General features: G+C 40.3%; 7 protein-coding genes and 1 long non-coding RNA gene across 8 annotated transcripts; 2 read left to right on the top strand and 6 right to left on the bottom strand.

Moving 5' to 3' along the window:
- Positions 1–4,928: 4,928 nt before the first annotated feature.
- LOC139450473 (cysteine and tyrosine-rich protein 1-like) lies at positions 4,929–14,726 on the bottom strand. Its single transcript, XM_071232182.1, has 4 exons — positions 14,626–14,726; positions 9,733–9,832; positions 7,786–7,964; positions 4,929–7,503 (listed from the first exon to the last, which is right to left on the bottom strand). Exons 1-4 carry the CDS (start codon positions 14,672–14,674, stop codon positions 7,070–7,072), a joined length of 762 nt encoding a protein of 253 aa, XP_071088283.1. The 5' UTR covers positions 14,675–14,726; the 3' UTR covers positions 4,929–7,069.
- A 2,348-nt stretch (positions 14,727–17,074) lies between these two features.
- Positions 17,075–21,015, bottom strand: LOC139449990 (cysteine and tyrosine-rich protein 1-like). The gene is made up of 4 exons (XM_071231601.1): positions 20,879–21,015; positions 19,039–19,159; positions 18,442–18,608; positions 17,075–17,682 (listed from the first exon to the last, which is right to left on the bottom strand). The coding sequence occupies exons 1-4, from the start codon at positions 20,925–20,927 to the stop codon at positions 17,429–17,431; spliced, it is 591 nt and encodes a 196-aa protein (XP_071087702.1). The 5' UTR covers positions 20,928–21,015; the 3' UTR covers positions 17,075–17,428.
- A 4,751-nt stretch (positions 21,016–25,766) lies between these two features.
- On the bottom strand, positions 25,767–33,270 carry LOC139449804 (uncharacterized). Its single transcript, XR_011652190.1, has 4 exons — positions 33,133–33,270; positions 32,719–32,836; positions 31,064–31,224; positions 25,767–27,737 (listed from the first exon to the last, which is right to left on the bottom strand). It is a non-coding gene; the product is annotated as an uncharacterized lncRNA (long non-coding RNA).
- Positions 33,271–41,146: 7,876 nt separating this feature from the next.
- Positions 41,147–46,796, top strand: LOC139450044 (uncharacterized). Its single transcript, XM_071231677.1, has 4 exons — positions 41,147–41,399; positions 43,979–44,078; positions 44,309–44,469; positions 45,607–46,796. Exons 1-4 carry the CDS (start codon positions 41,351–41,353, stop codon positions 45,831–45,833), a joined length of 537 nt encoding a protein of 178 aa, XP_071087778.1. The 5' UTR covers positions 41,147–41,350; the 3' UTR covers positions 45,834–46,796.
- A 2,674-nt stretch (positions 46,797–49,470) lies between these two features.
- Positions 49,471–58,387, bottom strand: LOC139449751 (cysteine and tyrosine-rich protein 1-like). The gene is made up of 4 exons (XM_071231274.1): positions 58,146–58,387; positions 55,577–55,688; positions 54,261–54,406; positions 49,471–52,803 (listed from the first exon to the last, which is right to left on the bottom strand). The coding sequence occupies exons 1-4, from the start codon at positions 58,219–58,221 to the stop codon at positions 52,523–52,525; spliced, it is 615 nt and encodes a 204-aa protein (XP_071087375.1). The 5' UTR covers positions 58,222–58,387; the 3' UTR covers positions 49,471–52,522.
- Positions 58,388–64,835: 6,448 nt separating this feature from the next.
- LOC139449943 (protein shisa-4-like) lies at positions 64,836–71,718 on the bottom strand. The gene is made up of 4 exons (XM_071231555.1): positions 71,670–71,718; positions 70,191–70,335; positions 68,556–68,746; positions 64,836–66,995 (listed from the first exon to the last, which is right to left on the bottom strand). Exons 1-4 carry the CDS (start codon positions 71,716–71,718, stop codon positions 66,673–66,675), a joined length of 708 nt encoding a protein of 235 aa, XP_071087656.1. The 3' UTR covers positions 64,836–66,672.
- A 19,827-nt stretch (positions 71,719–91,545) lies between these two features.
- On the top strand, positions 91,546–96,384 carry LOC139450972 (filaggrin-like). Its single transcript, XM_071232794.1, has 3 exons — positions 91,546–92,182; positions 92,849–93,115; positions 93,383–96,384. Exons 1-3 carry the CDS (start codon positions 91,546–91,548, stop codon positions 96,382–96,384), a joined length of 3,906 nt encoding a protein of 1,301 aa, XP_071088895.1.
- A 28,150-nt stretch (positions 96,385–124,534) lies between these two features.
- Positions 124,535–137,640, bottom strand: LOC139449401 (post-GPI attachment to proteins factor 2-like). The gene is made up of 5 exons (XM_071230766.1): positions 137,364–137,640; positions 130,334–130,592; positions 128,085–128,200; positions 126,830–126,938; positions 124,535–124,770 (listed from the first exon to the last, which is right to left on the bottom strand). Exons 1-5 carry the CDS (start codon positions 137,535–137,537, stop codon positions 124,625–124,627), a joined length of 804 nt encoding a protein of 267 aa, XP_071086867.1. The 5' UTR covers positions 137,538–137,640; the 3' UTR covers positions 124,535–124,624.
- Positions 137,641–137,650: the final 10 nt, after the last annotated feature.

Raw genomic sequence — 137,650 nt, forward strand, 5'->3', positions numbered from 1 at the left:
AGCGGTTAGTACCGGATGTACATTACATTGAACGTACGAATGGATTCAATGAATGTTCTGACACTACTTTCCTCGATAACATAGGAGCGGAGGGGTAGCCTAGTAGTTATAGTGTCCGCTCGTCACGCCCGTGTTCTTCATGTTCAATGTTTGAAGCCCATTTATGGTTACCCGCCTTGAAATTGCTGGACAAATTCAAAAAGCGGCGTGAGTGAGTGAGTGAGTATGGTTTTACGCCGCTTTTAGAAATATTCCAGCAATGTCACGGGGGGGGGGGGGGCTTCACACATTGTACCCATGTCGGGAATCGAACCCGGGTCTTCGTCGTGATGTGGATCATATGTAGGATCGTTTGATTGTCTCAGGATACACCCCGCATCCCACACCACACACTACGAAGAGCGCACCAAGTCCCCAACCTTTCCCAGTTGAAAACAAGAGACAACACACTCACTTAGTAAACCGTAGTGATTCGTTCAAAGTTGTCCAGTTAATGCAAGACTGTTGCAAAGTGTATGTACCACATTATGAATGAAAGAATGCATCATGATCAAGATATGAAAATATTTGTAATTATGTACACATACACTAAGGCAACTTTAAACGGAGTTTTGGGGTCGGGATTGGTATGGGAGCAAGTCTCCTGTCTTGTTTCATCTGAATTGTTGAGCCACGCATTGTGGGTTTGGATGGACACTGTATTACCGTCTCTGTCTGGCATGAAGCCAATACATAAACTTTGACTTAACTTGACTTACTATCATTAGCCAACCGTACACGTATATTGTGTACTGCAGTTACACCTCATTAGATTATTATATATATTTAATCACTCGACCAAATTCAATTGTAGACGTGTCACATGGAAATGAAGAAAAACACTACTTTGGTCTATTTAGATTGGATTGGATAAGAAGATCAAATGGTATCATGGTATCATCGATAGACATTTGACTGATGTTCAGGCAACAACCTTTATAAAATTCCTTCATAAAATACTATATAAATTACGTGAACACATGGCCTTAACATGCATTTAAGTTTATGGGGACCGATTTTCATAAAGATCAGCTTGTTGACGTTCTTCTGCAGTTCTACATTTGGGGAATGTATGGTTACACTGACTTGACTCGTTGCTGTGCATCAATGACAATTTAACAGAAGTAGCATGTACAAGAATGTTCTACGTTGCATTCGAACTTACGTTGTGACTCGAATTAAAGTCAAATAGCTTTAAGTTAGCATTTAGTTTGAATTGGGTTGCGCTCACGTTAACCATAAGTAAACAAGTGATACCATTTCCAGTTCTACGTCCCTGTCTTCTTTTTATTGTAAGGAAAAGAGGAGACGCAGGCATGTTCGATTTGAGTTGAAATAAACTGTACATTGTGATCTGAAATTGATAACACTTGCAGTCTTAACATGCAACCAACGTATACCGTATCGTATCATAGCTACTGTATATTCCAGGAACATATGTGTTGTTTGTTTTGTCAAATGAACTTTCAAAAGTTCATTAACATATACACGTATTCTCAAAGTACCAATCACACAGTGCACATGTGATGGGCTCCATTGGTGGTGGGAATGCTCTCTACTTATCGCGAACACCTGTATCAGTACAGTTGGACCCTAAACTCCGGCTTCTGAGGTGGTCGGAAGCATGCAATACACTCATCGTTTAGCAGACCTTTCGTATGGTAATGGAAATGGTTTTGTGGTTTTTATGATAAATACCTTACATTAAAAGAGTCTTAGATAAGGAACACGGACTCACTGTTACAGCAATACACGTCGTAACAATACAGATAAATGAAACGATGGGCTGTTTTACTTTAAACTCATGTGCCATTGAAATGTATAAAATATATTCTTTGTAATCACCGTGGAGCTTTCACATGTACAAATCGGCTCATACTACACTGACCGCATGTCCTTTTTCGAGAGGGTAAACACCCCTCACTTTTCAACCCACGCCCTATACCCCCATCCCATATACCACAACCACCACGCAACAGACCAGACACTCATCTACATCATTCACATGCGTGGGGAGATCGATATGTTCTGAGCCTCACATTGAAAGACAAGACCTAAATGCCTTTTAATAATTTATTTTCCAATTGCAATGTGATCCCCAATCACATTGATATACCTTTGGCAACTATGTTATGGGGATTTTATCCCAGTTGTGGAAATCCTCGTCTCGGCTGTCGAAAGCGATCTCCACAGCTGCTATGGCATCATCGTTCAAGTGGAAATGGGTTCCATCTTGGGCTTCATTCATGTCTGGGAACAGGTGGATTTTTTTCAGTTCAGATCAGGAGGAAAAGATGGGAGCTGAAATAGTGTTTGCCATTTTAGGTGTTTGGGATACCAAATGGTTCCATTTTTTCGCTTGTTGTCCTGACTCAGGATTGAAGTAGCGAACCCAGGTTTCATCCATAGTCACAAGTCGTTGCAAGAAGATTTCTGGATCAGCTTCAAGCAGAACTAGATCATCACGAGAAATGTTGTGCCTGGTGTGTGCCTGGTGTGTATTTGATCAGTCATCAGAAGATTTAGAATCCAACGAGCTGATGCTTTCTTCAGAGCAAAGCTTCCGCGATCCATTATTGCATGTTGCGTTTTATCAAATGCCAACATAATCAGCAGATATGCAGTTGGCACCCAAAGAATCAAGGATATAAACAGGAAAAGAGAAGATCAATTTATTCAACTAATCATTGTGCATAAATCAAGAAAGTAAGAGAATTGAAAATCTGTGCGAAGCTTCAAAACGTCTACATGTACAATGAAAGACATTGCGGTTGGCACAATATAACTATTGGTAATCTTTTTTAATATATCTATAAATGTTTAGATGTTGTCAGTGAGTGTAACATAAATTGCGGCCAATACAAGATGTATATATGACAGACATTGTTAGAGGGTCGAATACAGGATTTTCTTCATTTGATAAACCTGTAGGAAGGTTTTGTCAAGGCAAATGGTCCACATAAATTTCAAGATGTAACATTTCGAGTGCTTGTGCTCAGCCTGTTGGATGGAGTTACTCTTTTCACCACTATAACTGAATAATGAATCCAAATTTGAAAAAAGAGACAGACCATACATTATAGTGTATTCCTCCATGTACCCGATGTTGTCCTTTACATTCAACTTTGTGCATCCATAGGTCTTAGAACAGACATAACCACCGTCAAATAGCTGGAATATTGCTGAGAGTGTCGTTAAACAAAACACAAATGAACAAAATTGAACAGACATAATCATTTAGCCAATATAACTGTTTTAAATGTCTATTCCTTTACACTCGTTGTGCATTGAGTACAATCACAAACGACGCCTTGGCTGTCATGATTGTGCATTTCTATATACATTGTTTGTAGCATGTCATTATGTATATAGAGTTCGCGCAACTCTTACAACATGTGTAAATATATATACACATAGGCTGATAATGCACGTCTGTTTAAAACGTTCAACTGACGATAACGGTCGAGGATAATGATAGTTTTCCCTATTTCAATACGAGAAAATCGTTTAATGGCAGATGTACTCTGTACTAAAGGGCGACTTATATTGTAAACATTCTGACAACGCCCAGCAACAGACAACACACCCAGCAACACACAACCCCACAGTATACATACTTCACTCCACACAAATCCTATACTCCACAGAATACATACATCACACTACACATACACCCCACATCCCACCCTCCACACAAACCACACACCACACAGACCCTATACTCCACAGAATACATACATCACCCACCCTACAAACACCGCACACCATACAGGGCGATATTCCATAGTATACACACATCACACTACACACACACACACACACACACCACACAAACCCTATACCCTACAGTATACAAACATCACACTGCACACCCACGCCACATTTACCACACACCACACAAACTCTATTCCTAAAGGTAATACATACACACTACACACCCACACACACCGACACTCCATACACACCACACACCACACACCACACAGACCCTATACCCCACAGTGTACATACATCATACTAGTACACACCTACCCCCACACACCACCCTCTACACACGCAATACACCACACACACCCTATGCCTAAAAGTAATAAACATCACACTACACACCCACACACCACCACACCCCATACACCCCAAACACCCCACACACCGCACAAACGCTATACCCCACAGTGTAAATACATCACACAACACACACACCCCACACCCCACCCTCCACACACGCAACACACAAACCCTATAACCCACAGTATACATACAGCACACTATACACACATACCCCCACACGCCACCCTGTACACACGCAATACACCACACAAACCCTATACCCCACAGTATACATACAGCACACTATACACACATATCCCCACACATCACCCTCTACACACGCAATACACCACACAAACCCTATACCCCACAGTATACATACATCACTTAATACACCCACCCCACACACACCACAAAAAAACCAATACCCCACAGTATACAAACATCACTATACACACCCACACACAGGCCTAATCCTCCAAACACACCACACACCACACAAACCCTACACTCCATAGCATACATACATCATACTACACAACCACCCACACCCCACCCTCCACACAGACAACACAGGCGCTATGCCCCACAGTATACACACACCACACACACACAATCGTCCACACACACCACACACCACACAGACCCTACACCCCACAGTATGTATACGTCACCTCCCCACACTCCACCATCCTCACACACCACGCAAACCCTTTACCCCACAGTATACACCCACCCACACCTACCCCCCCACACACCACACAGACCCTATACCCCACAGTAAACATACATTAAACAACGCAAACACCCCACACCCCACACCCCACACACACCACACAAATGATTTATTGATGTCAACGCCTTTATAATGAGGAACATAACGTTTCAGAACATATGCCTACTCCTTCATCAGAAGGATGACCTGATGAAGGAGTAAGTGTATACTCCGAAAACTTGTGTTCCTCTTAATGAATAAGTTGACATCCATAATTTCTCTTCCTCGTTGTGTCACTGTTTTCGGATGTAACGTTTCATACGCTGTTCATATGCGTTTGTGTAGAAACAGTTGCTACAACAATGCCAATAAGCACTGTGAAAGATCCTTAATATTTGTAATACCTCATATCCTGTTAGTTCTACCCATGTCACATAAGAATGAGATACACATTCTCAGACCATTTTCTTCCTAAGAATTATGATTATAAAAGTGTTGTATACATGTTAATTTGAGCTTTACAGTTGCCTGTGTGAATATACATCCTTGTAGATTAATCTCAAGAATTGCTTCCCTTGTCATTTAAACTTTATCTGAGTTAGAGAGTAATAATACAGAACAACCATGTACATAATAATACACTTTAAATTTTATTCAAACCGTAGATAAGAACAAATATAATATATACACTAATGTGATGATTTACCATGGCTATATATTATGTCTGTCCTATTGAGTCAATGAGAAACAACAGACCACTATTACTCGTAGATTATGTCCAGCTAAAGATTCGACACAGTGGCCATAATTTAGAATAAAATGGTTTGAAATAATGGTATGTGTTGTATCTTTAAACGTACACACACACTCGTTTAGTATGCAATTAAAATACATTCCCTAATAACTAAAAGTGCCGGTGAAAGAAATTAAGCTTTAATTTTATGTGTTCTTAACATAGGACAGTTCTTCGAGCCCATTTAATCCTATGTAGATTGTGTGCGTAGTCAGCTCTAAATATGTAATGAATAGTTTAGCACATTTATATTTGCGACATCATTAGTAATCCATTAGTGAGTGTATACTGTGTACATGTAAGTGCAACTGTTCCATCTACAAATAATTCTTAACAAATACATTTGTTGTCTATATTTAGTATTTTGGTATCGTTGCAATTTAGTTAAAAAGAAAAGATTTGTCGCCACGTGCACTTTTTTTCATAACTGGTGGGATGAGTGATTGTTTGAGTGTAATATTCATTAATAGGCTGAACTGTAGAATTAAAGGATCAGAGACTGATGTGTTTGCAATTGCTTTTATTATACTAAAATCATAATTTTCCCCATAAAACTCTATCAAATGTGAGACAATAATGTTTGAGGAACATATACCATTTTAAGAATTATAATTCCACGAATTCTCGTGCACGTGCAATATGCATAGTACTTATTTCGTCATTGATATGAGAGTGACAGAGGCAATTTGGTATAAAGATTGTTCAAAATGCATTATATGGTTTTGAAGTTTGGTGTTATTATTATCGTATGTCCGCCTGTGTTGTGCCATGTTTCCTCAAACATCATTTTAAAAAGATACCTTTTGGTTGCTGAAGTTGTGACATTCTGCGAAACGCCCTTATGAAATGATTAAGAAAATCTAAAAATATACGTGAAATAAGGTGTTGCCGGAAAGTCAGCTGTATTAGGTTAAATCCAATATGCAAGCGATAACATGTTTTCATAAATGTATGTATTATTATGAAAAACATAAACTCTAAAGAAAATTAGTGTGTGTATATTTTGATATAAAATTCGTTAGCTACACTTAACAAATGTTTCTCGACCTCACTCTGCCCTAGGAGTAGATAAATGTGTTCGTTTATCTATCCAGTATAAAGATAATTCTCACAGGAGTTCTTTTCTTTCTATTTAACGTCGACACCAGAGGGTAATCAGTCTCGATTATCTGCCGAAACAGATTCCATTTTGCGTCAAAAGGAAAATAGTTGTGAACATTATATGAATGGATCACTGAAAATCAGTGAACCTTTCAACTATCCTCAGCCTCAGAATTTCAATGATACTGAGCATTTTACAAACTAAGATAATATTCACCATCGACGTGAGCATTGTCAGCGTTCACCACTTGCTACCACTTGTACCACAATAATGGCATGAGGCTTGTTGACGAGAGACCTTGTTTCCCGTATTACATTTCCACTATTCTGCGTATTATGTTTACCAAAGTGGTTTTGGACCGAATAGTTCTCTACCACTGTAGGCTTGAATACACGTGCTCGTCAGTGTCGTTTGTTCGCATGGCTTGGGTATGTTCAGAATTGTTACCCATTGTAGGAGCAACAGATGTAGCCGGAGGGGCTGCTCTACTCGGTGGGGGATAGGCGGCTTGTCCTGCCATTGGTGGATTTGCTTGTCTCGCCATTGGTTGATTTCCTTGTCTTGCAATTGGTGGATTTGCGGCTTGCCCTACCATTGGTGGATGGACGGCTTGTCCTGCCATTGGTGGATGGAAAGGTTGTCCTGCCATTGGAGAATAGGCTTGTACTGGTCCTGGTCCTATCTGAGGAGAGTAGGGTGGTGGAGGTTCCGCCATCCCAATAGGTGGAGGGTGAGGTGTTCCAGGAGGAGGCTGAACCGTGTGCACATATCCTGCATTATATGCAGCAGTGGGTGGGTTCCCGGCTGGATAGAACAAGCATTATGTTCGTATAGTATAAAGATGGGGGTTCTGAGGCTGTGTATTTAAGAGGACCAACGACTGTTAAGTTGTTTGTCATACATCTGACTTTAGGACTTTTCATATATAATGAGAACAAAATACAATGGACATTGATCTACAGTAATTACACTTTACAGAGTTAGTTGTCAAAGCATCATATGTGCCACAACTTTGAATCCCTTATTTGTGTTTGTTGTTTAATGCTGCTCGCCGCAATATTCCAATTATATGAGTATGTTTAGTACCTGCAGATATGACGGTAAGTTGTTGGCTGGTGGTCACTACCTGACCCCGGTGACCTCGGGATGACCTACAGCAGCAGACACAGCACACGACTATTCCTGCAATCGCGGCGATCAAGACGCCGACACCAACCACGACCCCGATTATCAGTCCCGTCGTTGAAGGATTCCCGCCGTCAGAGCTGTTATTGAGGTTAGAGAGAACACAATGTTATGTAAAGAAGCGATCTGGTATACCTACATAGTGACTACTGATTTTACACATATTGACTTATGACTGATTTTCACACGTATCTTCGACAAAGGTCATTCCAATCTATTTTCTGTTAATTCTATTCATTACTGTTAATCAACGCTAACATACACCCTATTTACATTTCGCACAATGCATCAAACTGTATTTTACATCACTATGTGTGATAGAAATATATAAATTCTTCTCAATTTCTTCGGAAATTAACATTTATATTATGTAGAAACATTTATATATAATGCACCTCTGTGGGGCCAAATGGAATTGCAATAATATAACGTTACGTAAAAGTTAAACTAATATTATTACTGCCCTCGAATTGTTCATATTAACGACAATCAGCTTTATCATATTTTTATTATTTTTTATTTTTTATTATATCATACTTTATTACTATCACTTAAATTAGCGGATAAAACCATGTTGCGAATTCCAAAAGAAAGCTGAAGGATAATGAAAACAAATATTTTTTTAACCATATGCATATATTTCAATAATTATAAAATTAGTTATAAAATATTTATCAATATTGTTAAAAATTCCAGAAAGATCACAGTCTAATGAATAATGATCACGATGTGTAAATATTGATAAGGCAGACTCTTACAGACGTGTATTTTTTTTAATACAACAATTAAAAAAATATTGTATATTCCTCAAACAAATGTTAACGTAATTATAAACTTTGTTACATCTCATACGTATACAGAATGTTATTTTCGAATGTTAATCAGAAGAAACGTACAATATCTTTGGCCCAGTTCAGATGTAACGATTGAAGCTGACAGACACATAAGTACACCTAGACGTTTGAGATTATGTTCCCATTGTTCCTTAAGTGAGTGACGAGTGAGTATGGTTCTACCCCGCTTTTAACAATATGCCAGCAATATCACAGGGTAGGACACCGGAAATGGGTTTCACACATTGTTCCCATGTGGGGAATCGGCGTGACGAGCGAACGCTTTAACCACTAGGCTACCCCACCGCCCCCATTGTTCTTTGAACGAGGTTGAAGATGAATAACCATTTTATAAGTATGTTGCAAATAAAATCAATTTTCGAAAATATTATATTGAACGACAATATCATGTACATCCCAATGGAAATAAACACACTTTATGTCATGTTCCTAAGGCAAGATAATTCGTACCCTTTAAATGTTTAGAATATCATGCTGTGTCAGTTCGAAATCATCCCTGTAAACTCGACAAACGCTTCTGTATTCTTTAAATTATGCACCTTTGCATCTACAGTATTACAGAAAAAAAACCTTATATCTACCATACCTTATGCTATCTTCATTTACATCACAAAGTATTAGGTCATACTACTAGCTGGTCGAAAATGACAAACTTATCAACCAAATATTGGAATGGTGCACCAGGTTTTTATAAATTAGTCTTTTTTTAAAATGTGTAATGCCAAAAGTCATCTGGAAGCTGACTGTGATATTGTTATGATATTAAACAAACAAATGGTTGCATTTTGCTGTTCAGAAAATAATAAATTATTTGTTACTGTTTCCTCTTTTGAGTCTGTAACGATTGGTCGCAATACACACACCGTGGATACTTGTGAAATCCTTATTAATATGATCAAGTCAGAAACTTTTGTTATTCTATTAGTCTACTTGTAACAGTTGACTATATACAGTGAAAGCAAGAAAATAGAGTGATGCATATGTACATACTCACCAGCAATATCGGGAAGAGCTTATTCCACAGCATGAGTCAGTACATGTTAATGTCCTGGTTTTAAAACTGCTGTACTCGTAACATATTTCATAGGCAGACACTGGAAAAAAACAGACCCAGGAAGTAGTTAGATAAACTGTAAAGATATGCATGTGTAAGGGTGAATGTTATCCTGCCCTATTTTTTATCCCGGGAATGCAATTCTCTAGTGTCAGGATGATTCTCCCCAGTGAATATGAAGCTATACCAGTGTGTTTAATCCTATCAACATATATACTCTAGAGTAAAACTTTCCCCGTGATAATATTTAGGTAGGATATAATCCTTGCTTACACATACACACATTTTTGTCCATTGTGGTGAATGAATCAGTGTATGTATTATTTCAATACTGAACACCTCGGGCAAATACAGTAAACTACGGTTATAACGAACTCAAAGGGACCGCTAAATTTAGTTCGTTATAGCCGTAGTTCGTTAAAAGCACATTTACAGCATATATACAGCAAATGGACGGGACCAATAAACAGTTCGTTATATCCGTCAGTTCGTTATAAGCGTGTTCGTTGTAAACGTAGTTTACTGTAGTACAAAATATTGTAGAAATAGATTTGGAGACGACCTAAATAATATTGTATGATATTCACAAATGTAGTATATGCATGAGGATTTTCGGGATGTAGCATTCGTGGTAAGTAACCTTCATGATCACTCACTCATAATTTATTTTTACATAAATACTGTACTTGAAAAAATTTTCAGGAAGTAGAACAGACATGTAAATATTTTATAGTTTCTTGGTGTATTGAACAGCTATCATCGTGGTTTGCGACGCTGGTTCAATTATGAAAAAGCAGAACAGAAATTGACGCAGAAAACACCTTGTTGTTGGCACTCAAGCATGTCAAGTTAAATCTCATAGAAAATACCGTTTCCCCTTACACTCTATGAATATGACTTTGCATCATCGCCTATAGTTGAGTCACTTTACCTTTTTGAAATGCACGTTCCGAATATGAATTCCTAGGTCAGAATCAACTGCAACAATGGCGTGATGTCACCATACTTGTTTAATGAGGATAAACACATTATTAATGGTTAAGTACCCGTGTCAAAATCCAGTACGCTCTTTGACAATGGTACGCTCTATGACTATCGCAAACGTATGTTAAAGTATGGGCGTTACGAACACTAAGATCAGGGTCCTGAACGCCTTACGTCTGATTTGAACTAAATGATTGCTAAATATGCTTATCAATGTAAGTAAATCCCCTGTAATTATAAACGTGTTTGATACATCCCTCTCTGTGTACACGAACAATAATACATAACAATGCAAACATCTTTTACTTTAAATTATTTTGCATATGCCTTTTAAACTTCTGCGTAATTACGCGGTATTCCGCATCATTTTTTAAACAGATCTACGTAGCTTCGCAGACACTCTGCTGAGCTACGCGGATATTTGCGAAATTAATTTTCCCTTGACAAAGTAGACACAATTAATGGCTAACAACTTCTTTATTTACTGTAAATGCGATGTTTCGTTATTGATTCTTTTGCCGTTGTCAAGCAAGGCTGAATAATGAACATGGTACAGAATATATATACATGTAGTAGGTGGAGGACTAACAGTAACAACATAAGTGACGTTAACATGAGTAGGTTAAATAATGACAACGGAAGGATAATACTGTAACAACATGATGGACAGAGAACACATGATGGGGAAGCCAACAAGACAGGAAGCTAATTCAACAGGATTTAGTGCACATAGGAGGGGTGATTATTGCTGAATAAGTTCATAGTAGGTGGATGGGATGAAATAGCCTTGATATATTTTGACTGGTGGCTTGCGACGGCGAATGTGGACTGCTTCTGTCAGCTTTCTTTCAGTGAAGTCCTGGGGGTCTCATGGGGGTTGTTGGAGATGATGTTGACGTTTTCCCAGTTGATGTTGTGACTGGGGCAGTTATCTGTCAATAATCAAGTCTGGACCAGACAATCCAGTGAGCACTGATCTACACAATTGGATACGATGACATGCATGAACGACAAGCATAGTCGCCTTTTATGGCAAGCATGGGCTGTTGGAGACCTGGTCTAAATAGGATCTTCACAGGTACATCACGTTTGATTATATTTTCAATTGAAAAGTTAGCGATATTATATCCAAATACCAAAGTGTACCAGCGCTAAGTCAGCACTCGAAGACTACTTTTCATGCTTATATTTTTTAAACTTTAATTTGATTTAAAACCTTTATTTCAAAAGTGTCGAATTATTTGAACGCACATTACGATACCGTACATGGCAAGGTGAAGCAAGGTATAGTTAATGCCATCACGTGACCCTGGTACCATGATGACAAACACAGTTAACTTTTTCCTGTTTGACCCTGGATTCGAATTCTTTAAGACTACGTTATACCCTGTCCAGAATTGTGCAAATAGAAACAATTATGTGAGTCATTTGAACGCACATCAAGATGAGATAACACATCATGATACAGGTAGCTTACTCATCAGTTATGAAATTGTGTGTCGGCACACGTGACCAAACTTACAGAAAAAAGGGTATGTCAAGGTGTAGGTAACTACTTCCACTGACGACAGTTGATGTACATAACACATTAGTTACAAACCATTACAAAATATGGTGCTGTCTTATTGGCCGTGTGTCTGATAGTAATGTTCTGACACTATTTTACACGAAGACGGAACCATATTTAGTAATTGGTTTTAATTTACATAGAATAGAAATTGAACTATATACGTCTAATGCCAATGCTTATTTAGTCATCAAATTTGTGGGAGTAATGCACTTCTGGCATTATTATGGCAGGGATATTTCGCAAAATGGTTTTTATTTATCAAACATTACCTGCATTCCATTCACAATGTAGCATCACATATAGAGAGTATCAAATATAGAGAAGACAAATCTGTACTTCTTTGTAGGACATTGAATAAATGGAAATTAAGTATAGTGTAATGGTTAACGTCATCTGAAATGTTCCACAGATGTTTTGTTTAGTTTGTTTAAAGATCAATTAGTCGGTGTGGAATAAGCTAGGTTTTACCTTACTCCTTACTCCTTAAAGCTTCATGTAACATACTTTTAATATACCAGGTGTGTTTTGAATAATTTGTTTCAATGGCTCGAACGTAGTTCTCTCTTTGAGTTCCTCTTACGGATCTGCTTCCCATGTCTGTTCACACATTCTGAACGCGGTAAATGGGGCATATGACAGTGTCACCATTTCGTTAAACAGTACATTGACAATGTGCATTTCCGTTGAAATCGAATCCCTGTACCTGTACCTGTACACACACACTCACACACACACACACACACGCGCGCGCGCACGCACGCACGCACGCACGCACGCACGCACAAAAGCGTGGCTATGTTAGTGCAGTAATCTAACCCGTGACTGGGAATACATACTTAACTCCATACTGCCGCTTATTTCATGTATCTGAACTTGTCGTTAACATAACCCACTCTCTTACCCAGAGTTCCTTGCGGCCAGCATAGTACCACTGCAACAGGGCGGCGACATGTGACGATTCGTCAAATCTTACTCAGTCCATTCAAGATGGTGCACATGTTTTTCATCTGTTTCATTTTTGACGAGTCTACATATTTACATAAACGTATGTCACAGAATGGATGACTTTCATTGAGAAAACTTCCTAAAACGTGAAAAACTAATCCATTTGCGTGTTTATATTTTTGCGCTGTCATCGAAGCCCTACGACGAGCTAGAGATACGGCCACTGTAAGGATTCATCCACGTCCTGCTACACAAGTCACTGTCGTAGTTGTAGCAGCGTATCCATATAATAATGCAAAGGAATGTGAAGCGCACCGAAAGGCTTGCATTGGGCCCCTCTTTTCCGATTTCAGAATAAGCGCGTAAGCTTACAAACAAGAAAAAAGTCCGGTCACGTGATATGTAAATTAGCTTGTGGCAGTGGTGTTAATGCCAAGTCATTGCTGCCCCGGTTGTGTAACATTACTATTTCAAAGGCTGATACACTTCGCATGTTCAAATTGCCAGGCGACTGGGGCGTGACGACGTGTACTTTACATCCTGTCTCACCTCGCCGACTCATACGCCATGAATACTGTACATTCCTGATAACATCTGACTGAACGCGTCGAGCCATAACTGCGACACAGAGAGATATGCGATGAATGAGTGAGTGAGTTTGATTTAACGCCGCTTTGGACAGTATTTCAGTTAAATTACAGCATGTCAACTTAACGTGGAGGAAGATGCCGAGTGATGTAGGGTTAATAGGTCTTGTGAAAGCACAAATATGGTACTGTTAAACCATTCCTGGGTTCTGGGATTCGAACAATGGCATGACAAAGGGACACAACTCTGACATCCGTGTCACCAGGTGAAGGAAGTGTCTCAACTCTTGAATTGCGAAGTCAATATTCATCTTTAATTAATGCCAAATACATTTATGGACTAGACACAGAAGCATTTAGAAGCCGTGGGGAACATGTAATTTATTTTCACATTAACGACGTTTATCGTGTATCATATTAAGCTAATTTTCTTGCGTATCTTTTGAGATCGACCAGGCTGAAGTTATTGTCACAAATGAACCTGTGACGAGCTAAGATTCTTTATCGGGTCATTTGCGGGTAACTAAATCTGACATAGATATTTGATGTTGATTCAGGTTTTTTGTCACCGTTCCCAAACTGATCACGAGGACACTATAACACGGAGCTGTTTAGATCATGTACGTTCACTGATAGTATCTAGGTCAGAGGTGATCTGTTCTAACGGCACAGTGTCATGTCACTCTGTGTAGATGTAGACGTTACACTTATAATGACCAGTGGTCTACAAATGATGTGAATACTTACCAATAGAAGCTACACAGAGAAGAGTCCACCCAGTTTTCAGAGAAATCATCTTGCTACAACACGACACTCCCTACACGCAGCAGTGCGTCTGACTTGAGAGATGATGTTACTGTTTTGTGTGGAAGCAGCGAAGCACATCTTACATCGCCATTCTAAATATACCACACTGAACATACAGTCACAAACAAAGTAATTAAGCTATAACATATTCTCGTCCTCAGCTAACACGTTCAATGTTTAGCTCTGGATCCGAATCACACCAATTACAGGCTGATTGTCAGTTTTCTGCTTATATTACTATGTTCGATGTACACCGTGATCATCGCGATCTTGCATTCTAGTGGGGAACTGGGATGCACCGGTGGCTCTGATTTTAAAGACGCCGCAATTTGATGCGCAGTTGCCTTCCTTGGGTATGCCGGAAACCTACCATCATGGATTCGAATCCCTGCTTAACCTGATTTTGTTTCTAGGTTTTTCTCCTACTTCAAGCTGACACGTCATGATGAAATACCGTGAAATGCAACGTGAATATCACTCACTATCCCAATCATCCACCCACCTACACACTCACCTTCCCATACACCAACCTACTCACTCATACACCCACTCACTCATGCACTCACTCACTCACTCACTCACTCACTCACTCACTCACTCACCCGCCCACCAAAACACTCACCTTCCCACAAACCAGCCTACTCACTCACACAACCAGTCACTCATGTACTCACTCACCCACCCAAACTCACTCAGTTTGGAAGTTAGAGTGAATCTCTAACACGGGGGTGCTAATGACCCATGCTTGTCATTTCCATGACCGTATAGATTATACCCGAAGACCATGAATGTCATTGCGTTGTGTTTACAGCAGTTCAAATGGAAGGTATGTAAAGTGAAACCCGTTACTCAGGGCGGTAGCGGTCCCGTTGAAATCTTTCAATTTTACAAATGTCCAGACAATGCTCAATAAGCCCCTTCACTGTCAGTCACCCGATGCTCATGAAGTTCCTTCACTGTCAGTAAACACACTGTACTCTTCCTTCACCGATGCTCAATAAACCCCTTCACTGTCAGTCACCCAGCCATGCACACTGTACTCTCCCTTCACCGATGCTCAATAAGCCCCTTCACTGTCAGTCACGCAGCTCAATACACTGTACTCTTCCTTCACCGATGTTCAATAAGCCCCTTCACTGTCAGTCACCCAGCCCCACAAACTGTACTCTCCCTTCACCGATGCTCAATAAGCCCCTTCACTGTCAGTCACGCAGCTCAATACACTGTACTCTTCCTTCACCGATGCTCAATAAGCCCCTTCACTGTCAGTCACCCAGCCCCACAAACTGTACTCTCCCTTCACCGATGCTCAATAAACCCCTTCACTGTCAGTCACCCAGCCATACACTCTGTACTCTCCCTTCACCGATGCTCAATAAACCCCTTCACTGTCAGTCACCCAGCCATACACACTGTACTCTCCCTTCACCGATGCTCAATAAGCCCCTTCACTGTCAGTCACCCAGCCATACACACTGTACTCTCCCTTCACCGATGCTCAATAAACCCCTTCACTGTCAGTCACCAAGCCATGCACACTGTACTCTCCCTTCACCGATGCTCAATAAACCCCTTCACTCTCAGTCACCCAGCACAATACACTGTACTCTCCCTTCACCGATGCTCAAGAAGCTCCTTCAGTGTCAGTCACCCAGCCATACACACTGTACTCTCCCTTCACCGATGCTCAATAAACCCCTTCACTGTCAGTCACCCAGCACAAAACACTGTACTCTCCCTTCACCGATGCTCAATAAACCCCTTCACTGTCAGTCACCCAGCACAAAACACTGTACTCTCCCTTTACCGATGCTCAAGAAGCTCCTTCAGTGTCAGTCACCCAGCCATACACACTGTACTCTCCCTTCACCGATGCTCAATAAACCCCTTCACTGTCAGTCACCCAGCACAAAACACTGTACTCTCCCTTCACCGATGCTCAAGATGCTCCTTCAGTGTCAGTCACCCAGCCATACACACTGTACTCTCCCTTCACCGATGCTCAAGATGCTCCTTCAGTGTCAGTCACCCAGCCATACACACTGTACTCTCCCTTCACCGATGCTCAATAAACCCCTTCAGTGTCAGTCACCCAGCCATACACACTGTACTCTCCCTTCACCGATGCTCAATAAACCCCTTCACTGTCAGTCACCCAGCCATACACACTGTACTCTCCCTTCACCGATGCTCAATAAACCCCTTCACTGTCAGTCACCCAGCCATGCACACTGTACTCTCCCTTCACCGATATATTTATCAACACGTAACCACGTTTTTATGATACGTATCATTACAACATGGGTCCGGCGTAATGCATCAGCTAGGCACACAAATAGCGTGTGTTTTCTATTTATGATTCGAGTACCCGCAAAATGATAACAAACAATTTGTCAATACAAAAATATTTTTTATCTGCCGGAATGTTATCTACAAGCAAATTTATGAACACTGAACATTCCCCTTTGAATGCATATATACATGTCGATTTTATGCAAAGCCTGTGAAATAGGAGAACTAATGGTTATTTCGTCAATGCATCTGTCAGTGATTATCTGATAGAATCTCACTTTTTGATGGTGTAACATACTCACATGCTGATGATATAGTTGGAGACGTACAATCGACTCTGCTTTTAGCACAGATTTCTTAAAAATGTGGAAACGGTTTTGCGCTTTTATTTAGGTAATTCCAGAAGAGATTGTATTCTTTGCACTTCTTTGACTATTTAAACAGAGTTTCTTCAGCGCTCTAAAGCTGTATACATGTGCTCCTCTTCGGTGTGTTTTGGAGATGTTGCTGCGTTGGGTGGAGTCATGGCTGCTGCTGCTCCTGGAGGATTTCCCTGAGGGGGAACATACGCTGGTGCTGTTGTTGCAGCTGGTGTGTAGGCTGGAGGAAGGCCTGCCATCTCCGGTGGAGGGGGGTAGAATACTCCAGCAGGAGGTTGAGCTGGGTAACCGTAGTTTGGCGTGAAGGCAGCATTGGTAGTGTTAGCTGGAGGTGGTCAGAATATTTACATTTGACAAACATCTTGCACCTTTGCAACCTCCTTAATTTACACATGTCTTATTGTGTAATGAAAATAGGTTGGTATACAGTGTAGCTAAACTCATTTAGGTCACAGTACACTCTCATCATATGTGGAGAGAAAACGCCATTTTGTACACACAACTTTGGCAATATAAAAATGAATACTTAAAAATACATCGATATTGTTATTCATTAATTAAAGTAAAATTATTGCTTTAAACTTTATACTCCATTTTATAACGAAAGATCATAAAATATGTCAATATTAGCATATACCTGACATTGTATATATAAATGATGTTTACACCAATAGCCCGAGTCGTTATTTACTACAATCTACTGATTTAATTTTTGAGTATTCAACATGAATTACAAAACTGAGAAATTGAGTTTTAAAAATAAAGACAATAGTTTCAAGAATTTGACAGTTCTCTGTTCAATTAGTTGAGGAATTTCTGAGCATAATGCATGACAGGACATGGGGTGAACCAAGGCAGTTGTATGAGAAAGTGATATGATGGCATTCACGGGATGTCTAGGGTTATGTAACTCACTGTTTAAGAAAGCAGACTACCAATAAATGTGCTCAATTGTGAAATAGTAAATCATTCTGAAATAGGTAGCTTTGGAAACCCTGTTTGAGAGTATTTTCTTCAGAAAAAGTAATACAACATACTATGTATTCTGCCCTGATATAATTTAAATATAGATTTGCAGAAATACCTGTAGTTATGACAGCAAGTTGGTGGTTGGTGGTCACTACCTGACGCCGGTGACCTTGAGATGACCTACAGCAGCAGACACAGCACAAGACGATTCCAACAATCAGGGCGATCAAGGACCCGACACCACACACGATCCCGATAATCAGACCTGTTGTTGTCCCGGAACTGTAAGATAAACTTAATATATAGAAGGGGGTCCGTTTGAAGGTAACGTTTCGATTCAACATATATTGCTCATTATTTGAGTTTAATATTTATTGAAATGTAGATCCATTGATGCAGGTAGACGACTCGTCCATAAGCTGATAAATAACACATTTCAATAAAAACTATTATTCCGTTCTGCCAAAATAGGTCAACTGATTCATAAACACATGTTTATGGTATAGTCAGAATCGTACAATCGACTCGGCTTTATGCAGAGATTTCTATTGGATATGGAAACTTAAGTGTTTTGTCGCTGTATTTTCGCAAAAGGTATTAATGGTAATTTGTACATCATCAAGAAATTCTCTTTGATTAAAGCTGACATCAAATGAACCAATCCCTAACATGTTCAGGACCTGACCAAAAGTTAGGTCGTACATCTACTTACCTTCCATAATAACTGCCACAGCAATATCTGTACGAGCTATCGCCACAGCAGAGTGTGGAACAGTACTTGGTCCTGTACGTTCCAAAGGACGTTTTCTCATAGCACGTTTGGTAAGCAGATGCTAAAGGAACAGATATTCCAGTATAAAGTATAAATATATCTTTGGCTAGTACTAATTTTGATAATAACGTGTAATACATTAACATGTAATCATATATTGTAATAAAATTGAACACAAAATGAATTGAACAAATATATATTTTAGGGATTACAATTAGGGATCGCATGAGGTGATGCGAGACGAGGTGGAGTTTATTGTTGCGTTCAAGTTTATTTCACTTGCATGTGTGTGTGTATGTGTGCGTGCGTGCGTGCGTGCGTGCGTGCGTGCGTGCGTGTGTGTGACTGCTTGTACTAGTACGGACTATGTCGGTATGACACTGCTATTCCACTGAGATATCAGGACGCAGTTTAACCTGAACACCCCACTCAGACACAGTTTACTGACTCCGGGATGTTGCTTCCCTAAATCCCGAGTGCCAGACAGGGTAGTAACGTATCTTTTAACGTCTTTGGGAATTACTATTGATTTTTCCTTAACAATATTTAATGTCTTCTTTCAGGACAACCGTTTATAGTTGGCTGACTGAATATTAGGCCTGTAGCATTCTATTTTTATCAGGTTGTTAGTTTGAACCAATATCTACCAGCTTGCATGGAATCAGTAAAGTCTCGAGTAACATTTGTCTTATATCTTCTCTCCATGTTCTCCTTTAGAACAAACCCTCCTTGAATCCCTTCACTCCAACACCCTTCTCCGCCCTCTTCTCTCCCTATTCCGCCCACTTCTCTCCCTACTCCGCCCACTTCTCTCCCCACTCCGCCCACTTCTCTCCCTACTCCGCCCACTTCTCTCCCTACTCCGGCCACTTCTCTCCCTACTCCGCCCACTTCTCTCTCTACTCCGCCCACTTCTCCCCCCTACTCCGCCCACTTCTCTCCCCACTCCGCCCACTTCTCTCCCCACTCCGCCCACTTCTCTTCCTACTCCGCCTACTTCTCTCCCTACTCCACCCACTTCTCTCCCTACTCCGCCCACTCCTCTCCCCACTCCGGCCACTTCTCTCCCCACTCCGCTCACACACCATCCCCCTTCAACCGCCTGTGGAAATGATAGTTTAACCTATATAGCAACGCTTTACTATCGCCTTGTTTATGTGTGTATCAATTTACACCCCCAACCCCCACCCCCACCCTACCCACACCCACACAACCTCTCTCTCTCTCTCTCTCTCTCTCTCTCTCTCTCTCTCTCTCTCTCTCTCGCTCTCTCTCTCTCACACACACACACACAACACACACACACTCTCTCACTCTCTCTCTAATATAGTACGTCACAAAGTCAGTAACTGGTCAGTCGAAAAGTAACAATATATTTTACTGAAACTTGCTTCTAACACTGAGAATCTATCTATAATCCCAGCAATTAACGCAAATCCCCATTGAAAAATTCTGACACGATCGCCGTTAGACCAGAATGGCGCCATGTTTGTTTGTAAACATAGAAATTAGTACCAAACGGACCTTTTGTAATTGTATATTTATTCCTTAATTGACCCAAACGGCTACGCTTAAATCAGTTAGCTTTGTATTGCCGAGAAACCAACCCATGATATGAGAAAAAGTAGTTTCACGGAGGGGTACTATGTTACGTCGAGATCTAGGTCACCCATCTATGCAATCGATGTTTACCTATACTTACCATGATATATCCATCACAATCACCATACGATATTCGAGTGTTATTGATCTACTGATCTAGATAGTACTATATACTTACAGATAGCGAGTAAAGGTAGAATAATCCACACAATCTTCAGGGAAGTCATAGCGCTGAAGTAGTAGGCCGTCAGCTACTCACACCCGACTCTACCTGTCACAGCTGCATGGGAATAGCTTCCTGCATAGCAGGTATTTGTAAAGACAGGTAAGAGGTCATGTTTATAGCGACAACTATTCGCTACTGTCGTGTTGGGTGTGAACGCCTTCTCTTGTGGATTTCAATGACGCGTGTATTCGACTGAATACATGCTATGCATAGTGACAAGGCGGGAAATCCTGCTTCGTGATAACAAGCAGCCTACGGAGGTCGAGGCGACCAAATGGATCGGGTGGTCACGCTCGGTGCAGACGGGTCATCCTACCCCGACGTATTTCGTTATTCACTGGATTGTCTGGTCCAGATTCGATTATTTACATGCTGCCGTCATGCAGTTAGAATATTGCTGATTGCGGCGTTTTCATATTTAGATCTATGCATGAAGATTCAGAGTGACAAAACACTCTCCACAAGACTGTATGACAAGAGGGATGACTTCAACTTTCCAATTGTCAACTTTCCCTTCATGTCAAGCAATATTCCAGCAGCTCAAGCCTTTGGTGTTTACATTTCGCAACCTTTGAGATACAATCGAGCATGCTCTTTCTACCAAGATTTCAAAGAGCGTCATTCGACTCTTGCTCAGAAGTAATTGATCAAAAGTTTTATGGAAGACATGTGGAAGACATTTCCAAATTTGACGCATCAGTGACAAACATTATGACCGATGCAATTCCCTATTGTGACTTGTACCATATGTTCCTATGTTTTTTCAGGTGAACAATTGACTTGCCTTTGCATGTGTTTTTGGTGGGTGCCACCGGTGGGACAGGATACGCTCACCTTATCGCGAACACCTGGTATCATTACTTTTTGAAAGGGAATTATTAACACATGCCCATGTTATAGTCGAAATTGTACAATCGACTCTGCATTATGCAAAGATTACTATTGGATGTGGAAAGGGTTTTGTCGCTTTAATAAATCAGCTTTACTATGAATTTGGAAATTACTCGATTCTGATTGGTTAATCAGAGGTTATCAAATCACAGTAAACCCTCTCTGACTGAAAGTTTACGGTCACATCACCGTTCCAACTAATATTTGTATAATACTAGTTCTTTTAGCGATGAGATAGCATAAAAGTGACGTGCGGTGAAGAACGAAACCTTGCAAGACTTGCTTATTTTTCTTTGGGCTGCCCACTTCATGTCAGCTTACGACATTGCTGGGCTACATGCTTTCAGTGTTCGCCAGATGTTCGCGTGATGTATCTAGGTGTAACAAAAAACTGCTTGAAGATGCTGCGCTCTATTTTGTTCACAACACTGTTTTATTTCGTCATGGTTGTATAGAAATATAGATACTGCGTCATCAATGTAGGACGAGGTTATCTGTAAATTCAACCGCGATAAATTTGACATTTGTAAAACTCACGCTGTGCTTTCCAAATTCAAATTGAAGGCAGTTTTAAATTGAGCTCTGCATTGAGAACACGTTTTTCCTTCTAAACAATGAATGTAGAATATAGTCGTCAGTTAACTGGTTTTGTTAAAACCAACAACGAGTTCTTAATAAGTTATATTTTCACTACCAGTACTTGCTGTTCAAACCAATACATTAGCCAGAACAAATATCCTGAATGACTTCATGTCTTGTCTGCCAGACAATGGCAGGAGTGTCTTCCCATAAGCAGCTCGCGGCTATCTACGTCTTCCCGCTGGCAATATCATTCAGCTCACGGGTATCTGATCTGTATCTTCCCGCTGGCAATATATCCCGTATTCCGCTCGCGGGTATCTTATCTACGACTTCCCACTGGCGATATATCCCGTGTTCAGCTCGCGGGTATCATATCCGAGATTATTTTGTTTAAGGATATGAACATTATCAACATTATGGAAGGACATTTCATTGTATGTGTTTTATTTTTAGATGTGTTTTATGTATTTTGTTTACCTTTTAACATTATTGACATATCAATGACTCTGTAAATTGTATATTATAGTATTTAAGTGTCAAGGTAATTGTATGGTATAGTAGACTAAGTTCAGTGTGTCACTTATGAAAATTTGAGACGGCCCCATGTCTGCTATTGTTCTCCGCGTCATCCTGCATGACTGGGGGCACGGGTGGCTCAGTCGTCTTAGGTGCCGCGATTCGCTGTGCAGAATTGCATCCCTTGGGCACGCCAGAAACCTATGATTGTGGGTTCGAATCCCGATTACGTTTCTAGGTTTGTCAGCACCATACCCGTGATCGTGGGTTTCACCGAAGTTGTAAAAACGTCTGAGACCTGCATCATTTCGTGCTTTCCTCCCTAATCAAGCTGACACGCCGCGATATAACTGTAATACTGTTAAAAGCGGCGTTAAACCCAACTCACTCACTCACTCAATCATGCATGACTGATTCGCCTGTTGTAAATAACAGGTGGTGGCAAAATGAGGAGACACCTTTGTAACACACACCGTATCACTAAACGGCAATTATTTGTGATGTAACTGTATTCTATATTTGCGCCACCTCCACACATGCGACATTGTTTACCAAGAAACAACTCTTTTTCAAACTGAGTGAAACCTTCATAAAATGGCGAGGGATGCGGTGGTCTGTGGTTATGCGCTCTCGGCATTTAGTAAATTAGAGTGACCTACCTTGGTGGTATTACGATGAACCACACACTATATCATTCGAGAAGTTTCACGAGGTTACAGTTTCTAGAAGACTGGCTGTACCTGTATAAGAGCAGGATGAAGGCGATTCTAGGCCTTGGAAGACCCGAGTTCACGTTTTCTCTCCTTGCCTGGTACCGACGGGATACCTGTCCGAAAACACCAACTTCATTCAAGCTTTCAACTCTGTATACGGGACTCAATTGCAAATTAAACACGTGCTACATTCAAGAAATTCCACTGAGAGAAATTCTGGACATTCGTGAGTGCACTGATACTTATAGGGTCTATAATATTGATGCTGCCAATTTGTCCCTTTGTATTGCCTCGTGTGATTGTATACCTAATCCTGTGGCTTTCAATATAATTTGTTAATTATTCATTTATATTATGTGGTTATTTACTGATTTAACAAATTAGTTCTGTATGTTCTGGCCCGATTAGTAGGTTAACCTTCGTGTATGAACTTGGGAATAACTGCGTAACGCTGTATCCTGTTTCTCACTGATTGTCGATATCTTTGACTTGAGTACTGGGTGTCGATGGGGGTGTTGTCTTTCCACTTTAAAGGAGATACATCAAAGGATACTGCATGGTGAGTGAGTAAGTGAGTTGGGTTTAACGCCGCTTTTAACATTATTCCAGTTATATGTCAGCTTAATGTCGGAGGAAAGCCCGAAGTGATGCAGGTCTCAGACGTTTACCACTTCGGTGAAACCCACGATCACGGGTATGGTGCTGACAAACCTAGAAACATAATCGAGGCGAACCGGGATTCGATCCCACAATCATAGGTTTCTGGCGAATCGCGGCGCCTTAGACGACTTGGTCACCCGTGCCCACGGATATTGCATGGAGATAGTATTCGTAACCAGAGCGCCACATCATGTCAACTGTTTTGAAAGAATAGCATCTGGCTGACGGTGCTTTATAGGCAATGCTTACCCGTTTTGTGTGGCTGGATTTCTGATCCAGCATGTGATTGTCCCTTTCCTTTACATGACGCCTTCGCATGACAGGACTACTGCTGTGCTTTTTCAGACAATAAACTTCTATTGTTTGCGCAAATTGTGTGAGTGGCGAACGCTACCGGTACGGCAGGATATGCTTACCCTTTTTCTCGAACTTCTGGTGTCATCACTGCTATTTTGCCTTTTACATCAAATGGAATCTGGTGCTGGCGTTTTATATGGACTAGATATTTCGATACACGATGGACTTTTCATGACTAGATACTTTTCAAACTGACATCAACAATTGTTGTCGATATGATGATAAGGAGTGGTATGTTATATCAAGCGGTCAGAATTCCCACTATTAACTACGTATGTCAGTCGTATTTCACTATAACATACACTTCTCCGCTTACATTTGTGTACGTTCTGATAGTGGCTGATGTCAATTATGTTAATAACACCAACAAATAAAAACCAAATAATAACATTTCGTTCTGGTGTTTGTACATCTATAGTATTGTTATGATATATAAAACTCAAACTATATGAAACAATAAAAGTTTCTTAAAATCAAATTCTGAAAATGACTCTTTCACGTACAGGCAAATATAAAACGTCAATGTCAAGAGAATAACCAGTTTTGATTATCCAGCTTTGTCATATGTCTGAAAACAGTAGTTAACGATTGTTGGTGTGGTTACACATTCCAAAACAACTGACTAATTATTTCATTTAACCTTAGAAATTTAGATAATTAGAAATTGACATCTGAGCAAATTGTCCATGTCTGTGTTCAAGTCGTGTTTGGTCTGACAATCATGGTCTGGAATAAGTTGTATTGTTAATATATTGAATAAGACAATAGTATGACAATTTATTATATATACCGATAACTTAACATCAATAATAAAACATCGAAAATGTGCCTGTTTCTAGATCTGAGTCTGTGATCTACAATCGTCTCGGGCGCCACCATTCTCTCGATGGAGTCGCGTCCCCTATGTACGACAGAAATTTTACTACTGGTTTTGAATTCGAAAAACGCATTCGATAGTGTTAACTTACTAAATCTCCGTTGCTTATGCATATGTTGCATCAGACTGAAATGTGAAACTGGACCACCAAGTGTGATTTTGGAACTGTGGTCAGTTTGCAAGACCAATCCCGTGTACAATAGAATACATTTCTGCCATGAAAATTGAATAAACGAATTTGGGATTTGGATAGATATTTTACTTTGAAACATTTTATACACTCGCAACTGTTGCCTGCAATTGGTTGCGTGAAAATTATCAATAATATGAAACACATCATCAATAATAACATATAACATATTTCATATGTCTTTACAAATAGAAATGGACAAATATACAGTAACGGAACAATCATTCATAATGTGTCAATTATCATTACGGGGTCGTGTAATAGAATATCATATATCATTGCAAGCTAAGATCGAAGCACATTCAGAGGATTATGGTCATAGCGGCACCATGGGAAAACGGCAGTGCTTATTCGATGTTCAGTTCAGGATTGTTCAGAGGCCACCCAGAATGTTTTCAACTGTAACATTTATTAGCATTATGCTACAAATGAAGACTGGTGTCTATGTTCAACAATATCATATGGTTTGAATGTTGCTAACATCGTTATATTCAGAGAATGTGGTCTGCTTTGAAAATATATTTCATAGTAGAATTGGATTGAATGTTGTCAGGCTGTCAAATAATGTATATGATAAATAGATATATGATGCATGGTAAAAAGTGGATGCTTTCCCTATATATGCCGAATGATATATGGCCACGTTGTCGCCAACAATATCTCGAGCCGTTTAACCAATTTTTCACGCATAGTCGTTTACCAATCAGAGGGTAAAAAGAACTGTCAAAACGCTAAAGTTTGTTATTCGTACATTGACAACACCCTTTAGAAGGTATGACTTCGTCAATGTAGGAACCAAACGTAGGACGTAACAAACAAAATGGTAAGTCGTAACAAGTTTATAGACTAAGTAATTAGACGGATATGTTTTGTTCATAAGAATGAATATACCTCGGTACAAAACTACATATGTGATATCTCACTTCTAATCTACTTTAAGTTGCATTGTCATCCTTATAGCTTGTAACGCTGGTAGAAAGTCTAGTGGAAATTGTGTAATATTAACTAATTTTGTATTTTATGAAAATGCAAAAGATGCAGTACATAGATGAAAATGATGTACAACATGGATGATAACAAACAATGGAAAGTCTGGTGTTGATGTGCATGAACCTCCTTCGGAGATATCTGGATATCATTGGATTTTACTTACGAAAAAATGATGTAATTGTATACAATTATACATTCAGACGAACAGTATGAAGCTTGTCAAACCTTTCTACAAGAACTATCGATGGATTCATGTGATTCCTGCACATATTCCTTTGTTATTGATTTTGTTGAAAATTAACATATTTGGTTTTTACTTTTTTTTATTAAATAAATGATATTATCCTACATGAAAACACAATGCCATTGATCGTGTGTTGGCGATTAGGTGCCTCAGTCTGGCAGTGTGGGTTCGAATCTCGGATGGGACTCAACCAAAAAAGGTACTCGAATCTGTACTTTACTAAGATAGTGTTATCCCAAATATAACATTTGTTACTTTCATACATGTTTTACAAGTCTGTTTGTTCTACTTTACATCATTTTACTGCATTTTACATATCCCGCGAAAACATGTTTTGTTAAAAACTTTATATACTTACTTGCATCATATATTTACTTGCTAACGGTTGTTATGTTCCAACACACTTTAATAAGAAAATATTTATACCTTCTCTACATTATCTGATGCAAAGCATGTACTGAGAGTGTTAACGTTTTGTGTCATGTCGACCATTTATCAGTCAGGAAAAGCTAAAGTCTGTAACTCGCCCATGCACACATGTATATAGTATAAGCGATTGACATTCACTTGTTTGCTGACATATGCATAACAACAAAACAAAGGTTATCATATATCCGTAACTGTGGCAGATGATGTTGGTGCAGTAGGCGAGGAAGGGACTGAATGTGTAGATGAACGAGACTGGCGAGGAAGAGAAGGAAGACGTTGCATCTCTACGGGTGGGAGGTAGTACGGATCTGGTGGCGGCTCAGCTGGGTAGTCTTTGTCTGAATAGGGTGCATCGGCTGAAACTGAAGATATGTCAGTATTAACACTAAAATAAGAGTCCTAATATGTCAATAAAGACAATGTAATAGAAACACGGTTTCTACAGCTACTAGTATATGGTGTTTTATTTATTGTACAGAAAATGGTACTTTTGAGATAAATACCTAAATCGTAGTCCATTCAAACAAATAATGTGAGGGAGTTGGGTTTTTTTAACAGTATTCCAGTTTTATCACAGCGTGTCAGCTTAATGTGTGAGGAAAGCCCAAAGTGATGCAGATCTCAGACGTTTACCACTTCGGTGAAACTCACGAGCACGGGTATGGTGCTGACAAACCTAGATACATAATCGGGTCGAATCGGGATTCGAACCCACAATCATAGGTTTCTGGCCAAACAAATAAAGCTCGAGTTTGTTTTAAACATTTTATATTGACATTAAAAGGGCAAATGGTAGCGGCATAAGTTGCCCAACATACAACACCATTTCTATGAACAGACTTACAGACAGTGGACAATAATGTAAATATTTTAGCATATAGATAAAGTGCATTTATCATCCAAAACTGGCTTCCACAGGTAAGATCAAGCGATATCTACATTAAAGATAACGCTGCAATGAAATTGCATCACAATGCTTTGTAGACCATTGTGACGTCACTGGTTAACATGACGTCACAATCAAATGACACCATTTATGGCTACTGCTACTGAAGCTGTTAGCAGTACTTTTTACACTTAAGAGGGATGTTGGTTGAAAAATGTATTCCTCATCCTCGTCTCTTATCAAAAGACACAAGGGTGAGATTCTCTAAATAAATGCGATACTTCCATGGAAACAATCACATTAATAATATATAAAATCACATATACTATTGCTGTGATGAAGGAACCGTGTACTCCACTATGACGTAATGTATATAAAGGTACATTTGCCAAATTATATCGAATACTTTACTCATGTCTCAAAATACAACTCTTTTGTCTCATCTTGGAAATTATATAATTGGGCGACTTGATACACAGTAAGATCACCAGCTGCAAATCCTGATTGCAAAGATGTAAGAAAAAACTGACACGCATTTCTTATACACTTTCAACAAACTGGCAAGAGGGACAGCTCTATAATTAGAACTATCATTAATTTTATACTTATGTACATTTCCATATATCAGGAAAATGTGAAGTTAATAATGAGGAATTTAAGAAATTACATAGAGGACAAAATAATAGTTCTGCTAAATACTTTAGGACAAGATTACTAATAGTATCAGTCCACGATGTTGCTTTGGAAATAAAATGTCTCTAACTTCAGATTTTTTAGACTCAAATCAAATCTTTTGGTTGACAAATTGTATTAATGTTTGCACACAATTTTAAATATCAAGACGGTATGTGTTAATGAGCAAGACATATTACCAAAAGGATTTGTATTGAAAATGGCCTCCAACTGATAAAATATTGTTTTATAATGAAGTTCTTATGACATTATAATAGGGACATTCGAGCAAAAAAAGTGATAGACGTTTTCACATAGATTTCCACACAGGCATATTAGGTTTTCTGACAAATTGATTTTAAATAAATCTGCATTGTGGGAACTAAAGGCATGTAACATTCGGGTATAAATGATATTTGCTGCCCCGGCCCCAGATACGAGTGAGTGTGGTTTTACGCCACTTTTAGCTATATTCCAGCAATATCACGGCGGGGGACACCACAAATGGGCTTCACACATTGTACCCATGTCGGGAATCGAGCCCGAGTCTTCGGTGTGACGAGCGAACGCTTTTACCACTAGGCCCCGTCTAGTGATCCTCTGACCAATTATGAGAGTTTGTCATTATAGTGTATACTAGTAAGCTTCTATGCCAATCCCTATCAAAAGCTTTTGAGACATCACAGAATATCATACAATTCCTGCTTGTTAACAGATAAATCTATGTCAGTATTAATTCCAAGTACGTGTGTGATAGCAGGGTGTCCTGTAAACAAATCCGGATTGGATTGAATTGCAACAGCTGATTTCTATAAAATGGTTGTGAAAATGTTTCAAAACAAGTCTGTCCAATAACTTCCCTGGCATAAGCTTACGAGTCTATAATTCAAGAAAGGAATTTGTGTTCTTATTCAATGGACCCGTGAAGATTCCGGGGTAGAATAGGTCTTCAGCAACCCATGCTTGCTGTAAAAGGTGACTATGCTTGTCGTAAAAGGCGACTAACGGGATCGGGTGGTCAGGCTCGCTGACTTGGTTGATGCATGTCATCGACCCTAATTGCGTCGATCGATGCTCATGATATTGATCACTGGATTGTCTGGTTCAGACTCGATTATTTACAGACCGCCGTCATATAGCTGGAATATTGCTGAGTGTGGCGTTAAACAACAAACCAAACCAAACCAAACCAAATCTTATTCAGTGTCATAACGTGGGGTTATTTGCTCTCAAATGAAAACGTGTGAAGATTTATTGAAGATAATGCAAAATGGTATTGCAACTGTATCTGCTAATGGATCTTATATGATTAAAGTAATCCAGACCCCTGGATTAATTACAAGATAAAGACTTGACAAGGTCACGACTTTCTAGCTCTTGTATGGTGATATCAGTGAGGAAGCACGAACAAGGTTGTTCACGGGGAGGTATAGGGTGAGTATTAGCTTCAACAGTACCCGGAGACACACAATAACCATAGAGAACTTCAGTATTGTCCGTATCTTTAAACACTGAAGATTTATCTGAGCTAGCTTTAGTGGAGCGCGTGGGGATACATGTCGTTCTTCAATCTTTCATAATGTATCAAATAGTCTCAAATAAGTAGTATTTTGTTACTTGCGTGACTAGGAACCTCTTCATGTTTGAATAAAACTTTCTTTGGCAACCTTTTTCATATCATAAACTTATTTCTTTGGGTTTCCTTTATAATTCGACGTTGACGTTGGCGGTTTATGTGGTATGTGATCAAGTAACAAGGCGCGTCAAATACTACAGATATATAATCAGTGATATCTTTTAATTACTGTAACAATGCATGTCGGTTTAAATTAGTGCTGTCATAATGATTGCAGGTTTGGATAAATACTTTCCCCATTGGTGATTCCGGGTCAGAATAGATACTAAGTGTACCACGCTTGTCGAAAGAGCTGACTAAAGACCATCGGCTGGTAAGGCTCGGCGACCTGGTTAACTAGCGTGTCATCATAACCCAACCGCTTTGGACGACAATCATATGGGCAGCCATCCGGATGTCTGGTCAAAACTCCATTATATAAAGGCCGCTGTCATGTAGCTGGAATAGTGCTGCTAGGGGCTTTGAAAACGAACCTCGCTAAATATAATATATACCTGTTGATTTAACATCTTCTTGGCTGTTTGTGGATACTGGTTGACCCTGTCTTCGTGATTTACGACGACGGTAGAGGCAATATAATATGACACCCACCACCACAGCAATCAGAACTAAAATCCCCACCACGAGTCCAACAATAAGTCCAGTATTTGCTGTGCTGAAATGTAAACCAAGACGTTGTCAATGACATGTTTGCAGCTATTATTTCACAGGTACACTTCATTGTACTTCCTATTCCGTTTCAATGTCAGTCTTTAAGCTCCAACATATGAATTGTTATATAATTACCAGACAATTTCTGAAAGGATGCTCGAGTTATGTTGTACTGTCATCAAGGATACAATGCTCGATAGGGTAAACAATCCAAAGTGAGTGAGTATGGTTTTACGCCGCTTACCAAAAATGGGTTCACACTTTATATGTGGGGAATCGAACGCGAGCCTGCGGCGTGGCGATCACACGCTTTAACCACTCGGTCTTCCCGCCTACCCACAAGCCGGAGAACCGAGTTCGATTCCTATCTTGGATACAATATGTGAAGCCGGTTGCTTGTGTCATCCCGCCGTAATATGGATGAACTATTGTAAAAGGCGGTGTAACCTCTACTGCCAAACACACTCATCAAGATGTTTCAGATCTCGAGACTTCGAGACTTACATATTTACTTGTGTTTGACTTCAGAAACACACAATGTCTCAACCCACATTTAACTGTTATTTGTGATATCCTGATTTATCTATTTCTGTCACAGAGTCCAATAGTATCAATTGTATTGAATCTCCAATTTGTGATGATAAATACTAGTACCCTGTACACATTCGCTACCACAGCCTCGATATAAGCTCATTTCGAGTGTGACGAGTCTAAAACGTCCAGTTAAATTACTCTCACGAGCGAGGGGGATTCTGTACCACTAATGAGATAGGAGAGTTTGAGATCGTCACGTCACTTCCGAAACATACTAATGGTGATAGATTTATTATAAAAAAATGTCATAATAAAATGGAGATATAAAAGAAAGCTGTTACATAGGTCTCTGACTTTCTGGTATGAATATACCTGTAAGCGTTGTCATTGACGGTCTGTGTATAACGATGACGATACAGTGATAATTTCATAATATTTGTTAATTATTGCAATATGGATGTGTAACAACGAGTCCGCACTCAAAGAAATGTCTTTCTGACACACTCTTCAATAACGAATGTCCGATCCATTTGTCTTTTGGCAGTCACCTACGTGTACATGTATAATATCCTACACAGTGTGATCAAACATAACAGGTCCTGTGACATAATGATATGACATGACATAATGAATGAGTTGTAGTTTATGACGCTTTGAGTGGTATTTCCGTGGTATCACGGCGCGCCAGCTTGGTGTTAATGGAAGGTCCTAGACGATTACCATTTCGTAGAATCTCATGAGCATAAGTATGGTGCTGACAATCCAGAATTGGTCTTAACTAGGCGAGCCTTATTCAAACCAACGAACATGAACCACATGATCATGACACGTCTAAGGGACGCAACTCTGCACAGACTAGGTCACCGGTTAGTGTCGCCTGACACACCGAGCTGAGCATGATACGCATAATTTTAGAACGGTGCTTCACCAATGAAATACCACAAAAACACAAATGTGTACCCACCCTGGCTCGCTGCAGCAGTATGTAGATGACAAACCACAACAGTTGAATTCACAGTATTTCTTTCTGTAAGTCCCATCAGAATTTTTCACGTAACACACTTCTTGCGCTTTGGCTTTGGCTTTGGAGGAAACGAATCTGATGATTAATAGCATGCTTTAATTTTTAATATTGAAAAATCAACAGAAAATGTGACAGAGAACAGTAGCATACCCTCACTGCTTGTGAGGTTAAGTAAATGATTATCATAAAGTAATATAGACTTACTATTTCAAGCAACGAAAACAGGTTACACAATCACTCCCGTAAACACTGAAGCAATGAACGTTTACGCATGAATGATTCGTGTTATCAAGATCAAAATCAACAGTCGTGTCCTGATCGGACACATTAACGTGAACATATAGATGTACTCACAGATAGCGAATATAGGAACAATAATACATCCACCCTTCAATGAAGTCATTGCGACACCATACAACATGGCCGTGAGTGACCTAGTTGTGAGTCGCTTGTGTGTGGATGTTCGAGGGCACCCGGCTTGCCGGTGTACTGTATGGGAAGCACCAGAGCATGACGCCCTAGTTAAGGCGTCTACACATGTAACGCAGGCCTCCGGCGGGCGACCAGTGTAGGGGGTATTAACGGTGACTCTGCATATTGTACATTCAACAAGGTGCGAAGGGCACGGTGTGTGTAAGAAGCAAAGGAAACACGAGTTGTCGTTTTAAAGGGGCACTGATCTAACGCAATTGCCCGGACTGGTTGTTGCCTTTGTTATTGTTTTTTCCCCAGGAGTACCCGGATGATACGCAACGCAACTGAGCGTGACCAGAGACTGAGCTACCGTCTGCAAGGACAGCTAAATAAACTTGGAGGCTGGAGGCAATATTTGTTTTACGCATTTTTGAACACTGATTAGTTTAACCGTGATCTATAAAGATTTCGACAAAAGGCGCATGTTAATTAATTTTTTCAGCCTAAACAAACAGACAAAAAGAACGGCGGAGCTCATCGTATGTCGTCATTTGGAAATACCCCAGATGGTTATAGTTTAATGATAAAAAAAAGCACTCGGTATATGTGTTTACATGTCTAGGGAGTGTTTACATGTCTAGGTTTACTAAAACAAAGGGAATACACTCATATCATGGCGTGAAGTGCCGATGTAAAAACAACATACTTTGTTCAAAGGGTTAACTGATAATACGTTGATTGATTGATCATTGTTATCTATCACTCAATGGATTTTTTAGGAACCGTGGACGTTATGAAAATAGTTGTCACGTGGGCTTTCTCAGCCGACCCTTGAGACTTGACACATATGTGAAACACCTGAAACAATCTAAGTGATCAGTTGAGAAAGGAACACGGGTAATAATATCCCGAAACGATATATATCTTTAAAAGTATTTGATTGTTACAGAGACACGTGACATCGAATAAGTTTCTTTTTACAGCTGCAGACGAGTGGGATATTTTTCCTTTGTGTGGATATTCACAGATACATTCCTCGAACAAGGAAGCTGCCCAAAATTTATACTCATAAATTTGGTAGGTTGTAATTATGGTATTTGCATTTTGTTTTCCTTCATTCGCTGTAGCATTGAACCGATTCGTTCTTGTTTCTCTACGTCTTTGTTGGGAAATTCTTCAGATTGACTAAAATTGATTAAGACGATCAAAAGGGCCTAACAACATCACAACAGATTATTATGTTGGATTAGAAGCCAAACAACATAGAAATGTACTTTTCAACGTAACGTTTTCAGTCTCTTGGTGATAACATTAAACATCAAAATGTTTGGAATTCGTTATCATAATGATACAGATGGAAATGTTTTTCAGTCACTTTGTAAAATAACTGAATATTTAGGCGTTTAATAAATTTGATAATGTTACACATTTTGACAGTAAAAAAATATACACACTATAAAAAAAAGCAATGCTCAGGTGAAATATTTACTTTGTGTTGCAAGTCAAAATAGTGTAAACGAAAATCGCAAAATTACCAAGCAAGTGACTTATCAAAATTTCGTCACCATTACCGATGCTACCCGCAAAGGTACCTACATTTCCTTATTATCTCGAAAACTGTATTTCATTTTGTTGATCAATGTGACCATACGCCCTTATTACTACCCATAAAAGTGACTAATGCGCTTACGAACGGCGCAGCAGAGGTCGCGAACTAGTCTAGATTTCTGCTATACATCCGGGTACTCACTGGGAAAAAACAATAACAAAGGCAACAACCAGTCCCTGGGAATTGCGTTAGATCAGTGACCCATTAAGCCTTTTAAAAATTACTTGTATATGTCAGTCAAAGTCATCCGAGAGCCTCCATGGAGTCCAACGGTCAAGATATGACCCGACATCAGGTCCTGACAGTCGAATCCTTGGCTATGTCAAAGGTTGCAGTCAAATTGTTTACTTTCTGTGTTGTAAAGTGTGTGAAATTTGGCCTTTGTCACCGGCGATTAGGGTACTTGGTTTTGGTTGTTTGTTTGTTGTTTAACGCAATATTCCAGCTATATGACAGCGGTCTGTAAATAATCGTGTCTGGACCAGACAATCCAGTGATTGACATCATGAGTATCGATCCACGCAATTGGGATACGATGACATGCATCAACCAAGACAGCGAGCCTGACCACCCGATCCCGTTAGTCGCCCCTTACGACAAGCATAGTCGCTTTTTATGGCAAACATGGGTTGCTGAAGACCTATGCTACCCCGGATATTCACGGATCTCAGGGTACTTGCTACTGATCAAGTTTATAAAGTAGACAGACAAAGATGTGTTTGACTGACTTCAGTCCAATTTGCTAGTCCAGCCTAATTGCCGAGTCTAGTCCTTTGAGCGGATTGCAGACTATCAGTTAGTATCTGAAACGAACATACTTCACAGTTGTTTATATTATCATGATTAAATATAATAAAAGGGAGCCCAGAGTCTATGTTCGTGTTCAGAAACTGTAAGAACCTAGCTATAGACTTGCCAAATATTATAGATTTTCATGGGCTGTATTGGATATAGTGTGTTGTTCGAGGGTCTGAATGACAGACCAAGCGTGTACCAAAAGATGAAGATTAAGAAGATCAGCAATTAAGCTCACGAAAATGTGCACACTTAATTTGAGTAATTATAAATTCTACCAAACTATACATACATGTACACTGATATGTTGACCGGTCGATCAGCATGATCGTTAAAAACCATTAACTCGTTTCTTATGACAAGCATGGTATTCTAATAATAATGCAGCGCTTGTAGCATACATAGCACATGGATGGAGTCATTATATGGAAACCTGTTGTGGACAACACGGTGCAGTAAATGAAAACCTGTCGTGGACAACACGGTGCAGTATATGGACACCTGCCATATACAATATGGTGCAGTATATGGACACCTGCCATGTACAACATGGTGCAGTATATGGACACCTGTCATGTACAACATGGTGCAGTATATGGACACCTGTCATGTACAACATGGTTCAGTATATGGACACCTGTGATATACAACATGGTGCAGTTTATGGACACCTGTCATGTACAACATGGTGCAGTATATGGACACTGGTCATGTACAACATGGTGCAGTATATGGAAACCTGTCATTTACAACATGGTGCAGTATATGGACACTTGTCGTGGACAACACGGTGCAGTATATGGACACCTGCCATGTACGACATGGTGCAGTATATGGACACCTGTCATGTACAACATGGTGCAGTGTATGGACACTTGTCGTGGACAACACGGTGCAGTATATGGACACCTGCCATGTACAACACGGTTCAGTATATGGACACCTGTCATGTACAACACGGTTCAGTATATGGACACCTGCCATGTACAACACGGTTCAGTATATGGACACCTGTCATGTACAACACGGTTCAGTATATGGACACATGCCATGTACAACATGGTGCAGTATATGGACACCTGTCATGTACAACATGGTGCAGTATATGGACACCTGTCATGTACATCATGGTGCAGTATATGGACACCTGTCATGTACAACATGGTGCAGTATATGGACACCTGTCATGTACATCATGGTGCAGTATATGGACACCTGTGATATACAACATGGTACAGTATATGGACACCTGTCATGTACAACATGGTGCAGTATATGGACACCTGTCATGTACAACATGGTGCAGTATATGGACACCTGTCATGTACAACATGGTGCAGTATATGGACACTTGTCGTGGACAACACGGTGCAGTATATGGACACCTGCCATGTACAACATGGTGCAGTGTATGGGCACCTGTCATGTACAACATGGTGCAGTATATGGACACCTGCCATGTACAACATGGTGCAGTATATGGACACTTGTCGTGGACAACATGGTGCAGTATATGGACACCTGTCATGTACAACATGGTGCAGTATATGGACACCTGCCATGTACAACATGGTGCAGTATATGGACACCTGTCATGTACAACATGGTGCAGTATATGGACACCTGTGATATACAACATGGTACAGTATATGGGCACCTGTCATGTACATCATGGTGCAGTATATGGACACCTGCCATGTACATCATGGTGCAGTATATGGACACCTGCCATGTACAACATGGTGCAGTATCTGGACACCTGTCATGTACAACATGGCGCAGTATCTGGACACCTGCCATGTACAATATGGTGCAGTATATGGACACCTGCCATGCACAACATGGCGCAGTATATGGACACCTGTGATATACAACATGGTGCAGTATATGGACACCTGTGATATACAACATGGTACAGTATATGGACACCTGTCATGTACAACATGGTGCAGTATATGGACACCTGTCATGTACATCATGGTGCAGTGTATGGAAACCTGTCATGTTCAACATGGTGCAGTATATGGACACCTGTCATGTACAACATGGTGCAGTGTATGGAAACCTATCATGTAAAACATGGTGCAGTATATGGACACATGTCGTGTATAGTGTATAAATTGGGGTGCATTTCCCTAACACAATTTTGATTTGAGGATATCTGCTGGTATGTATTTGTGTTCACTGAGTAAATCGAACTATCGTTTATCGAGTCCTTTAGGAACACATTTGACGTCAATCTGTCACCAATATGAACGGTTCAGGCAAGGATCGTAGACTCAAAGTTAAAACAGAAGTGAACGAGTGGACATCCACATCATTCTTTAACAATGACGCCACGGTATCAAAACCACGTTCCGTGACATTCAAAGCACTGTATGACATCAACAGTGGTATGTCGCTGCACGTTATCAATTGAGGAAATTCGTAAAATCGAACGTTCTTTATCCATTTGCTAAACAACGTAACATACAAGGTCTAATATTAAAGATTTCTCATTGAAGAACGTTTCATCAATTTTATCATCTATTTTTGGAATTAATTCAAAACGTTGAATGATATTAACTCCTCTATTATGCAAAATTGTTAACACGGGGGGATGTTGGTTGTTTAACGCCGCACCCAGCAATATTACAGCTATCAAAACCGGTGACTGAAGCATCAGCAACCATCCATGTCAGGGAAGCACAGATGCACACTATCAGTCCAGTCGCATATTGAGACACACCGATCCCCATTTGAGTCAGCTCATGATCATACGACAATCAAGGTTTGCCGAGGGCATCTTATGATCCGGAATACATGGCATGACATTCATTCATCTACCTACCTGCATACTTCTAATGAGTTGTGTCCTTGGGTTGTAAGGATTCCCTGGTCGTGTAAGGATTCCTTGGTCGTGTAAGGATTCCCTGGTCATGTAAGGATTCCCTGGTCATGTAAGAATACTCTGGTAGTGTAAGAAAACTGTTCGTGTCTGGATTCCGTGGTCGTGTACGGATTCCATGGTGGTGTTAGGATTCCCTGGTCGTGTAAGAATACTCTGCTCATGTAAGGATTCCCTGGTTGTGTTAGGATTCCCTGGTCCTGTAAGAATACTCTGCTCATGTAAGGATTCCCTGGTCATGTAAGGATTCCTTGATCGTGTAAGAATACGCTGGTCGTGTAAGAATACTTTGCTCATGTAAGAATTCCCTGGTCATGTAAGGATTCCTTGGTCGTGTAAGAATACGCTGGTGGTGTAAGAATACTTTGCTCATGTAAGAATTCCCTGGTCATGTAAGAATTCCCTGGTCATGTAAGGATTCCCTGGTCGTGTGTTTCAATCAAAATGCAACATAAGTCATAATGATCTGCATAAAGTCTTATGTGTATTTATTTTTCTATTTTAGCGTTAATTTTCACATTTTTCACAAGCAAAATAATGATGCACTGTCTACATGACAACAACTTCTGCACAATGTGTGAAAAACCAGAAACGTATAATTGGGGCATAAACATCTTCCTTAAAACCTTGGCCTGCCATCCACTTGGTCGATAAAGCTTCTGGCGTTAAAGCAACGTTAACCTTACACGAACAGTCCTTTCCTACCCAGGTACAAACATCCCCACAGCTGATGGTCGAATATTCAGTAAAATATAGTTTTTAATAGCGTTAGAAATATACACGTTTCTCACACATGCTAATACGGATCGTTTCAGAACAATCTAATAAATATAAAACCACAACGTCTTAAAGAAATGTTCAGTGTTTACATGCATGCCATGTGATGGTAATGCGAGGTATTTCATTTTGTTCTCAAGAATGGATGCGCTCACCATTGTGGTTGAAAGGAAGTCACAGTTCACAAAGCGAACATTAAACAATCGTTGGCAATGAAATCCTCTCTTAATGTTAAATGTTGCACTTCTCAGGAATATCAGTAATGATTGGGGTTTCACATACTTATTTAAACACCTTCATGGAAAAGAATGTCTGTTCTAAAACCTTCGGGTGCACATGGACAAAATCGGATCCATTAAAAATGCAGCATTTTGGGAATGCTCTTTTTCAAAGTTTAGATTCAGTAACTAACAGATACGGGGTAAAAGGAAACAGACGTAAACTGAAGTTAGGTTTGATCTGGTTTAACTACACCCCAGACAGGTTGGACACAGGAACAAGACTTTTTACACATTGAAACTGTGGCGAACCAGATGCCTTGGGTATACTTGACATGACCTTACAGAAGTATCAAATGAAACATACATTGTACATTTATTAGACGAACACTAAACCAATGAACACATTTCTGTAAAATAATAATAACTGTTTTTCTTCAAAAGAACCTTTCATCTTCCGTTGTTTTCATGTGGAATAAAACAAACTTGTCTTGGTTAGTTATAGATTTGCCTCGGCTTTTAGTAGGAAAAAAACATACGTAAAAATATAAATTCCACAATCATGGCGCAGGACAATAAATATATGTGCTTCCTATGTAGAATCTAGCGATGGATGTGTCATATTTAATGTACTTGCCTATGTAGTTTTTACGATGCCACACAATCCCCCATTTATTCTTGATACCTGAGATTAATACAATGTGCCTGCCACTGATCAATACGACAAAGTTTTGTCAACACCCAGCCAGGGTGTTACCACTACAGCTGCTACTGCTGCTTCAAGACAGGGTCGTTCTCATCTATATATGACCGCGACATATCCAATGTGACTTTAACTAAATCAATTACTTCTGAAAACACCATATTTTCACTCCTAAAAAACAGTTTCTGTTACCTCCTTGTTATAAGCTTGTTCGTGAGTCCTGTGGTTAAAGAATTGGCTCGTCACGCTCGTCACGGTTCAATTTGTGAATCTTATTCTCCGGCTGTTATATGGATGTTATATTACTTTTACTCCTAATGCCATTGAATCACTCGGTTTCATTTATGTTTTCCATATTTTGTTTTCCATATTTGTCTTTATCTCTTCCCTTATTGTAAAGAGAATTTCAGTTACAAAACATGTATAGTCCTCCGTCGATTTCAGTAACCAATGGCAATTTTGGCCACAATATGTTGATTATTATTTATTAATAAATATATGTTTTAAAGTTGTGTACATTTGTGTACACTATGTGTCGACGGGTGTAATTGCATGCATGCATGTTTGACAGGAGTTCATGGTGGACTTCATCAAGTAAAGATGGCAACACATGAAGCGTGTTTTATTGGCTGTAGGTACTGGGTTACAGCAACATCTTATCATTTATTGATTTTGAGCATACGCGTGACCTACTATAGGATTCATGTGAAGCTGAAAGAGTTATCAGCCTTACGCTAAAGAATGTCCTGACACTTGTACTTGTAACATATTTATGTTGTCCTGCAGAAATGACGTCGTATATTTACCATTGATGCACAATACAAACCGGAAGGCAGACAATTTATACTCTTAATTCAAGTCGCCATTTCCCATAGATATCCGACTACATCCCCCTGTACATCCGTCAGCTAGCTCGTGGTGACAATGATGTATAAAGACTGTTAAACACACACTTGGTCTCTGGACATCTGGGACAAGAAGTCATATCGCTCACATAGTTAGTAATTCACATACTGAGTAACCAGCAGAGTTAATATTACAGTGTTACTGAACGTACAGAACACGTAGATACCAACGAGGACTTCGTCCAGCCAGGAATCGTTTGGCTACAAGGAATAAGGTTGACGTCACTATCTGTTTGGTGAAGTGTAGTGAGGTGTGTGTTCACGATGTACTTTCTGAAACGTGGATGGATACTTCTCACTCTGACTGCTTTTTGTGAGTATATACATGCTATATGAGTTTTTGGCCATCGGGGAGAACTTACTGCGTTGGAAAACCACTAATATCACTGACACCACCCAACCATCCCACCATCCAACCACCCCACCACCTCAAAACCCAACCACACCACACATGCCCTATATATTGATGCATTTTGAAATACATTACTGAAACCTTAATGTTGAAACAACGTGTCCTGGGATTTTTTCGGGTAATATTGTAGTTTTACAAGCTTCTATGGTTGTAGTAAGTGTACGTGTACCCCAAACGCGGCTCATACACGATAAGGTAGTGTGAGTGATCAGTTGGGTTTAACGCCGCTTGTGGCGTTGTTTCTGTTATAGCACGACGTTTCAGCGTGATGTGGGAGGAACGCCCGAAGTGATGCGGGTTTTAGACGTTTCACAATTTGGTACAACCCACGAATACGACTATGTTGCGAACAAACCTGGAAACATGATTGGGAATTCGAACTCACAATCTGTGTTTCCCCCAACAACTAAGGGACACAACTCTGTACAGTTAATTCCGGCGCCATATGCGACTGGGTCACCCGTGCCCCCATTTAGAGTCTTGATGTGTGTTTACGAGCGTAATGACACCGATGGTCTTGTTTTAAAACTGTTTTAGTGTCACGATGAATTATATTTCAAGCGATGATAGAAATCCTTGGTTAATGTACACTACATGATATCTGCACGTAGGGCATTTAGACACTGTTAAGTATGTCTGCTGACATGTATTTACGTTCACTGCGCATCTCGAATGTCGTGTGTTAGGCTATCGACAAAATGTACGTCGCAGGGGAGAATAATGGAATATAAGTCAAATCGTCCAACAAATAAATTGAACTGATTTATTTTACAACAGGTCACGTATTCTGTACGGCAAACGTGAATGGGAGTAGCGCCGATACGTGCTTACACTATGACGTCACTGCGACATATATAAATCTCGTTTCGTAACGTCATGGCACTGTATGACACCACCAATGCAACGTCGCTGCACGTAAGAAATTGTAGGAAATACGTAACTATGCACGTTTGTATCCATTTGCTACAAAATAAGCACACTAACATAAAGAAAAATGTTTTTTATAGCTGAACATTTGATCCATAACATATTTGAAAAAATAGTGGAGTTAATTTAAACATATGCTATTAATTATACTTTGATGTTAAACTGAAAAGCCGGTGAGTGGTTTCCCTACGAGTCTCTATAGGAAAGTTTGAGTGTGGCAGCAGTAGTTACACTTTGCGCCGAGCACAACAAATGAGTCGCCTTCATATTTCAATTGGAAACTTAGATTAAATCGCCGTGATTTGAAAACTTCTCCTCTCAGAAACAATTAACTACTCTGAATTCAGACAAGCGGACATTCGTGATAATGATAACGTGAACCCATAACAGGAACATATTCACACATGCACGCATTTTTCGAAATAATTGTCATTTAAATTGAGTCACATTCCCTGACGTGGGATGTATACACGGAGATGAATTGCGCAATTGATTTTCGCTCACTTTAACAGCGGAAACTCCGATATGAAACGTCAATGAAATATCTAAATTCATATTTAAACGAGTGCATTGTACATGTATTGTACATTATTTATGGTACCAAATATAAGCATTTGCTTTAACCGGATGCTGTTATAGCTTATGATCCAACGTATGACAATAGCATACTCTGTCAATGACCTGTGTCACTTGGTGCTATCACACCCTGATATAACTGAAATACTGTTTGAAGCGGCATGGCACAATATAGAGTGTCTACCCTGTTTGACCAACACTGTTCAACATTCGACCACCTTCTTGCCTTAGTGGATAGAGTGTCTACCCGGTGAGAAGAAGGTCGGAGGTTCGATCCCCAGCCGCGTCAGACGCAAAGACGTTAAAAGATGGTACTTGTTGTTACCCTTCCTGGCGCTCTACATTAAGGGACTAAAACATGGACTGATTGGCTTGGATTCAGTATACTGTGTCCGGGCGGGGTATTCGTGTTAAACTCCGACATTGTATCTCAGTGTGCTAGCACTATGAAATCGGCATTAGTCCGGACTAGTACAAGCAGCCACACACACATACACATGCTTGCACGTCGCTTATATAAGTGCAATAATCTTGAATGCGACGTTAAACCCCATGTCACCTCTTCTGTTCTACATTGCTTTAACAAAATGTGCGAGGTTTCTTAATTCAGAAGGATTATCAGTACTTGATCATTCATCAAGTTCGATTACTTTTGATTTATTTTGTCTACGAAGATTATCAAAATATGGACACGGTACTATAAAAACGGTATTTATCGGTAACGGTAAATCATTCTTATTAAAATGATTACAAGTTCTGTCTTCGGGTCAATTTTTTCCCATCACCCCTTCTCTATTGCTTATGTGTGGTTAGTGGAGTTTTTCTCAATGATACGAATACTAAGAGATGGCAAATAACATTTTAATTTTCTTTTATGTCAAATAATCTATCAAATAAAACCTGTCGAAAAGTATTTACTGAACCTGTCCATCTGACATACGTCGACAGAATATAAGTTTTGACATTCAATTTTTCAGCCTATGCCTTTGACGTGTGTACCGAGTATGGGGATTTTCATACCAAGACACTGACGTGTCGCGATTTATGCTGTGGGTCACGTTCTTTCAAATATTGTTGGTAAGTATAAAAAAAAATACTGGCGAAAGGCTTTGACAATGTCCGTGTGCGGGGAGGCAATATATCGCAATAAAAGGCGACTTAATTGGATCGGATGGTCAGACTCAGTGATGATAATGACTCTGATAATCGAGACTGAATATCCTCTGGCGTTATATTCATCATACTATCAATCACTGGTTTGTCTGGCCCAGCTTTGGTATAGCTGTACTAATTCGTGTTTCTTCTAGCTCAACTAGACGTCTGTCAGCAAAGAGTATTGGGGTGGTCGTGACTTGTGTTGTATTCGTGATCGCCTTAATTGTCGGAGCACTCTACTGCTGTAGGCTATATCAAGGCCCCCGGGGGCGCGTCGTGACCACCAACCAACAACTAGCCGTCGTACAGACAGGTACTACACATACTCCATCAATAAGTCGTACTTGTGTTGATGAAATGACACATAACAGCTACAGTCGTTATCTTTATTTGACGAAACAAATGGATACTTCCTATCTGGTTTCATCACTGATTTCCAGTGGTCCATTCATATACTATTCACAGCCATTTTGCCCTTTACACCAAATGGAACCTGTTTCGGCGGATAATCAAGACTGGTTATTCTCTTACATTGACCATGTATATTTGCATGGTGTGAAGGTGTTGATTCACAACGTATGTTGTGCTTTTTTCGTTGTGGTTTTCTTTCTGAAAGTCTCTGAGAAAGTCTTTTACTTCTGACATGATCAAACACATAAGTGAGTGAGCGAGTGAGTGAGTATGGTTTTACGCTGCAATATTCCAGCAATATCACGGCGGGGGACACTAAAAATGGGCTTCACACATTGTACCCATCTGGGGAATCGAACCCGGGTGTTCGGCGCGACGAGCGACGGCTTTAACCACTAGGCTACCCCACCGCCCTCAAACACATAAATAATATTGGCAAGAGGGCGATTTTTCTTTAACTTCGAGAGAAATTCTAAGTACTTGTTCTTGTACTTGTACAGGGGGTAGTATTAAAACATGACATGCTTCTTATCATTACGAATTTGGCTGCGCTGTTGTCTTACTATATACCACCTCCGTGGTCTATTGGTGGAGGGTCCGCCCGGAGAGCGGAAGGTCCGGGGTTCGATCCCCGACCGCGTCAGACCAAAAGACGTTAAAAGATGGTACTTGTTGTTACCCTGTCTAGCGGTCGGCATTAAGGGGCTAAAACAAGGACTGGTCGGCTCGGAGTCAGTATACTGTGTCTGAGTGGGATATTCATGTTAAACTGCGGCATGGTATCTCAGTGAGCTAGCACTATAAATCGACATCAGTCCGGACTAGTACAAACAGCCACACATACATACATGTGCATGCACGGTCGCTATATAAGTGCAATAATCTTGGACGCGATGTTAAACCCCATTTCACCTCACCTGTTTTAGTATATGCCTTTAAGGCTGATGCAGAATAACTGACTGCCGTTGCCAATGTGAAGTAATACCCTTACTAGCCTCGCTATAATCAGACTCAAATGTATCCTTTATCCTTTATCCAGGTACAAACCCCACCGGTGCTGCATATAATGCAGGATACATCTACCCACCTCAGCCTGCTCCAGGTACGTACTGCCCCCAACCTGCAGGGACGGAACAACCCCCACCACCCTACTTCCACAGACCAGGGCCAGTCTATGCTCCAACAACAGGAGAAGCATTTTCTCCTTTTACACTCTCTGAAACCAACTCTGAAACCAAAGCCTTGACAACCAGTGGGCAGGTTTAAGACAGCCTGCGGTGGTAGAGAATCACGTAGCTAATAGGCAATAGAGTTTACTACAACATCTGTTGCGTGAAAAGGGGTAAGGTAGCCCGGAGGGCAATCTTCTATGCATGTACAGTCAAACACCGTTGTGTCGAACTTTGATTTGTTAGCATCCTTGTTATTTCGAAGTAAAAGCTTGGTCCCTGCGTATTCATTCTTTATTCACCATTTTCGGTTGTGTCGAACCTCAGATAACTCGAATTATTTACATAGGTCCCTTCAACTTCGACACAGCTGTGCTTGACTGTAATTACATTGGACCTAGTTTCTTCTATAATTACATTGGTCTATTATGTCCCGGAGTTTTATCATCAGCTCAGTAGCATTTGTCAGTCATGTTGAGTCAAATACAAAAACATGTTCGCCCGAGTCACCAAAACCCAATCCACCCACACACCCACACCCACACCCACAACCACATCCAATCCACCCCAACACCCACGCTCACACCCACACCCACACCCATCCACCCCCACGCCCACGCCCACGCCCACGCCCACACCCTACACAATCCACCCCTACCCCCACCGCCACTTGTTCACAGAAGATTAAAACCAAAATTAACATACCATTTTCAGTTTCAACAAATTCAGTAAATGCGATATCGTGTGACTTGATTTCTGGTCCTTCACTTGATTGTCTTCTTCTGAGTTAGTTGTGTATGTTACATACATGTAGGACCAGTCATTGTATCATACCTACGTTTGATTCACACCACGTTTTACGTGATGCGTCAAAACAACCGCACGCAAACATAACGTACGTGTGTGCGTGCGTGCGTGCGTGCGTGCGTGCGTGTGTGTGTGTGTGAGAGAGAGAGAGATAAGTACTTTCGCCGTGCGTCACTTCTTATTGTAACGCAGTTGTGTATCATTATTTCCATTGAATAAGTATTTGATGTTTAAAGATAAATATTTTGCATTTGTTTCGGTCTGTTTTGTCTGTCACTTTGTCCGTAAATGTATGCGACGTGGCATAGGGTATGTTCTAGCAACCACAGACCATTACTCATTGCATAACTAAAGGATCGATGTATGACACAAAGTCAACACCCTGAGAAACACTCGTCCTTATCGTATTGCGGAGATTGGATTGAAAGTCAGACAAATTCTGGATGGTTCAGTATTTGCAGGGACATATTTTTCTAAGTGAGGTCGAGATCTGTTGGTAAGTGCGAGGTAGGATAAAGAACCTTTTTCTGACAACTTGGCCTTTTCATGTCGTAAGTCTTTTACTTCCGACATGATCAAACACATAAGTGAGTGAGTGAGTGAGTATGGATTTATGCTGCAATATTCCAGCAATATCACGGCAGGGGACACCAGAAATGGGCTTCACACATTGTACCCATCTGGGGAATCGAACCCGGGTGTTCGGTGTGACGAGCGATGGCTTTAACCACTAGGCTACCCGACCGCCCTCAAACACATAAGTAATATGGGCAAGAGGACGATTTTCTTTAACTTCGAGAGAAATTCTAAGGGTGAGCAAGTTCGTGACCCAAGAGTCACGATAGGGAAGCATACGCTACGACGATATGTCGACTAACAATATGCCCAAGGACATTCGTCGCTGATGACGTCACTGTCGAGAATCGATCCGGGAGATGCAAAGTACTGGCCCCTTTGGGCGTAGTTACCCTGGGTCTGCCTGTTCTTGGTCTGATCTCTGCCCGGTCTGTCTGTAACGTTGCATCAGGTTACTTACAGTAACACTGGAGCAACCAAGAGGTCTAGAAATGTGGGCACGGGTGGCTCCCATCTGTATCATACATACCCAGGGTCCGCTCGCGTTGTTCGGGTGTCACACGTGGCATTCTGTGGTGGTTATTTATCAGTGTGATCGTCTGATATGCAGTCCGTATCATTTATATACCCTTAGAGGTTAAAGTGTTCGCTCGCCACGCCAAAGACCCGTGTTCGATTCCCGACATGGGTACAATGTGTGAAGCCCATTTGTGGTATCCCCACGCCGTGATATTGCTGGAATATTGCTAAAAGCGGCGTAAAACCTCACTCACTCACTCACTACAATTGGAACGTTAGATTATATCATCTGGATTTTAAATCTTTAAATCTCAGAAAAAAATAAATACTCTGCATACAGATCAACGGACATCCCCAATAAGGTTTTACAAGACAACATGCATTTAGGATAGCAGGTACTGATGTTGCTTCAATGAATGAGGGTGTGGCCCATTCGCTGTGCAGAGTTGCGTCCCTTGGGCACGCCAGAAACCTATGATTGTGGGTTCGAATCCCGGTTCGACCAAATTATGTTTCTAGTTTGTCAGCACCATACCCGTGCTTGTGGTGAACGTCGAAGACCTGCATCCCTTCGTCCTTCCTCCCACATTAAGCTGACACGCCGTGATATAACTGTAATAATCATAAAAGCGGTGTTAAACCCAACTCACTCACTGTTTTGTGGGAGCAGTTCTGTGTGTGCTGTGCTCATTGAAGAGCAGGAGAGCGTGACGACAATGTACACCAACCACTTCCTGGTCTATGTTATAAGGGCCTGTTATTTAAGTTCTATTTTAGTCTGAATACAAATCATGAACGATATCCTTGTCGCATTGTGGTCATGCATACATGCCCTCAATATGATGGCATTACGAAATAGTGTAAGCTAGAAACATCTACAAGCATTTTTTTCTGCAGATATATCAAATGATGGGATTTCGTGATCGGTGCACATAACGCTCCCGAATATAGCCTCAGCTGTACAAACAAAGCACACACATATATACCACGACAAGGTTATCAGGTCACCAGCTATGTCACATCGTCATGGAAACAATCGAGTCTGGGTCAGACAAACCGGTGACTGAAAGCATCAGCAGCCATTCGTGTCAGCGGAGCACAGATGCAGACTATCAGTCCAGTCGCACATTTAGAATATCATCTGGCAGCGCATACGAGTGAGTGAGTGAGTGTGTGAATGAGTATGGTTTTATTCCAGCAATATCACGGCGGGGGACACCGGAAATGAGCTTCACACATTGTACCCATGTCGGGAATCGAACCCGGGTCTTTGGCGTGACGAGCGAATGCTTTAACCACTAGGCTACCCGACCGCCCCCCAGCGCATACGATATAAATCTACGTTGATATTGCAATGATATACTGCTCTACTGTATGGTGTGCGGAGTTGTGTCCTTAGGTTGTAGTGTGGTACCTTTATTAATGAACGGAGTTCTCTCCCTCAGTGTCAAACACAAAGAGGACCTGAACCCGTCGTTCTGAACCCATATGCACCATGTTCGACGCTACGACTAACTTCTTCCCCAGTCTGTCGCTAAGGCGCTATGATCCGTCTTGCATAGTTGCGCCCTTGGCCGATTCAGGATCTGCTGATCGCCGGTTCGAATCCATGAGTCGAGTAGAATATGACCTTCGCTTTGCTTCAGCCATGCATGGCTCGTTGGTGAGACCAAATTGGTAAGCTTCGTGACCTGCACCATTTCAGCTGACTGGACGTGAAATTACAAATATTTACTGTTCAAAGCCGTATTTGTCCCATCTGAATCCCACCCAATGTCTAGATAAAACACAAATTCAACTTACGAATACTTTTTTATTGTCGATGTATAGCCTGGGAGGATTGTATCCAATTTAAATTCACAGACAGATGTGAATCTTATACATGTATTGATAACCTAAACTTTAATTATTGTGATGATGATATGGACAATATGGCCTAAAAATAAGACGGATCGTATAATTGTGTAATGAAAAGGCCATTTGTTTACCAGGCCCATTTTGTGCGTATCGGGGCGAAAAGGACAGATGCATCTTCTCCTTTCTTTCCTTTTCAAACTGCTGCACAATACCATGCATGTATAACAAAATAGAATCTCACCACAACTGTTGTAAAGAAAATAAATTAAAGGGCAGAATTACAATTTGTTAAAATTACATTTCATTAAAAAATATATATCTTAAGAGAGCATATTCCTACATCTGCCAAAATATAACAGAGTACATGTTAGCTTTAATGGCAAAGAGAGGAGATTTAAGTTAAAGAAACTATCACGATATTGTAAATAAAAACATCACAGATGGACATACTATTTATTATAATGTACATCATATTCTCACATGCACTTCATGTGGTTGTCATCTTCATATGAACATAGAAAGTATGGATATAAACAATATACATATTTACAAATATGAATGATATGTTCAATTGATACTGAATTACTAGCATTGTTTCCGCAGGGCATACATCCGTGAATCTCCAGACATGCTACACTATGTTTCTCACATTGCACGTTATCATTCAAACATACCATTGCATAAACACGTGTTAATAACAGCCCAGTGCCACTAGGTCAAACAAACTGAATGTTTAATGAAAAGCGATATAATTACTTCAACATTGGAGATTCGGGTTCTTAGGGCAGTGTTCATCCATGGTGAGTCACAAGGTAAGACCTCATGCAACTTTGTTCAAGTTTAATGAAGGTCAGGGTGTGTTAAACGTAAACGTTGCTTATCCCACCGTGGGGGTTATATTATGGTTATATTGTTTACCGTCACTCTTTTGTTCTAAAAATAATTCATGGCTGGTAGTCATAACGCATTGTTTGTATCGTGCACAGAAAGGGAGTTTCCAATTCAGTACTTAATTCACGTATGGTCCTCCAGTCTTTAAATATCGCTCGGTGCTTACCTTTACGAAGAAAATATGGGGACTACTAATGTGACATAAGGTATTCAACGATGGCAAAGTTACCTGGATAGCATTTACATGAAATACTAATTCATAATGCAACTAATTTAGATGATGTGTTCATTTTAACTATTTATATAAACTAAGTAAATGTAAAATATCTTAAATGTGTTCATTGAAATTCCGGTAAATAGAGGTTCATTAACGTCTTTAATTGCTTCTGACAATCTTCCATGCCGCCTTAAACATTGCATCTTCAAGCCTCTTGTTTCAGTATGGCATCACATCCCACTGACAGACCATGTTTCAGACGCTCTAGAGATGGTGAATATGACACGGTTCACACAGTGGGCTCGGGTGTACCTTAGTTGTTTGCGTAGTGAGGTCTGGTCGTTGATTGGGATTACCAGAGAGAACAAGTGATCTGGATGGGGATTTCATATCAGGACTAGCACCATTTACAAACCTGTCCTTGCGGAGACCACGTGTCTGTGATCAAATACCATACATACTGTGTGCAACATGTCATTCCCTAATTTGTTTTACAACTCTGTCATTGGAACCAGGAGTGTCCACATACATGAAGAATTAAAAAAAAAACGCCAGAGAGTTATCAGTCTCGACAATATGCCGAAACATATTGCATGGCGCGTTAAAGGCAACATGGTAATGAACTTAATTTAACTGGATCACTGAAGATCCGTGATGACACCAGGTGTTCGCGAAAAGGGTAAGCATTTCCTGCTCTACCGGAAGTAGACTAATCATTGTTCTTTTCTTGTCGATTATACGATATTATGTGTTTAAGTACATGGATGTGCAAGAACTGAATATGTCTGTTTGAATTCCTTATGTGGAAATATTGTGCCTCCAGGATATATGTTAAATATAAGTCATTCCGATTAAACACCAGTATTCGAGAACCACAAATTCATGTCCGTAAATATGGACCAGTATATGTACATATAAAATGTTGAAATACTAATCGCAATAGTTGACAACAAATGCAATATTTATTAATTTCTTTAAAAAACGTCAAAACATGTAACTTTCCAACAGGAAATTTTAACTAGTATTTGATCAATGCACATAGCCGGTGTGAAATACTATAAATGATCAAATTGGTCAGATCATACTTAATAAATCTCTCAATATTCATTGCTGTTGATCACCCAGCCAACATATATAAAATGAGACCAGAGAGTTATCAGTCTCGACAATATGCCGAAACATATTGCATGGCGCGTTAAAGGCAACATGGTAATGAACTTAATTTAACTGGATCACTGAAGATCCGTGATGACACCAGGTGTTCGCGAAAAGGGTAAGCATTTCCTGCTCTACCGGAAGTAGACTAATCATTGTTCTTTTCTTGTCGATTATACGATATTATGTGTTTAAGTACATGGATGTGCAAGAACTGAATATGTCTGTTTGAATTCCTTATGTGGAAATATTGTGCCTCCAGGATATATGTTAAATATAAGTCATTCCGATTAAACACCAGTATTCGAGAACCACAAATTCATGTCCGTAAATATGGACCAGTATATGTACATATAAAATGTTGAAATACTAATCGCAATAGTTGACAACAAATGCAATATTTATTAATTTCTTTAAAAAACGTCAAAACATGTAACTTTCCAACAGGAAATTTTAACTAGTATTTGATCAATGCACATAGCCGGTGTGAAATACTATAAATGATCAAATTGGTCAGATCATACTTAATAAATCTCTCAGTATTCATTGCTGTTGATCACCCAGCCAACATATATAAAATGAGACATCTGGAATAATTCTCAGTAGTCATGCATAGTGTCTCCTGAGCATAAAGATAAAATTGCAGATTTAATACGTATACGTAATTAATACATATATCAAACTGTAAGAGAGTATACGTATGTCTCATAGTACTCACTTCATTTAGTTTTAAATCATTATTATCTTCGTTTCCATACCCCCAATTATGCTGAAGGTGTGTATGTGTGCTCGTCTGGAGGGGGAGCCGAAGATTTGGAATCAGGTGGTCCATTTTGTAAGGGAGAGGCCGTTGCTGCCGTTGGGGAATATGGTGGCAGAGGCATTGGTGGATATTGTGGCCCCGCCATCGGGGGACTGGGTTGTCCCGCCATGACGGTGGAATACGATGGGGGTGGCTGTGCCATTGCTGTTGATTGGGGGTAGTAGATTGGAGGTTGAGCTGGGTAGTTGTAGCCTTGGTTGACAGTTGTTGTGTTTACTGTGCCTGAGTGGGAGAAACATTAGGTAAATAGAAGCAACAGAACCCTTTCCATATTCCAAAAACATCTCTGCCGAAGCCAGAGTCCATTTTAAGCAAACATCGCCAGGACCCACTTGCACAAAGCGATCTTAGCGCTAAGATGATCGTAACTCCCATACATGAACATAGGCTTACGATAGTGTTAGCGCTAAGATCGTTTTGTGCAAGTGGGCCCTGATCTTAAATCAGACAGTTGCAGAGATTATCATACAGATCAATGTATGATCTTTCTCTCATGAGGATATGATGACAAACATGTGTTCTAGATTATGAGTGAGTGAATTTGATTTTACGCCGCTTTAAGCAATATTCCAGCAATATCACGGCGGGGGACACCAGAAATGTGCTTCACACATTGTACCCATGTCGGGAATCGAACCCGGGTCTTCGGTGTGACGAGCGTCTAGATTATGAAGACCCGTGGTATGGACATGTACGTTCTGGGGCGGTCGGGTAGCCTAGTGGTTAAAGCGATCGTTCGTCACGCCAAAGACCCGGGTTCGATTCCCGACATGGGTACAATGTGAGAAGCACGATTTTGGTGTTCCCCGTCGTGATATTACTGGAATATTGCTAAAAGCGGCGTAAAACCATATTCACTCACTCACTCATATGTACAGTCTGACCCGTGAACATCCGGGTATTCAGCAACCCATGCTTGCCGTAATATGCTTGTCGTAAGAGGTGACTAACGGGATCGGGTGGTCAGGCTCGCTGACTTGTTTGATGTATGTCATTGTATCCAAGTTGCTTCAATCGGTGCTCACTGGATCGTCTGGTCCAGAATCAAATATTTACCGACCGCCGTCATATAGCTGGAATGTTGCTGGGTGCAGCGTTAAACAACAAACAAACAAACGAACAAAACATGTACATTCTATGTAGCGGGACATTCTTAGGTCAGATGCTACACGTGTAACGGGACATTCGTACGTCAGATACCACACGTGTAACGGGACATTCTTACGTCAGGTGCCACACGTGTAGCGGGACATTCTCAGGTCAGGTGCCACACGTGTAACGGGACATTCTTACGTCAGGTGCCACACGTGTAACGGGACATTCTTACGTCAGATGCCACACGTGTAACGGGACATTCTTACGTCAGATGCCACACGTGTAACGGGACATTCTTACGTCAGGTGCCACATATGTAGCGGGACATTCTTACGTCAGGTGCCACACGTGTAGCGGGACACTCTTTCAACAGATGCCATCTGTAAATCAAGGCATCCTTACGGCGAATATCAAGTTTTTCGATTCAACGGGTATATCAGTGCACCTCTACGGCGGATGTCGCCATATGATATATCAATATAATGATCGTGGTTTAAAACCACACATAACACTTACTGTTAGAACTCCAGCGCATTATTCATGTAAAGTAAATTGTAGTAATGTCTATAAATAAGCAGTCTCACCTGTTGATATGACAGCAAGTTGGTTGGTGGTCATCAAGCGACCCTGTGTCCGTGATCGCCTACAGCAGCAGATACATGTTACAATCACGGCGATGAGAGCCAGGCTCCCGAACCCGCTCCCCGTGTATACACCTGTACTCGAGTAGCTGCAACGACGATTGAACTTTGTTTGTTATATTTCACGAGTATATAGTAATAATAATATACACACGCGCTAAAAATCAACCAGATACACACAACACAGACAAACAGAGAGAGACACACACATACACAACTCAAACACGAACACACACCAACACACACACTGACACACACACAGATACACACACTGACACACACACATTTTCATATTCACAAATACACGCACACATCCACAAACAGAATCAGAATCAGTTTGTTCTCAAAAACCAAAAAAGGTGGTTCAATAGTATATTACAATAAATAATTATGTATATGTACAAAACGCAGACAAGATGGCAGTTAATAACAACATGTCACTACCTAGCAGTTTTAATACTAATGGACATTTTTACATAAATCTCGATAAATTCTTTAGAGTTTTACAAATTTTATAATATTTGTCCATTCAGTATAATATGATATATACACACACACACACACACACACACACACACACACACACACACACACACACACACACACACACGCACACACACGCGCACACACACACACACACACACAGACATTCGCAAACACACTAACATACACAGACAGATACACACCACACAGACAGATACACACCACACAGACACACACACGCGATCACACATTCACAAACACTCACACACAAACACATACTCCCGTTCACAGACACACACACACGTTCCACATACACACACAGCGCACACACACTCACACACATACACACACGCACACGCACACGTACGCTCTCACTTACAAACACACACACACTCACCATACACGCATACACATACATACATACACACACACACTCACCATACATACATACACATACTCACACGCACTCACGCACACACACTCACACATTCGCAAACACACAAACATACACAGACAGATACACACCACACAGACACACACACGCGATCACACATTCACAAACACTCACACACAAACACATACTCACGTTCACAGACACACAAACACTTCCCACATACACAGGGCACACGCACTCACACACATACACACACGCACACGTACGCACTTACACACACTCACCATACACACATACACACACATACAAACACACACACACACTCACACTCACTCACGCACGCGCGTGCGCACGCACACACACACACACAAGGGCTACCCACCTTCTACAGCAGTATCTGTTGTAGGTTGATCCACAACACGTGTCTGAGCAGTAGATGCTCTTTATGTTCGAACCATAGCTACTCCTCTCATAACACACTTCGGAAGCATACGCTGAAGGAAGAAACAACGGGTTGTTAATAATGGACTGATTTTAGAGTGATGCCCTTCAATAACAGGATTTATTGCATGTCTCAGAAGAGGCACGTGTCACAATATAAACACAAGCTATGTAAATGCTGCAACCCATGTTTGATATATATATATATACATAAGTCCGTTTTTAATGTCAGTATTTCATAATGGTATGAATTATTGTTTATCATTTATTTAAATTATTCGTTTATGTATATGTGCACTAAAGTAAATAACATTGATAAGTGTCAGGCATTAGAAGCTCCATACACTACGACACAAAAGGGATTTGTTCTGGAAACTGCTGTACACATAAGAATATGATTGTAGTCTTGGTAACAGTGGTCCTGTTTCTATATTATTTGTATCGTTTCTGGACCTTAAAATTTCCATGTCAACACCAATGGTATTATGAAACAGGAAGCGATATTTACATCAGCCAGTTGGGCCTATTTACCAATCCCTTTCATGTTGAATGAAATATGTTAACACTCCGTGTCGGGCCTTGTGTGGATCAGCCTTTGTTTCTCCACGCTTCATCAACGCCTGGTCACGCCATGGCCAAGACAGAGAACACTGGTCTCCACTCCTGGCTGGTGATTACGCATTGTTATGTTGTACACGGTTAACTGAACAACCCAGCTGATGTGTATACGGTGACGCGGGTATCCTAGATCTGTGTGTGACTAGTGAATATACGACGATAACACTGACGATAACACTGACGATAACACTGATCTCTGCTTATACAGTCCTCTGCTCTGCTTATACAGTCCTTCCAACCTTTCCCTCACAAATATGACTAATGATAATTTATGGCAACGATAGAAAAACATAGTCATGATTTGTCACAGTCAGTATTACTAATAATAGAGGTTGAACATATTTTATTCAACTCTACTTAAAAGGGATTCGTAAATATGCCTCACGGTATATAAATACCGCTCCCTGTTAATTCCAGTGTTGACATCAAAACTATAAGGCCAAGAAACAAGACAAATTATATAGTATAATGACCAATCCTCTTATCCAAAATACGGACTGTGATATATTTAGACTCATTGTACAAGCCTACCACTATTTTCTGTAAAAACATGGACAGACATAAATAGGTGGTGGCTGACAACTCCTCTGACCATACAATACTGTTTTCATCTCAAAATTGTGCAGCAGTACATATCGCTTCTTTTGTTGGGATAAGGAGGACAAGTAGGGATGTGAAGTGGAGACGCTAAAGAAAAAACGCACAGTCATGCTGTAATATTTGAAATATGTAATATGTTTGACAACGCTATTATTTTATATTTACATTAATATTTCCACGTCCTCAGTAACGAACACATTGTTAATACTTAATACTGATAATGAATAATTATTTTGGCCATATAAATAACATCATCTACGGTCCTACAAATACTGTACCACTCCCCCGCCACCCACACAGAAACACCAACCCACTTCATCCCACCCCTTTGTGGTCTAGTGGATAGAGCGTGGAAGCCGGTAGTTCGATCCCCAAGTCGCGGCATACTACAAAACGTAGAAAGATGGTACTAGCAAAAGCACACGCGCTCACACACACACACACACACACACACACACACACACACACACACACACACACACACACACGCACGCACGCACGCACGCACGCACGCACGCACACGCGCACGGACACACACGTCGCTATATGAATGGCATAAGCTTGACACTAACACCATTCCCCCTGACAAGAATTTCGTGATAATTTGATGCAACTTGGTCTATTGTGTTACATTTAAGCTACATGATGTAGCTGATCGGATGGTCTCTGTGTCATCGTAATCCAAGTAGCAGTTGCTCATAACATTAATCACTGGGTTGTCTGCCCCAGATTCGATTATTTACAGACCACCGTTATATAAATGGTATTTTGCTGAATGCGGTGTTAAACAACAAACAAATCTAGGGGAGGTATAAGTGCGAACTCGTGAACTTGGTAATGGTTCAGAACTCATTTGTAGTGACAATATTATTTGAGTGCGGTGTTACTTACAGTATTATTTAGACATGTAGGTGTCTGCTTTGCTTTTTTAAAACAACCTCTGGCCAGAAGTACAAAAACTTATTAATATATTATTATATAATACTTATATATGACGCGGGACAAGCAAAAGTTATATGTAAAGGTTAGGGGTAAATAAAACTCGTAGCTGGAAAATGGGTTACAGGCGGAAATATTTCCCACATAGATACAACACCTATGAATTGGTGTCAGCTCAGGGTTAGTTTGGTTAAGCTGATTTCATACAGTGAGTGGCTGCTTGTCGTGGATTTGTTATACAACATTTTCCATAAATGTGTACGTATAGTGACTCAAGAGACCACGACGTGTTTCTTGTATCTAGATTGCCTACAGGATTCTAGTTATGATGACTATATACATTGAATACTCACAGGCGGTGATTAAAGGTAGAATAATCCACACAAACTTCAGGGAAATCATGGTTATCAGCGTCAAGATGTCCACCATTCACCACTTGGGTTGCGTAGATCCCGGATGTTGAGGTACAACCGACCTTCCCGCCTGTGACCTGTGACCCCGTGAGGACACAGTGGAGCATGACGCAGCACAATACGTATACCTACCCCAGGCTTTCAATACACAACCCGGTTCGTCACTGCTTATTTCGAAATCCCTTCCATCCTCAACGCATGACAGGATCTAGGTAACCAGCAGGCCTCGTGTGCGTCACACCTACATTTACATGATATTGCACAACATATGACAGAAGGAATAATGCCTGAGGGAGGATTTTTTAAGAAAGACATCCACACCGTCTATGCGATCATATATCATGGCTGTGTAAATACATGTGCCAGGCTGGCATCTACCCAGGTTATACCCGCTCCGCGTTGTAAACACATGAATGGTCCCGTTAAACCTGTATGTCTCGCATACCGCCTGTATGGGGTTCGGGAGAAGTGAATTGGACATTCAGAGAGTGCGGTTAGTGAAGTAGTGCGTCGCGTCTTGCGGTATTGCACCAATACTGGCGGAAGGACACGCATCTCAGCCGTGATGAGGAAATTGATTCCATTACTGCCATTCATGAATCATAAACCTGTTGCTGATACGTATAAAGAGGAAATAATTTGACGTGTATTTCTCATTTACTTGTTTCATTTTAAGTTTCCGTGTTGTAAATACGCTATCGTGTTACTGGATTTAATGGTCTAACAATCACTTGATTGTCTGGTTTGTTTACAAACCGTCGTCGCATGGTAGCAGTACTTCTTTTCGGCATCGGGCTCAATTGTTTCCAGTTGTAGTTGCTACCGGTAGAACAGGACATATGCTTACTCTTTTCGCGAACACCTTGTGTCATCAATGATCTAGCCATATAATTTTGCACACACACCTACCCCCCACCCCAACTCCCACCCACACACCTTCACACACCCAATATGCCCGTTGCCTGTCCATACAGTAACAGGCCTATTCTACCCCGGAATGCTCACGGTGCTATTTCAAATCTTGATTCAGCAACGTTTTCTTGGATTGTTTCGTCATGATATCTACACACTCCATTTTTTCTGATCATGTATGATATTATAAAGTAGTTTATAATCGTGTTATCGGAAAAGTGGGGTGCATACTATATAAACCTGCACAGTGTCACACTATGGCAAACAATGCATCACGGATGTGATACAAACTATGCCCCGTACAACTTCCTACATAAACACCAAGTGTTCCTCACAATATCCTGTGTAGTTTGGTTGCAACCAATAGGCTTGAATAATACAGTCATATGGGGATGCTTTTGGTCATGATATTCAAGAAACTTCTTGATGCCTGTATCAAATGGGAGGTTTGCATTTATTTCTGGATTGAGGAGATTAATTGTTACTGTTACGTGTCGACTTCCAAATTGAAACAATAAGATAATCCAGAGATCTATACGCAGATGAATACAAAAAATACTGCAAAGTAAGTACAATGACAGTACACATGAGAGTGTCAGTACCAAATTCAATGGCATTACTATTACAAAGGTAGTATCAAATATGAAAATAGAGGAAATAGCAATACGTCAGTGATAAAAATATTCATCTCTCAGCAACAGTGGTCAAGCTTCCAAAATAGGCTAGGTTGGATATCCAGGGTGAAAAGTGATCTTCACTCAAAAGCTGGTCTTGGTGTAATGTGGGACGAAATGTGAGATGATATAGCCACGTTTTCCCCCTTATATAGTCTAACCAGCTTCCAGAACTTTCCATAACGGGCAGGATTGGTCTATGCTGTTGTGCAACTTTCCAGAAAACATCACCTTATAAATATAGTAACTTCTACGCCACAGCTTATATTAAACAGTAATACATTCTTGAAAAAGAATTATTTGTAAAATACTGAATCTACGCAAAAACAATCTAACACAATTACAACATTTTTTTACAATACACAACCATAAAACATTATGAAGGAGTATGATTGTAGGACTTACTCTAGAAAATCGCAATAATGTTTGATTGACCTCCAGAATTCATTTCATATCTGACTTCTTGCAGCATTTTCATCTACTACCCAATTTCAATTTATAACTCGTATATTATCATATTTTATTCGCATTTAGCTGGTAGGTACTGTTTGCAATAGGTTGGATCGTTCATTGTTCTGAATCTGTGAATGCCACTCGCCCCCGAGTGCGTCTTCCAGCTTGAGACAGTTATGTGGTGCATGAGGACATCCCTTGATGGTCCAGCCAAGAAGTCCATGACGACCCTTGCTGTGTGCGGCCTAGCATTGTCGTGCTGTAAGAGTATTCCCTGTTACTGTTGGTGAAGGGTATATTAATGTGTTGGCTTTTACGCCGCGTGTAACAGTATTCCGGTTATATTAAGGCGTGTCAGGTTAATGTGAGAGGAAAGCCCGAAGTGATGCAGGTCACAGACGTTTACCACTTTGGTAAAACCCACACGCAAGAGTAAATGTATAGTGCTGACAAACCTAGAAACATTTCGGGCCGAACCGGGATTCGAACCCACAATCATTGGTTTCCGGCGTGCTCAAGGGACGAAACTCTGCATATCGACTAGACGACTGGGCCACCCGTGTTCCTGGCCGTTAGGGTTGCCACGGATAACATGTCCCGTCCGTCAGTTGCCACAAATTCCTCCCCAAACCCTCACCCATGGGTTATACTACTAAACACCATATTTGAAGTTGCAAGTTCGATTCAGGTCATGGAATTTCATTGTGAAAAAATAATATGACATTTAACCAGTCATAAATCAGCATGTAACAAGATTGGTTATACAATTCAAGTGTAAACCCCCCAAGCACATCTTACAATTCAGGGGGCATGGGTGGCCCAGTCGTCTAAGGCGCCGCGATTCGCTGTGGAGAATTGTGTACCTGGGGAACGCCAGAAACCTATGATTGTGGGTTCGAATAATAATCGCCCCGATTATGTTTCTAGGTTTGTCAGCACCATACCCGTGCTCCTGGGTTTCACTGAAGTGGTAAAACGTCTGAGACGTCACTTCGGGCTTTCATCCCACATTAAGCTGACACGCTGTGATATAACTGGAATACTGTTAAACCAAACTCACTCACTCATATACAATTCAAATGGGAAAAAAACCAACCAGGTGTTACAATTCAAATGTAAATCCTCTCCGCAGGTCTCAATTGAAAGTAGTAACTCTCACAAGGTTACTATGTGACAGCAAGATACCTACAATACTGAGGTAAATCTAGCAGAAGGTTTATAAGTAAAGGAGATACCACTCCTTAGGATTACTTGAGATTGTAAACCCTGACAGGAGGGGTGTTCCCGAATGTCAGGGTATACAATCTCAAGCAATCCCGAGGAGAAGTGGTTTGTCCAACTTATAAAGCGACTCATCACATAGATAATTCAAATGCTCTAAATGCAAGAACTACCAGAAAAAATAAGAAAGTAAGGAGATAGCAATAGGAATTCCATCAAAGCGTGCGAGAGAAAAAACACCTTCAGCATGGACCAACTGGATTCATGACATGAAAAATTGAGCACACCTTCCCGGTGGCTCAGTGGGAACACGGCGGGTTACACAACTAAACAACTAAATGTGCATCAACCGCTTATGTTGTCAAAAGAAATTCAGGGATTTCTCTGGTAAATATATTCAGGGATTTCCTGTAATCCCAGAATATTTTAGGGAGTACATGGAAGCCTTGACCAAGACAGAGTTTGCATCAGGTTGCTGAAAGGTTGAGGGATTTCACAAAGTCCCTAGTTGCACGATCTGTCTACAATATATGCACATCATTGTTCTTCGTGTCATGTCAAGGGCATTTAACATGTTTTGAATCTTAAATCTCATTGTTAATATCCTCACTGGAACAGTATACATGTATGTGGCAGTCATATCACAATTAGTGTACTTCCATACGTGTAAAGTAATGGAGGGTGGCAAGCTCCTTCCCAGCGCGTGACACCTTCATTACACTCCACTCCATGGGTGCGACCATTACAAGAATCTTGAAATTTTCCCTTTAACCCCATATGTAGTAACGTTTATACTTTTGCTTATGTCTTTGGGAATGCCATCATATTTCTTTTTGAACAGGTTTACGACTGACCATGTTTTCCAGATGAATTTACTTTGTTGTTTGTATAATCAGATTGGTTCAAGATTGCAGACTAGCGGAAAATCAACCAACCTCTCCCTTACATTCTTACTATATCAATTACATATGATAGTCTTAATGAAATAGAAATTCAAATTGACAAACAAAGAAAGTCATTTATCAGCGGTAAGTGTATTCGGCGTCAAGACAGTCGTCACTTGTTTGTAAACGTAACGGTCATTCGGTTGCGAGTTCAACTCCAAGCACGGATGGGGCCACCTATCACAGTGGGGAGTTTTGACTGGTGGCAGCGATAGTATGGAGAGCTCCGCGAACGGACTATCGCTGTGAGGAGCTTGGTAGGTTGGTAGGGAAACTCTCCGAATTTCTGCCGAGATGAAGTAAACTAAGACGAGTTGATAAGTTACAACTATCAGAGGCTTGCTGGGGATTTTGTCAACGAGTCATGTTAAGAATTGACCTTCACTTTGTGTGAGTTCATTGGAGTATGAACCTTCGTAGAGTGAGGGCCAAACTGTATGAACGTCGGAGCTTGTGGCGGTTACATGTGTTAGTCATCATTGACCAATTATTGAAAGGTGATTAAAGATGCGTCAAACAGACACCAAGGTAAATTCGTAGATTGCTGGAGACAATCACGGTCAGCCTAGACACAGATCGAGTCGATACTACGATAGTTTGGATGTGCATTTTTTCGTTTGTTCATTAGGATGGGCTCTAGCGAGGAAATTCGTGAACAATCATCCAGTCAAGCTCTCTTACGTTTCTCAATGTATACTAAAATTCTGAGACCAAGATTAAAGGTTCTAAATGATCAGAAATAATGTTTATGTATGTTTTCGTGCTAAGGAATTCCCAGGGGTTTCCCCAGGAATGTGGAAGTAGTCCGTCGGTGTTTACGTCACGGTCTCGTGAAAAACGTATGAACGTCAAATTGTGTCGTTCATACACTTATGAACGTCAATTTCGCGGTCATGTGACCGACCTCTCGTCCAATGGAAAAGTTGCATATCGTGTATACGTCAAATAAAAAAATATATATATATTTGAACTTAGAAGGCACAAGGGTGAGATTCTATTCACATCCAAAATCATTCTTAAAACTTTTTCTGTTTGTAAACAGTAATAACCAGTGTCTTGAGTGAACATGCGTGGCAGGGATTAATGATGTCATTTGATTGCGACGTCATGGGGACGTCACAATGGTCTGCAAAGGGTTGTGCACTCTCCTACCAAGAGTTCCATGCGACCAGCATAGTAGCATATGACGATACGTCACATCTTACACAGTCCATTCAAGTTATTGCATATGTTTTTCATCTGTTTTATTTTTGACAAGTCTACATATCTATTTAAACATATGTCATAGAATGGTTAACTTTCATCGAGAAATATCCTTAATCGTGAAAAACTATTTCCATTTGCTTAGTTATCCTATGTCTACATTGGTTGTACGGTTCCACGTGCTGTCATCGAAGCTAGCGATATGGTTACTTTGATGATTGTGTAAATATGTATCGTGATGTCGCAGCCACTGTGATGTCACTGTCGCAGTTTTAGTAGCATAGTTTTATAATTATGCAAAACAATATGTAAAGAGACCCAAAGTACTTGCATTAGTCCGTTCTATTCTGATTTCTGAAAAAGCGCGTTTGTTTACAAACAAGAGAAAAGTCCGGTCACGTGATATGCAAATGAGCGTTTGGCAGTGGTGTTATGCCGGAGTGTGAGGGTTGGGATACAATGTCGTTGTAGCAATATCTCCTAGGAGATATTGGTTGATTTCACCCAAGCGATATATCCCGTTGAAGCCGGTATTGGATGATAAATAATGTTTACTTCGATGGTGGAGTAGGTTGGCAGCTTTGCAGATTCGCGTCGCAGAGATGCCAGATTCACTTGTGGTTGCCCGATTAGTAATTCTGGTCTGTCAACACCATCCATTGGTAGTCCAGCCGCCTGAGGCGCCGCGATTCTCTGTGAAGGTTTGCGTCCCTTAGACGTATCAGAATCCTATGAAACGACGCGATTTCATTCAATACCAATTCAAAGCGAAATCCAAAACCATTTATTCACAATTCTATCTCTAGACTCTCATCGACTGCCCAAACAAGAATGAAAAAATGTGTCAAAGACTTAGCGTAATTTATGACATATATAACTGCACACCGTGCAGCATAATGATTGTTAACCATGGGCCTACCTTCAACAATACTGATAAGATATTATCTGAATTTCAGCGACATCATTTCTATTATGACAAACCAATGACTTTCGACCCATATTTTGAGCCACATTGAGAGTTGGATACATTCATTTCTTGAACACCCAGTGTCATCGTCTTTACAATACATAGCATTTTTATTGTTTTAGTATGCATTGCGTATATTTTTCTGCATTGTCAGGATTTACCAGCAGCCGTGTGTAATTATGAGTGATAGAGGAACGCAGAGTACACAAACACGGAAGTGTTAATGGTTTCCCTGCTGAACGTCAATAATCGGCTTCCAAGAAATGTTAAACATTACAAGAAATACTAACTCAACGGAAGGTTTGCTCTCGAGACTTTAATCAAACAGACAATATAATGAATACATTATTCGAGTTTTAAAAATTCCACTGAACCACAGTTTTAGAGGGATCAGATACATATTTGTTTTTCAGTATGTAAATATATGGATAATCATGTTGAGAAATATATCCCCCCTATAGCACTTCCTTGATACACCTTATCTGCTACTGTGATAAATTAATGTATAAGTTGATCTTAGTCAAGCGTGTATGGTCTACAATACCTATGAGGCCTTGTGCGAATAATATAAAATACTAAACTCCAAAATGTCACGGAGAAACAAGGAACAAATGTCCAGGTGGGGTGGGGTGAAATGGCGTTTAACGTCACGTTAAAATTTATTGTACTTTAAAGCGACGTCAAAATGTTTAATAGTGACAGCGCACTGAGATACATGTTCCATGCCTCAGTTTGACATAAATTTAGACTCCTCTCTCAGATATCCGTTTAATGCCTAGCAAGGTGACAACAAGCACCATCTTTTACCGACGTTTGGTATGATGCGGCCGGGGATCGAACCATAGACCTCCCGCTCTACGGCAGGCGTTCTATCCACTAGACCAAGGAGGCCTATACGTCTAACAACGACCAAATGTGCTACACCCACTGTGTTGCAAAAGGAACGTATTTCTTAAACATATTTTTAATAATCGTATGCAGCTGAATCTCTATACTTTTATCACGGCAGTAATTCAAAATATACGTATCCTTTATATTTTTTAACAAAATTAGTACATGCGTATTCGTGTGACTGGATTTCAGGCCCTTCATTTCATTGTCTAGTTTGTTTACATGCCGCCGTCGCATGGCAGGAGTACTCCTGGGCAGTGTGTGGCAACATTCCCATACTGTTTTACAGTAAAGTACGGTTATAACGCACTCAAAGGGACTACTAATTTTAGTTCGTTATAACCGTAGTTCGTTATAAGCATATATACAGCATAACTACAGCAAATAGTCCTAACACCAAAAAAGTAAGTACGTTATATCCGTCAGTTCGTTATAAGCGAGTTCGTTATAACCGTAGTTTACGTGAGTGGGGGGTGCTACCGGAAGGGAAGGACATACTTACCCTTTTCCCGAACACCTGGTGTGACATCAATATAATTTCCACCGCTAGTTTGCTCTTTACACTCAATGGAATCTGTTTTTGCGGATAATCGAGACGGGTTGTTCTCTGGTGTTGCCATTTTATATTGATATCACAACAAACTGCTATGAAACATCTGTTTTGTATTAAATGGGAACTTGTTCTAACACGATTGATTCAGGCTATATAAAGCCCTCTTCGTCTATCGACAAATTCTTAGTTTATATCACATATTACGTTATAAGTTGGTACTAGTTGTTACCCTGCCTGAAGCTCGGCATTCAGGGGCTAAAACTAGGACTGGTTGGTTCGGAGTCTAAGTGGGGTATTCATGTTAGACTGGTGCATGGTATCTCAGCGCGCTAGCACTATAAATCGACAAATCAGTCCAGACTAGTAAAAGCAGACACACACACGCACGCACACGCACACGCACACGCACACGCACGCGCACACGCGCACACACACGTGCACGTTGCTTTATGAGTGCAATAATCTTGGACGCGACGTTAAATCCCATTTCAGCTCACCACACGGTAACTATAACTAAATAACGCAAATATAATAGTAAACGGTAACTCTAATTACACTGAGAATATGACACATTTTGACACATGTCCCAAAATACAACGCCAAAAGTTTGGATGGAAATATTTTCGGTTCCGATGCTCATCATCCCTGTTTAAGGAATGGTTTCGTAGACATGGCTGTCACTGACGGATGCTGGATACTCTGATGCAGGGTGACGGGTCTCCTTCACCGACTGCGGGTCGACATGAGCAGGTGAGGCTCTTCTGGATTTAGGGACATAAGCTGGCCCTGTGGGTGAGGTAGAGACTAGTTGTGATGGTGGCGTGTACGGCGGCGCAGTCGGTGAAGTTGATACAACTTTTGTTGGCGGCGAGTAGGGTGGGGGAAGGTAAGCTGTTCCTGCTGGCGGGGGGAATCGTGGGTGCGGCTGAGATGCGTGATCGTACCCTGGATTAAAGGCACGGTATGGTGTACCTGGGTCAAAAGGAATTATATATGTGTAGATCAAAACACAGCCTATGTTTGCATATATAAGTATCTCTATACTGTGAAGCAGGAATCAGATAGAAATTAAATTCAGTTAATGATTATAGTAATTGAAAATACACACACACACACACACACACACACACACACACACACACACACACACACACACACACACACACACACACACACACACACGCACGGCCAGGTCAATATTACATCAGAGTATTTAATCAGTCACGCGTGCACGTGCATTGGTTCTGTAATACCCCCAGACAGTCCAGTTCTGTTCAGGAACACACTTACAGTGGAAAGAGTATAATTTTACCCTGGGTCAAGTTCCAGACAACAAAAACTAATCGCCATGAACTTAGTTTAATATAGACTTCCAACAGTCGTAGCTCTTTGGTAAAAAAATGTAAATACACACAAGATGTATTTACATCTAACCATGGTTAGGAATCTGTTTAAATCCTAGACGGAATAAACATTTGGTGTGTTCTTTCTTAACACGTTTAGGGTCTAAACACATGAAAAGAAATATCGTTATAGCAGCCTAAACACCACCTAAACACAACATCCCCATAATCTAAACACGTTATAAATTACCTACGATGAATTTCAGGGGGGTCTTCTAGTCTTTCCAATGATTACACCCTAAACACGTTTAGCTGCTTAGATCGCTTTGTGGAACGAGGCCCTATGATCTAAACACATTGTTTAAGTGTATAGATCGCCATGGCCCCAGGGCCTCGTTCCACAAAGCGATCTCAGCGCAACGACGATGGTAAGCCTATGTTAAAGTATGCGATCACCTTAGTGCTGAGACCCCCCTAAATATCAGTTACAAAGTGTATGTGTACGATATAATTTATGAAAAACCATGCAGTCTAGACAGAAAAAGTTGTGTTAGCTTTCCATTCAAATACGGATCCATATTACTCACTAATCAAGTTTAGTCTTTCAGAGCACCATTCGTCCGGTACAGATACACTGGACAAGAACACCTTAATGGGAGACATCAACATGGCACGGAAATCAGTGTTGTATGTATGTTGCAAAACGATCTTTCTGTTACAAATGAAAAATAAATGGTTTTGAAAACGACGAAGGGAGAACTGTTGTGATCGAGTGTTGCGTCACATGACTACGGCAGCTGGGTACGCCAAGGATACTGCTGGTCTACGAGACAAATGAAGCCATACGAAATGTCTCCCTCTCATTATTGTACCGAAAGGCCTAATATACATGCAGGAATTAAAGGCGTCTTAAATTACACATGATGCTTTCTAAGAAATAACCTCATGTGAACGAAACGTTTCAGGTTAAACCAAAGGATAAAACGCACTTTGAATACATGGACAATAGTTGTATTTCATATTTACCTACCCAAACGCCTACATGAATTTTCACGAAGTCACCAATTGACACTTGTATTGTTCATTTGTGCGGACACTTGATGTCGTCGCCTAACGTCAAGTGCGGTAGTTTCATTTATTCAAACGCCCATCCATAGTGAACTAAGCCATCATTAAGTGCAGTGTTTACCTGTAGGTTTGATGTGTCGTTGGTGTGCTTGTCCCGCCCGACCTGGTTCTCTTCTAGAAGACTTCCCGCAGCACCCGCAGCACCCGCAGCACCCGCAGCACCCGCAGCACAGAGCGATGCCGACAATGATGGAGATGAAGGCGACAACCCCTACTGCGATCCCAGCAACCGCACCCGTGGACAGACCAGAGCTACACGTACAGGAAACAAGCTCTTGTCAGACACAGTGACGACATCAAGAGATGTACTCTGTACGTAACGTTTAAGGACTTGACATTCAAATGTCTAGCCTTAAACACCACCTTCATAATGTAACGCAATATTCAAACACGAATACAAAGGGGAGTATTATAATTCTTGAATACACTGGTACACTGTTTAAGACCTGTTGCTGCAAGGGGCGCAATATCCTACTCTTTACCCTGACGCTCTCTCGTGGATAATTTTGGAACAGCTGAGTGAGTGAGAGAGTTTGTTTGTACGCCGCTTTTAGCAATATTCCAGCAATATCACGCCGCGGGACAGCAGAAATGGGATTCACACATTGTACCCATGTCAGGAATCGAACCCGGGTCCTCGGCGTGAAGCGCGAACGCTTTAACCACTGGGCTACCCGACCGCCCTTGGATAAGCTGTGCGTGCTTAGGAAGCTTTTTCTTGATTGCCCTTTATCTTCAAACCCCTCCGATTCGGACAATCTATCAGTTATATATCATCCCTTGACCTCAGCCTGACATGCCAATTGGCTAAATTACTCATAATACCCTCATATCACCCATTAAATCCATTAAACCCATTTGTCTAAGGCACCGCAAGTCGTTGTCCAGACTTGCGTCACCATAAGCGTGTCAGAATCCTATGGTCGTGGGTTCCAATCCGTCATTTCCTTGGATATAAGTATTGCTTTTACAGCATTGTGGGTTTCAGCAATGAGGTTGCAGCAATCACAAGGAGGTTTCTCCCGCAATGACACATAGAAATACTGTTCAAAGCGGCGTTAGACCACTCACTCACTTTTGGAATGAACTAGTGACTTCATCCTGTCCTTTCTTACATTATTATAAAAATAATTGCATATTGCTAATGCCTTCATTATACGCCAGTCTCAAAGTAGAATATCATGGTCAATGCTGCTCTGAGTCATTGATACTACAGTGGAAACAGATTCGTTGTTTTCATTCTAGGTTTTCTTATTGACCTGGAAACTGGATAATTGTTCATGCGTCATGGTCGGCTATGACATTATCCCCGTAGACGTCAGTCAGTGCAGTCACGATTCATGGTTGCCTAATATTCTATCATGTTTCTCAGTCAACACCCTGCCAAACGTCAATGTGTCATCTCATAATGACGTATATTAATACCAGTCACGTTTGTAATTGTCAGTTAGTTTCTACGGTGATTCTCGACCAAGAGTGTCAGGGAAAAGAGTGAATGTTGTTTTACGCCGACGTCACATTACAATTATTTCATGGCAGATGTTAATGCAATGTCGCCTAGAGAAACCGTCCGTTGATAAGGACCGTTGTATGAACATCTTTATCAAGGGTGTGATGACACACCGCCATCTTTGGAACCATCTGTTCTCGACAAGCATGGAGTTCTTGAGAATTGTTTGTTTGTTGTTTAACTTACCTCGTGGAGCAACAATGCTTCGAGTCTGGGCTTCCACAGCAACGGTCAGGGCATGTCAGTTTCTTCTCTGACCCATAATCATCTCTCCTCCGAGGGACAACATCAGTCGTTTTCTCGCGCCTGTAGCACTCCTCATACCCATATACTGAATAGCATAGGCCGCACATGTACTCAATGATATCAATCACACGTCTTCATACACATATACTGAACCAGATACACCACATATATACTCACTGATGTCAATCATACGTATTCAGATTCAAAGTTGAAATTTCTACTTTAATCATTTGTCATTTTTGAAAAAAAAACGACTTTTCATCATTTGAATGTAATGCTTGATCGGAGACTACGGATGATACGGCGCCAATGTCATCTTACTCTTAACGAAGAGTTTCGATAGAATGAATGTTGAAACCTCGGCTATAAATTTTGTTTCTTGACCCTTTATTGGTCGGAGTTTGAAGAACGAACAGCTTTCCAGGGAAAGTCAGATAAAGGATGCAGTATGGCTGGCTAAACATACTTTTGCTGTATGAAAATAGTGATTGTATGTCTGTATAATGTGTTGTGCAGTAAGTGATATAAAACGTTTTGTTTGTGTTTGTTTATCGCTAGGCTAACATACAGTTCCCGAAATAATGTATTGCATAACGTTAACAGTTATAATTCTGGAAATGAGCAATGAATAATACGGACTCCACTGAGAGCCACAAATGGGATGTTGGAGCTAGAACTGAAAAGTGGAGGAGTGAGTGAGTGAGTATGGTTTTACGCCTTTTTTAGCAATAATCCAGCAATATCACGACGGGGGACACCAGGAACGGGCTTCACACATTGTACCCATGTCGGGAATCGAACCCGGGTCTTCGGCGTGACGAGCGAACGCTTTAACCACTAGGCTACCCGACCGCCCCGAAAAGTGGAGGAACCCCCGCCATGCGCTAAATGAGAGATAAATGGTAGTGAATGTTTTAACAAGAATAAGCCCTGGGGTATGTAAGAGAGACGATTTTAAAGCCGCACTTAGCAATATAAGAGTGGCCTGTAAATCATCGAGTACAATAAACCAGTGATTTGTATTGTGGGCAACGATTCAAAACGTCGATACAATCATCCTTGTGTCAAGCTCTGACGACTAGATCCAACAACATCTCTTACGACAAACACAGGTTGTGCAGAGGACGATTCTAAGCAGGAATCCCACAGGCATAAAGATATAATGTAGTCGGGAAATCAGTTACTAACTTACTACTGACCAATATTGTGTGAAGTATGTCACTGAACTGAACAGTGAACACCCTTTTTCTGTGATTTGTTTTTCCTTATTACATAGCGTTGCATACTCATTTACCGCAGATAACAACGTGACTGTGAGTCAGTGAGTGAGTGATTGTAAGAGGCAAGGAAACAATGCATACATCAAACACATGACATTTGATAAATATTGATATGTGATATTTGAGGTATGCTACTCACAAACTGTGGTCAAGAGAGAGATACTGAGAGCAGTCTTCAGGGAGACCATCTTTACCGAGTGTAAATATAAACTGTCCCTGACGTATGGCCTTGCTTTCAATAAGAGAGGTGACGTGGTTTGTCATGTGAACGCATTAATGTACACCCACTAACCTGTAAGGACTATCTTTAGTAGCGTCAGTGATGCATTAACTTTCAAATTAAATGTATGTTTTGTTATTCGGAATTATGTATGTTAATTAAGTGTTTAACGTCGCAATATTCCAGCTATATGACGGCTGTTTGAAAATAATCGAATCCTGACCAGACAATCAAGTGACTAACATCATGAGCGTCGATCTAAGCAATTGGAATACGATGACGCTCATTAACCAAGTCAGCGACCCTGACCACCTGATCCCGTTAGTCGCTTCTTGCGGCAAGCGTATCGCCCCTTACAGCAACCGTGGGTTGCTGAAGGCCTATTCTAACCCGGATCTTTACGGGTGAGAGGTTCTTGAATACTTTGAAATTTTGAATGGTAATGTGCAACACGCCATACAATCTGAACGTACTACACATTCTGTAGAACGTGAACATTGACATATTGAGCATGAATTCAGACATTTGTTAGAAGTGTCATGGCGGCGCCCACGACAGTTGGGACTCCGACCCGAGTTACAACAAATCGATTGTACTCAGATAACGCAACTCAGTACGCAACTAAGATTTGATAAGAGTGAGTGAATTAGGATTAGCGCCGCTTTTAACAATATTCCAGTTATATCACGGCGTGCCAGCTTAATGTGGGAAGAAAGCCCGATGTGATGCAGGTCTCAGACGTTTACCACTTCGATGAAACCCACGAGCACAAGTATGGTGTTGACAAACCTAGAAACATAATCGGGGCGATCCGGGATTCGAACCCACAATCATTGGTTTCTGGCGTGCCCAGGGGACGCAACTCTATAGCGAATGCTTACCGCGTTTAAAGACTGGCTTTTAGAATGGACAGTTTGGAAGGCTCCATTGAACGGAGAATGGCTGGCCTATAGAAGAAAAGAGTGAAATCCAAAATACATGTTGTAAACATAGATTTGAAGTAAGGGTGAGGTCGGATTTCGGAACCGGGACGGATGGTCCCCTCTGAATACTGATAAGTGTTACTGAAAATTGTTAATTATAATATTTTAAGCGTTTGTGAAAGCTTTTAAAATATGATGTACTGAGTGTTGATGGAATCACTTTGAATGGCCATATCAGGCAGCAGCTGCACAGTAGGGCTAATAGGGCTCTGGTCGAGTGGAGGTTTTATTTACTGATAAGTTTCTGTGTTGACCAGCTGCAGATGAATGGGGAGCAGAATAAAGTGAGATGAGTACGGCACATCACAGCGAGGTGGACAGCAGGTATACGCACTGCATGCTAGGTACAGGTATCACCGGAATTGTTCAGCGTCACGTTCGAAATGTGTGATTGCAGCCATGGGTCTGTACAATGGGAGACCTCATCTATGAAAGAAACCGACCATCCGCTGCTGCTACTGCTGCCTTGGTGGAAGTGTTGTTCGAAGCTGAGAACTACACACAGGTGATTTGGCGACAGGGAGAAGCTAAAGGATTAGCCGATGCCTACTACACGGAGAGAGACCCAGACGCGATCCCATGTCCGACGAGTTGCAGCCCTTCCTCTTTTCCCTACCGACCAAGTTCAGGATACTTTGATCAAGATCACGAACACAAGTCCAGATTACCAGCCGATACCCCTCTTCAAAGTTTATGTGACAACCACTTAGGTAGACGTCAACGCCCACTTCCTAGCTTCGATCTGGAACCTCCATGGCAGTGCTAGTTATTGAACCATCAACCATCTTCAAGGCTTGAGGCTGCATTTGGATCATGGTGCCCGAGACCATGAATCTATCGATATCTCTACCAGCGCAACCTGCGACGCAAGGATAACCTCCACTGTGAAAGGAAAACCCAAATGTGTTGCAAACGATCATATTTCTTAAGCGGTATTTTTCTTCACTTATAAGACGCAGAATATCTGCACTTGTACACAGGGAACGAAATTTAGAATTAGCACTCGTTTATAGTTTAATAAAACTAGTAAATGCGGTTTCGCGTGACTGTATTTCTGGTCAATCACTTGATTGTCTGGTTCGTTTACACACCGCCGTTGCATGGACGGAGCACTGCTGTGCGGCGTCAGGCACAAACGCACACTTTATTACTAAGTATACACATTAAGTGAATGGTGGGTGCTGCTAGCAGGATAGGACATGCTTACCCTTGGCGCGAGCAGCTCGTGTCGTCACTGAATTTCAGTGGTCTATTCCAGTAAGCTCTCCACACTTGCCTAAATGCAATATTTGTGATCAGATTCGGAAAATGTCGTCAACAACGGGATGAACGTCTAAGGGATATTGTTTCAAACTGGTCGAACTCAGAGAGAGACCATATCCTCAATGTATCTCAGTTTCTGATTTGCATACTTTCCGACAGGTTTCTGCAGAAACAAATGATGGGCCCCGCACACGACACCCAGGTAAAGTAGGGAATATCGAACACAACAGATGATTATGGAAATACAACGAGGTATAGAGTGATAGTTATGGAAGGATAAGAAAGGGGAAGCCTTGTGTAATGTCCAAATGTTTCAACTCATTGTTCAGAACTTTTCCTCCCCAACTCACCCAGCAAAGGCCACTTTGATATTAAACGTTGGACTTCAATGAAGAATCTGCTGGCTCTATTATAAGCTGAGTTGATACAACGGCATATGGGATTAAAGTTGCAGGCTGGTTGATCAAGTGTAGCGTACAATTTTGTAAAATTGTCATAGGTCATTCCAGCTGCTTCAATGCGTTTTGCTTATAAACAGGAAATGCTCGGCTTGTTTATTTGGCTGCCTATTTCCTTTGCTGAAAAATGCATATCCAAATTGCCATTAAGCCCGATTCGTCAATATATTAAGTACTGCTGACGACGATATCGTGTGGTCAAACGATGGTGGCTTTCTTACATATGTGCTCCCTCACTTTGCTATAAGATTAATGATCCCATGTTTCCAACGTGAGTGTGTTACTCATGTCCAGAGCATTTATTGAATAGCCGCAGTAGAATACACTTTTCATTCTTGTTTGATTCAGCTGATATTTTATCTAGTCTAACCTCCTTGTTATCTTTAGCTCTGGCTTCACGTTTTTAAAGTTCAAACTTGGCGTGCTGCTTGTGAGATGCTAAATGGGTCTTCTGCTGATTCGTTGGGTAAATTGTTATTATCAATAAGCCATAATCTCATGGAGATCACGTGTAATATTTTCAACAATGATCAGCATATCTGTGGGAAAGAAAGATTTTCTATCATTACCTATACCTACCTGTCTCTGATTATCCCTTTCATTGTGGTTCTTATTATTGATTCTCCTAATGGTGAAGTTGAGCGGGTGTGGATTAGGCTTGTCTCCCTGAACAAGATGAATTTCCCTGAAGCGTGTGTGTTCAGTCAATGATTATAGGTTTCTTGAAAACCTTAGGTTAGGTCTACTAATGCCGTGATGTCAACAGATGGATTCGACTCTCTGCAGCACTTCCACTCCTCCTAGTCACCATGGTGCACGATGCATGGAAGATGCTCTTGCCGTTAGACAGACACAAGAGCTCCATGACAACATGACCAATACCTGCTCAATTCCACCATGGTATCCAGAAACACGATGTCAAACTTTGGTCATCGACAGACAAACATATCGAGGGATGGGATTCTTATCTCAACAAGGTGGGGCACATCCTTATGTATATGCTCTTGTCAAGGTGCTGCAGAGATTGAAGACGATCGCGAGAAACAAATTGGCTCAGATGGTCCATGGTGTCCGTCTCCCACGGAGGACTTACAGTGAGTCTGACCACAGACTGTCAAGACGAAGACCATTTCTGAGGAGGATTGGACACTCCTCTTGAGTTCCTAACAGCTGCATGACACAAGTCCTCCTATAGAACGAGACTCCTCTATATGTCTGAAACATTCACATGAACAAAACAATGAGTAATAATTGTGACGAGCAGGACTATATCACTTTAGTTCAAAGGTTAAAGGTAGTAATTGAGAAAACCACTGGTGCATAAATGTGTTTATTTAGCACTGTATAGGCATGTCCCACTCTTGGCATTAGTAGACTCCACCCGCTTAGAGTCCCACCCTGACTATAAATAGCCTGCAAGGTGGCGGTGTTTCAGTTTCGAACAATGACTGACAATGTAAACTCAACTGAGTGTCGGGAGACGTTTTTTGAAAACCATACCAGAACCAGATCACCATTGACCGTCAAACCTCGTATCAACTTGAATGACTAAACCATGGATGAAACAAATGGCTCCATATTAAGATATAAGTCAATAAATTTTCTGTAGTTTTATCATAAAAAAAAACGAATCGATCGTGTTTGGCGTCTGCATCAATCACAGTGGGGGGAGCTTATTTACGGTTGCGCTATAAATAGCAAAGCACATGGTCATGTGTACATGGGACACATTCAATGCATTTGTGGTCAAAGTGTATTGTGTTGTATATTTCTACGGCAAAACAGCAACAGAACATCAGTTTCGGTTAATGTGACAGTAACGATACTTAAATACGATATTGACAACGCAATTATTTCAGTTCAATCCGAAAATTACAGATATTTGTTTAGTTTTGGTCATTTGCATTCAACAGTTAGATTTGTGCCACACAATGATCATTTTGTAGTCATATAACTTAAATTAATACACAGATTTTTCAACTAGTGTTTAGGAAGGGGCCTAATTTAAAGCACCAGAAGTTGCGCCAATAAAGCTTGACTACAAGAGATGAATATATCACGTGTATCAACATAACAATACACATACGCAACTGGGAAATAAGTAACGAAATATACTTGATGTTTTGACCTACAGAAGGCGTATCCAGGTAATATTGTACTTACGATAAACGAAAACTCCAATACACATATTCCAAGACAACTTTAATTATGAATTTCCTTTTTCCTCCCCCCCCCCCCCCCCCCCCCTCCCCATTGCCAGACAAATCATCGTCTGCATAAGGCCCGCCAGACACCCACAAAAAGTTGACCTTTCAGGTATACACAGGTAAAATTGGTCTGGAATATATATATCGATTGTACCACATTAAGGTACGTTTGAATAAACAGGTTCATATCACGGAGTACAGAATGGGCCACACCAGACAAATCTTCTTCTGCATAAGGCGTAAACATTGGAGGTATCACATGGAACCAACATAAAATGAACTATTACACTCTACTTATTACAAAATACTCATTGCCAGACAATCCTCTTCTGCATAAGGCCCGCTAGACACACCCTCAACCCACCCCACACACTTGACCCTCTGTAATCCCAGTGTGCATAATAAAACGTTGGACATCAGCTCCGAGAGTCAACAGATGGTCAAATTTATGTTTTGTTCTTAAAGATGGAAGGATTTGATTGAGATTAAAATCAAGTATTTATAAAATCAGGTCTCTGAATACTAGTATTGATTAGGCCAATTGTTGAAATGTAATGAAACTGGCATGAATCTGAATTTTGTGAATATATATCTGATCAGCTATAAAGTCCTCAAAGCCTGCTACAGCCTGATAGCTTGGCTATGGATTCCTACAAGTCAGATAGGCATATGATGTTATGTGCCATGATTTTTATATACTAAACAACAAAAGTTCCTGTGACATTGAATAAGATTTAATGCAAAGTTATGTTTTTACCAAATCTGAAACAATTTTGGCTTGCAACAGATAAAAGACTCCTGTAAGTGTTCAAATGGTTTTAATTTGTCATACTGACTTCGGAAAATGCGTGATTTCATTAAAAAAAACATGAACATGCCAAAATGTCAATTTACAAATCAATAGCGTGTGTCCGCCTCTGGTTGCGATGCAAGCAACACATCTTCGTCTCATGGAATGGACCAGGCGTCGCACAAAGTTCTGTAGGAAATCGGTCCATATCTGCTGGAGCATGTTTCGAAGTTCCAGGAGTGTCTGTGGAACACGTGGTTGACGTCGAAGACGCCGATCCATCTCATCCCACATGTGCTCGATTGCTGATAGATCAGGGGAGCGAGCCGGCCAGGGGATGACATTCACGTTTTTTTTGTTGAAGAGTTCCTGACCAAGTCGAGCAATATGAGGCCGGGCGTTGTCATGTTGAAAGGTAATGCCTGGGCCATAACGACGCAAAAACCGTAGAACAACAGGGCCGATGATCTCGTCGCGGTAGCGCTGTCCATTGAGATTTACCTCTACCACTATCAAACGGGTCCTCTGTCTTGCTGTAATCCCACCCGATACCAAAACGTTGCCGCCCCAGAACCGATCTTCTTCCATGACACAATGAAGACAATCCCTGCACATCTGAGGAGGAGACGTACGGTTTGTGAAGATAATCGCCGTCGGCCAGGGATGCTTCTTGCAGTCACTGTTGCTGGCTAGAATCGATTTCGTAGGTGTGTTGTTCGAATCCAGTTGTCTTGTCGATTATTGGTTACGCGTGGCCTGCCACTCCGAGGATGGTCTGCATTCGTCTGTTGCCAACGTTGCCATAAACACCATCCTTCTTCAAGCACACCATTGGCTCGCAGACGCTCGTTTTCGGACAAGCGTGGCATTTCATAATGTTGAATAATTGCGTATTTTTTTTGTTTTTCTGAGTGGTTGTTGTCAGCACGATGCTAAACAATGCATATGGAATCCCGTTAACGCACATGAAATGCATGGGGCTTGCATAAAAGTCAACATTTGCATGGAATGCATGCTTTTCTGTAGCATTTGCGTCTTTGTGACTTGATTCCATACATATACTACAATAATTAAAACCAAACTTTACTTGTTTGAAAAATACACTATACACTTTTGTCGTTGAGTGTTGCAGAATGGATAATGATAGCCCCTAATATCACTTGGAAATGTTATAGGACGATAATCTGGAAAATCGGGGTGATAATTGTGTTTAATAACCTATGATCTCCATTTATTTAGCATGTTTTATAATCTAAAAATCTGAATTCAGGCCAAATATATCTCCATATTTATCAATTTTACATAGACGTATTTTCTTCGTTGACGAGATCGAGTCTAACCCAATGCAATGGTATCATTAGACTTATATCAACGGCTAGGCCTATCGAGATATCGAGATTAGACTAGCTCACTGTATCAATGGATGCTGCATGGTTAAAACAATGGTTGATGACACATAACCTGCAGGAATGTCAACACAAAGGAGATCTGACTTGAACTTTTTGAAAGAAATCTTCTCGCCACGGTAAACAGAAAGAGCGTTTTCTAAAACCCTTACCTTATTAATTTGCGCTCCTCTTCTGAAGCTTACTCGTACGAACTTATTTGTGAACTTTCAAGCCATTATTAAATTTGTGCAACAAGGTAGACCTACGATCGAGCGAGAACTATGCAACCAATCATTTACATTGCATTAGTTAGACTTGATTTTCCTGACGCAATAGTATCTCGTCAAGGAAGAGAGGACGTCTATGTAAAATTGATAAATATGGAAATATTTGGCCGGAATTCAGCTTTTTAGATGATAAAACTTGCTAAATAAACGGAGATCATAGGTTTTTAAACACAATTATCACCAAGAGATTTCCAAATGGTATTAGGGACTCTCATTTACCATTCTTATAGCAGGCTTTGAGGACTACCTAAGCATGTTTGGGTTTGTAGGAATCCATAGCCAAGCTATCAGGCTAAAGCAGGCTTTGAGGACTTCATAGCTGATCAGATATATATTCACAAGAATCAGATTCATGCCATTTTTATTACATTTCAACGATAGGCCTAATCTATGATATCAATACTAGTATTCAGAGACCTGATTTTATAAATACTTGATTTTAATCTCAATCAAATCCTTCCATCTTTAAGAACAAAACATAAATTTGACCATCTGTTGACTCTCAGAGATGATGTCCAACGTTTCATTATGCACACTGGGATTACAGAGGGTCAAGTGTGTGGGGTGGGGTGAGGGTTTGTCTAGCGGGCCTTATGCAGAAGAGGATTTGTCTGGCAATGGGTATTTTGTAATACGTAGAGTGTAATAGTTCATTTTATGTTGGTTCCATGTGATACCTCCAATGTTTAAGCCTTATGCAGAGGATGAACCCTTATGCAGAGGATGAACCTGTTCATTCAAACGTACCTTATTGTGGTACAATCGATATATATTCCAGACCAATTTTACCTGTGTATACCTGAAAGGTCAACTTTTTGTGGGTGTCTGGCGGGCCTTATGCAGACGATGATTTGTCTGGCAATGGGTATTGTGCAATAAGTAGAGTGCAATTGTTCATTTTATGTTGGTACCTCCAATGTTTAACCCAGCCCAAATTTTGGGACCCTCTCTGGGGGGTCTGGCGGACCTTATGCAGAGGAAAATGTGTCAGGTATGGGCCGTGTTGTACTCAGTAACATGTACCTGATCATCTAAACTTACTTTCATCTGGTACTTTGAATGTATACTCTATTCAAATTTTACCAGAGTGTCCACTGAGTGCATTAAGGGTCAACATTTTGGGGTGTCCGGCGGGCCTTATGCAGCAGACGATTTGTCTGGCAATGGGTATTTTATACTTAGTAGAGTGTAATAGTTCATTTTATGTTCATTTCATGTGGTACCTCCATTGTTTAACCCAGCCCAAATTTTGGGCCTCTCTGGGGGTGTCTGGCAGGCCTTATGCAGAGGAAGATTTGTCTGGCGTGGCCCATTCTGTACTCTGTGAGATGAACCAGTTCATTTACACTTACTGTTATGTGGTACCTCCAATGTTTGATCAAGCCCTTGAAAGGCCCCTTTTTTTTTCTTCTTTTTTTTTTGGGGGGGGGGGGGGGCAGGGGCTACACGCAGCAGGGGATCCCCGTCAGATATCCATATATGAATATGTTGGATTACACAGTAAATGTTCCTGTGTTCGGATATTGGTACCTTGTTCGTTTGACCAAAGTGCTCTGGGCTGCCGGTCTACATGTACAGGATATTTTTTAATAATAATATTCCCGAAAATTATTTTCTTCTAAAAATGCAAATTAATTTATTAAATTATCCCAAGGCCTTAACCCTGATCACGTGGTGGGTATTTGGAAGGAATATTTGAGATGACACAGTGAATGATCCCGTGTGTTGAATTCAACTGACCAGGAAGATTGTTGAGGCATTGACATTATGACAGATGTTCGTCATGGATGGAGAGAAACATGTATCTGAGAGAAACATTGTTGCTTGAGCTTCGAGACAAAACATGTGTTAATGCCGAAGTAGCCAGCTTACCTGAATGTAAGCTTGATGAAAATAATGTTGAAACCCATTTTTACGCACATGACAGAATTAATGTGAACAAATATTTATCTGAACATCGGTTCGAAGTCTGTGAGGCTGTCCGTATTTTGATATTTTTATCTCCATTCCGACGTGAAATAATATAATGTCTTCTTGTCTCAATTTTGCTGCCGCTGTGGAAAATTGCGCACCGATCTAATAAAAGAAATACTTCTAGATCTACCATTGCACCGTCATAAAAGAACCAGGTCAACGTTATCTTTGTTCCGTTGTTTATTAAAAATTCGTTTCCGAAGCAAAGCGAATCGATCTACATCCTAAATTAATTCATAGACTAGATTCTAGTACAAAGTGTTAAAACTTTTTTTTTAAATGTCATAAAATAACTTAAACAATTATTGAAAGACAAGTAAGTAATATATTTTATTTGGTCCGCCCGCTCTCTGGTTAGTTGAGGCTTGAGGGGAGAAACACATACAAAAAATATTGATGGCCTTATGCAAATGACACTTGGCATGCCAATCAAAAGGGATCTGGGTCACTGGGACCCGCCAAATTTCACGGATCGAGTTACTTCGGCATGAGGAGCTTCATCGGACAAGTGTGACTTTGCAAAAATACATTGCTACTGGGCAATGAAAAAACGACAAGAATCTACTTTGATCACTTGAAAATATTTTTGACCATTACAAGGATCGTTGTCATCCAGATTCCAAATGAGGCAAGACGAACACAGCGAAGAAAAACATTGTTGAAATCACCGATTGCCGTATATATTGTGAGAAATGATATTTATAAACTGCAGATATACCGTACACCACAGGATAACGATTGGTGCCCCAACACATATTATGTTTCTTGTTCATTTACACTGCTCATACGCACCACGACAAACGTAATTCGTTCTCGTCCAGAGATCTAGAACTTTGTGTGACATTCCACGGTATCATTTTATGAAGATGTGAAGACGACATGGCAGGTAGGTTTTGAAACCAAAGATGTTCGCGTTTGTTGAAGTCACTAGTGACTGATATAAACAAGGTGCCGGAACTGGAGACAGCGAGACGTACCGCCGAGGCGAGAAGCGCCCGCTTGAATTTTCCGAGAATTGAACTTTCCTATTTTAATTCATGACAGCAAGCAACAATGTTTCAGTTAAAATGTTGGGGGTTCTATAAATGTGTTTATGTCAACTTCCATACTTATCTGTGAGAAAATTTGATCAAATATGGCGGAATCAGCGCTCAGATGATCGTTCGACATGGTCACAGTATTAACTGTTTATGTATTCCTACGCCAATAATGAAAATTATTTCTGTTTTCATCTTAAACAGGAATGTTTAATTATGACAAACAAATATGTCCACGGAACTTAATACTCGATATGAAATAATATATTTCGCATAACATATATTAACAGGGCTAGTTTTATTCACGAACTATATTCTTTTCGCAAACACCCTTTATACGGCAGTGGTAAAGGGGCGACAGGGAGAACTTAATTATTTATCAGACACTGTTTTCGAAAAAATATGTAAATTGCAAGTAATAAAAATATAACATGTATATAATAAATAGAAAATTCAATGTGTTTTCTCAAATAGCCACTTTTATCTCATCGAGTGAAGTGGGGAGAGTCTAATATTTTCACGAGTGGCGCAAAAATATCCTCTATATATTACCATTAAAACTTACTTCCTTGTTGTGAAATGGCCCACGTGGGTGGGTGTTTATATATTCTACCATGACATTGATGAATGCTTGATTCTGATTGGTTAAAAAGAGGTTTCCTTTTTGCTACGGAAACCCCTTTCAAATATAGTAAGCCTTTTCACAAAAAAACGTGCGTATGAATACATAGATAGCCTACATATCGATTCAAAGAAAATGGCTGCCGATCTATCACCCCCATATGAACTGTAAAACATATCTATATTTCCTCTAATACACGCTGGGTCTCTAATACCAGACAGGTCTCTAATACACGCCGAGTCAAGGGCTCTCGCGAAATTAATAGACGGCGTATAGTGTCAAACAGAGGAAATACGGTAGTTTGATATCAGATGTTTGGGGCGTTCTGGGCCGCAACCCTGACTGCTTCGATGATGACATTAAAAGATTTAACGAAGGCATATCTTTTGCATACAAATGAAATGTTTATGAAACTGATAGATCTACAGAAATGTTCTATGGTGACCAGAATCGGAACAATTTAAGCTATTTCCTCATTGAAACAACCGACAATGAAAGTAAAATATAACATTATGAAAATTGTTTGAAAAATACAACATTACATCAGCAGGGACAGTTAGTCAACGTGTTAATGTTGAACAGCATCACACTGTGCATCAGTACTGGGTTGTCTTCTGGTTTCCTCCGTTACTGTTAACAATTTCTTTGGCAGCCATAACTGAGAGTGCAGTGCAGATGGTACAGTGACAACCGGGACACGTTAGGACGGTACTCATTTCAGGGTGGGGAGGTATAATTCAAAGATTCACACATTCAAAATAAGTGAAAGAGTGATATATAATAAAAAAAAATAGAAAATAATAATTGTTCATTTTTTAATTTTTTGGTAACTTTTTCTGAAACCCACGAACAGGTAATTTCATATTGAAACAACCGACAATGAAAGTGAAATATAACATAATAAAATATGTTTGAAGACATTTTATTCATGACAACATGGTGTTTACAAACCTTTTTCTGATCGATATCCATTACCAACTCCGTCAACCACCACCGTTGGAATTTGGCAGGAGGGGATTTGAAAGTGCATCAGAACACACTCCCTTTCGAAAGTCCACGAAAACAATGTCCCAACTGAAGTGACAGCTTATTAAACTTGATGAAATTCATTTCAGAACACGCACAGTTATGAAAATTATACACGACCTACTATTTCTGGACCACAAATGTCTAAGTTCTGTCACTATTTGGCTTTGGATCCGTGAAATCTTGAAATTGACAGGTCACACCATGCAGATTCCTCGTTTCAAAATATCCGGCTCGTCTGCAGCCTAAACAGTGGCTGTTCAGTCATACTCAGTTCCATTAGTAAGCATATGGATGTACCAGCAGGCTCGATCAATCCCAGTAAATCTACAGGTAAATGTTGAACCACATCATAGATCGGGGTTGTCATCTTGCTTCTTTTAACTAGATCAAGTTAATGTAAACACATGATTGTCAGCCATTGACAGCTGTGAGGTGTGAGTAACCGTGATTTAGGTCAAGTTCTGCCACATCCAAGTTCGGGGTAGAGAGGCATTTACTTTGATGTTATTCTTGTTTACTGGGGGTAATTGCTATGTAACTAATAACTCTTAGACATGTTAAATGTATATAGGAATGTTTATTCATAAAGTTTGCTGTAGAAATATATTCGTTTAGCATTTTAAAACCTTTTTTCTATTACCCGTCACCCCTACAATAGAAATGATGGCATGTTCGATTTCCAAGAAATGACCTCTCTCACAAATTTCCGAGAAACGACAGCCAAGTCCACAGTGTTCAACAGTGTGCAACAGTTTGATAGAAATTAAAACATCTTTCTTTGGATTAAGTTAGGAGTGTTATTTGTCAACTTCGTTTGAAAAACTATGTGTTTTGAACACTTATTATGAACTACTCACGACTTTGGTGTTTTTTAATCTTGAACTTTAGTAATATTTGTTACATACACAACTACCTGTGACCACTTTTCGGAATGTTCTAAGATCGCGGACCTGTGCACCTGTGTTATTGCGCGTTGCAAGAGAGCGCCGTTTTCAAAGCGTAGTTGCAGTCATGGTAGAATGGAGATAAACTTACTGTGTTTTGAAATTTGATGTAGTCCCACTGTAGAATAGAAACCTCTTTATTATAATTTGTAACCTCGCGCTAAAGCGCTCGGTTCAAAATTATAAAAAAGAGGTATCTATTCTACAGTGGGACTACATCAAATTTCAAAACACAGTAGGTTTATCTCCTAAACGTCACCCGTTTACGCATTAACTAATGAAATGTATGTGTTATCATGACGTCATATTGACCTGTCAGATCACTTGTATAAGCTCCGCCCACTAGAGTGCGGTAGTTACTCCCGCAGATGGGGCTTTAAGAAACTCTTCACAGCAGATTGGGGCACCTTAGGCGGAAGGGCCGCCATAAAGTTGTACCACTCTGACAAATCAACTTCAAGGAGATTAGAAAGTAAGACATCATATATGTTTTTGCTATAGTTCCTTATTGCTTCGGCGCATAGTGTTCACGTTATGCAGCTTACGATTTTATCATGTCTAAGCATTACTGGTGTTCTTATGACTTTGCGTTATGTCATAGGGTCTAAAGGGTATTATCCCATTGTGAATAATAAATAACCTTTGAGAAATTCTCTTTTCTTATAATTACATTTGCTTGGTTTTGTATTTGAAATGAAATTGTGAGCTATCATGGACTAGACTAGGCCATAACTTGATGTTCATATTGATATATAGGTCATGTCGGCCTGACCTCATATCGCCTACACCCCATTTCGCCTACATCACATAGATCATGTGAGCCACAACGAAATCGAGAGAGAGCTGTTCTAAACGTATGTAAATTTACACTTAAGAGATAAGGTTCTAGTATATAGGTAGTCTTAAAGAGGCACTGATCTTACGCAATTCCCAGGACTGGTTGTTGCCTTTGTTATTTTCCGTGACTACCCGGATGATACGCAACGCAACTGAGCGTGACCAGAGACTGGGTTACCGTCTGCAAGGACAGCTAAATAAACTTGGAGGCTGGAGGCAATATTTGTTTCACGCATTTTTGAACACTGATTGCTTAACTGTCATCTATAAAGATTTCGACAAAGGGCGTATGTTAATTAATTTCTTCAGTATAAACAAACAGACAAAAGAACGGCGGAGCTCATCGGATGTCGTCATTTGGAAATACCCCAGATGGTTATAGTTTAATAATAATAAAAAGTATCCATGCAGTGAAAGCATTTTCGGATTTCGCATTGTGTCGATAAGACGATTACTACTCCCTTGTTGTCATCCACGTTTTCTGGTATAACCCTACACTTGTGTATTTGTCGTCATTCACTTGATGCTCAGTTAATGAATCTATTACAGGTACGCTTAGTGGTAGCACCACTTAGATTACCTGACAAAGGTTCCCATTTGGCATTTATTGTGTCTGGGGTAATTATTCAATCTAAATCCAGGTTTGAAGTGAGGTGAAATGTGTGTTATGTAATATGCACGTGGCAGCCCAGCAAGAGGTGAATGATCAGTTGATTTACTTTTTTTGTAAATCAACGGATCGTTCTTAGTCATCAAAGGATTAAGAGAAAATAGTTGATTGATTAATCACTGTTATCTTGCACAGTGGATATGTCAAAAGTGAGTGTTAACATGTCTAGGTTTACTAAAACAAAGGGAATATTATGGCGTGAAGTGCCGTTTTAAAAACAACATTCTTTATTCAAAGGGTTAACTGATAATACGTTGATTGATTGATCATTGTTATCTATCACTCAATGGATTTTTTAGGAGCCGTGGACGTAATGAAAATAGTTGTCACGTGGGCTTTCTCAGCCGACCCTTGAGACTTGACACCTATGTGAAACACCTGAAGCAATCTAAGTGATCATTTGAGAAACGAACACGGGTTATCAATATCCCGAAACGATATATATCTTTTGAAAATATTTGATTGTTACAGAGACACGTGACATCGAATAAGTCTCTTTGTACAGCTGCAGACGAGTGGGATATTGTTCCTTTGTGTAGATATTCACGGATACATTCCTCGAACAAGGAAACTGCCGAAAATTTATGCTCATAAATTTGGTAGGTTGTAATTATGGTATTTGCATTTTGTTGCCTTTTTGCTGTAGCATTGAACCGATTCGTTTTTGTTCCTCGCCGTCTTGGTTGGGAAATTCTTCAATACGCGATAGACGTTGTTTTCACAAGTCTTTTACCGTCAATTTGTAAACTATGATTCTCTCAGGCAATTTATAAAATGTGTAAATATTTCAGTCATTTTGACTGAAAAATGTGTCCAGATTGACTAAGATTGATTAAGACGATCAAAAGGGCCTAAAAACATCACAACAGATTATAATGTAGGATTAGAAGCCAAACAACATAGAAATGTACTTTTCATCGTAACATTTTGTCTCTTGGTGATGACATTAAACATCAAAATGTTTGGAATTCGTTGTCATAATAATACAGATGGAAATGTTTTTCAGTCACTTTGTAACATAACTGAATATTTAGGCGTTTAATAAATTTGAAAATGTTACACATTTTGACAGTAAAAACATATACACAATAGTGTAAACGAAAATCGCTAAATTACCAAGCAAGTGGCTTATCACTTCGTCACCATTACCGATGCTACCCACAAAGATACCTACATTTCCTTATTATCTCGAAATTTATATTTCATTTTGTTGATCAATGTGACCATACGCCCTTATTACTACCCATAAAAGTGACTAATGGGCTTACGAATGGCGCAGCAGAGGTCGCGAACTCGTCTAGATTTCTGCTAAACATCCGGGTACTCACTGGGAAAATACAATAACAAAGGCAACAACCAGTCCCGGGGAATTGCGTTAGATCAGTGCCCCTTTAAATATAGTATAGTTATTTGCTTTTCTAGAACTGGACAAAGAACCATGCCATTTGTGGATGGATATATCTTTCAAGGTCTGTGTAAAAAAAGTGAAGAAACGCTGTGGCATATATATATGTTGCTGTAACCAAATATAACCATATCCACATTCGTATAACATGTTTTTACCTTTTGATGCCCAATTTTGTTCCCATGGCTGTCGCAGAGAAGCATCATATTATAACATTTGCTTGGGAATCTTGAAGATGGCATATTTAATAGTTTGTCCCAGTATTAATTTTAATAACCTTTTAATAACTATTGTTATACATGGGAAACCTTCCGCATTCACCATATATTCTTGCGTTTTCTGTGCTAGATTTTACACCATAGAACTTTTTACATGCATATAAATATATTCTCTCAATGACACCCAAATGTTGTAGGCCCCAAATTGCTGATACATACAATAGAATCGGGGTTATTTTTATTTTAAAGTAAACATCATATGTGATACTGTCCAGAACTCTAAGACTTTTTAATATGCCTACAAATATTTTCTTGGTTTGCAATGAAATGGTATGTGCATTCTATGACCAAGTTAATCTACTTGTAAAACACACGCCTAAGTATTTATGAAATAGAATAACTTCTACAGGCTTACCTCTGTGAAGTCATTTTTCTTTTCTGGATATGTTACCACCATTTTTAACAACTAAATCTTTGGTTTCAACCATATTTACAGTAAGTTTTGACCCGTCACAATAACTCTCTAACACATGAATTTGCTTTTGCAAGCCAGGTGTTGTGCTCGAGAACATGACTATATCGTCAGCGAAAAGAAGCAGAAATAATTTAATAGTTTCGGGGTGTAGTTGTATTCCATCCGTGCAATTATTTTTGATTTGCTATGCTAATTCATTTATGAAAAAGGAAAATACGAATACAGCATATAGCTTCCCTTGTTTCACTGATAGATGTCTCTGTATTATAGAATATAAGATAAAAGCCTTGTCAGTGGTGGAGTATCCCACCAGCTTGTGACTCACTTATTTTATCATAAGAATCCGCCTAGAAAACAAGTTTCTTATTAATAATTGGAGTAAATGTTTTACTGAACGTACTAAGGAGAGTTATGCCTTTATAATTATTAACATCGCTGGTTGCGCCTTGTCATCTGTCCAATTCTCTGGAAAATGTGATCTCACCAAAAGGATATTAAAAATAAGTTCCAAATATGGTATAAAAATATCTGTGGAATGTTTAAAAATCTCAGCTATCACATTATCATTTCCAGATTCCAGATTTCCTATTATCTTTAAGGTGGGATATGCTGTCAATAATGTCCTCTTTAGATATTGGACTGTCAAGAATATCAGCTGTTACACTGTCATTTTTGCAATATCTATTTGGTTAAATGGCTTTTAGTGATGACCAAAATGTTTTAGAATTATCTATGCTTGATTACAACAGTTTCAGTTTGTCTTTTTTTTCTTATTCTTACTCTATTATAGTCTGTTAGTGATCCTCTGTCCGTCCTCTGATCTAAACGTCTACATCATTCCTTTTTAAGTAACTGGCATTCGCTATCAAACCATTGTTGATCATATTTACGGCCCTTATTAATTTTCTTCATATCAGAGGCAGCGATAATAACAGCTTCAGTTATATACCCAATACTTTCTTCAACGTTAACAAATGCTACATCTACAGCCTTCTCCAGTAAATCATGCGCAGTCCCAGAAATAAGGTTTATCCTGAGCCGTTCAGCCTTCTCTTCAACCCACACCATTTTTTAAAGGAAGCATTGTTACGTGTATTTCGTGGCGTAGGGTCACTTACTTGAAGCGTACGTAAACTATTCTTGACCGAAAGATGTGATGATTCGGATCGAGACGGTATGTCAAAGCTATGGCACAATTCAAACAACTCGGATGAGGTAATATCAGGTAAACCGACCCCGGACAATTGCCTCGGATTCCCAATCTCCCCTTTCTAGGGCCACTGTCCCTGGACAAATGGACCCACTACACATGCCAAGTGTGTGTGGTATCTTTGTTCCAATATAAAAAATGTATATTGCACGAGTAGATATTTATAGCCTGTCTTAACAAATACAGACGATGTAGGTAGGTATACCCATACAGCTGTGACAGGAAGAGTTGGGCGTGCTTCAACGCGGTGATTTCCTGAAGAGATTGAGGATTATTAAACCTTTACTTGCAGTCTGTGGGTAAAAAGTACTATCCAGATCTGTACACCAATAACCATTAGAGCCCCAAACTGACTACTAGCATCGTCGTCCCATGGAAGCAATCAGATTCCAAATTGTCGTCTGGGGAATGGTCGCCCACTCTGCCTGCAGTGCTTGTGCCATCTGTTGGAGGCTCTGTTGTTTTTGCTCACGTGCTCGCAATCCTTGATCCAATGCATCCCATAATTGGGATTGGGTTAAGATCTGGAGACCTAGGGCCATGGCAGGACCTGGATGGTGTAATTCCTGAAAAAGGTTGTTGTCAGTCTTGTCATAGCAGAATAGTTTATATTTGATATGAATGACAGCTGTTGCTGATATCAGATATTGCCGGTATAGATCAGGACGGCCAAATTGTCACAATGTGTCCCTTTGCCGTGCTTTGTTGACATCGATACGTGTGACATGTGCCATCCAGCTTTGACCTTATGTTTGCCAAGTCTCGCTTTCAAACTGGAAGCAGTGTTTAAAACATCAATTATCATGTGAGCGTGTCTATTTATCATCACAGACTCGGTCAAATGATTACAGATAGAGATACTTACTATGGGTTGCATGCGTCTGTAATGCAGCATGTGAACCAGATGTGTAATTCCCAGATTACAATCTGATAACATTATTAAGCTTGTCTGCGCATTTATGTTTACCTGCATCGTTCAGAATGTGAGGTGAGATACCACTGACAGACAATAGTCTTTGCTTCTTCCTTAGGTAGACAACAATTCTCAAGTGAAAGGTCTGCGCACACTTCCGACACCTGAGTCAGAAAGCAGGGATATACTGATGATCAATGATCACAGTCCAACAACAGAAGGTGCACATCAAAAGAACACCACTTAGGCGCACGAATCATTCACAAGAACACTGACTGCTGGTAGAAAGGATATTTCAGACTCCAAAACGAAAGGTAGGAAGAAAAAATATCCGTCTCAAAGAATTCAATTCCATAGGACTGTCACATATTTTCACCTGCATTTCATCGTCCATACCTCGTAAATGTAGTCATGTGTCCAAAATCTTTTTTATTATTCTTTTTCTACTGACCTAATATTGCCATCAATACCCCTTGTCTGAGAAATGTCCCCTTTTTGGCCGATAATGTTCATTGAGTTCTGAACTTCAATTCCTTTAGATGTACCTACACCGATGTATTTATTTTACAGATAAATTCTGCAAATATTCTTGGGAAACACTGAAAATGAGTTCATCAGATCAGGTACAGGATTGCAACAAGAAATTTCTCTTGCCATGGGTGAAAATATCAAAGCTGGTGACAAAGCATAAGCAGCATATGACACCTGAAGAGTTGATAAATAATATTCTACAAAACAGTACTAAGGTGCATCAGAAGACCATTCTTCATCAAATTGTTGACAGCATGAAGGAGTTTCATGTGCAGCTGTATTACTTTAAAAGACAGTCTAAAGTAAGATGTCATTTTGATTGTTTTGTTTCTGAAGAAGAAAGAAGTAGGCAAACTGTCAATATGAGAATTGACGCATTGTTGTTTTTCTACAGAAATATTGGACATGAGCCAGAGATTTATGCACTTACCACTGGCTGTGCTTTGAAATTACTGAAGGGTCATATCGACTGTGATTTCCCTAAATATATTGGCCGGCGAATACTAGGTTTCCATCTAAAGGTATTGTCATCAAAACATTTATTTGGGGACAAAATGTCATCTTATGCAAACTACTGGCAGACTGAGTCCGAAACATTCCTGTCATTTTGGGACTGTCTTGGTGACATCACAAACAAGTATCAGATGCCTGTCAAGAAACAGTCATCAGTATACACACTTCTTACTGGAGATAAAGAACGTGTTGTAAATGTGGAGATCAGTGAAGACAGTATAACATTTCACAAACGTCTTAGTTGGTTAGATATTTCTGAGTTGTTGATGAAAATGTCTGCAATACGGGATGGAATTGTGACTGATGCAGCAATGGACAAAGATGACCCTCGTTTTGATGTGTTTGACCACGTAAAACTTGTTAAAACGAAAGCTGAGAAGAAGAAATATGATGACAAACTGAAAACATTTTTGACTGAATCTTTAAAACATTTTTGTAATACGTGCCGTCTGAGGCTAATGTACAAAGATCCTGAAAGTTGGGTATCAGCAGACGAGTTTCTCCTAGTGATGCCAAAGGCAGCTGGAACATTCATAGAAAAATGGAAAGGAGGCCCTCCTACATTGAAATCAGTTCTCGGGGCTTGCAGGCATTATGCCAAGGAAAAGAAAATCCATGATGCTGCCCTGGGAAGATTAGTGAGTGACGTGTCTATTCAGTTTGCGTGTACAGAGACAGGTACATACATCACAAGAGGAAAGGCAAAGCTGATAGATCTGATAGAAGGACACTTTCCCACTGACACGGGCATATCAGTATTCAGATACTGTGGCAAATGGTTTCATATACACGTTGAATATTTGACACAAGTTGAAGAGCTATTTTCTAAACTGATGGAAATTTGTAATTTAGAACAGGACAAACTTCCATTACCATGGCTATATTGTAGCTCTTATAGCAAAGCGGCAAATGTAGACACCAATGATATCAAATACTGGATCACACAACTGAACTTTAGTGAGTGTTGCAACCCCGTCGAGGACAAAGCTGATTTTAAAGATTTTCTTTTGACTGAAACAAATGTCGTTGAAGTCGAGAAGCAGCTGATGGTACGATTATTTTCTAAACAAACAGAAACGGAATACAACAGAGGATACATACTATACAACAAGATACTCTCAAAAAAAACTAATGGTGAATCAGGATTTTTGCTTGGAGACCACATTTTGATGAAGAATATAGAGCTGTTTGATCTACTTTACTACACACCAGAATGTACATATCTGATCCATGTCAAAAATGGTTTTGGAAATTCATTCAGGGATGTTTGCTCTCAAATCAGAATATCAGCTGACTTTTTGCACTGTTGTCTCAATGCAACTAACAGGTTCAATATTCTTAAAGAATTCTGGAAAATTGCTACCAAACGTGTGGAAACACCCTACAGAAAGGCTGTGAGACAAATGTATGGAGAGGTGGGATGCAACAGATTTGAACAAATGTTCAACAGGGAAATTTGTTTTGTTTTGGCATACAGAGACATTAAAAAATCGTCACAAAGAGGAACTTTCTCCAGAGCACCATACAAGAAGCTCAAGAAACTTTTAAGGGAAGATGCAGAAGGCCTTTTTAAGAATTTGGCAGATAAGGACTTTCTGGAGGAAAGACAAGGTAAATATTATCTCACAGATAAGATTTTCAAGTTGAAGGCTGATATAGTGAAGAACATTATCAATGTGACAACGCGTGTTGCCAAACAAGTGGCAGGTATTTTGAAAGAAAGGGTTTCCAAGTCATTCATTTCTAAAATGGAGTTTGTTCAGTTATACAGTTATTTCAGAAAATATTCAATAGGAAATGGTTTTTCTTTAAGGATTTGCAGAATACAAAACCATAGCATTTCGCATCTTTCATTACCCATATCTACTGCATCTCCAGTGTCTGATTGGTCAAATACTGGCTTGAGTGGGCAAGATGACAGACTGCACTCTTCTGAGTTTCATCACCGGGATTCCAATCACACAGGCCTTGGTCGACAACAACCTCATGATCAGCAGCCTCACAGACCGAGGTCTGACACACGGGAATCTAAAAGTGAGAGGTCGACTAGCTCAGGGTCACTTACATCACGTAGTGGTGATCAGTATCATCATAGAGAGACATCTGACACACGGAAATCTGATAGTGAGAGGTCGACTAGCTCAGGGTCACTTACATCACGTAGTGGTGATCAGTATCATCATAGAGAGACATCTGACACACGGAAATCTGATAGTGAGAGGTCGACTAGCTCAGGATCACTTACATCACGTCGTGGTGATCAGTATCATCATAGAGAGACATCTGACACACGGAAATCTGATAGTGAGAGGTCGACTAGCTCAGGGTCACTTGCATCACGTCGTGGTAATCAGTATCATCATAGAGAGACATCTGACACACGGAAATCTGATAGTGAGAGGTCGACTAGCTCAGGGTCACTTACATCACGTCGTGGTGATCAGTATCATCATAGAGAGACATCTGACACACGGAAATCTGATAGTGAGAGGTCGACTAGCTCAGGGTCACTTACATCACGTAGTGGTGATCAGTATCATCATAGAGAGACATCTGACACACGGAAATCTGATAGTGAGAGGTCGACTAGCTCAGGGTCACTTACATCACGTAGTAGTGATCAGTATCATCATAGAGAGACATCTGACACACGGAAATCTGATAGTGAGAGGTCGACTAGCTCAGGATCACTTACATCACGTAGTGGTGATCAGTATCATCATAGAGAGACATCTGACACACGGAAATCTGATAGTGAGAGGTCGACTAGCTCAGGGTCACTTACATCACGTAGTAGTGATCAGTATCATCATAGAGAGACATCTGACACACGGACATCTGATAAAGAGAGGTCGACTAGCTCAGGGTCACTTACATCACGTAGTGGTGATCAGTATCATCATAGAGAGACATCTGACACACGGAAATCTGATAGTGAGAGGTCGACTAGCTCAGGGTCACTTACATCACGTAGTGGTGATCAGTATCATCATAGAGAGACATCTGACACAATGAAATCTAATAGTGAGAGGTCGACTAGCTCAGGATCACTTACATCACGCCGTGGTGATCAGTATCATCATAGAGAGACATCTGACACACGGAAATCTGATAGTGAGAGGTCGACTAGCTCAGGGTCACTTGCATCACGTCGTGGTGATCAGTATCATCATAGAGAGACATCTGACACACGGAAATCTGATAGTGAGAGGTCGACTAGCTCAGGGTCACTTACATCACGTAGTGGTGATCAGTATCATCATAGAGAGACATCTGACACACGGAAATCTGATAGTGAGAGGTCGACTAGCTCAGGGTCACTTACATCACGTCGTGGTGATCAGTATCATCATAGAGAGACATCTGACACACGGAAATCTGATAGTGAGAGGTCGACTAGCTCAGGGTCACTTACATCACGTAGTGGTGATCAGTATCATCATAGAGAGACATCTGACACACGGAAATCTGATAGTAAGAGGTCGACTAGCTCAGGATCACTTACATCACGTCGTGGTGATCAGTATCATCATAGAGAGACATCTGACACACGGAAATCTGATAGTGAGAGGTCGACTAGCTCAGGGTCACTTACATCACGTCGTGGTGATCAGTATCATCATAGAGAGACATCTGACACACGGAAATATGATAGTGAGAGGTCGACTAGCTCAGGATCACTTACATCACGTAGTGGTGATCAGTATCATCATAGAGAGACATCTGACACACGGAAATCTGATAGTGAGAGGTCGACTAGCTCAGGGTCACTTACATCACGTCGTGGTGATCAGTATCATCATAGAGAGACATCTGACACACGGAAATCTGATAGTGAGAGGTCGACTAGCTCAGGGTCACTTGCATCACGTCGTGGTGATCAGTATCATCATAGAGAGACATCTGACACACGGAAATATGATAGTGAAAGGTCGACTAGCTCAGGGTCACTTACATCACGTCGTGGTGATCAGTATCATCATAGAGAGACATCTGACACACGGAAATATGATAGTGAGAGGTCGACTAGCTCAGGGTCACTTACATCACGTAGTGGTGATCAGTATCATCATAGAGAGACATCTGACGCACGGAAATCTGATAGTGAAAGGTCGACTAGCTCAGGGTCACTTGCATCACGTCGTGGTGATCAGTATCATCATAGGGTGACATCTGACACACGGAAATCTGATAGTGAGAGGTCGACTAGCTCAGGGTCACTTGCATCACGTCGTGGTGATCAGTATCATCATAGAGAGACATCTGACACACGGAAATCTAATAGTGAGAGGTCGACTAGCTCAGGATCACTTACATCACGTCGTGGTGATCAGTATCATCATAGAGAGACATCTGACACACGGAAATCTAATAGTGAGAGGTCGACTAGCTCAGGATCACTTACATCACGTCGTGGTGATCAGTATCATCATAGAGAGACATCTGACACACGGAAATCTAATAGTGAGAGGTCGACTAGCTCAGGGTCGCTTGCATCACGCCGTGGTGATCAGTATCATCATAGAGAGAAGTCTCAAAAACGGAAGTCTGATAACAAGAGATCTACAAGCCCAGGGGTGCTTGCATTACGTCGTGGTAATCAGAATCATCACAGAGAGGCGTCTGCCACAGGAAAATCAGAGATCAAGAGGTCGACTCAGCAGGCTCATAAACGGAAATCTGATGGACAAAGGACAAATGATTCGAGGCTATTTAAGTACCACACGCATGGCTGGCAACCTGACGGACAGCAGTATGGTTGTTGGGAATCTGACGGACCTGATCAACCTGCTGGGGTTTGGACTGGTGGGCATCATGGGCAACAAACTCTCGAATGGCAACAGGATGGGCAACCGCATCTTAAACGTCGTAAAGTGTAGCATAACTATGGACAGAGTAGAGACAGACATCATGACCGAAGGTTGCATCACAGAAGCGTGCATGAACTGCTTGAATGCATCATGTTGCCTTCTACGAAGTAACATTCAGAAATTATGTTAACGCAGCTTTGAACAGTTGCCATTTATTTATGATCATTTTCAAAAAGTGTATGTATTAGTTATTTGAAGTGGTAAGTAGTGAAAGCAGAAGACAAGAAACTAACAGCACTCAAACGACTGTCAAATTGTTGTGAGGTATATCTGATTTTTTCCAGCAATGACAGTGTGGAGCTGGGTGTAAAGATGCTTCGATAATTATGTTTTTCAAATTTTGGGAACAAATTGTTTTCTTCAATCAAAAAAGTCAAGTACTAGATACAAGTTTTTCAGGGTCTGTTCCACAAGTCATTAAAGTAGGTTGTCATTCAGCATGTATGTGCCAAGGTTCTTTGTCAAGAGAAGATCGATGTAAAATCTGAATTGCTTGACTATTATTGTGGATGTAATCAAGTTATTAGTGTTACTAATACGCAGGACTTATTGATAAGTGATATTGTTTGGGGTTTTTTCAATTTAAATAATAGTTTAAGGAACAAGAACGATGGAAAAGTAAGAATTGAATAATTATATTGCTTGTGTTTCAGTAAGTATTCCTTCAAAATATATATATAGTTTAGTCCACCTTATTGTCCACCTTCATCCGTCATCCGTCTGTTAGAACTGAAACTATATAGTCTTCTTCTCCAGATCTACTGAACATATCAATATCGGTTTCACATAACAATAGAAAACTCTGCATAAAGCAGAGTCAGTTGTATATAGAAAAACTCAATGTATTATGTTTTTTCTCTGGAATAAGATAGATGGTCTTTGAAGGTCAAAGTCACAGCTTATAAAGTAGCATGGATATTGCTTACAAGGAACACATGGCCGACAGTTGAGTAAGCATTCATCCTAGAAAAGGAATATATGAACACACATGTGCATTACATAATTCAAGAAATGCATTAAATATTGAAATGGTAAATGTACAGGGCATCAATGTTTTAACACTGAGAAGGATTGGGATGAAGACATTGATTTGCTGTATTTGGCTGCGACGGAGTCCTTAGGTTTTACTCCTTTTGACCTTGTCTTTGGCAATATTGTTCGTGGACATGTGAAGCGCTCATATGAGGATTGGATTAACGATACGCCTGAAATGAGTTTGTTGGAATATGTTTCACCATTTCAGGCTGGCCTGGTGTAGCCTTGTGGTAAAAGCATTTGCTAGTCATGCCAAAGGCCCGGGTTCGATTCCCCACATGGGTACAATGTGTGAAGCCCATTCCTGGTGTCCTCATCCATGAAACTGCTGGAATATTGCTAAAAGCAGCATAAAACCATACTCACTCATTTCAGGCTGGGCTTTCTAAGGCTTGTGATAATGATTGGGATAATTTGAAAGACTCCCAGGACAAAATGAAAGTACTTGAAAGTACAAATTCTCAAGAGAAAAAATTCAGTCCTGTGATAAAGTCTCAGTGTTTTAATCTAATCCCTGGTAAACCATTACGTGCAAGGTACCATGGTCCATGTGTTATTAATGGGAAAGCCAGTGATAATAAACACCAGATTGGCGTAAAAAGACACAACATTGTCATGTGTATGTGATTAGAAAGTATCATGAAAGAAATGACAATGTACCTACCAGTATGTTGCCACTGGTTCTACTGTATATATTTTATCAGATTGTGATACTGATTTGAATGGTGACTTTGTAAAGTTTGATTGTATTACTGACTATGCTATCCCTGAGCTCAACAATTCTGAAGTTTGAGCTAACTCAGATGTTAAGTTAGATCATTTATGTCATCTGAGTAAATGGCTCAAGTGTCAGGGATAATACATGAGTTTGCTCATACGGATGTACATGGCCTTAGTGAGTCTAAGTGTAGATGTGGGTGAGGCTGTGCCTGTGAAACAACATCACTAACGGATGAAACAAATCAAGCTTGAAGCCCTGAAGAACGAAGTACAATACATGTTGGACAATGACATTATTGAACCAAGTCCGTGTGACTGGTCACGATGGTCTGATGGTAGCTACAGATGCTGTACAAACGTGAAACAGGTGAACGCTGTTTCTAAAACTGGCTCTTACCAATACCAAGTAACGATGACTGCATCAACAGAATCGATCAAGCCAAGTGCGTAAGCAAGTTTGACCTATTGAAGCGATATTGGCAGATTCCTTTGACTGAGAGTGCCAAGCAGGCCTCATCTTTTGTGACTCCAGATGGACGTTATCAATAGAAAGTTATGCCATTTGGGCTCAAGACACCTTCCTGCACCTTATCAATGACATTACAGCCAATCTTGATGGTGTCATAGCTACATCGATGATGTCGTCACTTATGCCATGGAGTGGGATGAACACCTGAAGAGGATCTATGCCTTACTCAAGGCTCTCACTGAACGAAACTGACTAAATTTAGTGAAATGTGAATTTGACCAGGCACATGTACAATTTCTACGTCATGCCATAGGCCGAGGTCAAGTACAGCCTATTCAAGCAACATGAAAGCTGTTTCAAAATTCTCAACTAATGAGATTTCTGGGTACGGCTGGATACGACCGTAAATATGGTCACAATTTCTCACATGTGGTACCACTCTCACGAATATGATAAACAAAAGGTTCAAATTTGTTTCAGACAGCAATTGTCAGGCTGCTTTGGAGTAAATACAAGCCATTCTCATGAATTCTCCGGTTCTCAAGGAGCCAAATTTTGAAATCCCTTTCAGATTGGCGGTAGATGCTAGTGACATTAGTGCAGGAGCTGTCCTGCTGCAAGAAGAAGCATCATGATTTCATCATCTTAATTGTTGTTATTCACGAAAATTTGACAAACATTAACGAAAGTATTCCATAATTGAAAATTGCTGTGTTGTTAGCTCTGACACAATTTGAAGTGCATGTTACTACTTTGTTTCCTATTCAAATGTTCATTGATCACAATCCACTGACTTTTCTTCATAAAATGAGAACAAAAAGCAATGCCTGATGCGCTGGAGCCTGACTTTGTAGGAATGTGATTTAGACATCAAATATATTAAAGGCAAAGACAAGCATTATTCTTAATGCATCATCACGAGGTTGAATGTGATCAGTTTTGACTGGAAACATGATTTGCATTTTCGTAACAATTTCTCCTAATTACCATGTTTATGATATGTTCCAATTTTCTTTCCCTGAAAGGGGAGAGTTTTATATGGCAGTGTAATTTATTATTAAACAATGTTGTAAATGTATTACATTTATTCTTTCTGCTGACATGCAGTAGAAGATAATAGTTCATTGTTTTGACAATGGTTAGTTGTGAATTGTAGTACTCAGCCCAGGGAACAAAGATCCCTTAACCGATCGAGTGGTCCTAGGATCTAGGTTGTGTTCATAAGCCACCACGAGGCCTTACCTTTCGATGTATCACCCACTTGATGATATATCCGCCACTTTTTTTAGAATGACCACGTCTGGGTGGGGATAAGGATGGAGTAGGGCAGTCACACAGGTGTTCGGTCCGACTTGGCCCGGGCTGTCAAAATCAACTTTAAACTCACATATGTATCATCAAATGGATCCACATCTATAAACTAGTATAATATCTACCTTAATACCACTTTATAGTGTCTCAGATCGCTGTACTTAAAGAAAACAAGGTGCTTAAAGTGAAGCATTTTTACTGTATTTTCTTTAGAAAATCTATGTCAGAAGTGTTCGTCCGACTTGGACCGGGATGTCAAAATCAACTTAAACCTCACAGATGTATCATCAAATGGATTCACATCTTTAGATTAGTATTATATCTACCTAAATACCACTTTACAGTGTCTCAGATCGCTGTACTTACAGAAAACAAGGGGCTCAAAGTGAAGCCCTTTTCCCTCTACATTCTCAACATAATCTCTATCAGAAGTGTTTGTCTTGTGTTGAGTCCGACTTGGCCCGGGCTGTCAAAATCATATTTAAACACACAGATGTATCTTCAAATGTGTTTACATCTATAGATTAGTGTTATATCTACCTATATACCACTTTATAATGTCACGGTAGATCGTATTTAAAGAAAACAAGGTGCTCAAAGTCAAGCATTTGTACTGTATTTTCTTAAGAAAATCTATGTCAGAAGTGTTCGTCCGACTTGGCCCGGGCTCTCAAAATCAACTTAAACCTCACAGATGTATCATCAAATGGATTCATATGTTTAGATTAGTATTATATCTACCTATGTACCACTTTATTATGTCACGGTACATCGTATTTAAAGAAAAGAAGGGGCTCAAAGTCAAGCATTTTACTGTATTTTCTTAAGAAAATCTCTGTCAGAAGCGTTCGGTCCGACTTGGCCCGGGCTGTCAAAATCAACTTAAACTTCACAGATGTATCATCAAATGGATTCACATCTATAGATTAGTATTAGATCCACCTAAATACCACTTTATAGTGTCTCAGATCGATGTACTTACAGAAAACAAGGGGCTCAAAGTGAGCCCTTTTCCCTCTACATTCTCAACATAGTCTCTATCAGAAGTGTTTGGCTTGTGTTGGGTCCGACATGTCCCGGGCTGTCAAAATCAACTTAAAACACACAGATGTATCTTCAAATGTGTTTACATCTATAGATTAGTGATATATCTACCTATATACTACTTTATAATGTCACGGTACATCGTATTTAAAGAAAACAAGGTGCTCAAAGTGAAGCATTTCTACTGAATTTTCTGAAGAAATTCTATGTCAGAAGTGTTCGCGTATTTTTGTGCTTAATTCACTTGGACATTGTTTAGCTTCATAAACTGTTCATAAGAAACATGTCAGACAGCTTTGACATCATTGATGACTTAGTCTTATGATATGTGTAAATACAGAAACAGAGGGTCTAAAATTGCCTCAGTGTTAGGCCCGAAAGTCTATTTAGGATTTAAATTGTGATTAAGGAAGTAGAGGGTAGAGAGAGAACAAGATAACAAATCTTAACAAAACCTACCTGCCAAACAAGTGCTAGTTCGTTCGTACTCGTAATCCGTCACAAACTGTGATGGACGCATAGTGTGTTCGATGAAGGAAATACAGCCCTTCAGATCTTTGTTTACTGAATACACCTTGACCTATGTTAAGTGATATAATTTATAAGATATTGAAGCTACATGGCCGCCCATAGTTTCGAGGAAATGTCCTGGCTACACTTCTAGGTTTCGTGCTCAACTAATATATATGAATGTATATGATTTCTCATCTTGATGTACTTTAATAATGCATTTCGACAAAGAAGATGTACAGATGCCTCGACAGCAATTTTGGCAGTCAACTACAAGTACAGGTAAACATGGCTTTTAATGTTCATGTGTGTCAGGTTGCCCTTACCTCGCCGTCACATCTGTACACAAAGCAAGTGCATAGTCTAAACTAGGCTACATTTGCATTTCTTTAGCCGTTAACAGATGCCTCGACAACATTTTTCACACATGAATGACTTCATCCCTGGCTCTCAACTAATACAGGTAAACATGGCTATTAATGCTCATGTGTGTCAGGTTGCCCCAACCTCGCCGTCGTATCTGTACACAAAACAAGTGCATAGTCTAAACTAGGCTACGTATGCATTTCTTCAGCCGTTTCAATAATGCAGTGCGCTGTCACAGCATGCTGCGTAGGTCTGTACAGCACAATGTATTTTATTAGTAATTGGTCGATCCTTCATAAATCATATTTTTGCCATTCATTTCACATATGCCTCGGTAGGATTGAGGTAGGGGAAGGACTTCTGGTCAGATAACAAGGTATTCAGATATCCATAAACTCGTTTATCCGGACAACATTTTAGAAAAGGCAATTGTCCGGATAAGCGAGGTTCGACTGTATAGCGCGTGATACATGACAAAACAGATGTGTTAGGACCTGATTCGCACTTGCTGAAGGGATACCAAAGGACCCTGATCATAATACATTGGTTGCTTATCATTATTATTATTATTATTATTATTATTATTATTATTATTATTATTATTAAACATATTGTATTGTCCAAAAAGACAAAGGGATTGGGAACAAGTGCGGCACTTATTACCACCTTCTCCCTATATACAGTTATACATATGCACAATGAAAATTAACAATTTACAGTTGAAGCATCACACTGTGGAAACATAGAGCGCAATATAAACTTATATACAGTGCTCATATGAAGGATATGTACGATGTGCTGGAAAGTGAAGACAGTGTGCATCTCATACATATGCTAATATTATACATGTCAGTGTTGTATATAGATTTAACAATATTAATGATTAACAGTTTGGAAACAATAATATGCTAGCTACTGAATCTGTTAGTCGTTTCTATAAATTTGTGTACAGACAAGAATATTTTTGTATTCAGGAAAACATCTAAGTTTGGATCACAAAAAAAGAATACAATTTAGAGTTTTTTGTCCTCCAAGATTATCGATAGCTGTCAGTAATGTCTCCCTAATATCATCATATAAGGTACATTGGAAGAAGAAATGGAATGAATTTTCACAAGGAGCTCCGCATTTACAGGAAATAGTATCAGATAATTAACACGAAACAGGTTGGAATTCAGTGTGCTACAATTGTGTCTCAATCTAGTGTGCAATATGTTTGTAGATCTCTCACCGCAATTATAGTCCATAGGTGGTGATGTAGGCTGCTCAGATGCGACAACTTTAAAATAAGATATTGACGGACTATCCCTGATTCCTGATGATAGATTATTCCATTGGCCTAATGTCTCTATGATATAAGACCTTTTAAACGTAGATGTCCGTGCAAATGGAACTACAAAATCATGGCGGTTTCTGAGATTATAACTGACCTTCTGTGACACAGCTGGTGGTATAAGATCAGTTATATATGAAGGACATGGCTTATTTATTATTGTATACATAGTTACAAGTTTGTTGACGTTTCTTCTATACGCTTATATATATATGTATCCACGTCACACACACCTAGAACAAGTACACTTATTTGAATATTACTAATATTACATGAATGTTACTGAGCAGTCAGTTAGAGTTTATATCTTTCCGCTTAATCAGCAACATTAAGCCTTTCACGTATATTACAACTTTGTAAGTTAACTTTCCTTTCCAGAAATACCATAGCATGGTGACAGAGATGAACTTCTACCCCAAGCGATGTGTCATTGACTAAAATCTGCTTTGTTAATTTGATTTCAAGTGATAGCCTTCACCTGGAAGGAATTTATATTTGTATTATTTCAATTTTTCTTTTCATATATATCCCTCTGAATTTTGGGTTTTGAAATAGCATGTCGCAGAAATAACTCCTGTTGGACCCTTAGACTTGCAAGAGTACTCTAATCATTGGCCGAAACATGCCCCATTTGTGCTTCTTGCTTTGTCAGACCAAACCCATACTGTTGAATTTCTCAAAAGCTTTAAAAGGATTAAAGCTATTTTTGGAAGTATAAATGGGTTGATTGGTGACTACCACAGAAGTAGCAAATGGAGTTATGTGCTAATCGTTTCCGTGTTTTTCGGGTTTAACAACTAACTTGCCTTTGCGTGTGTTTGTTCCACCGGTGGTGCAGGATACGGTCACCTCTATGCAAACACCTGTTATCCTCACTGTTTGATAGTAGTTTATACACGTTACTATGTATAAGTTGTATGTCATCTTAAAGGGGCACTGATCTAACGCCATTCCCCGGACTGGTTGTTGCCTTTGTTATTGTTTTTTCCCCCGTGAGTACCCGGATGATACACAACGCAACTGAGCGTGATCAGAGACTGGGCTACCGTCTGCAAGGACAGCTAAATAAACTTGGAGGCTGGAGGCAATATTTGTTTTACGCATTTTTGCATAAACACTGATTGGTTAACTGTGATCTATAAAGATTCGACAAAGGGCGCATGTTAAATATTTTCTTCAGCCTAAACAAACAGACAAAAAGAACGGCGGAGCTCATCGGAAGTCGTCATTTGGAAATACCCCAGATGGTTATAGTTTAATACTAAAAAAAGTATCCATGCAGTGAAAACATTTTCGGATTTCGGATTGTGTAATACGATTACTACTCCCTTGTTGTCATACACGGTTTCTCGTATAACCCTACACTTGTGTATTTGTCGTCATTCACTTGATGCTCAGTTAATGAATTTATTACAGGTACACTTAGTGGTAGCACCACTTAGATTACCTGACAAAGGTTCTCATTTGGCATTTATTGTGTCTGGGGTAATTATTCAATCTAAATCCAGGTTTGAAGTGAGGTTATGTAATATGCACGTGGCAGCCCAGCAAGAGATGAATGATCAGTTGATTTTTTTGTAAATCAACGGATCGTTCCTAGTCATCAAAGGATTAACAGAAAATACGTTGATTGATTAATCACTGTTATCTTGCACAGTGGATATGTCAAAAGTGAGTGTTTATATGTCTAGGTTTACTAAAACAAAGGGAATACACTCATATCATGGCGTGAAGTGCCGATGTAAAAACAACATACAGTTAGTTCAAAGGGTTAACTGATGATACGTTGATTGGTTGCTCATTGTTATCAAACTCAATGGATTTTTAGGAACCGTGGACGTAATGAAAATAGTTGTCACGTGGCCTTTCTCAGCCGACCCTTGAGACTTGACACCCGAAACAATATATATCTTTTAGAATATTTGATAGTTACAGAGACACGTGACATCGAATCAGTTATTTTGTATAGCTGCAGACAAGTGGGATATTGTTCCTTTGTGTGGATATTCACGGATACATTCCTCGAATAAGGAAGCTGCCTATTTATACACATAAATTTGGTAAGTTGTAATTATGGTATTTGCATTTTGTTTTCCTTCATTTGAACCGATTCGTTCTTGTTTTTCTACGTCTTGGTTGGGAAATTCTTCAATGCGCGATAGACGTTGTTTTCACAGGTCATTTCCTTTGTAAGCGTGTATAGATTACCGTCAATTTGTAAAATGTGATTCTCTCAGGCAATTTTTAAAATGTGTAAATATTTCAGTCATTTTGACTAAAAAATCTGTCCAGATTGATTAAGACGATTAAAAGGGCCTACAAACATCACAACAGATTATTATGTAGGATTAGAAGCCAAACAACATAGAAATGTACTTTTCAACGTAACATTTTCAGTCTCTTGGTGATGACATTAAACATCAAAATGTTTGGAATTCGTTATCATAATAATACAGATGGAAATGTTTTTCAGTCAATTTGTAAAATAACTGAATATTTAGACGTTTAATAAATATGTTACACATTTTGACAGTAAAAAAATATACACACTATAAAAAAAGCAATGCTCAGGTGAAATATTTACTTTGTGTTGCAAGTCAAAATAGTGTTTAAACGAAAATCGCAAAATTACCAAGCAAGTGACTTATCAAAACTTCGTCACCATTACCGATGCTACCCACAAAGATGCCTACATTTCCTTATTATCTCGAAAACTGTATTTGATTTTGTTGATCAATGTGACCATACGCTCTTATTACTACCGGTATCCATAAAAGTGACTAATGCGCTTACGAATGGCGCAACAGAGGTCGCGAGCTAGTCTAGATTTCTGCTCTACATCCGGGTACTCACTGGGAAAAAACAATAACAAAGGCAACAACCAGTCCCGGGGAATTGCGTTAGATCAGTGCCCCTTTAAGTAGAAGTATCACGATGGACAGTGCATACAACTGGCAAACAATATTGGCAAACAATATCAAGCAATATTTTAGATTCACAATCAACATGCCATGACATAACAGAAACATATATATTAAATTGTATATATTCATATTTGCCGCTATTCACGATAAATTTATTTTACCGTCACTGTTTAAAACTACTCTGAACTACTTGTATGTACAGATCATCTTATTTGTAAACAGTAGGGCGTATTATATATCTAACAGTTAGAAAAGACTGCTGAAATCTTCTATTTCTTTATTATGTAAAACACTCCAAATATAGTTGTCATAATGAACATAGTTTTAAAGTATATTTGTCACATGCACTAAATACTGTCCGGTATTTTTAGTAATATTTTCAATATCAACCACATATTGTGAGAATCCAGTAAAAAGGAACTGAGTAAAGCAGTGGTAAAATCTATCCATATATACAAAATTGTATATTTTTGGATATACCATATATACAAAATTGTATATTTTTGGATATACCTTATATACAAATTGTATATTTTATATATATTGGAATTTTCCCTTGTGATACTTTCACTGGCCACTGACAAAGATTAGCAGTACTAGAATAAGAAACTAAATTAAATCCAGTATGACGTGATGATGTGTAAGCATACAGAAAACTAAGAGAGACCAACTTATAACTTACTTCAGTTTCTGTACCGTACTAGCGTTTACCTCCTTTTGCATCCTGCGTATCATTCAACCTGTCGGATCAACTTGTCCCGGATGGTTAATAATCTTAATCATCACGACTGTAAAACAAGTCGGACCCAACACAAGCAAAACACTTCTTATAGAGACAATGTTGAGAATGTAAAGGGAAAAGGGCTTCACTTTGAGCCCCTTCTTTTCTTTAAATACGATGTACCGTGACATTATAAAGTGGTATATAGGTAGATATAACACTAATCTATAGATGTAAACACATTTGAAGATACGTCTGTGTGTTTAAAGTTGATTTTGACCGCCCGGGCCAAGTCGGACCCAACACAAGCCAAACACTTCTGATAGAGACAATGTTGAGAATGTAAATGGAAAAGGGCTTCACTTTGAGCCCCTTCTTTTCTTTAAATACGATGTACCGTGACATTATAAAGTGGTATATAGGTAGATCTAACACTAATCTATAGATGTAAACACATTTGAAGATACGTCTGTGTGTTTAAAGTTGATTTTGACCGCCCGGGCCAAGTCGGACCCAACACAAGCCAAACACTTCTGATAGAGACAATGTTGAGAATGTAAAGGGAAAAGGGCTTCACTTTGAGCCCCTTCTTTTCTTTAAATACGATGTACCGTGACATTATAAAGTGGTATATAGGTAGATATAACACTAATCTATAGATGTAAACACATTTGAAGATACGTCTGTGTGTTTAAAGTTGATTTTGACCGCCCGGGCCAAGTCGGACCCAACACAAGCCAAACACTTCTGATAGAGACTATGTTGAGAATGAAGAGGGAAAAGGGCTCCACTTTGAGCACCTTGTTTTCTTTAATTACAGCGATCTGAGACACTATAAAGTGGTATTTTGGTGGATATAATACTAATCTGTAGATGTGAATCCATTTGATGATACATCTGTGAGGTTTAAGTTGATTTTGACCGCCCGGGCCAAGTCGGACCGAACACTTCTGACAAAGATTTTCTTAAGAAAATACAGTACAAATGCTTCACTTTGAGCCCTTCCTTTTCTTTAAATACGATGTACCGTGACATTATAAAGTGGTATATAGGTAGATATAACACTAATCTGTAGATGCGAATCCATTTGATGATACATCTGTGAGGTTTAAGTTGATTTTGACTGCCCGGGCCAAGTCGGACCCAACACAAGCAAAACACTTCTAATAGAGAGAATGTAGAGGGAAAAGGGCTTCACTTTGAGCCCCTTCTTTTCTTTAAATACGATGTACCGTGACATTATAAAGTGGTATATAGGTAGATATAACACTAATCTATAGATGTAAACACATTTGAAGATACGTCTGTGTGTTTAAAGTTGATTTTGACCTCCCGGGCCAAGTCGGACTCAACACAAGCCAAACACTTCTGATAGAGACTATGTTGAGAATGTAGAGGAAAAAGGGCTTCACTTTGAGCACCTTGTTTTCTTTAAGTACAGCGATCTGAGACACTATAAAGTGGCAGTTAGGTGGATATAATACTAATCTATAGATGTGAATCCATTTGATGATACATCTGTGAGGTTTAAGATGATTTAGACAGCCCGGGCCAAGTCGGACCGAACACTTCTGACATAGATTTTCTTAAGAAAATACAGTACAAATACTTCACTTTGAGCACCTTGTTTTCTTTAAATACGATGTACCGTGACATTATAAAGTGGTATATGGGTAGATATAACACTAATCTATAGATGTAAACTCATATGAAGATACGTCTGTGTGTTTAAAGTTGATTTTGACAGCCCAGGACAAGTCGGACCCAACACAAGCCAAACACTTCTGATGGAGACTATGTTGAGAATTTAGAGGGAAAAGGGCTTCACTTTGAGCACCTTGTTTTCGTTAATTACGATGTACCGTGACATTATAAAGTGGTATATAGGTAGATATAACACTAATCTATAGATGTAAACACATTTGAAGATACATATGTGTGTTTAAAGTTGATATTGACCGCCCGGGCCAAGTCGGACCCAACACAAGCAAAACACTTCTAATAGAGAGAATGTAGAGGGGAAAAGGGCTTCACTTTTGAGCACCGTGTTTGCTACTGCAATATGTTTTTGTTGCATTAGGTGTTTAAGAGGTCGCCTTCTGCCTAGGCAATTTCGGCTGACCTGTCCCTCTTTGGGACTCCTGTGTGTAAGAAGGGTTCACATATTTATTGTGAGTTCGGTGTTCACATAATTTCTGTTTTTGCATTGATATGATTTCTATTTTCTTATATTGATATGATTTCATTTTTATCCTTGGCTGCTCTGTTTATATACGTTCGAGCAGCTGTCCGTCTCTCAGAAATAGAGTTAGTTTGGCCTTCGCTATTGCATCTCTTGGCTTTAGGAGATCTATGACAGATAGCGGACCTAACTGCAATTCTTGTTTTAACCTAGCCCGGCTGGGGCATGGTCTTGACATTCTAGTAACACGTGGTGAATGGTTTCAGCCTGATTGCAAGATGAACAAACCTTGTCATAGTGCTTTCTGTGACCAAGTCTGAGACGTGAGATAGCAATTTCAATTTTCCTTTCATTTGAGTATGAGTTTGGCTTTTGTTGGACCTTGGGTTGAATTTTGTATAGCCATCTGCCGATCTTACTTGCGTCCCATTCGGCTTGCAATCTTTCTGCTAGGGAGGCTTTGATTTTGCTTTTTATCTCTAGTTTACTAAAGGGAATAGGTTGTATATCCGCTTTGTCTAGAGCTAGCTTCGCCAGTGAGTCTGCTTTTTCATTTCCATGAATATCTATGTGAGAGGGGATCCAACACAGCTCCACCTGTTGCCCTTGGTCCGATAGTTTTGTATATTCGTATAGAATATTGTTGACTGTGTTTGGCCTGGAGTTTGAGTTTCTGCCACTGATGGCCTGAAGTGCACTCAGCGAGTCTGATAGGACGACTGCCTTTGCTTCCGGGAGTTCCGGTATGAGTTTGAGTTCATGATGAATTGCCTCCAATTCAGCCGTGAATACTGACTGACCATCAGGCAAGCGAACTGAATGTGCTTGGGGTTTGGAGCTGTGGATATGGATCCCGTAACCAACACTGTTGTTGATAGGATTCTTGGATCCATCAGTGTATATATGGGCCCAGCTGTCCCAGGTAGTTTGAATTTTAGTGATAGCTACTGATCGTAGCAGGGTTGGGTTTTCTCTTTTAGTGACTTCTGATGTTAAAGCAGTGTCAACTTTGGGAGTTTTTAAAGTCCAGGGAGGGTGTAACCCTTTGTAGTGACTTTCTGGAGGCTGAATGTCATCGCAATTGTGACTTCGAATGAGTTCACGTACTAATATCCCAGATGGCTTTAGTGAGGGATTTTTTCGAGCTAGGGCTTCATCTCGAGTGTTATTGTCTTGCCATATCTTTTTAACCAAAGGGTTTGATGTTCGTCCCCAGAACGATAATATTGCCTGCTCTCTTCTTAGTTTCAATGGGAGTTCTCCCGTTTCTACTTGTAGTGATTCTAGTGAGGTGCCTGTCGCTGCGCCTGTGGCTAGCATTAGGGCTTTGTATTGTATTCTGTCTAGGCGCTTCAAGACAGTATTTGATGCTGAATGAAAAGCCTCACAACCATAGTCAATTTTTGATCTGATAAGAGCTTTGTAGAGGTCCAGCTGAGTGTCCCTCGATGTGACCAAGATGTGCCTGAAATTGCCCGTAATACGTTCAGGTCTTTTTGACATCTGTTTTCGACATATTCTATATGCTTGCGCCAAGTGAGGTGTTGATCAAGGATCACCCCGAGAAATATTGTAGATTTTTCGAATTTGATTTGCCTTTTATGGAGACACGGGGTATATGAGACACTAAAGTGCTATATAGGTAGATATGATATTATAATTAGTCTATAGATGTAAAGTATGTGTTGTATTTTTAGAAGCGCTTTGACAGTTATTAACACGTGTCGTGTCAGTCCTATGACATTCGCGAATATCCACTTGCAGAAAACATCCTGTGTTGGTTTAACATGAATTAGTAAAGGTTAATTAGGTATGTCAAACACGTTAATTGATTAAAGAAGAGTAGTCAAAACACTGTCATTTCGAATTCCTGCCCAGGACATCACACCCCTGCACGCTAAGGTCGGTGAGAAACCTTCTCATCAAAGTAAAGACACAGTCAAGGGGAAATGCCACTAAATCTACGCAGGGAACATCTAAGCCTTAATTTCTGGGCCGCGTCCCAAACAAACCCTCTCATCCAAAACATTAATTTACCCAAACATTAGCCCAAGAAACCAAGCTCTAGCTTGCAAACACCCCTTACTCACCCCAATATCCCAAAGAATAACTAACTACCTCAATGAACACCAAACTCAAAATTTTAAACAAAACTGCCAAAAAATCAAATATCTTCACCCCTAAACTCAAAATACCCATAGTAGACACAACGCTAGCAAACCAAATAAATAAACAAACCGACCCAAACATAGCTAAAACCACCACACTCGCATACATACACGAAAATTGGCCAAATTGGTGTCACATATACACTGACGGATCTTCAGACCCGATCTCCAACCACACAGGCTTCGGAGTCCATACCACACAACCAGTTATATCCACACAATCTTACCGACTCCCTAACAACAAATCTATATTCACGGCCAAACTTATGGGCATGGCCTCAGCCCTGCATAACCAACAATCTAAAAACAAAAAAAAAATCCTAATTCTCACCGACTCCCTACCGACTACAAGCCCTCCAAAACAAAAATACCAAAAAACGACCTAAATTAATAAACCAAATACTTAAAAGCTCCAACGACCTAACAAAAGCAGGCAAACAAATAACCTTCTTGTGGATCCCCGCCCACGTAGGAATTTACGGCAACGAAAGCGCCGATAAAGCAGCTAAATTATCTCTCAAAATACCAGAAATAAGCCTAAACCTACCCATCTCAAAATCAGAAATTAAAAGTGTTAACAAACAAAAAATAACCAAAAAATGGCATAATCAATATCAAAACTCAAATAGCCAAATCAAAAAAGTGCTCAGAAAACCACTAGCCAAACCTAAAATCCTACACCCCTCAAAAACAATTGACAGATCAATTACTCCAAACACGACACACTAACCTGAATAACCACCTAAAAAAATTAAAAGGCACACCACAGGCAACTGCCCCCACTGCAAACAACCCGAAACCACAGAACACGCACTCATCCACTGCACCCACTACAAAACACACAGAACCACACTACAAACCACCCTCAATCTAAATAAGGTTCCTACTCTAGATGAAATACTAAACCCTCGAAGTAAACTAGAAAACTTCACGGCCCTAGGCGTATTCCTAATCAAAACAGACCAAATTAAGCGCATCTAAAAACTAATTAATCTACCAATCGAAAATCCAATAAACATACAAACACCCACCTCACCCGGCTCCCTTAGTTCCCTCCTCCACCCACCTCGGCATTTATTCCAAATTTAAAAATTCCAAAAATTCACTATAATTAAGCAACCCCTAAAAGCCCCCTCTTGGGTTGCACACACCACTTTCACCCTTTTCGGAATACACGAAATGGTCTGGCCAGGCCCGTGTGCGAAATACGCTTCAGTCGGAAAGCGCACGTTAAATCTTCTATATCAGTCAGTCAGTCATTCAGACAGTCAAGACACTAACTTTTCGGTATGAACTCTCGGTATGTAGCTATAATTATCAGTTTATTACATTGCTGAAGATACATTTTGATTCAAACTCAATTAAATGAGCAAAACTATCCGTTTCTGGACATTTGAGATCTGCCTAGATATGCACGTTTCGTTTTATTATTCTGCAATCCATTTTTAGTATGACCCGCTGGCCCGGCCCGACTTTTCTTGGCCCGACTTTTAGGCAATCGCCCAGTACGTTCAATGTATCACAGTCTGTGATAAGCAGACAATGGTACAGGTACATATGCAACAGACGTCAATGGTGTACGCAACGTCGAAACTGAAGAAATTGTCGCTGGTCATGTTATCAGATAAGTGCCGATTCACTTTGCACTTCCTTGATAGGCGTGATCGTGTCTGATGACGTCGAAATGAACGTCAAGCCATGTCAACCTGAGACCTCATGACAGATTTGGCGGTGGATCGGTTATCACTGTGACTGAGCGAACCTCACTCCATATTGTGCAAGAAAGGGACCCTGGACAGTGACATCATTTGTTGTCCGGTTTGCGAGGGGTGTGGGTCGGCGTTTTGTTTTTCAGGGCAGCAACGCTGTCTGAGTGGGAATCGTCAGTGCTCACCTTCACATCCTTAGAATGCCATGCCCAGCGGTGAGCAGCACAACATCCATAGAATGCCATGACCAGCAGTGGGCAGCACAACATCCATAGAATGCCATGACCAGCAATGAGCAGTACAACATCCATAGAATGCCATGACCAGCAGTGAGCAGCACAACATCCATAGAATGCCATGACCAGCAATGAGCAGTACAACATCCATAGAATGCCATGACCAGCAATGAGCAGCACAACATCCATAGAATGCCATGACCAGCAATGAGCAGCACAACATCCATAGAATGCCATGACCAGCAATGAGCAGTACAACATCCATAGAATGCCATGACCAGCAGTGAGCAGCACAACATCCATAGAATGCCATGACCAGCAATGAGCAGCACAACATCCATAGAATGCCATGACCAGCCATGACTAGCAGTGAGCAGCACAACATCCACATTCCTCTCTCACAAACATTACCGAAACATTGCGAGTTCTCCTGGAATGCGCGCATTAATATTTTTTTACGTCACAGGGTAAGTGATGTGTCAGTCGGACAGTGACAGTAGCCAATATAGTTCCAACTGAAATATGTTTCTTATACAGTGGCGAAGCAACATATACGCAAAACAACAATTGTTTTTAATTACCTTCCGCGGCAATCCATCGGTCTGTCAGCTAGAGTAACTGCCCTTTGTCAAAGGGAAGCTACTCTAACCCTAGTCTATGAGACGTCACGGCCACGGTCAGACGTTGTTGACAGTCGGTCTGTCCTGTCATAACGTTAAGAAGTGTAGTCAGATGTATACACAGCGACAAAACGAAACAAGGTAACAATTCAAACATATTTCGGCCAAATCCAACTATTTTAATTTGTGGAGACGGTTTCAAGCCGTAGAGGTCTACAAGCACAGATATGGCTACTGATCCCGCTTGGCTAGGCCTCGTGCCCTCGCAAAATTGTTTCGAAATGTATATCTCCAAAGTTGCCAAAACTTATAAAATGCCTTAGCTACGTCACAGTTAGACACTGATTTTCAGTATAATAGACTGTTCTTTTGATAATGATAGCAATTATCCCTGTAGTTTATCCAGATTCCCGATGGTTAATTCTGACTCGATCGCCGAATGACAAGGGGGACGCCATGTTTGTTTATAAACAGTGAAAGTAGTCCCTACTTGACCTTTGATATTTGCATCTCTGTCCGCATATGACCCCAACGGATATCGTTTTTATCCGTTGGCTTTATCCTGCCGAGAAACCTACCCATTATATGATAAAAATAATTCTTTGAATACATGCAGCATAATCTAGAAAAATGTCAACATAGTTTCTTTCTCTGAACAAATTTACAAACAATATTTGGGATAAATCAAATCTTAAAAATAGGTTACAGGAAGGTGAACAAAAATATAAACATGACCTCGATGCACCGAGGCGAGGTCAACCTTCAAGCGCGGATTTATATATGACGTCACAGTACATAACTTTGTAAAGAGGTGCATTTCGAGTCGAACGGGAGCATGAGGATGAAATTTATACTTACTGCTGTTGAAAATGACGTTTAAGGAGCAGTTATGGAAAACACCCCGAGGCGTCAACCCCCTCATGGCATTAGCATATTGGTAATTTCACCGATTTATGAAAGTGTTGCTTGTGTTTGGATAATCGCAAACCAATTCGGACGATGCGGAATGGCCTGGTGGGAATTGAACCGAGTTGTCTGTTTGTGTTTTGTGTTTTGTGTTAATTTTCAACGTCAGGGTGTGTGTTATATTTGGAGTTTGGGATTTGTCGCGTGTGTTGTACTACTTTGCTTAGCTTGCGTTTCTGACCATCTGAGATGGACCTACTGTATGACCTGATACTAGCTTCATTTCTGTGCCCCGGCACTCCTCATGTGCCGCCGCTTCTCGGCCTAGATATAGAGTGTACGGAGAAGGTCGGCCAACTCAGAAACCGGAATAGTAGATTTCTAGTCTACGATCACCAATCGATAAAACAGGTAGGCAAGTTTTTGGTGTGTGTTTTTTTCATTTAAGTTTTTATGTTTTCTCAAAATCTTAGATTTCTTTCCCGATACGATAGTGAATCGGGTTTAAGTTTGGGATTGATTAGGAGCAGTCGCGTTTGCTCTGTATCAGCGGCCACATCTGAGCAGGGTACATCATTGTTTTCATTGGTGCAAGATTCCTGTCATTTCTGAAAACAAGGCATCAAAGTCAAGATCGCTCAATAAATCAATTTCGTTCACCTCAGTAATTTGACAGTATTAATTTTCTTCACTTGCGTTATTAGTATTGAAAGATCTATTTTGTTTCATGTAGCAGCTAGACGACATCAATCACCAGAACCAAAGCATTTATTTATTTATAAGTTAGATGAAATGTTACAAGACCAGGCAAAAATACTAAATTAATTATATTGCTGATAAATGCAGGTATTAAAAGGTAAATATAAGAAAGAGTTGATGGTAAACACCAATCGAGAATTCGGGGAAAAGCCCGGAAAGTAGTTCCGACAAAAGTTCACACGATTAGTTTCACAAAAAATTGTTCACATCGTGTGAACTCTTTTTGTCCGTTCACAGGTTAGTGAACTCCAAATATCAGATCACGTGACTATCCCTTCAGCCAATCAGCATGAAAGAAACTGTAAACATCAAAGTATGAACTTATTCAAATTTGTACTGCCACTCTTTTGTGTACTGCCATTGGAATTGCTGTGCAATCATTTGTTCTGATTTGTAAACCTAGTTAATGTCACAACACAATTGTTAATTGTATAGCATTTCTTTTTGGTTTCTTGTTTTCACAATGAATTCCTTTAGGTATAGATTTCTAAGGTTAACTTATTGTTTCAATTTGAAGGTCGACACGTAACAATACCATGACGTGCATCGAGACTGACTAGCCGATCCTGTTAGTCGTCCCTTAAGACAAGCATGGGTTGCTGAAGACCAATTCTAACGGGGACTCACCCTGAAGCCAGTGTCAGCAACATTGTAATAATCGTATCTGGGACCACGCCCTAGTTTGTGATTCAAGTAATGTGCAACCATCCACGCCTTCGGAGTATGATGGCTTTCTGTCTGCCACGTCACATTCTCACTACACAATCCTTTAAGTGCTACGGGAATTCTAAAAGAAATATGTTAGCTCTCCTGACACAGTTAACTATGGTGGCCAAGAGGGGACATCGCTTTCTCGCTTTATGGCTCTATCGCTTTCTCGCTTTATCGCTTTCTCGCTTTCTCGCTTTCTCGCAGTTAAGCAGTATCCCCTCTTGACCACTATAGGGGCCGCCTGTGATATGTGCTGCATTTTGGAGGTAATGTTGAACTTTTCTCACTATTTACTTAAAACACATTAATTTAACTGTAGAGACGTAGGTGATTTTAAAACAATCCACAGATTTTTGCGCAAAATGTAATTGATTTATTTATGGCCCTATTCAGTTGTATATGACCACCACGCCGAAAGCGCGTGGCAGATCATGGCAGTACGCTCTAAATAAATCAGGTTAAAATCTAAATATATACTTTTCAAAAGAAGTTGAGAAGACTATGGTTAATTAGTCATGGCTGATTGTTTTGCAAAAATACAATCTTATAATTGTTGGTGTTCTTTTACTTGTTTTCGGTGGTATGTGATGTTACAGTGTGTCGTAAGGTTGTCCGTAAATGTTCTTTTTGACATTTGATGTATGTTTAACTTGAATTGTGTTTCTTGTCTTGTGCAAATATACAAATATATGTACTTGCATACAGTAATTTGATAAACACCGCTGTGAGTGAGTGAGTGAGAATGGTTTCACGTCGCTTTTAACAATAATCCAGTAATATCACGGGGAACACCAGAAATGGGCTTTACACATTGTACCCATGTGGGGAATCGAACTGGGTCTTCGGCTTGACGATCGAACGCTTTAACCACTCGACTAACCCACTGCCCCCATCGCTGTGACGTTATCACAGTTGATATGTGTACTTGTGTAAACTACACATATGGAGAGACATAATATTAGTGTGGCCACATAGTTAAGGTTGATTACAATATGAAATGCATTACTATGATTATCTATAACATATATTAAAGTGGAAAATGTGTGTACTATAAACAAAATGAAAATATGAACAGTGACTGTCTGTATTCTGTTAATCTTGCTTTTTTATTACACTACAAGAAAATATACAAGCTAAACGAGAAAAAATTACGTGTGTATTTTGTAACATATTTATCTACAACAAGATGTTTAAAAATATAATCATAAGAAGCAAAATAGCGGTGAGAATTACAGGAATGGGTCACTAGATATCAGCAAAAACCGTTTTAATGTACGGCATTATGGGAAATATCGCTCTATCGCTTTCTCGCTTTCTCGCTCTATCGCTTTCTCGCTTTCTCGCTATATCGCTTTCTCTCCCTAACCATAGTCATATGAAGGAATCGGGTGTTCTTTAACTTCTTTTGAATAGTATGTGCTGTAAATCTTGAAATTAATGTTAGAGTTAATGCCCAAAAAGTATCGTAGACTAATTACCGTATTCGACGAAAAGTTGAGTTGAAAGATAAATTTTGTGGTTTATGCTGACAGCCTGAAATGTTTATGTACGACAGATATATTTTTCAGGAATTTAATTGACCATAACTAAGTGTGCATATACCGAACGAGTGCGTATTATACGCGAATAAATAAGTCTTGTGTACATTAATCAATCGGAAGGGGTGCTAATTGGGATTGTTCACTAGCCAATATTTTAGGAAATATCGCCGTGGGCGTTGATTAGAGCGGGGCGCTTATTACGTCGAATAAGGTAATTATACTTTGCATTCATGTCTCAGAAATGACTGTTGATAAGACGGCCTCACTGGACACTTTGAATATCGGAAATACCAACTTGAATATAAAACGAATCAACTATCTATTTCCACATTACGGTTACTGAGAACAATATGTCATCCAAAAACTAGAAATTACATAAAGGACATCCGGTAGTATTACCATTGCTTGGGTGAGGACTTCCACTTTGATGACATCTACTCCGCAAACAGAATAAACATTGATATAAGCGTTGTTTTTAGGAAAACACTATTGCTTTTTAGGAAGTACGTTCTACTCAGCGCTATTGAGCGGTGTGATTTGCTATTTGTTTTGATAACTTGGCCTGGGGGCGGGGGATCCAATAGCTAAATAGGGCCATAAATCAATCAAATTCTTTTTTACGCAGAAATACGTGGATTGTTATAAAAGCACATATGTCTGTACTGTTATATCATATTTCAGTAGATAGTGAGAATATTTCAACATTCCGTCCATATGTATAATTTGAAATGCGACTGGAAAAATCACAGCTCTCTTTTATGATTAAAACCCACAAGAGGGAATATTGCTATACAGCGAGAAAGCGATAGAGCGAGAAATCGATAAAGCGAGAAAGCGATGTCCCCTCTCGGCCACCATAGTTAACAGATATCACTCCAATGTTTATAGGTCAAACATTATGTGTAACACATACAGAGCAACAATGGTTAAGTGCCTCAATAAATATTGTTTATTTATTATCATTTATTTATATACGATTTATTACCCATACGGGAAAGGAGACGTAGGTTAGGAAGTTTTCGCTTACAGCTGATTGACTGTTTCAGAAATAATGCCATTTGATTAGTTGTCGGAACTACTTTCCTCATTCAGTGATAACGTTCATTCATCTTTTTCCCACGAACAAACCACACACACACGAGGCTTCATATTCATAGCAGCAAATACTCTACTGAATATGTTTTTGTTTTTTTTATAATTTTCCAATAAGGTTAATCGTTTACACTTGTAAAACATATAAATTGATAGTATTTCTTGAAACATTAAATTTGCTTGAATAATCGTCTGCTAGGTCGTTGTACATTGAACGTAAACGAATTGAAAGATCAATTCAAGATCGATGGAAATGTGTTTGGAAGAGTTATACACTTTATACGTTGAACAGTTTGAACATTTCTGGTGTCAAAACAGAGATAGGTGAGTTACAAGAACCTCGTTATCGACTATAGGTTCTTCCAGACACATTGTCTTCAATGTCTGCCGTACCTAGCCTAAATCTCGGCCTAGATCAGTCGTTTTTGGATGATTTAGCAACTGACGATGTTCTAACGACACACCAGCGCCACACATTGCTCAACAAGTCAAAGGGTTTGTACAAGGTACGACAGTGACATTCACAAATACTTTGAGGAAAAGGAAACTGTCAATACAAATTTAAAAACTACGCTGAACATGAAAGTTGTGAGACCCTTCCTTGCCGACAAACTGAATGAGCACCGCCCAGTCGAAACCATCCCTCCCTTCAAACTGAACATGTCCTTTTGTCATCGGGGTGAGAACACAAGATGGACTGAATACGGGCCAAGCTCACTTGTTGGGTTTAGAACGGAATTTGAAGCGGAAAAACTGTGGCTTTTCTCTTTCGGATTCCATATTCTTTTCGAAATTAAATTAATTGAGTATGTGCACAGCAAATCAAAACTCCTACCGGTGTCGACCCAACGGGTGTTCGTGATGTCACCCCGGGAGCCTTGGCCCAACCCGAGAATCTCACATGTTACCCGGTCACTGTGTATGGATTGTACCGATATTTGAGACCAAGCAATTTTTCTGTTAAAGATGATCCGTTTTATCTGGCAACGAACACCAAGGAGAAGGTGGTTCAGAATACAGTCTGTGAGCAAAAATAAACTAGGAGCACTTATAAATTCCATGGCATCAAAAGCCAATCTGTTCTCTGACAAAGTAAGCACAATGAGTGAAAACACATGATTCAGTCACTTTCAAGTTAGGGCATCACGGCAAATCTAATAATGCAAGTTACTGGTCATGAAAACATCCATTCAATAAACGATATTCGCAAATCACCGAAAGACAACACTGCGGCATTTCCAACCGTTGTGCGCCCGTGAACGCACTCTCCACTGCCGTTTGTTAACTCTACCGTGGTACCCGTGTCTTCATCGGGACAAGAACATGACGTGGTTCTATGATCCAATTCACAAGACACAAATGTAGATATGATACACTCCCTCTTTTCCGGTCTTAATTTACGGCGGTGTACTCAAAACATACATTAGCAAATCTGTCGAGTCAGCAGTTGAACACATTCCTTCCAAACATCGCCGACTGTAAACTCTTCCCAGCAGGGGCGGTCGGGGTCTAGTCATTAAAGCGTTCGCTCGCCACGCCGATTATCCGTGTTCGATTCCCGACATGGGTACAATGTGTGAAGCCCATTTCTGGTGTCCTCAGACATGATATTGCTGGAATATTGCTAAAACCACACTCACTCACTTACTCACTCTTCTTCCCAGCACAGAGCTTTGTATTGGCTTTCCTACACTTATGAACAGTAACTGGAAGTTCGTTCCGTAACTTCGTGCTGCAAACACACTGATCACTTCAGGGTCAGGGTTGCGCTCCTTCCAATGTTTATATTTGACACTGACTGTTGTTTAATAACAGTTTTATGCAATTTGTTAGAGTTGACAGTGCAAAAATCGTAGGAATATGAAAAATTCATGACTTCGCCTCTCGAGGGTGAATGTAGGTGCTTCTTGTCAGCTTATGTTCAAGTTTTACGATGGGTTATAGAAAAATATACTACTCGTCACAAGGATTGACGGATTATCTGTCCCTCGGAAATATATTATTGTAAGTCAGTCGCCAATGCTCGTGACTAACACAATTATATTCGATCGGGACAGATAATCCGTATTCCTCGCCACGTAAATTAGTGTCTGTATCTATGGAGGCCGAGAGAGAACATCGCTTTCACGCCTTCAACTAAGGGCGCGAGAAAACCATAACAAAACGAGAAAGCGATAGCACGAGACAAGAAAGCGATAACATGAGACGAGAAAGCGATAACACGAGACTTGAAAGCGATAACACGAGACGAGGAAGCGGTAAGAATATCTCTTTCATGTCTCGTGTTATCGCTTTCTCGCGGTAAAGCAATGTCTCCTCTTGACCACTATAGGGGTCACATGTGTTTCAATTGTTATACCACAGCTTAGAATCATTAAGGGGATGACCATTTAGCATATACGGATATAAGGGCGTGGTCATGTTTATCAAATTACAATGTGCAAGTACATATACTTGTAGATTTGCTTTAGACAAGAGACACAATGCAACTTGATCATAAATCAAATGTCATAAAGAATATTTACGGACAACAGTATTAAGGATCTCACGCTGTAATAAAAACTACTCAAAACAAATTATAATTATTGTGTTTTGCAGAACAATCAGCCATGGCTGATAAGCCATAGTCATATGAAAGAATCGGGGGTACTTTAACTTCTTTTGAAAGGTATATATTTACATTTTAACCTGATTCATTTAGAGCGCATTGCCATGACCCGCAACGGGCTGACGGCGTGTTGGTCACACACAACTCCTAAAAAGGGTCATAAATCAATGAATTACTCTTTACGCAGAAAGCCGTGGATTGTTTTAAAATCACATACGTCTGTCCAGTTAAAATTATGTTTAAGAAAATAGTGGGGAAATTCCAATATTCCCTCCAGAGGTATAATTTTGAAAACCCACCTGTTGTGTTATGAGGTCCTGAAATTCAATCGATTTTGCTGTAAGAATTTTAGATAGTTCTCTAGTTTTAAATATGATAATATAGAATACACCCTTCGTAAAGGTTTCCCATTTTGAAGTCCATGTTTGTGTATAGGCATCTTCGAGTCTAGATTCCTTTAATGATTTCAAGTGGGATGTACAGTATATCCTCGTGGATGAACACGTTGTCAGGATTAACAGATTTTATCTGCGCTTCAGCGGAATGAGATCGTGAACGTCTCGACAATTTCATAAACGTTTTGGTATTTTTGTATGTGCCTCACAACATTTACAACCGATAGAATCACATATTCGCGACTATTTGGGACGACATTTGTACAACATACCAGGCGATTCTGATCTCAGTCTGTAACCGATCTCTCTCTCTCTCTCTCTCTCTCTCTCTCTCTCTCTCTCTCTCTCTCTCTCTCTCTCTCTCGTTAAACACATACTCACACCACATGACCTTGTAACTAATAATAATAAACCAACTTGCAGGCAAAGCCATAGTCGATTTTTGTGTGTTTGTTTATTATTATTATTATTATTATTATTATTAGTTACGTGGGTCTGTGCTCACACACACAGGTGATCTAACTGACTGCATCTCAGTGTGCAGAGTTTAGTCCCTTTGTTGTGCATGACTAAGTACACTGACCATGGGTTCGAATGGCATATTCGCCTTACCTTGGTTTGTCAGCACTATACATCTTGCACTGCTTTACTTCGGGCTTACAGAAGGAGGTAAATATTCTCTAATACCGGAGGGACAACATAGTAACGGAAGTTGTCATAATGGCTGGCACTATGCACTAGGACATTTTCGATTTTTGATAGGACATTCTTCTATATCATTACCAAATAGGGAAAGTTTTGCCGAGTTTGATACATGCTTGGATCGAACCCCACCACCTTCCGCTCTGCGGGGAGACGCTCTACTACTAGTCCACGGAGGCGGTCACAATGTCGAAGATACATGTATAATAATAATGCGCCAAGTCCACACCCGAAAGCATGCTGAAAGCATTACATTGTTACCCCGGCAATTAACCTGATTTGTGGCCCGTGCGCTGTTAACGGGGACAACGTGCCACCTTGTAGTCAGTTAACGGGTAACGGAAAGGGCATGCCATCAGTGCAAGTTTAATTCAGGGCGCCACTCTAATTGGAGGATTCTATCAATCTAGCAGTTAACGATGTCCTAATTACCCAGAGATGATGTCCCAGTTTCACACACGGCAATAACTACGCCTAGACCCAGACTGGACCATTGAGCACAACCCCCTATAAATGAGATGGTAGATATATGTCATATATAGCATCATAGTGATTAGGGACCGACTATTTGACATTCTGGGGGAGGGTCAGGGATTTTTTATCGAGATCAGATATTTTTTCAGCTTCAGCTGCAAAACCAGATATTTTTCAATTAAACCTATGACTGATTTTTAAAAAAACGAAAAACACCTTACAACAATGTCTATTTTGTGGAAAACCTTTTTCTTTCTTTTTAAAGTTCTGAAGCATAATTATTATTTTTCAAGAATTTTCTTTAGGAACATTGTTTTCGAGAGGGAATTGTCTAGTGAGTTGTTCCTGATAGATGTAGCTGGGCAACACACATAAAGGCGATTGCCGAAAGCCAAAAGCCGGAGAGATAGGACATTCGGTGATTGGAGAAAAGTACAGGTAATCGACGTGAGGATTGTGAGAATATGCGAGAAATGTCCAGCTGTGCATTAAATGGACTTGTCCGAAATTGCAGAGGTCCGACTCTCTTGAGGGAGTCATCATTATTCAAATACGGGTAAATATTTTAAAAGCTTGTACATTTTATCATGCTTAAAAAGGCTTTACATAATGTTGAGGAGGAGAAAACAACTCGGAGTTGCGCCGCAGTGTATTATTGTAGATAAACAACTCCCACCCGTCATTTATTTCTTAAATACAAGGTATGTTGCCGGTTAACTATACTTGACAATGTCGGCGATAAGATTACTTTATTGGATGTTAATTAATTTTAATTTTAATTGATTCGTACTAACTGGCTAGAGGATTATCGTCTTGGGTTGAGGATAGTGAGGGGAAATTGGGCTTAACGCCACAACAGTTTATCGCGTCAGTATAACATGGGAAGGACCCCTAAGTCATGTAGGTGTTTGACTTTTACCACTTTAGTGAAACACGAGCGTGGGTCTGTCAAACCACGAATTATAAAAAAAGCAAATTTAGGATTCGAACCAACGGTCATGGTATTCTGGTTCGCGTAAGGGATGCAACTCTGCATAATACACTATAGCACATAAGACGACTGGATGGTGGATGTGGAGGTGTCTGTGTTTCACCCTTCGTGTCATGTGTCAGGGACAAAGTGATTATTAATTGGGGCATCCATCACATCAGTATGCCTATGTGGGAATGCGACGCTTCTACACTACTAAAAAAATATTAAAATGTATGTTTGTCGTGAGAGGGTACTAACGGGATCGGGTGGTCAGGTTCGCTGACTTGGTTGATGCATGTCATCGATCCCAATTGTGTGGATCGATGCTCATGTTGTCAATCTGTCTGGTCCAGACTCGATTATTTACAGACCACCGTCTTATAGCTGGAATATTGCTGAGTGCGGCGTTAAACAACAAAATGTTGTAATCTTTCACCCGATTCTTTCATTCCATGAAAAATACATTTACAGTAATATGAAAGAATCAGTTGGACCTACTTGTTCATGGGAAGAGACGCTTTATGGTGCTATCCCCCAAGCATACACGTCGATCTAATAAAACCTCCATATGCGTAATCTTCAAGAAGTTCTGTTATACAAATATACAATTCAATGGAACATGACTCAAAAGCTGTTTTTAATATCTTTAATGTGAACAAAGGCTGAGACAATAACCACACGTTCCCATAACAAGACACTCATTCTATATGTACAGAAACAATCTAAACACAAGGCAGTCATCAGTCGGACTTGCCCTGTAATTTGTCCACAAAGTCGTTGTGACTGAGCATCAGCGTGTAGTCCTTCCAATCCAGGGACACAGTGCCGTGAAACGCTATGTTGGATATCACCGTGAGATACTCGCACGCTGCAAATCCAGTGTATACTGAAAAGAGAAAGAAAAATCACTCACCATGACGGTAAGAGACACGAGTTCAAGGTTGGCGGTATAATAGGTACCTTCATGTAATCCGACCCGACAGCCATGGCAGCCTGGTATTTTAGTTGCAAAACCTACGTCATAATGAGTCGTAGGTCATAATGAGGTCTTTTCTTACTCCAGTCTATTTCATTGAGAACGTCTCCTATAACTGCCTTATTTCAACAGGCTAATCACATGTTCATACGTTTAAAAACAAAGACAGCAACTGAACAGAATTGATATTCAATTTGTTTTCATACTAAAAACCAACACTACAATCTATAGCAATTGAAAAAAATATGATGTTATCATGAGGAGAAACAGTCAAGCCAAATATCAGCCCCATCAGTTCGTCAGTTTCAGAGATGTTTACAGAGCCAAGCATGTTTACAGAGCCAAGTACCCGTGAAGATCCGGGATAGAATAGGTCTTCAGCAACCCATGCTTGCCGTAAAAGGCAACTGTGCTTGTCGACTAACGGGATCGGGTGGTCAGGCTCACTGACTTGGTTGATGCATGTCATCGTTTCCCCAAAAAAGAAATACAGAGCCAAGCATTAAATAAAAACATGACGACAAAAGCAATGTCAAAATTAAAATTATTACACCAATAAACAGAAGTTATCCCACAGCTTGCGAAATAGTCATCAAATTTATTACGCTTAACTGGCCGATTAATGACCGTGACAGGCCTTCCAATGTGACAGCTGTCGTGGCCATATTGCAGGTCGGATTGGAATATTTTGAATAAATATTATATCATATCGGTTTTATTATTACTGGATACAAGTATGTGAAGTCTCAGCTTCATTGGTCCAGGCGTTTCTGGCGAGATGGTGTTTACCAGAGGGAGGAAATGCATTTCCAGACAATTTGAGAGCATGGTCAAAATAAAAACAATCAAATAAAGGAGAATATTTAAGATGAGCCGGATTACTAAATACACAGATACCAAATATCATTATATGTTGAAAGAATATGGCTGAGGAGAGGACATAAGAAGTTTCTGATTTCAGTATAGTCCACGTTCAAAGGTCATATCAAGGTCAACCTCTCAAAATAAACGAAACATATATGTTGTGTTGTGTCCTACTACTAACTACACATACAAAACTGCATTTCATACTGAACAAAACAGCGATAAATAGTTTTTTCAATAGGGCTGTTGCTCCCGCAGAACCGGTTATGAATACAATGCCTAAGTAAACTGTTCTATTTATAACACAGAGCCAAGTATTTGCTCACGGGCATGTTTGCTTACCCCGAGGCAATTAGTGAGTGAGTGAGTGAGTGAGTTGGGTTTAACGCCGCTTTTAACAGTATTCCAGTTATATCACGGCGTGTCAGCTTAATGTGGGGGGAAAACCCGATGTGATGCAGGTCTCAGACGTTTACCACTTCGTTGAAACCCACAAGGCGGGTATGGTGCTGACAAACCTAGAAACAAAATCGGGGCGAACCGGGATTCGAACCCACAATCATAGGTTTCTGGCGAGCCCAAGGGACGCAACCCCCCTCCCCCTCCCCCTCCACTCCACTCCCCTCGAAGCGCTCCACTCCACTCCCCTCCCCTCGAAGCAATTAGCTTTCTGGAAAACAATCTCTAACCACGTTCAGCAACAGTTTATCAAGCAAGTTGTCCTCGCATCCATATATGGGGCTTATGAAAAGTAACTCATATTGGGTGATCTCATTTGCATATTTATCAGATCGCGAGATTGAATTTGTTCAGGCATCGATAACACGATAACACGACACATTATTTGATACGGTTGGTTGGTTAACGCCCCACTCAGTAATATTCCAGCTATATGACGCCGGTCTGTGAATAATCGAGTCTGGACCAGACAATCCAGTGATTAATATCATGAGCATCGGTCCAAGGAATTGGGATCGATGACAAACATCAACCAAGTCAGCGAGCCTGACCACCCGATCCCGTTAGTCGCCTCTTACGACAAGCATGGGCTGCTGAAGACCTATTCCACCCGGAAAGTTATGGGTATATTTGATAGAAAACATACCTCCTGGTTCGCAGTAGTCGTGATGTCGGAAGTAAAGGTACACGGCAAACAGGAATATGAACAGGTTAAAGATGAACAACGTGGCCTTGAGGTTAAGAGATTTCCTTTCCTGCAAAGAAGATTTATATTTATAATTGTAACATCTTTATTTCACCACTGACAAAAATATATGTTTTGGTCTGCCATACATTGTGTGATGCGCGTTGCGTGACTATATTGCATGAGTGAGTGAGTGAGTTGGGTTTAACGCCGCTTTTAACAGTATTCCAGTTATATCGCGGCGTGGCAGCTTAATGTGGGAGGAAAGCCCGAAGTAATGCAGGTCTCAGACGTTTACCACTTCGATGAAACCCACGAGCACGGGTATGGTGCTGACAAACCTAGAAACAAAATCGGGGCGAACCGGAATTCGAACCCACAATCATAGGTATGCGTATAGCTGTGGCCAGGACGCGGTTGAAAGAAGGAATGGGTGGAGATATTGTACAAATCTAGGTATTAAAACCGGGCGGTGACGTGGTTGTTTAATGTAGCTCAACGTCGCACTCAGCAATGTTCCAGTTATATTGCAGTGGTCTGGAAATAATCAAGTCTGGATCAGACAATCCATTGATTGACATCATGTGCATCGATCTACGCAATTGGGATGCAATGACATGCATCAGCCAACTCAGCCGGCCTGAACATCCCATCCGTTAGCCGCTTCTTACAACAAACAATTATGGGTTGCTGAAGATCAATTCTAACCCGGATCTTCACGGTGACGTGACAAGCGAACACATTAACCACTAGGCTATCACACCGCGAGTGAAAGAGGTGGCTCGAAAGACAGGAACATTTCAGATTTCCCACAATAGGCAGAAATATATGACTTTCTGCTGTCGTCAAATGTCTAAATGAGAGTAAATATTGTTTAACTCCACAGCCAGTAATATCACATCTATATCACTGCAAATATACAATCAATGTTGTGAAAGATGACAATCAGCAGTGGAGGTGCCGACAGACCAAGGTTCCAAATCGGATGGAATTGGGGGACAAGGCTAAAGGGCAACTCAGAGATGCATTCGTAACCAACTCGTGTCATTCCGGGACAAGCCGAGGTTGCGAGAAGTGACGAATGAGCGAGATGCCTAGCAATATTTCTGGAACTCTTTTTCCCCATTAAAAGAATAAAACATGACAATTCCACACAGAAGCCTTACAGTTACGTCTGTTCAACGACACAAATATGCCGCTTATATATAGTACTTACCACGGGAGTAATTTTTCTTCCGTTGCCAGTGCGTCCCCAGGAGAACAAAATGCACGTGAGCAGCATATATGTGAGTGAGAACACCATGAAGGCAATGAATGCATTTTCGTGGAATTCTGAAAGAAGAATTTGTGATCAAACAATCGACCATACCAGTACTCAGATTTTAGGTCTGCGAGTCTGCAAAATGAAATGACATTAAGTAACAGTGAAGGTCAAACAACGCATTCAAGATAAATCCCGAAACAATAAAACCTATTCATATCGCTCCTTTAACCAATCCCCGAGGTGTTATCGTTCAAAGCACTTTCTCAGTGGTATTGATCTCACAATAACGTGTTCGTTCAAAGTCTGTGTATTGCTTCAAAAATATCTTTCTAATATTCAACAGAAACAGAAACCCTACTACAGCACAAAACCTGTACCTGACTTTAGTGTTTTTGCTTTAAACGCTCTTTACACAAGAAATTCCGTTAGGCAAATATATTGAACGTGCTTGTGAAAAAATGTGATATTATTAGAATGTACATACATATGCTCTCTCCCTCATAGCATCCATTCACCTAATGAAGGAGTAAAAGTATACTCCGAAATGTTGTGTTTCGTCATAATAAAGAAGTTGACATCCATAAATTCTCTTCCTTAAACAAAACTACGCGAGTTCATAACATACACTGTGCGTCTCGCTCAGCGGTATTACATAATGCATGTATCATGGTAAACATGAGTTTCCGATTCCAGTATCTTAAGTTCCATTGGCTCTGCAGATAGACAAGCACGTGCACCGATTGTCTTCTTTATGTATCACGAGAAAGTCAGAACTTGAATTTCCATATTGATATAACTATTGATTATTAATCAATCAGAGATTCAAAACGTGTGAAGGTGATATATTATATTCTGTTTAACATAAATGAACATGACAATGATCTCGGGTCCCTTAAACGAAAGTTATCTCAACAAAAGCCCGACTGGTTTCCTTGTATTGTCCCTCGGAGAGAACTTTTACCTCTGTTTGCATTCACAAAGCCCGTAGAGTGTTATCAGAATGCTAACAGTAGTATACACCCAAGAAGCAGTCAACACACCGTACACGGTGTAAATACGTGTAAAAGAAGCGTGTGGGTAATAATCTGGGTACCGCTCGACAAAGCGATCTCAACGCTGGGACGATCGTTAATCTCATATTTCATCATAGACCTACGACAATCACAGCGCTGAGAACGCGGTGTGCCCTGGGGGTAGCGGCTGTTGTTATACGCTCGAAGGTTTGAACAGCTGGCGTCGCGCTTCAAGTCACTTTTGTGTCCAGTGTCTACATAGTGTTCAGTTGACACAATTGCATAGGTTTAACCCTTGTGCTCCAGCAAACACAGGTCGGCAGTCCGAACTGAACTGCAGAGAGCCATCCCATGTAGAGTCCGGGTTATTCCACATACCACATGCTTGCCGCAAATCTAATATTTCATGGATATTACATGGATAAATGGGGACAATGACATTTAAATATGGCCGCCGTGGCGGCCATGTTTAATACCGGATCAGCGTTCTCTGATCTATTTTCAGTGACATTGGGATCATTCATTCTGAAAGTTTCAGCTTCAGAGATGTCGGTTTCGGACGGAGGGACATCCGGACGGACAACGCGCCCTGACATATGTTCACTTGACATTTTCAATTAGGTGAGCTGAAAACCCAACCTACCGACCCATCCGTGAGCCATGTTACCTAAATCAAGCATTATTTTTTTCATTTTTTCCTAGATATTACAGGAGGGTATAGTTCATAAACAAACGTTCTTAGACATACGACAGAGGCAGACCTGAGATCTCTTTGCGGAATAGGGCCTGAGGACCACTTGCCCAAAGTGATGGTAGCACTATCAATATTTTAAGACCTGTATGCTTTAGCATGGACTAAACGACAGTCGTGGGGCTAAACTGGGGTCGCGAAAGTAGACACCTTTCCATAATGCGATCCTAGCGCTATACGAGTGTCATTACTCCGGTTCTATAACACTGACTTACATGAGACGTGGCGTTAACATCGTGGCTATGGTGTCAGGCCGCTTTTAGCAATATTCTAGTAATATCACGGCAGGGGACACTAGAAATGGGCATCACAAATTACACCCATGTGGGGAGTCGAACTCGGATCTGAGGCGTGACTAACGAACGCTTTGACCACTAAGCTACCCCACGGCCTATTTTGGCAACTCTTTCATCTGTATAAGATCTTCAATTACGTACCGATGTTTTCGGATGACGAGACATACGTCAATGCCACCAGCGCCATATTTTCACATATATGTAACGTCGTGGCCAAGGCTGCCAACCCCGTGTAGACGCTGTTGTACTGTCGCATGTCGACGGAGGTGTGGTAGTTGAAGTAGCCGAGGGCGAGGAGAAATCGAGGGGCACAATGAAGGGCTATACATATCCTCCAGATGTAACGCTGGGGAGTGTAGCCACCGATTGCTGAGCTGATTGAAGGCAAGTAGTTGGGTACCTGAAATAGGAGTGAGTGAGTGAGTTTTGATTTTACGCCGCTTTTAGCAATATTCCAGCAATATCACGGCGGTGGACACGAAGTTACGGAACGAACTTCCAGTTACTGTTCATAAGTGTAGGAAAGCCAATACAAAGCTCTGTGCTGGGAAGAAGAGTAAGTGAGTGAGTGTGGTTTTAGCAATATTCCAGCAATATCATGTCTGAGGACACCAGAAATGGGCTTCACACATTGTACCCATGTCGGGTATCGAACCCGGGTCTTCGGCGCAACTAGCGAACGCTTTAACTACTAGGCTACCCGACCGCCCCACCTGAAATAGGAAGTGTGACATTAAATGACGTTAAATATTTTAAAGTGATGTGAGCTTCATTCAAGTGGAACCCGGGAAGATCCGGGTTAGAATTGATCTTCAGCAACCCATGCTTGTCGTTAGAGGCGACTAAAGAGATCGCCTCATACCACTGGCTCCCGTGAAGATCCGGGTTGGAACTGGTCTTCAGCTGAGGGTCCATCTGACTAGTGGGTGGATACCACAGCAACCCATGCTTGTAGCAAGAGATTAGCGGGACCCGGTGGTCAGGCTCGCTGACTTGGTTGATGCATGTCATCGTCTCCCAGTTGCGTAGATAGATGCTCATAGTGTCAATCACTGGATTGTCTGGTCCACAAGCGATTATGTACAGACCACCAGTTGTATTGTCTCTCTGCGCGTTGCTCCACAACCGATGTCACACAGCAACAAACAAAACTAATTCATGTGGACACAATGGATATTATTAACCGAATATGTTTACGTATAGCAATATATCATATATAGTGAATAAAAGTTATTGTATTTGGCTCGCAGAATATAGTAATACAGTTTGTATTCTTCATATATACGACACGAAGGTAATTATCATTTTATCGTAATATGTCATTCTTAAAACAATTAATTGTTTGGGAAGTCAATTCACTCACTGATTTAACAGTGAAACAAGATTGGTTGTTTGTTTGTTGTTTAACGCCGCACTTAGCAATATTCCAGCTATATGACGACGGTCCGTAAATAATGGAACTGGACAGACAATCCAGTGATTGACATCATGAGCATCAATCCACGCAATTGAGGTACGATGACATGTATCAGCCAAGTCATCGAGCCTGACCATCCCTCTCATGCCGCCTTTTACTGCAAGCATGGGTTGCTGAAGACCTACTCTAACCCGGATCTTCACGGATCTAATAACACACACACATTTAGGAAATTTAAACTCTCTGAGGAAGAAAAGCGCTTTTATGACAGAAAGAGGATCCTGCTCAGTGCCTCTAAATGGATCGGGATATAAAGTTTATCTGATTGGTTTATAGCATACAGAACACTGATAGAACACTTTAATGTTTAGTTTGTCATTATAGCTTACCAGTGGGCACGGGTGGCCCAGTCGTCCAAGGCGCCGCGATTCGCAGTGCAGAGTTGCGTCCCTTTGGCACGCCAGAAACCTATGATTGTGGGTTCGAATCCCGATTCCACCCCGATACTGTTTCTAGATGTGTAAGCACCATACCCGTTCCCGTGGGTTTCACCGAAGAGGTAAACGTCTGAGACCTGCATTACTTCGGGCTTTCCTCCCACATTAAGCTGACACGCAGTGATATAACTGGAATAATGTTAAAAGCGGCGTAAAACCCAACTCACTCACTATAGCTTAACGTCTGCTTATTACGTACACAGAGAGTATTACACATGAGACTATGTGGGCGTGCGTGTTTTGTACTGTTAATTCTAGTGACAAAATTGTCGTATTTTTTTAGCATGTCTGAAGTTAAGTATATCTAAAGACATATGTGAGACATTTTATTCGTAATAGATATCTGTCTTTGATCCGTATTAGATATCTAAAGGAATATATGTCAGAAAAACGCCAGCACCAGGTACCCATTTAAAAATTGAGGTTCGTCAAATGGATCAGTTTTGGATGAGCGAGTTTGGTTTAACGCCGCTTTGAACAGAATTTCAGTTATTTCACTGTGTCAGTTTGATGTAGGGGGTACGTCGGAAGTAATACAGGTCTCAGATGGTTACCATTCTGTCAGATCCAAGAGCATGGGTTGGTGCCGACAAATCTAGAAACATAATAAAGCCGAATCAGGACTTCCGATTCCACGAGCAGAGAAGGATAGACTTTAACAGCCGTTTATGCGTATTTATCCAAGCCACTGGTGGAAAGATAAGAGAACAGGGCGTCTTACATCTTCCCGAGGCAAGTGAGTTAACTGACTATAAGAGTCCAGTTTCCACCCTTGTCGAACTAGGCTGGTATTATGGAGTTACATTTTGGCTGGACTAACGAGTCTATGCATAGTCCAATTAAAATCGCGCACCGAAATTGAAATCCGGTTCGTAAACTGTTGTGCAGATTTCGGTCGATTGCAGGATTTGCAATGCATGTACACCGCCAACTCGTTGTCAGCAGATATTTTTCAAATCTTTTCATGTTTTTAATCAAGGTACTGACGTGATTTGAAGCATTTCGCATGTAAGACCCGTTTTATCAAAATATAGATCTTGATTATCGATCAGATCGTCCTGACCAGGCGCCACCATTTTGTGTGAGGCGAACGCAAGTGATACGAGAGGTGGAATCTGATTGGTCCATAGGAGAGGCTTAGAAGGGACATAACTGGTAATACTGGACTTTTAAAGTCAGTTAACTCTCTTGCCTCGGGAAGATGGGCGTCTTACTGTATATTGTCAAACTGTATGCAACATGAAGAGTACCACGGACTGGCCACACTATATACTCAAGTACTGTTGGAAATAGAAATGACCCTAACATGTGATTATTTTGAAATAAAGACAATCATTAGTAACATATATTAAAAAAAACATTCTTACTAATTTATATCTACGGAAAATAACATTGTCACGAAAGAATACGAACTAGCGACACGAAACATGAAACAGACTATACTGTGTTGTGACAGGTCACCGTGGCCAGGCGAAGCATTGTGTGACGCTCTGACTGCATAACTCGTGATAGGTGGGAAAATACCTGTGACAACAGGATTGCCTAAAATGCGTATACAATAGGATTCATGGGTAAATAAGTGCAATGAGAACTATTTGTTTGTCTTCATTATCACAAAAATACGTTGCATTTGGATTATTGTTTCGTTTATTCAATGATATTTCACATATGTCTGAGGTTTCTTGTTTCCATCGTCTCATTCCTTAATGCTATATCTTGTTTCAGTATTCCGGGTAAGACTGAAAGTCCCCAGAAACCTCTGCTTGTCGTATGTTTGTTTGTTTGTTGTTCAACGTCGCACTCAGCACACATTCCAGCTATATATGAGGGCGTCTGTAAATAATGGAGTCTGGACAAGACAATCCAGTGACTGACATAATGAGCATCGACCTACGCAATTGGAATACGATGACATGCATCAACCAAGTCAGCGAGCCTGACCACCGGGTCCCGTTAATTCAGAGCTCCAGATAAGCTGCGTATCTGCGTGAAATACGCATCAGAAATGCAGAAATACGCAGTAAAATATAATCCAAGCGTATCAAATACGCAATGAACAACACAGATACGCTACAAAAATATTGTGAAGTAACCCTGCGTATTCGATTAGCAAATCAGCAACTTATTTTGAAATTATAAACGGGCATTCCGTCAACCTTGCCAAACTCCACGATGACAGTCACATCATGATCATTTGCCATCACACTTTCTTGGTATTTTTGAGTCCTATAAAGCTCTCGAACTCACACGACACCAGTTTGCAGGGACTAGATGCAGAGTGTTTTTTTTTAATATTTAACTTAAATACCCACATGTGTAAAAACTAGTGGGTAACAGAAATTTGAATACGCAGATAGAATTACTGATACCCAATGATTTTAAAATGCATGGGTAAAATACCCACAACACCAAAAGCTTATCTGGAGCTCTGCGTTAATCTCTTGCGACAAGCATGGTTTGCTGTGGTATCCTCCCACAAGTCAGGTGGACCCTCAGCTGAAGACCAATTCCAACCCGGATCTTCACAGGAGATAGTGGTAGGAGGCGACTAAATGGATCGGGTGGTCAGGCTCTTTGACTCGGTTGATGTTTCTCCAGGCCTCTCCCCCAACACAACATGCCTGGGGTGAGGGTGTACGACGCCTACGACAGGATCAAAACCAGTCAGTAACTCTAACCCAGTTGACACTTGGAACAACATCCCCCAGACTGTTTTCAATCACATGGCGTCTTCTATATACAACCGCTACCTCGCATGTTTCAACGCAAATGGTGGACACTCCCGATGTTGTCACTGGTAAGTGAGTTCTACACCACCCCTCTTTTAAGGCATGTCGCTCTGTCTCCTGTTACCGGGCATGGGGTTTTGTAAATGGATGTGTTATGATAAAATATTGATCAGACGAATGACCAAATATTATATCGTTATTTTCAATAACATAAAATTTACACCAATTAATATGAATCAGTTACTTTTTTCCATTAATATAATACTACCATATATAAAACGTCAACGCCAGAGAATAACCTGTCTCGATTACCCGCAGATTCCATTGGACGTAAAAGGCACAATAGCTGTAAACAATTAAATGAATGGATCACTGAAAATCAGTGATGACACCAAGTGTTCGCGAAAAGGGTAAACATGTCCTGCCTACTGGTACTACCCGGTACACATAGTTTGAATAAGGAGAAATTGCTTGTTGTCATTGCACAGCATGAATCATAGTCAGACGAATCTGGGATCTGGCACGTGTAGGGGTCGAAGCTGCTGCGTTTAAGCGAGATGGCTCAACGTACAGCCGACTGCATTAGTCAGCTCACGCGGGACACATGAATGGGAGTCACGCGTTGAACCCATGTGCAGATTCGAACCCGAACGCTATAATCACGATAAACTCGTATCTCCTACTCACTACTATGTGGTGTGTTAATGTACACATGTATGAATGTTCTGATACCTCGAAATGACAACTATGATATTAATTAAACCACAAAGCACGTAACAGTACAAGTGTTATTGAATACATACACCTCAATGCTGGTTCAAGAATTCCATACGTTCATATCTGCTCACTGAAAAACACAACAGAGGTGACTGGGTTCTGAAGCTTGTTCGTGCAGAGCTTGTTCCCTTAGGTTACTGTTTTTTATCAATGGTTAAAAATGATTTGCCGATTCGCTACCACGAATATATGTTTGGCTATTATCTCTACTGCATACGGGTATTTGATGATAATCAGATCGTATTTTTCGCTTGCGGTAGCGAGAACTAAAATCTGATTTCAATGAGATAGCCCACATTATTATTATCATTATTATTATTATTATATAGATTCGTACATGATAAATAAATAATATGTTTTGTTACAATATGCACATCTGGTTATACCCCACTGTTTATTTCTGAACAAGCACTCACTGATTAACTGATTAGAATGTAATCGGAAATCTAAGGTAGCCCACAGGGTTATTTTTACCGTTGAATCATGAACAGCACAATGGGCCCACAAAATTTGGGCGGCAGGTATTCATTCACTATATCCTGAGTCATGCGCTCTCGTTGTCTTGAGTGCTCGACCGAAGTCGGGTCATCAAGCTATGAAAAGAGAACTTACAAAGGCCTCAAACACATCATTCAGAATTCAGAATTATCACGCAAGGTTGCTTAAAGCGGGGTACCGTAAATCCTTAAATAACCACCCTGTGTGTATTTATTTCGGAAGGTCCAGAGACCTGGTGTTAATTAGGGGGAGGCGTCTAATCAATGTATCCCGGATGGGATTTTACATGTAAGCCTTGTTTCCCCCCTCACGTTCTGTGCCTCAAACTGATTCGGTAGGTAGATCCTTACAGACAATAATTGGTAGAATTCCCAGGAATCACTCATCACAAACCTAAGTTTTTCAGACTAAAATACTACCTCAAGAGAGAAGGTCGTTGTACCCGCGTTTATTCAAGGATTTACGGTATGCACAATAGTGCGGACCCCATTTTCAGATTACGTCTAGATGTCTTATTTGGCCACTTGTATCAAACTGAGACGTTGTCTTCTTGTATTAAGGGACATTATTAACTGTAAGATCAGTATAGATTACAATATTAGAGTTTACAGAAACACATCCTTGTACTGAATAGCTGTAATCAAACGTACCAGGACTGTCAATTGAACCGAGCCATAATTACACCAGATGGCGTGAATCGAGCCTATCGGAAATCGTTGTAAGAAACTCATATAACACGCACTTCTCATATCAGGAAGAATGCTCTCACTCTTGACCCATCTTAATCGATTATATGTAATGTAATATTTGATATTTGATATTAAATTAATAAGGAGCTGAGAAATTGACAAAATCTGCATGCGAACACACGTTACGCTTTCTGGCTGGTCCATTAATCGATATCAGGCGCAAACTCAACCGCTTTGGTGTCGCGTGGCTTTAGCGCATTCGTATTGAATGAGATCAAGGTGCCCTTGTACAGAGGAATCTTAGCCCTGAGGTGATCGCAACTCCATACTTTAACATAGACTTACGATCATCGTCGCGCTTTAGTTTGTCTTGTACAACAGCACCCATGTGTTTAGTCTAATTACTCTTAACAACTGGAGAGGAAACTAATAAAATTAGTCAATACTTCTCCAGTGCTTATGTCACTAGTCTCAAATCTCGCACCACTCCACGGGAGTACAGTGCACATTCAGCCATGGAAATTAAATTATCGATTATAAACGTTGGCAATGAGAACGGCGTACCTTGCAGTGTGTAGCAGTCGATGAGGCGAAATCAAAGAGTAGAGACAAAATAACACACACGCTTGCTCCCACTAGAGGTAATCCGGTCAGAATTTTTAAAAGCGTCGGTATGGATATTCGGAAATAGTCCTGTTTCGACGGAATATTGTTATTGTCAGTGACGAACGAAGCCATGGCTGGCAAATGATCCAATCACCCAGTGTTCCACAGCCTGCCTGATAACGTGAGCAGTGCCGCCATGAACCCCGATCCAGTGTGCGACTGGTACAGCGAACGTTGTCGGTATC

This window comes from Haliotis cracherodii, unplaced genomic scaffold, assembly GCF_022045235.1.
Source record: "Haliotis cracherodii isolate W230 unplaced genomic scaffold, xgHalCrac1.p SCAF_8, whole genome shotgun sequence".
NCBI classification, from domain to species: domain Eukaryota; kingdom Metazoa; phylum Mollusca; class Gastropoda; order Lepetellida; family Haliotidae; genus Haliotis; species Haliotis cracherodii.

Bases quoted from the DNA above. Each gene is read 5' to 3' on its own strand.
- LOC139449943 (XM_071231555.1), bottom strand. From the start codon at position 71,718: ATGGTCTCCCTGAAGACTGCTCTCAGTATCTCTCTCTTGACCACAGTT. The intron at 70,336-71,669 runs GTGAGTAGCATA...TATGCTATTCAG, and splicing joins CTCTCTCTTGACCACAGTTT to TATATGGGTATGAGGAGTGC. The intron at 68,747-70,190 runs GTAAGTTAAACA...CTGTACGTGTAG, and splicing joins AAGCATTGTTGCTCCACGAG to CTCTGGTCTGTCCACGGGTG.
- LOC139450473 (XM_071232182.1), bottom strand. From the start codon at position 14,674: ATGATTTCTCTGAAAACTGGGTGGACTCTTCTCTGTGTAGCTTCTATT. The intron at 9,833-14,625 runs GTAAGTATTCAC...GTTTTTTTCCAG, and splicing joins TCTCTGTGTAGCTTCTATTG to TGTCTGCCTATGAAATATGT. The intron at 7,965-9,732 runs GTGAGTATGTAC...CCTCAATAACAG, and splicing joins AGCTCTTCCCGATATTGCTG to CTCTGACGGCGGGAATCCTT.
- LOC139449990 (XM_071231601.1), bottom strand. From the start codon at position 20,927: ATGACTTCCCTGAAGATTGTGTGGATTATTCTACCTTTACTCGCTATC. The intron at 19,160-20,878 runs GTAAGTATATAG...CTGTTCCTTTAG, and splicing joins TCTACCTTTACTCGCTATCT to CATCTGCTTACCAAACGTGC. The intron at 17,683-18,441 runs GTATTTCTGCAA...GACCACCTCCAG, and splicing joins ACTTGCTGTCATAACTACAG to CTAACACTACCAATGCTGCC.
- LOC139450044 (XM_071231677.1), top strand. From the start codon at position 41,351: ATGTACTTTCTGAAACGTGGATGGATACTTCTCACTCTGACTGCTTTT. The intron at 41,400-43,978 runs GTGAGTATATAC...TCAATTTTTCAG, and splicing joins TCTCACTCTGACTGCTTTTT to CCTATGCCTTTGACGTGTGT. The intron at 44,470-45,606 runs GTACTACACATA...TCCTTTATCCAG, and splicing joins ACTAGCCGTCGTACAGACAG to GTACAAACCCCACCGGTGCT.
- LOC139449401 (XM_071230766.1), bottom strand. From the start codon at position 137,537: ATGGCTTCGTTCGTCACTGACAATAACAATATTCCGTCGAAACAGGAC. The intron at 128,201-130,333 runs GTACGTAATTGA...TTCTTCTTTCAG, and splicing joins CTCGTCATCCGAAAACATCG to AATTCCACGAAAATGCATTC. The intron at 124,771-126,829 runs GTATGTTTTCTA...TTCTCTTTTCAG, and splicing joins CGACTACTGCGAACCAGGAG to TATACACTGGATTTGCAGCG.
- LOC139449751 (XM_071231274.1), bottom strand. From the start codon at position 58,221: ATGGTGGACATCTTGACGCTGATAACCATGATTTCCCTGAAGTTTGTG. The intron at 55,689-58,145 runs GTGAGTATTCAA...TTCTTCCTTCAG, and splicing joins TCTACCTTTAATCACCGCCT to CGTATGCTTCCGAAGTGTGT. The intron at 54,407-55,576 runs GTGGGTAGCCCT...TCGTCGTTGCAG, and splicing joins AACAGATACTGCTGTAGAAG to CTACTCGAGTACAGGTGTAT.
- LOC139450972 (XM_071232794.1), top strand. From the start codon at position 91,546: ATGTCATCTTATGCAAACTACTGGCAGACTGAGTCCGAAACATTCCTG. The intron at 92,183-92,848 runs GTACATACATCA...ATATTCTTAAAG, and splicing joins GTTTGCGTGTACAGAGACAG to AATTCTGGAAAATTGCTACC. The intron at 93,116-93,382 runs GTAAATATTATC...CTGCATCTCCAG, and splicing joins CTTTCTGGAGGAAAGACAAG to TGTCTGATTGGTCAAATACT.